Source organism: Aphelocoma coerulescens, chromosome 9, assembly GCF_041296385.1.
Source record: "Aphelocoma coerulescens isolate FSJ_1873_10779 chromosome 9, UR_Acoe_1.0, whole genome shotgun sequence".
Taxonomy (NCBI): domain Eukaryota; kingdom Metazoa; phylum Chordata; class Aves; order Passeriformes; family Corvidae; genus Aphelocoma; species Aphelocoma coerulescens.
The window spans coordinates 2,829,729-2,969,535 of record NC_091023.1 but is presented as its reverse complement, the minus strand read 5'-3'; the positions used below and the strand labels follow the sequence as shown (position 1 = coordinate 2,969,535).

The window sequence follows — 139,807 nt, the reverse complement described above, 5'->3', positions numbered from 1 at the left end:
GACAGGAGGGGGCAGCCGGGGGGGAGTCGGGCTCTGCTCCCAGGGAACAGGGACAGGAGGAGAGGGAACAGCCTCAGGCTGGGCCAGGGGAGGTTTAAGCTGGGTATTGGGGAGTATTTCTTGACAGAAAGGATGGTCAGACATGGGAACAGGCTGCCTGGGGCAGTGGTTGAGTCCTCATCCCTGGAGGGATTTAAATCTGTGTGGATGTGGCACTCGGGGACATGGGTCAGTGGTGGCCTTGGCAGTGCTGGGGGAATGCTTGGGCTCGATGGCCTTGGGGGGTTTTTCCAACACAAACAAATCCAGATACCCCTCTGTTTGATAACAAGTGCTTATGTGGGGATGGTATGAACAGGTTCTTGCAGTGCAGGAGACACTTAAGCCATGGCCAGCTGAAGTCTCTGGTCTGCACTCCAAGAGAGGCATGAGAAAGAGAAGGTCCTACCCCTGTGGGCTGGACACTTGATGAATTTGATACATATGAGACAGATGGAAAAGGCTTGGAAAGAGGAAAGAAAAACCAAGATCCTACATTAAAATGAAGTTACACAGCCCTGAATGCCTGAATCAGGCAGTTCTAAAAGCCAGCATTAAAAATGGAGGTGGCAAAGCAGATTCTGGTAAGTCAGAGGAGCAGGTTACCTGTACAGAGCTTCAGGTGTAAAAGCACTAATTACAGGGCCCAAAGACCTCAACCTCTTCACCCAGCACATGATGAAGGGAGGAAAGAGATTCCTGGGTGTGAGTTTAAGCTGATTAACTCCTCACACACCCAATGGCCCTTGCTGAACTAGTTTGCTTTTAATTATAAGAGTCACCAAGCAATGATCTGAAGCTTTCAATCAGAGATTGTTTAAGAGTGGATTTAAAATCTACAGAACGAGTCAGGCTGGTTTGGACAATGCACCCATTCATCTCCTCATGGTAGCTCTTCTGCTGATGCCTTTCCCTTTCCAGCACTCAGGGAAGTTTCCAGCAGGTCACTGTGACGTTCTGTTGTTTTCTCTCCACGTTACAGTGGTTGAGCACCCAAAAGGACGATTGACTCCCAGGCGAGTATATACGGAAACTGAAATCTTATCTTGTGAAACAGTCCCACCATCCACATTGTGTTTGCTTATCAATATTATTTCCTTGTTTTCTGCATGGAAAAAAACGTACCCAACACCAACAAATTCAACAGACTCAGAGCAAACAATAGCAGTTCAAGGCTAATCTTCCCCCAGTTGAGACCAGTGCCAATTTAGAATCACCACACAATTTGATTATTGTGGGTTTGTACTAGATACAATTCAAAACACAATATTAATCACCACTTCTTGGAGTGATTCTTGTCAAAAGAGGGAAAACAACACAAAAATACTGCTACTGCAACAGTCCCCACTGCAATCAGGCTTCCTTTAAAGGCCATTTTCATCAGTCACAAAGAACAAAGTTCAGTTAAACAAACTCTGCCACAATTAGTAGACTATAACCACTTTTGAGCAACCAACACACACATCCTCACAGACCAGGACAAAGGTGATTTTAGCAATTTGACATTTTTGTTGTGAGGGCCTGGTGAATCTGACCATCCTGTACTGAAAACCCTTAAAACCAATCCAGCAAACCCACCATTTCTAGCTTTGCTAAGAGAAGCAGAGTCCCAGAGCCTAGCCAGTGACCGCTGTGCCACAGCAATCCCAGCTCGGTGAGACGTTTTTCCAAGGACATACTGAGATGAATCCTACTGATTTCATCTTCCTGCCTGGAATCCCAAATTCCCCAAGCTGTGTCAATCCCTGAGTGTTACACATAAGCGCACACACTTTGTTTTCTTCTCAGAGCTGTTTGTGCAGCCACTCAAAAGAGACAGGGGAAGGATCCTGTCAAACCCATGGGATGCCCACGGGCTTTTCCGGCTCCTTTTGTCTGCCCCGGATCTGTGAAGTTGTGGGATATGAGCACAGCCACACACGCAGCTACAGAGGGGAGGAGGGGGGTAAGCCTCCCACAGAGCCAGAAACCTCTGAAATTACAGCAGCTGCTTGGAGACACAACTGAGGAGGTCACAGTCTCCCATTTATTAAATTTGGGCACCAGGAACAGCCCTGAATTTAAGTTGAGCGCTCCAGGGCGAGGCAACAAGGGCTTGTTGCAAGACTTCCTCAAAGCCCTGAAAAAAGCTAAATTGAGGTATTTACATTATTTGTGATTAAGAACATGTCAGTGCTCAGCCATGAATGGAGTTGCAGTTGGATGGTCGTGAGGAACAGCCAGGTTTCCATAAAGTGAGAAACCAAAGAGCAGCAACTTCAGGTGAGTTCAGAGGAAGATTTAACACCCAGTAATATTCCAGATGCTCAATTAGGACCAAAGAAGTCCAGCTTTCAGAAGGTGCTTAAAACCAAGACTGAGATAGATGTAAATGCATTCCAGAGGAAGGTGCTCTCCAAGCCCTGGTTTTACCCAAAAGCCTGGCTGTGAAAGCCTGCCCTGAGGCTCAGAGCAAGAATAAGGCAGGATTCCAAGCTCTGACAGAGCTGCAGGTTTATCTCCTGATATCACAGGATTTGCATGCAGCCAGGCACAATGGGGCTCCTGGCACTGTTGATTTTATAGAAGAGGCTGATCCCTCTGTGCTGGGATGTGCTGGGGCCCTGCCTGGTTCATGGGGAGAAAAAACACCTATTCCATTTTTACCAACTTCTCAAAATCCAGCTGCAAAAATGTATTTTAAAATCTTTGTTCATTATCACTCATCAACCACATGAAACATCAGGTGAGCAGATCTCAGGGAAGTTCTGTGATGACATTAAATTGAAGCAAATTGCCTGCTCTGAGACCAGGCACTCAGCTGCAGGGCACCAGGCTCTGCTTTGTTAGGAAAAGTCATTCCACACCCCAAAGGACGTAGCAGAGATGAAAAGCAGCAATTACCTGGATATTGCAGAGGGTAACTGAGTAGCTGGATGCTTTCACGAGTCACTTTGTAAGTCAGACCTCCCAGAACCTCAAAATAGCAAAGTACAGCTTAAGTAGGATCACAGAATCCTTTAGTAGGATCACAGAATCCTTTAGGCTGAAAAAGCCCTCCAAGATCGAGTCCAGTCATTCCCCCAGTGCTGTCAAAGCCACTCCTAACCCATGTCCCCACGTGCCACATCCACACATCTGTTAAATCCCTCCAGGGATGGGGACTCCACCACTGCCCTGGGCAGCTGTGCCAGGGCTGGACAGCCCTTTCTGGGAAGAAATTTTCCCTGATATCCAACCTAAACTTCCCCTGGGGTAATTTGAGGCAATTTCTTCTTGTCCTGTCCCTTGTTCCCTGGGAGAACAGACTGACACTCACCTCACTACAACCCCCTCTCAGGCAGCACTACAGTTTAAAAGACTTCTGATTGTAGAGTGGTCACTGAAATCTGTTTCTTCAGAAGACAAAGAAGAACCTGAAAATCCATGTAACCACAGGTTTCAAAATTGAACTAAGTCACATTTGAACCCTCTCACAGCCTGCTACAGGCAGTAACAGCAGATTCTCTCAGCACTCCTGTCAGAAGCACCTCTGCAAACGCTACAGCCAGGAGCTCCAAGGCTTCTGATGAATGTTTCCAACAGCAATATTTAAGAAGATGTTTTACCTGCAGCTTTTCTCATCTTTGGACCCTTTGTAATGGCTTGTTCCCCTGTGAACCTCTTCCTGCTTCATATTGCAAAGTAATACTCCCCCACATCACAACACTTACACAGCCCATTTTCTACACACCTGCCTGTTTTCACAAGCTTCTATTACCCTTATTATTTTTCAGCCTTGTGGGCTTTGCCAAATAACCCATGACAAAGTGCACAAGCTCCAGTTAGTGAAGGCTGACAGGCACACAGGCAGGCACACTGGTCACTGAGTGTGGCCACAGGAATTGAGAGTGCAGGACTAGAACAGCTCCAGGTAATAAATGCTCCCAGTATCAACACATCCTTGTTAATTACTGCTGCTTCTGCATTGTAATTAATTAGGCAGAACTGCTCCCAAGGCAGAATTTCACCCCAGTTCAAAGAGAATGCATGCCTGAGTATTGCTTTAACCCTTCTACACCAGTCTTTGGAAGAAACTCAACGCCCGTGCTCACATCCGTTGCACAGGACAGTTTTAATGCTCCTATCAGATAACTTTCACAACCTTCCTTCACCAGAAGGATGCTAAAGGAATGCAAGAACTCATGATCCAACCTACTTTTTCATAGGCAGGAAGGAAAGTACATAATATAAAAAATATTTCAGCTTCAAAATTTCCAGAGGCCCCGGGAGTCAGACAGGGTCAAGTGGAGCATCCGATGCTTCCTCCTGCCACGGACTGAGCACAGGACACCGTGCTCCTGCTTGCAGCTTGGAGCTGCAGGAGGTGTTCAGGTCCTCACTTCCACACATCAACATCCCCCTGCATTCCAAGGCAGCCCTGCATCCTACAGAATTCCAGTCTCCTGTAAAGAGACTGCACTCCAAAGCACAGCAGGAGGAGGTTACAGCACGGGAAACCACACTTAGTCCTGCTAAAAGCTCCAGAGAGCAGGATTTCTCTTCCAATCCTGGTATCCAGGCATCAAGTATCAACCACGTGGGTCTATCCTGCAAAGCAAGGCAGCTCAGACTGACAAATCCAAGCTGAATTTTAATAAATCCTGGGAGTGAGTCAACATGACACTACTAAAATAGGGAATGCTGTTCTGGTTTTCCTCCATTACAAAGGCACACGCAGTTTTAAACCACAGAGAAGGGCAGAGAAAAGCAGGATTTGGGGACAGTCTTAGTTCCCTGTGTAACAGTAACACCAGAATCCAAGAAGCAGCAGCAAAGAGGAGGAAGTAAAAGGATTGCTGCTCAACAATCCATTTAACTCAAAATGAACCTGAAAGTGTTAAATAAGTGCAGAGTGAAACTGGGAAAGAGAGACATGACTGATGTCATGACCCAAAGGTCACGGGGCAGCAGGTGATAAAACTGATATACAAAAGTAGGGATTTTAACTGTAAGTAAATTAAAGTGTCCTGCAGGTGAGTATTTTTTAGCACATGGAATAACAAATCTTTAAATGATGTAGTACAATCCTTTGGAAATCATCTCCTCAGTATTTTCTGAAGCATATTGTACTCCTTTAGGTGTCTCAGGGTATTTTCTTGAAGAACTAGGATTAAATGACAAATCGAGTGCATTTTTAGGCTGATATTCAGCAATTTCAGAAATCTGAAATTCAGAAATTTGCTAATTATCGCCCCAATTCTTTAAATTCAAGTATCTTCCTTTATAAAGACACTCAAGAACTTAGCTCAGATGAGCAGTAGCTCTTGATTTTTAAGTTTTTTTGGCATAAACTATATTCTTCTGAAACAGGATCCCGCACTCTGATTTTGGGAAGTTAAATACTTTGAACAATTAATTCAAATACTGTATGTTTAAGGTATGAACTTAAACTCAGAACTGTTTTCACAAGGCTGTGCTTTTAAGAATGAACTGCCCAGAATAGCAAATTCCATCAATTTAAACATGACCTATTCAGAACAACTGTGGATGCTCCAAGTTCTGGTATATGTTTAATGTGAACAAGAAACCTTCACTTTGATTAACACAGAGGTGCTTAAGTCCCCTAAATGCTCCTATTGCTTTCTCCTGCTTGGCACGGCCTGAATTCTCAGGATTTCTATTCCTACACTTCCCAAAGGCATGAAGTCCTAAAGGGTCACCAATCTTGCAATCATGGAATGGTTTGGGTTGGAAGGGACCTTAAAGCTCATCTTGCTCCACCCCTGTCGTGGGCAGGGACACCTTCCACTAGACCACGATGCTCCAAGCCCCGTCCAACCTGGCCTGAACACTTCCAGGGATGGGGCACCACCTCTTAACTAGATCAGCAATAAATTAAAAACATCTAAAGAGTAAAATGTCAGAGATAGCCAAGAATGCTGAAAGTCTTTTAGTGACCTAAGATGACAAAACTCGAAGCTTTGTTACAAGTTGGTAGAACAATGAAGTTTAAAGAGCTGACCTTGGTCACACACCAACTTTGTTTCCAGTGCTTTCCATGGGTTGTTTGTTTCCAAACACTCCTTCCTTGTACATCAGAAAAATGTTAAGTGGTTAGAACATGAAATGGGAGCAGCCGGGTTATCTTGAACAGCACACTGGGTTGTTTTTACCAAAAGTGTACCTTGGCCAGAACATCCTAAATGAGTCAGGGCTCTGCACAGCTCACCCTCACTTCATATGTTCCTGGAATAATACAATTCCATTTGTTTTGCTAAGAATTTTCTACTTCACAGGAAAAGCACCATTAAACAATGTGTTCTTTAAATCAAAGGTGAAACCTGTGCGTTTTTTCCCTCCTCTGACATCAGATGATGTAAATAATTCCCAAGAAAGGCAGAAGGGATCTGTTAGACACTGGCAAGAGATGCAATGCCAGCTTGGAGAAACATGCCATCAGAGACACTTCCAGCACTGAGAGGGATTGGAAACCTCAGATTGGAAAGTGAAGCATTCCACCCTCATAACACAATTTTTCTGTAAAACAAGAAAAAACAACGAAGAAAGCAAATGCCAGCTAAGTCTCTCATCTTTCCAAAAAAACTTATTAAGGTTGTGTTGATCCAAAGGTTCCAAAATCCCAAATATTCTAGATAACAAATCCTTGGTTCCTTCTAGCAATGACACACATCCTCAATCTTCATCAGTGTCTGAAGACAGAATGAAAGTGGATTTTCCATTGAAATGTCTAAGTGTGAAAGTAATTATGACTTTGAGCACCTTGCCTAGCAAATGAACACAGTGGAAGTGTAAAGTGCAAAGACAACACAACAACTGTATGGCCAACATGAAGGATGTAGGGACAGGCTGAACAAGTCACACCTTTTCCCCAGGGCTTGGGATCTTTGTAGTCCAAAGTTATTAGAGCTTCCAGAAAGCCGAGAGAGATCCATTTTCCTTTTAAGCTCTCCTCCTTGGCACAAGGCACTGCACATATCAGAAGGCTCAGGCACCCAGACACAGATGATACAGCATGAAAAAAACTTTATAAACTCATGTATTTCGTGAACCTGCACGTAGAAACTTTATCACTGCCACGGGCATGTTACAACTTTCTCCCTGGAGTGAACTGAAGTTCCATGAAAGAAAAAACTCTTTCAAGGATGTGGAGCGAAATCCAGGGATGAACCCTCCTTCAGCCTGCCTTTATAAGAGATGTGGTGTTGAGACTTCAAGAGAATCATCTCCAACTTTTACATCTCATCAATTTACAAGCTACAGAACAAGTAATCACCAAATCACTTCAAAAGTACTTCAATAACTTCATGAAGCGTTCAAACGAAAGACCCCAAATTCTGTGGCGGAGGAGAAACCAGTCAGATCATGCTGAACAAGCACACCCCAACCTATTCACCCCCCTGCACTGATACTGCTTAATCAGGCTCAAACTTGCCCTTTGAGAGTCTGACCTAATAGCTCTACCCCAGCTTGAGACAAGAGGGAATACAGCTTATTCCTGGGAACTCCCTGGATGGGCTCTTCCACCTCTCAGGCAGGTCCAGGCTCTCTCGGTTTTCACGTCTTACTGACTCCTTTAAGAGCAGATCACTTTGGAAGGGGAGCAAGCACAAAGCTCAGAGAAATCCAGGGATCCCGTTTTCACTGAGAACTCTCCTGGTTTAGAGCAATGCTCTGCATCTCACTGGAGCTCTGGAAAACACCAGGGAAGGAAAGTGGGAAGGGCTGCTGCAATTACTGCAGTCAACTACCTGTGCTTATGGTCCTTTGAGGGCAACAATCAACCATGGGGAAAGAACACAGGGAAAAGACAAACTGACAAGGCTGCAATCACTCTCCATCCAGAGCAGGAAACACCCACAGATGTGACTATTGCCTGATGAGCACAACAGCCACAACATTCACCTTCCCTGGCATAGGAAATGGGAAAACTGACAGCACGTTCCCTCTGTCCACATTATTGGAAATAACCCCTCTTGAAAGGGTATGGATGCTGTAATACACTGACAGCTGAAGGAGGGACACATGAAAAGAGATCCACTGTGACAGGCACTGAGGGCATGACTTTTCTTCATGGATTTTCATCCAGAAACCATTCCCTGAACAGTACAACCTTGACACCTGCCCTAGTGGAGCAGAGCTCTTCTCCTAACAGCCCACAAACCACAGCTCAAGGCCCATCTGTAACACTTGTTGGGCTGAGGGGGTTCAGCCTGAAGAAAATTTTCCAAGGACACCTTTCTGTGGCCTTTCAGCACTAAAAAGTGGCTTGTGAGAAAGACTGAGACAGACTTTTGATCATGGCTTGCAGGGACAGGACAAGGGGCAACATTTTTAAATGGGAAAAGGGTAGATTTATATTGGACATAAGGAGGACAATTTTATTTATTTATTTTTCCCTGTGAGGTCAGACACTGGCACAGGTTGCCCAGAGCAACTGTGGCTGCCCCATCCCTTGAAGTGTCCCAGACCAGGTTGGATGGGGCTTGGAGCAGCCTGTTCTGTTGGAAGGTGTCCCTGCCCTTGGCAAGGGGTGGGACTGGATGGGCTGTAAGGTCCCTTCCCACCCAAACCCTTCTGGGATTCTAGGATTCTCCTGAAATTCCAGGTTTAAAGCCATAACAACTCCCCTAATGTCAGAACAGCCAGTGCAGTGTCTTTAGTTTCTCAAGCTCTGACTCTGGTGAGAAGAGTGAAGTGCTTATTCTCTCAAGGAGGTTATTCTTCCTCACAGTACCTGCTAAAAAAACCTCAGTTCACATTTCCCAAAGACCTGAAATACTCCATCCCCCTCCCCATTGTTTCCTGACATTTGGGGCACCACTGGACTTCATTTTATCACTTTCAGAGTGCACGTCTGGGTAAAACAAGACAGCTCTGGAGCAGCTCATACTTTTGGGAAGGGATAATTTAATTCCACAGACAAAACCTTTATTCCTTGTCTATTTTCCATGACCCTCAGGCTTTATTGCCTTCAGCAAAGAGATACTTAAGTCAGTTTAATGTTCTCATATCCATCAAGCTTTTATGGTCCTGCCCTGCTCCTGCTCGTGCCAGAAGAGCAGTGTGTGTGTGGCCACTGAATGAGATCAAGGAAAAACTTTGGTTACAAGAGAATTTTTGCAGGTTTTTTCTTCCAAGGAGATCAAGTTCCCAACTTATTACATGTCCCAGCTGCACACACAGCAATCACAGCCAGGGTGTGAAAAAGAAGCTGTGTAACATCAGCACTGCAGTGAGCTGCTGTGAGGTGAGGGGATGTTACAGTTGTTTTCCTTGCAAACTTCTGCTGCCCAAGCCCGACAAGTATCAGCAAAACCTACTCTACACTTTTTCCATGTAGATCCTTTTTAACGCTGGGAAATTCTCTACAGTGATCCTACGAATGCCATCACTCTCTGAAAGACCTTGCTCCAGTTCACTGCAGCAAATCCTTCCCTGCAAAGGGAAGAGCTTTCTTCCTTTAGGACATGGCTGTGTCACTGACACAAGCCACTGTAAGGGAGAATTATGGATTTAGGAGTCCCATTTTGGGAAAGCAATTCAATAAGAGGTCATGGGAGGCAGCTAAATTAACATCACTTTTGACAGATGTTATTGGGTTGTTTAATCCAATGCTAGAAAAAGTAGCTCGTGTGCCAAGGGCTAAGTTTTTGGGAACTATATTAAATAAGAGTCAAGAAAAAAAAAGACAGAACTGTTTGGCAGGGAAAGGGAACAGAAGAAGGCAGAATCCAGAAAATGTACCTAAAATACTGGAAAGAAGGATATTTTTTTGTTTTTAAATAAGAGAAGCCAGGCTGGGAGAGCTGGGGGTGCTCACCTGGAGAAGAGAAGGCTCCAGGGAGAACTTAGAGCCCCTTCCAGCACCTGAAGGGGCTCCAGGAGATCTGGAGAGGGACTTGGGACAAGGGATGGAGGGACAGGACAAGCTTTAAGCTGCCAGAGGGCAGGGTTAGATGGGATCTTGGGAAGAAATTCTTCCCTGTGAGGGTGGGGAGGCCCTGGCACAGGTTGCCCAGAGAAGCTGTGGCTGCCCCTGGATCCCTGGAAGTGTCCAAGGCCAGGTGGGATGGGGCTTGGAGCAACCTGGGCTAGTGGAAGGTGTCCCTGCCCATGGCAGGGGTGGAGCTTTGAGGTCCCCCCTCAACCCAAACCATTCCATGGTTTGTTCTATGATTCTGTGACATGTGAGAGAAAAGAGAACCACAAGCATCTGATTGTGTCAGAAACAGACCAAGGCAGCTGCTTCCCCTAAGCAAAATATTTTTCTTAAAGGTGGCAGAGAATAAATGGGTAGCAGAAAGATTCAACAACAAAATTCAGCAGCTTCACCATTTCTCAATCAGTATCTTCAAAAATTAATAGCTAGGCAAAAAAAAATAAAGTAGAATGAATTGAAATTCTTACAGACACTTACTTTTTTTGCAAGAAATAATTAAAGAATTTGTCAAATGAAAAACCAAAGGCAATAAGACACCCAACTGAAATGACAAAAATAACTTGTAAAACAACCACTGTACTGGGAATTCAGCAAAACTCTTGTGAGCTACCAGAGATCTTGTGATGATTGCAGAGGAAGGGACAGATGTAGGATACATGTAATGTAGGGGATATATGTAGGATACATGTGACAGACACGTAGGACATTTGCAATATGGTTTTCATCTACACCTACCTTGTTCCTTAAGTCTACCTAGTCCCATTTCAATCACTCAATAAGATATTTCTTGAGCTCTGTTTGGATAAATTCAGTTCTAAATGCCAGTTCTCATGCTTCTGTTGCAAAGCTTAAGGAGGGCAGAAATTATGCCCTGTCTTTTGTACAGCCATGCATTTGTCAAAGATTTTTAAGAGGCATTTCAGGTGTTTTTCACCAATTTGCAGGGGACAGGGCTGTGACTGGGAAGACAATGACATACTAGGGGAAAAAAAACCAATATAATTTTTACATAGAAGAATAATAAACAAAAGTATTCAAGGGCAATGACTGAATGCACTGGTGGAGAACACATGCATTTTTCTTCCATATAAGATTGCTGTTCTCTGTGGCTGAAGGAAGCGTCCAAATTGCTTTTGCTTTTCATCATTTGCGTATTTTGGGGAGAAGGGGGTTGTTGTAAAGCCAGCTTTGGCACCCTCAGCCTGCAGCACAATTCAAACACCTGCACACAAACCCACCCCTTTATGCCAACATACCTTTAACAGTTTTGACAAAAACTTGTTTCTCTTTACTGGGGTCTTTTTCTTCTATTAGAATTCCGTGGAAAATGCGCCCAAACGTGCCTAGGAAGAGAACATCCAATTAGTCTTGTGTGGTTAAGAAACACTGATAACATTAGGAGTGTCTTAAGCAAACAGCACCTTTCACAGCAGAAAGTGAGGAATAACTGCAGTTAAAGTGTCCCTACACCCTAAAAAGTCACTAAGAGAGAACCCAACCACTCTCCAGCATGAGGGGGATTCACAATTACAGGCAGCAAATGCTGAAGTTTTACATAAATAAAACTTGGGGGCAAGCATGAGAGTGAACTAGTGATAGCAGCAGAGTCCAGTGAAATTAAATATCAATATGATGATGGTTTATTTGTGGCACTTCAGTCAACTCCCTGCACTAAGAACTCCAGGTCCTTTTTCTCACCCACCCAGTCTGGAATTCTAAGCCAAGGCACTTCTCACAAGGACCAAGTTTTTTTGGGGACATTCACAAGGCAACAGCAATTTTGGCCAGCCAGCTCATATGGAACAGTTTGAAATAACCAGCATCACATTATTCTAAAGTTTCACCTCAGCTGGAAGGCGCTGGGTTTGTTTGGAGGGGTCTTTCAGACTCTCCAACATTTTTCCATTCACATTACTGATGCTGCTGCAGGAAAAGGAGCTATTCTGAGGAGCTGGGCTGAGAACAACTGGCAACACAAAGAGAATTAATTGGTTTTTACTGCTCAGCTTGGCAACACTCTTCTGCACCAAGGTGTGCATCATCTCCACACAGTCTATTCCAGCATCACAGCCCCTTCCCAGGCATTCCTCCTGCCTGACTAGGTTGAAAGATCTTTGATAGTATGAAATACAGGTCTTAAACAGGGGCAGTGCAACATTTCTGTCACCTACCCTGGGGCTGCAAGGAAACCCTGCATGACAGGGGTCTTCACACTGCAATCTCACTAAGCAGCAGCTGAACTTGGGAGGCTCTCAGGCAACCACAACTACACACCATGAATTACTGAAGCAACTAAAACCCTCCTGTCTTGGTTCTTGAACACTTCGAGAAAAGTGCCTAAATACATATTTCCAAAATGTTAAAGCAGGTGAAGCTACAGAAACTGCTTGAAGTTTAAAATTAATCTGTGGCCCAGATCCATAAAATGTATCTGAGTTCCATGCACACATTTACTTTATCCCCTTCTTCCCCTCTGAAGCTCTTTTGTTCTTCAGTGGCAGAGACCCAACACTGCTTCGATCCTGACCTAAAATTGGTCAGGTCTTTTAAGTCCTCTGACATGTGGATGTGGCACCTGGGGACGTGGCTGAAACTGGCAGTGCTGGGGGAGTGTTTGGACTCGATGACCTTAAAGGGCTTTTCCAACCTTAATGACTCTGTGATTAACTTTCGAAGCTTCGGACTCAAATTAACAGCTGGAGGCTAAGAAAGGAGATCCCAGGATTAACTGGGTCCAAACTGCATTCAACAGCTCTTTGTGCCTCATCTGGCAGAACAGGGCAGCTTTGTCACCAAACACCTGAAGCGTTGCTGGGGCACTGAGTCACTTCTAGTCATGGATGACTCCCAACATCCCAGCTCCAGGCAGCCCACAGGAACACAAAGCGCATCCCACATGCCAAGGAAGGTTTTTGCAGAGCCCACACTGGAATTGAGCACAGAGCTGCCTCCTCAGATGTTCACTGAACGAGAATGGGAACATCCTCCATTGCTGCTCAGACTAACACAAAGCATTCTGCCTCCAAAGGATGATTATCTCCAATCTCCAGCTTTGGGAAGTTTGATTTCTTAGGGAACAGAGACTTGAAATTGCAGCAGTGAAGGTGAATGACAAAGAAAACCAAATATTTAAGCCTATTTTTCAAACTCAGTATCAACAAGAATCAATTCATGTTGTGCATGAACACTTTTGAAGTGCACATTAAACAAAGAGTGAATAACTCAGGAACTGGATGATCCTTGTGGGTCCTTTCAACTCAGGATATTCCATGAAAACAATCAGGTAATCTCTGAATCTTTTATATAAAGCCTGTAAATGTTGCATCTGCTGATGAGATTTCCAAATCAAAGTTATCAAACTGAGACACCAAATTTGGACAACTGAAGTTTTTCTCGGCTTTGGGGTGGTTTTGCTTTGATTTTTATGTTGTTAAGAGCTGCTCTCCTGTAGGAACTCCCAAAAGTGAATTACCTTGGCTGCTGACTGAGAGCCCTGATTGCTTACCTCACTCCTCAGCCACCCTTCACTTCAGGGAGCAGGTTATTAAGGCAGACAAGCTGAATGATTTACTGAGCACGCTTGGTTGTTCCCCCAGCCTAATGAATTCTGGAAGCTGCTTTCCCCACCCCCCACACCCCAAATGCAAACATAACTCATCATTCCTCCCCTCCACCAAAGCTATGAAGATCAGGAATGTCATCCGTGAATGATTTCAGAAAAATCTGTCAATAAATATGTATTTCTATTTATGTAACTACAAAATGTTGTAGAAATGAAGTGTCTGAGTGCTGTAAATACCTTCTTGGAGCACGTCTTTGAGGGTGATCCTCTCCCTGGAGATGGCTATGTCCTTCACTTTAGCTTTGGCCTCCATGAGAGTGACACTTTTCAGATCATTCTTCTCTATCCGTAATGTGGGATAACCTGAGGAGCCAGCAGAGCCAAACAATCCAACATAAATACCCTCGGAATGACAACAGGCACAGGGCTTCACCTCTGCACCACCTATGGCTCCACACACAGCGGAGCAGCACGATCTTAAATGTGTTATATATTAATTTTAGAAAGATGATAATATTAAGCAACAAAAACCACAAGAATAATCATCTGAAGGGAAAGAAATCACACAGGAATTCTCTGTAGTGTCATGCAAACAACTTTTGTTATTAACTCCAGGTGAAGGAAACTCCTGTACTGAAGGTGATCAACACTGCACTGCCCTCAGGAGGAGGAAATAGAGAGACTGTTGGAAAACTTGGAGCAGGGAAGATGCCTTACCCCAGCAGGGCATTAACAAACTACCAGTGCCCTCTTCAGGCACTTCCAGACATTTGGATACACCAGTAGAGTCAGAAAAGCTGGAATATTTTTGTACATGTGTACGAATCATTAGAGAAATCTTGAGAATTACTCTGATAATACTTTCTTGAAAATTTAAACGTTACTGAAAACAAAATTATGCAACTGTGGAATGACCAGGAATGTCAATCTTGATTCTTTCACACATCCAACCTTTTCTCTTTTTCTCCTATTTTCACCATTTCCAGTGCTACTGGGCATGTCCCAAAGTAGGTAAGAGACACTGAGAAGCAAGGGCTGCCCCCAGCAAACAGCTGCCACTTGGGCACATTGGCCACCACACTGGGCAGGGTGAGGAGGGTTGAGCCATCATCCTGGGCTTGGTCCCCTGCCCTTGGCCAGAGGATTCTGGGAGACAACATTCCAGCAACTGGAACTCAGCTGAATTAACCTGAGTCACTTAGAAAGCCAAACAAAAAACCTGAGGTTGACAGGACATCAACAGCTCAACCTGAGCTGGGATAAGACATGGAGGGGCTGGAGGGTGTCCAGAGAAGGGAACAGAGCTGGGGAAGGGGCTGGAGCCCCAGGAGTGGCTGAGGGAGCTCGGAAAGAGGCTCAGGCTGGAGCAAAGGAGGCTCAGGGGGAACCTTGTGGCTCTGCACAACTCCCTGACAGGAGGGGGCAGTTGGGGGGAGTCAGGCTCTGCTCCCAGGGAACAGGGACAGGACAACAGAAAAGGGCCAGGAGTTGTGCCAGGGGAGGTTTAGATTGGGCATGAGGGAAAATTCCATTCCCCAAAGCATTGTCCAGCCCTGGCACAGCTGCCCAGCTGGTGGAGTCCACACTCCCAGAGGGAGTTGAAAGCTGTGTGGCACCTGGGGACACGGGTGGCCTTGGCAGTGCTGGGGGAACAGCTGAACTCGGTGATCTGGGAGGGCTTTTCCAACCTAAATGATTCTGTGACTCTAAGAGATGGAAAACAAAAAGGCTGGGGAGGACTCAGGTGACAAGAGGGAAAACAGGTGTAGAGTAAGTTGCAGGATAAGGTCTCTTCCAAACTCTGTGAAAAAGAATTTTTTTAACATTTCATACATTAAATTTTTAAAAGACTGTTTTTAATTTAATGCTTTTAAGAAATAAATTTTAAAGGCAGCTCTTTGCAAGGGAAAGATGAACTCAGATGACAAATAAGATCCTTTTTTTTTTAGGGAGATACTGAACAATTTAGGAGTGAGCCAAATCTCTCCCAGAGCTGCAGTTCAGCCTCAGGTAAACACCTGCTTCTACACATGGGGAGGAAAAAAAGGAGAACACAGGAGGGCTGAGAGTAATGACAACCTTTCTGCTGCACTCCTTCATGATGGGACAGTCACTGTCACCAAGTGCCATCAGAGGACAATGGGAGAGACTTTGGGGTGCTTTAAAAAACCCCGTGTGTGTCCCTATGCTGGCCACCTTCCCTCCAGCTGGAACAGTCCCTTCCCTGGAGCAGTGCTGGATGGTATAGTCCTCCACCAGACAATAACTTGAGGAGTAAAAATTCCACAGATAATAAATATGTTCATTAACTACAGAATTAACTCAGAACACAGCCAAGAGCACTTGGTCTGTTCAACCTGGAGGAGAGTGAGAGACCTGATCTCCATCTGCAGCTCTTCCCAAGGGGCAGCTCTGAGCTCTTGTCTCTGTGCCCAGGGACAGGAGGACCCCAAGGAATGGCCAGAGCTGTGTCAGGGGGGTTTAGGTTGGAGATCAGGGAAAGGTTCTTCCTCCAGAGGGTGCTGGGCACTGCCCAGGCTCCCCAGGGAATGGGCACGGCCCTGAGGCTGGGGCAACATTCTCAGGGATTCACAGGGTGGGACTGCTGGGGTGTCTGTGCAGGGCCAGGGGCTGGCCTGGATGACCCCTGTGGGTCCCTTCCAGCTGGGATATTCTGTGATTCTGTGGTATCAGTTACCAGATCAGTACAGAAACTGCTGCCACCCTTCCTTTCCACTCACTGCTCTCTCTCTTCAGCTACTCTGTAACACTTCAAGCACAGCTGGAAGCAACAGGAGATGAAAAGAGTAACACAACAGGATTCATGCACAGGGGATCACCTGCTTTGGTAACTGATCCCAGGGCTGGGTGGATACATCCTGCTCTCTCTCTGCTTGGACTGCACGAGGCAGATTCTTCCCAGTGTTAAAGAACAGATGCTTCACAGCTACTGGTGAAGCCTAGCTGGCTGAGTGCTCTGGGTGCAGGGAAAATAACCCAAGGGACAAACACAGTCTCATGCTCATATGACCACTCACATGCCCCCGAACTCACCCCTGACTATGGCACGGCTGGATAAAACACACATTGTGCGAATTCAAGAGGCAAAGTGACAAAGCCAGAGGATTATTCATGCTCTCCTCTTGTACTTGACACCAAAGCAGTGTGGCAGGAGGGTCTGTGCTTAGATTAACACTTACTGGTTACCGGCGTGGCGTTGTTGGGCGTGTCAGCCCGCAGGTACTGCGTCGTCTGCGTGGAGGGCTGCGACAGCCCCTGCGAGCTGCTGCTGTCGCTGATGCTGTTGGGAAACAAAATTACACATCAACATCGCTGCTCGCCACTCCAACACATTCCAAATTAACTTCTCGAGGTGAAAATCAGGAGATTTTCCAGGCAAGACTTTAAACGAGCAGAGTTTTTGAAGTCTCGCACACATGAAAATGTATTTCAGGTAACTCATAAATCTTGGCACTACGGTTTGTTGAGCATGAACAGCTCCCTCCTACTTGTTTTCCAAAATTTGCTCTATTTTCTAGTACTTCTCACTTTTGAACAATCAAAGTCACAAAACATTCCTTGCCAGAACCACCCTGTCATACCAAGAACAGCTATTATATTCTAGAGAAGCTTTGCACACATTTCTCTCATGGCACTGATGTCCCACTCAGACGAGGGCTCTGTTTTACAGCCCAAACTGCTCTACTGACCCTACTTTGTCACTCCCCTCCCTAAGGGTACCTGCTGCCCCTTCCAGCACCACCTAAAATGTGCTTTTTGAGATGCTTTCTTGGGCAGAACGACCAGGGATCCACAGAGTATCCATGAGACAGGTAAACCACAGCCAAAACCACAGCAGGCTGATTTCTGCCTTATTTTCATAATCAAAACCCTACAAAAAGGGCTAACAGACCAAAAACCTGTCAGCAGGTCAGATGGCAGGGCCAGAACCTTTTCTGATGTTCCCCCCCTCCAAACACACAAACATCCCCCCCTTTTATCCAACTTCAAAGCTTCTCCACTGCTGACTGCATTGGGAGGACAAAGAGGAAACTGGTTTGGGATATAACCTCTGCTTTGCCAAATACTCAACATTTAATGTTTCTTGGGCTGCTGCTGAGCACTGACCAAGCAGTGCCAGCCACCCCCTGTAGGACTGTCAGACATGGCTGGTGATGCCCTCCAGGCCCACAGCTACCTCTGAAGCCAGGCTTCCTTCAAAAAACAGAAATCCAAGTCCACTCTTCCCCATTATACCATAACCATGGATGCACCCACTGAATTTTTTCTTTGGAACAGAATCTACTGAATCTCACAATACAAACGTACTCATTTATAGCTGACCTCCATCTCTCCCTGGAACCATTTTTTTACAGTTATTCCCACATTCCCTGTTTTCCAGGTGCAGGATTCCAACACAGCATTTAGCATGAGGCTAAAAGCCACAGATGCTGGTCTAGCTACTCCCCTTTAACTTCCTTCAGAGTTTTTGAATGAATATTCTCTGGTGCTGGCAATTTACTGCTGCTTATTTGAACTGTTCCCGCTATGGTATCCATGAGCTGCTTCAGGATGATGCACTCTGCAACGAGCTCCCCAGGAAGGAGTGTCTTGGCATGGTGTCTACATCACACACCAAGGCACAACTTGCATTTCCTTTTCTTGCTCTGCCTGGAAACTCCTTTTGTAACCTGATCACCCATCAGCCCTGCGGATTCCTTTGGCTGAAGGCAAGTGTGAGAAAGGAATTATTCTTTTAATGCCTGTTGCAAGTTTGAAAAACTCTCTTTTGGGTTGGCTTCTTTCTGGTTTTTAGGTTTAACTCGCTTCCTGAGCTTCCTCACTTGCATATTCTGTCAGCTATTTGAATGATGCCTTCTTGCTTTAATGACTCCCATTATCCTGCATTTAAAACATGCCAGTTTTCCTTGGCACTCTTCCAGTGCCTTTGCTCTGAGATTTGCAGCATTTGCTGTGGACTTTCCAATACAATGTTCCTAAATAATCCATGTGCAGCCTGTAAACTCGGCTGCCTGGCTTGAGCTTCCAGTTAACAACCCTCCTCGGTTTTATTTAATTCTGGGGGTTGAAATTAAGAGCACCAGTGGGTTTTCCAGGCTCTGTTGCTCCTGGGAGGTCGTTAACCCTTCTGACATTGTCATATTCCATTCACAAACCTTTTACAGAAACAGTTTGAGATTATTATTCACAACCAAATCAGAAGTTGTTGCTTTTCTCGGTGAGTTTGTTCAAAACAAACCCCACAGCTCCTGATTTTCAGGCACATTTTGCTTCTGTTATGCCTTTGCTCCGGCACTGCCTGAGCACAGCTTTTACACAGCAGCACACCCACAGTTCTGCCAGGCCAGGCACCTTCAGGCTCAAAAAAAGAAGTCATCATCTCATGGTGCTTGAAGAGCTAAACCCCAGGAGCTGCACAAACTTCATAAAATCCCTCAGTGATCTGGGCTGGAAGGGACCTTGAAGATCATCTTGTTCCAATCCCCTCCCACAGACAGGGAAAGCCCCCTGAATTTATCAGAATTTATTAGCAGGATATACAGTGATTCAGAGCAAATTATTAACACCTGCAATCCACAGAGGACTAACATTAGATAGATTTTTAGCTTTATCTCCACAGAAGGTCAGCTGGTTTTTTTAGGATTTTTACCTTGTATCTCCACAGAAATCCAGTGCAATGGAGTAGATGGAAGGACACCTGATCACACTGCTGGGCTGGCCACTCAAAACCTCACAGATGACACTATCCCACACTACAAATGTAATGTTTTTCCTTTTTGAATTAAAGCAAGCTGCACATCCTTTAATACCTTCAGCTGATTAAAACCCCTCAATCAGACAATCAGGCACAAAGGATTTGAGGAAGGCTGACAAATTCATTTGGTTACAATCAACTGAGAAACCACAACTGCTCGATGCAGTGGCACCACCAAAGCCACATGGGCTGGGGACACCAGGAGAAGGAGTGGCAGGGAGAAAACTGAAAGGAACAGATGAATGGATAAAGAGGAAGATGAAAAGATAAAGCTACTCCATGAGGCTGCAGGCAGCACAGAAGCAGTTCAAGACATCCTTTAGTTCAAGATATCCTTTCACAGGGGTGACCACCCACAGGCTGACTGTTTTCCAAAGGATCCAGTTTCACACTGCCTGCTCCTGAACAGTTGCATCTGATGCAGGCTGTTCACACAGCCTCAGTCCACCTGCTCTTCCAGCCTCCCTTCTCCTCGGTGTTTAATCCCCACTCCAATGCCCTTGGACTCATGTTACAAGTCCCTTTCCCATGCATGTGCTACGGTTTTTCCGGACTGGAAATATATCTGGGAGAGTCCAACATTGCCAGTTTTAAAACCAAGCAGTTGTAATGCTCCGACTGCACCCCAAGGCCAAAGTGAACACTGGAAAATCAATCAAAGTAGGGAAAACTGAAATTCAGTCTCCTGCAGATGTCAGTAAAACCCAAATGTTTTCACACAATTGTGGATCACAGAATGTTATGGGTGGGAAGGGATCTTAAAGCCCATGCTGTCCCACCCCCTGCCATGGGCAGGGACACCTTCCACCATCCCAGGTTGCTCCAAGCCCTGTTCAACCTGGCCTGGAACACTTCCAGGGATGGAGCAGCCCCAGCTTCTCTGGGCACCCTGTGCCAGGGCCTTACCACCCTCACAGGGAACAATTTCTTCCCAATATACCATCTAAGGTAAAATAAAGGTAAAAACTCCAGCAGTGGGAAGCCATTCCCCCTTGTCCTGGCACTCCAGGCCCTTGTTCAGGAGCCCCTTTAGGCACTGGAAGGGGCTCTAAGGTCTCCCTTGAGCCTTCTTTTCTCCAGTATGAACACCCCCAGCTCTCTCAGCCTGCCTTTCCAGTGTGCCCAAGTCAATTTTTCCTTCAATCCTGACAATCCCTGCAGATCTGATTCTGTCAGAATCTTCCCACTCCACACAAATATTCTGGCAAAACCTGAACAACCCTTCCACCTCATAAACAGCAGAGCACCTGCAACTGCTGCCTTTCTGCAGTACAGCTCTTACCACAACCCTACCCAGGCAGTATCTGCTTGCCATTGGGAGCAGACATTGCAAACTGCCCCAGAGTGCTCATTTTGAGACCAAACTCCCACAAATCTGAGTAAATATGTCCCAGAACCACAGTGGGAAAGCCTGAACACATACCTGTCATCCAACTCTATCCTTTTCATGCTGTGGAGGTGCAAGACAGCCAGGATTATTGCCACCAGGAATATCACAGCACAGCACACGCCCACACTGATATAGAACACCCGGGTCGAAGTGGTGGGAGCTGCGTTTACAGGATCGACTGGAACAGAGGTGGAAAGTTACTGAATCCTCCTCAAAGAGGAGAAAAACCAACAAAAAACCCCAAATAAAACCTCCAAGAAATGACATTTTGTTAGTTTGTTACAGCACCACAAGCAGAGGGGCTGGAGGCAGCGAGAGGCAGCAGCCTCAGCCACCCCAAATGTTCAATCAGGAATCCTGGAGAACAACTACCCTGGAAGAGACAGTGGGAGGTAAAGAGAGCACTGAGCACTCTTTCCCACTGCTTTCCAACAGCATTTTGGCAAAAATGCTCCCATTTTGGGTATTGTGGAGCCACAGTCAGACAATGACGTTTCCAGCTAGAAGGGGGGAGGAAAGGAAACTACCTCATTCTATTCCTTCAATAGTGATAAATTAAAACAGCAAACCAGACAGGTCCTAAGGTCAAGAAAATAGATCAGAGTCGTGTACGGAAACCAGAGCCCCTCAGATGTGATACAAAAGTTTTAACAAGACTTGGAAAAGGTTTTTTTCCTCTTCACCAGTTAAAACAATTAATTACCAAAAAACCACTGCAGTAAGGGGTATAGCAGAGACTACCTGGGAACTGTTTTCATAGGGGAAAGCTGTGGAATCAAAGCACATACCAAGTTTTTAGTTTTTACACCCCAAGTTGTACATTCAGGATTACTTACAGATAGCCTTGCTGCTGTTTTTATCAGCTGTTGGAGATTTGACTTCTGGTTCGAGCTCTAAAGAGATGAGAGAAAGGAATGAAGTTTGGAGTACATTTATTATTGCAGCCCTTCACATTGCCTCAGGTATGGAAAAATGGATGTGCTTTTCCAAAGAGGAGAGCTGACTCGAGGACTACACTTATACACACATTTCCATTTAAAATACCTAACCATGGGAGAATTAAAATCACACTGAAACACACAGGAGGTCAGGTATTTCACCACTGACACACATGTCCAGTGAGGCAAAGCTTGAACCCCCTGAATCCATCTAAAACCCTGCAGCTTGCCCAAGGTCCAAAGCAGCAGAAAGAAGAGGTGCAGAATACATGTTTGCTAAGGCACTAAACAAAGACCTCACAGAATCAGTTCTGGATGGGAGAGAAAATAATTCCTGGCATGTTCAGTCAAGACTGCCCTGATCTTTTGGAGGAAATCCTGGCTCCAGTCTAATGTTGCTCATCCTAGGAAGGGATCAGAGATGCAGCCACGGACACTGTGCCTCCTCAGCTGATGCCAGTCAGGAGTTAAAGAGTTAAAACAAGATGAAAAAGGAGATATCCATTTAAAGACTCATAAATATGCAACTGAAGGCAGGAGGCCAATGCTCAGCTCATGTCCTTTAGAAAGTGGGTAAATCTTCAAGAAGCTTCCTCTGAGTCTGGTTACCAAGAGGAGCAGTGCAAACCTGGGGGATGCAGGCTGTGGAGATGCCTCCAGATGAAGCCCCCTGAGGATCTGCAGGCAGCTGAGGGAATCCCATGGATTTCTGTGGCTGCAAAGGCACAATCCCACTTGCACATCCCCCTTCCTACTCCTGGCTGTGTCCAACACAGCACAGTCCCTTCCCACTCCTTGGTAAGCCAGTTCAGCTTAGGAAAAAGTAATCCAAGGGAGGGAAAAATCAAAGAGTTTTTATTTTTTTATCCCTTTTTTGAACTTGAGGAAGAACTATCAGGAATGCCCTGAGCAAAACCCCTAGCAAGTTCCTGCATATTCCTAACTTATGCACTAAATTCAATCAGAACCCCCTGTGTGCTCCACACCAATCAACTCACACCAAACAAAGCCTTTTTTTGATTTTTATGAACCTGCAGAAAGGAGATCTTTGTAAGGAGCACTTCTGATGGTTCAGGCAGTGGCTCTGTCTCACTGCCCAGAGAATTGTGTGGTGCCTACGGAAAGCTCCATCACACATCCACAGCTCAGCACACTGTGGGATGGATCAGCAGGGCTGACTGCCCTCACTTGGGAGTATTTGAAAAAATACTCAGGAAAACACAAAATAAAGGTAAAAACATCAACATTATCAGCCAGACCTCCATTTTTACTGGAAGGAGATACACACTTTGAATTAAGAATGGTCTTCCTGAAGCCTCAGTACAAGGAACACAAGTATCCCAACGTTATGTGCTACAAGGAATGGTTGCCTCTTCCATCCACACCTTCCACAAGTTTTTCCTTAGAATCTATACTCAAGAAAAGTGATAAACCTCCCTTTGGAATGACAGCTACTGTCCTCAAAGGCTCCAAGTAAGCTGAACAGAGGCAGGAGGGGCATGCAAAGAGAGAGGTGGCCATCCCCAAATACTGCCTAGGAGTGGGACACCACAGCCATTTTTAAGGAGGGCACAGCTCTTGGGATTCTCCAAAATAATTTTCTTCTGATGCCTATGAAAATACTATGAAAATTCTAGGTAGCAGCAACAGTAAACAGGAACAAGCCAAGAATAAATTACGCTTGCAGATTCCCAAGTGGTAACACAGAAGAGTCAATCTAGGATTTCCAAAATCTGGATCATCTCCCAAGATCATTTTGTACTTCACATCCAACAGACTTAACACCTCCTACACTCACTAAACAGCCAATTTTATCCCAATCTATAAGGTAAGTAGATTTTCTTGGTAATTCTTAGAACAATTTGAATCCTCAGAATGTTGCAGTTTTGAGGTAACTGCTTTTTTCTTTCCAAACACAGAGAAAATGCTTTTTGTTATATATCTATAAAAAGGTCAGTCAGTGCAGCAGAGCTCTTGGGGAAAGTTGTTCATTCACCAGCTTCTGCTTTAACCAGAAGTCCCCATTCCTCTCTGAAAGGCAGAATTGTACCTGGTTTCTTCTGATCCTCCCCAAAATTCACTCTCTTACTCCTGTCCTGGATCATACACCATCCCACTCCCTTGTCCTATCATACTTAAACAGCAATAACTTTTAAATATCTGAAACTTAATCTCTTACTTTTGTAGCACATTTTCCTTCGTTTGAAATTCAAAACTGTGATGTTTTTTGAGGAATTTATTGTTAAGTTGAGCTGCATCAGTATTGTGACGTCGGAGTCGAGTCTGCCAGTGCAGGAGAGTTCGACACGGAACACTGTGAACACAACACAGGGGTCACAGGGGAGTGGGAGCCATTCTCAGACACTGGCATGAGAGAACATTTAAATAAGGGCCTTTTGAGATGATGTTTATGAAGTACATCATGAACATCATAAATTAGCACATTATAAAGAACTCCATACCAAGAAATGCTATTTTAGTCTTCACGCCTCATCACTTCAGCTATTAGAGCACTAAAGGATGAAGATTTTAAATTAATTTATGTCAATTTTATTAAGCATTTTATTAAAACTGCATTTGTGGCTAAATAATCACTATTCATCCATGAGCTGGATGGGGGTGGGAAGTTTACCTGAGAGGGTGCGAGGAACTTCTCCTTGGAGAGAAATATTGGCCTGGGGCAGAGCCATAGCCATGGGATCATGGACCTGAAATCCCAGTTTATACTCAACCTGGAACAACAGTTGGGAGAGAGAAAACACATCAGAAATCTGCCCAGGAGTATAAAGAAATGCAACATCCCTTTTCATAATTCTTCTTGAAAATAAAACCCCATACATTATTTTCAAGGAGTGCTGGTAATTTTATGCATTCATATTGCAAGTTTCTTCTGTGACATTTAAATATCAAGACTTTTGTGACAGTTCAAATTAAGAAAGTCAAAAGAGAAACTGCTCTTGAAATCATTCCTTAAAATCTGGGGCAGAATTCAGAGTGCTGTATTAAAAAAAATTCCCCCCCAAACCTCACCTGATGATACTTTTTAACTCAATTGTTCAGAAGTCAGTTTGTTAAAGCCGTAAAAATTCAAAAAATTCCCCCTCACCCAGTCAGTTTTACAAACAAAACTGCTTAGAAATAGTTTACTCAACTATAGTCAAGATTTTGTTTCCACTTAAGAAGCTGACTCTGCAAACATTCATTCAAAAAAAAAGTACAGGATCTACTCTAAGTCGCAAGATCTTGGAAATTCATCCTACCCCTCCACTCTCAGCTGAATGAATTTGTTTGACTTTGCCCCAATAGTTAGTTTTTCCCCCTTTCTAAAACATAATAGGGTTCACTTCTGTTATGAATTTATTTTTCAGTCAAGATGCCAAGAGAAGAGACACAATGCTTCTGAGCTCCTCCAAGCTGCACTACACCAAGCTAGAACGGAAGATGCCGATGGGTGGAATCACAGGAATGGAAAGCAGGGCTCCACAAGCTCCAAAAATCCCTCCTCACAATTCACAGCCAGGCCCAAGGAAACACAGGGCAGGGCCAGTGATGCAGGGAGCCCACGGCTGAAGCTGTGACAAGGGAACTCCTACTCAAATGATGAGTGACTGAAGTGTCACTGTGCATGTGCAATATGGTATCGGGGCTGCCTGGCCCTTGACCCAATTCCACTGCAGGCCCAAAGTCACTTCTCTTAACAAGTTACACCTCAAAGGGAAGAACAGTGGCAGGAGGAATCTTCAGGACCTGCACTGGTGGAATTGTTTAATGCTACTGCTCCTCCTGCAGCCTTTCCTGCTTAAGGGCAGAAGAACAACCATCACTCAAGTTAAAAAAAACCAGAATGAACATCTGGCAGAGACTAAACAGATCATTTCATATATGAAAATAAATTGTTAAGTAACTGGAAATGCTTCAGAATGTAAGAGCATATGCAATCTCTCTGACAGCTGTTGCTGCATGCTCCAGGCATGGTGATTAAGTGACATAAAAACCCTTTCCATTTAATCAGGGCTCAGTAATAACATATTGGATGCTGCTTTTATAGGCTCTCCATGTCTCCAAGCATATGTTTCTAGAAATCTCTACAACAATTGCTCTATGTATGATTTCCAGAGGCTTCAGTTCATGGCTGCCCTTCTGTGTGTCCAATGCACCAAGGGAAGAGATTCCACAGCCAGTGGCTTGCATGCATACATGGACCTTGCCAGGAGCAAGAAGTACAAAATACATTGAAATAAGTGCTTGAAATTTCTAAAATAGGGAACAGCTTGGATGTATACCATCTTAACCTACTGCCTGCAGTCATATAAGTAGTATTTTGCACATTGCATATGCTAATTTTTGCAAAGAAAAAAGCCCTTAAAAGATAGCAGTGGGTATTCACCAAGCAGAACAGCTCATGTCTCAAGCACCCAGAGCAGAAGTCATGCCTGCTCACCTTGGATTTGGCATGCCAGGTGAAGTGGAGATTGTTGGTCTCGCTGGGTATTAGGAGATTGAAGGACAAGGCATAGTGATTAACCACATCATTCCTCACGTAAGACAACTCTGCATCCAGACCTGTAAGGAGAAAGAGAAGAGTAAGACAGGGAAGAACAGGACCAAACACATTGGAACAAACAGCTTTCAGGACCAGCAGCTCCACTTATATCTGCACCTTCAAGCAAACACTTCCCCCAGTCCATACATTCCAAGGCAGGTTTGGAGACCAAGGCCCACAGATGTCAGCTCTCAGAGTGCTCCAAAGCCTTACAGAGCAATCACTTCAGAGGTGCCACAGCCTAAGGAACAGGTAAAAGCTGGAATGTAGTGGAAGGAAACACAACTTTTCATACAAACATCCAAGAGAGTCATTGCAGGCTCTCCTGAACATCCCCTGTTCTGCTTCTGGGAATCATGGCTCGTTTTGTTTACAACTGTGTTCACTCAAACCAAAGTGCTCTGGATTATCAGCTGGTTAATCACAGGTAATTCCTTCTGGAATAGCCCATTCCTTGAGCCCAAGACACCTAAGCAGTATGGAATTAGCTTCAAGGTAATTAGATCACAGAATCCCAGAATGGTTTGGGTTGCAAGGGACCTTAAAGCCCATCCAGTTCCACCCCCTGCCACAGGCAGGGACACCTCCCACTAGCCCAGGCTGCTCCAAGCCCCATCCAACCTGGCCTTCAGGGATGGGGCAGCCCCAGCTTCTCTGGGCAACCTGTGCCAGGGCCTCACCACCCTCACAGGGAAGGATTTCTTCCCAATATCTAATCTAAATCTCTTTTTTATAGTGTAAAACCATTCCCCCTTGTCCTATCATTGTCTGCTTGTGTAAAAAGTCACTCTCCCTCGTACAGAGTGAGAGGTGACATTTGTACACTCAGCAATAGTAACATTTTGTGGCTACCCTTTGCTCTCTGAACATTTAAACACACCTAGAGACCTGAAAGCCCTACAATACTATTCATTACAGAGCACTAAGGTGCATTTCCCTAAATAAGACACAGACCCTGATATTATAAACACTGCAGCTGCTGTTATTTTTTGCAGCACACGATCCAAGGTCACGCTGAACACGGAGTAGGACCCTGCAGCTTGCCCTGGGTGTCAAGAGCAATTAGTGGTAGAGTAAGCACTGCTTCCCTGCAGGGGTAAAACTAATCCCAGCTCCATATCCTCCAGGACAAAACCACACTGGATTTGTAGTCAGTACCATTTGGCCTTGTCCCATACAGCTCTTCCTCCAGTGCTCCCAGTTAAATGCTATCAAGGCTCTTGGACATGCCAGGAGAACAACGGGGTAAATCAGACACTGAATATTCCACACTGAGGGAAGAGTTCAAATCAAACAGTCACAGTACAAATGGGAAGGTAGATAGGGGATTCTGGGATGCCTCCTCATGGCCTTCCAGTACCTAAAAAGGGCTCTTAAAAAACAGGGAGACATTTTTCAAAGTGAGACAGTGACAGGACACGAGGGAATGATTTTAAACTGAAAGAGGAGAGATTTAGATGGAATATTAGGAAGAAACTCTTTCCTGTGAGGATGGTGAGGCCCTGGCACAGGGTGCCCAGAGAAGCTGGGGCTGCTCCATCCCTGGAAGTGTCCAAGGCCAGGTTGGACGGGGCTTGGAGCAACGTGGGCTAGTGGGAGGTGTCCTTGCCCGTGGCAGCAGGTGGAACTGGATGAGCTTTTTCCAACCTAAACCATTCTGTGATTCCATGAATAATTTTTTTTATGGCTAGAAAGTCAATAATATTGGAGAGGCTGTGACTTCAAGACAACAGCACTTAAGGCATCCTGAAGCCATTTCAAGAATCCAGCAAATCATGAAAGGTTGGGTTTTCTTAAGAAATTAAGGAAAAATAAATCCAAGCTAATCACTGAACTGTGTAGGTAAGCTGTATTTGAAGAAAGGGAGCATCAGCTCAAACGAAATAATTCCTCCTGTTAAGTGCAAAAGCCAGGCATGAATCAGTACAAAGTGACATTTTCTCTTATTTCAGAACTTGACTTAATCCACCTTGTTTCCACAAGCTACAGAAATGCAGCCAAGATGTTCCTCTTCATTCTTGTTGCTGTTAAATACTTTTAATCCCTGCTGGCTCATAAGGGTCCCAAAACTTAACCAAACCCCCACAGTTTAATCACAGGTAGTAGGGGGTGGCGAAGGGGAGAACCCCAAAGATTGGATGCATGAAAGGAATCAAGATAATGGAGTAATTCCAGGAAGGAATTATCTTGCACAAGATGTTGAGCAGAAAAAGATGCAGGTGCTGCTCTAAGTGTTGAATGTAAACAGCCTGAGACAGTATCTAAAAGAGAAGCTCAATACTCCTTGTACACAAAGTCCCTATTTCCACTTAATAACAAATGGGAAATGCAAAAACATATCCACCAGCAAACCATCGAGGAGGGGGAAGCCAACACAGACCCAGAAAAAAAACCCCAACTTTGAAAACACATAAAAGCAACAGCAAACTTCAAAAATCCCTGCCCAGATCATTTTTACATGTCTACATGTTTATACATGAAACTCAGAGTTAGCAAATATAGAAGGAGTGTGGAGAAGAGCTCACAACTATCAGACACTTGGCATTAGATCCAATCAAGATGAGAAGGTTTAAAGGCATAACCTTCATTCAAATGAGCTCCATTAAGTATAAATTATTTTTAAAATTAGGAAAACAAAAGGATTAGCAAGGTGAAATAATGAAATTGGAACAAGGAAGCTGCCTCTGGAATAAAGAAAACCTTCTCCTGTTGCTAAATGCTCCCAGCAACCAGAGGTTCACAAAAACATTTCAGAATTTCAGGATGATAATCCTTGGTTTAATAAAAACTTTGTAGAGAAACAGGTCATTGTAATCAAATGGGTACATGGCAATAAAACTGCCTGTTGCAAAAACCCAGCTTCATAAAAGTAATACAAAATGAAATCCTAACTGAAGCTGTCAGAAGTATCTTGATGTGCAGTATCATCTAAAGGTGTACAAAACCAAATTACCCTACAGAAGATCACTCAAACCTCTAAGCTTTAGTGGTGGTACAACACTGAATAGTTTCATTCTATAGGACACTAATGTTTTGTGCCTGTACTGCCAGAAAAAGCTCCACACTAACAGGAGACACTAATTATATAAATTTCACAAGCAAAATGTAAGAGCTGCACGAGAATCAATGTTGTGTTATATTGCTTCAAAATACTATGCTTCAAGACTGGCACAGAAAAATAATTTCAGAGGTTTTGTCGTACAGCTCTGAATTCCTAATAAAAGGCAGAAGATTGTCTGGCTCAGAGTCCTGTTGCCATCAGGGAGCTAAAGAAAGTGTCTAGGGAAGGACTAACACCTGAGGATGCAGTGACCCTTTACTGGCAGATCCTCTGTGCTTCCAGTGTTTGTGGACCACAAACTTTAGGAAGTTCTGCAAGAAGGCTGGAGTGGGACTTTTGACAGGGAGCTGGAGTGCCAGGCCAAGGGGGAATGGCTTCCCACTGCCAGAGAACAGGGTTAGATGGGATACTGGGAAGAAATTCTCTGTGCCAGGGAGGTGAGGCCCTGGCACAGGGTGCCCAGAGAAGCTGTGGTTGCCCCATCCCTGGAAGTCCCAAGGCCAGGCTGGATGAGGCTTGGAGCAGCCTGGGCTAGTGGAAGGTGTCCCTGCCCATGGCAGGGCGTGGAACGGGATGGGCTTTAAGGTCCCTTCCAACCCAAACCTTTCCATGATTCTGTGATTAAACTCACAGGCAGTATCTTCCAATTGCTTCTCACTAGGTATTTCTTCTCCTAGCAATCTGGGTCAATGCTTTCTCCAAGCCTGGAAACCAATAGATACGCCCTTGGGAAATAGTCAGTGTTTCAATACTGTACAGTAATTTCCCCTTTTAAGCTTATCAACAATTAAAACATTTCCTCTAGCACATCCTTCCGCATCAGTGAACTACAGACAAAATCCTATTTCCCATGCACAGCTAAGAACCAGGGTCCTCCCCAGACAATCCCATCTCCAATCCACCACAGGACAGATCTGCTTCCTGACCACCCTTCCATTCCTAATTTTTCATCCCCTCACTGACTCCCCAACTCAATCCTGAATTCCCCAAGCACTCTCTCTGTATAATTTATCTCAATCAGGCCAGCAAAACACACAAAAGTTTGCAGCTGAACCTGCCAGTGAGAAAAAGCCCCGATCTGTGCTGCAGGCAGGCAGGTGTGTTCTGCTGCCACAGGGGAGCCCAGTGCCAATCCTGATCCTGGCGATGCCAGGAGCTGCACCACATTCCAGCTGCAAGGGAAGGCACTGGGAAGGTACAGACACGTCAGGAATCACACAGGGCACTGCAGAGAACAGCAACGAGAGCCAGAGCCGTGCTTCACTGATGGGGCATGGGATCAGAGTCTCACCATGACAGCTGGAGTTTAACTCAGAATTGCTTCAATTCTGCCTTTCCCCCTTTTCCTTCAGACTTGCATACTCACACATGCCTGGCAACGTTCCTTATTTAAGCCTTCAGCAAGCCAAGTGCAAGAAATCAAGCTGGCACTATGCAGGGAGAGGAAAAAAGTGGGGGAACACTCCTCAGTGAGTTTAACTCCCTGGATTAGTGAGGATGCCCAGGAGCATCCCACATGGAGGGTGAGACTGCAGCAGCACTTAGATGGACCTTATACCAAAACAGTCCTGTGACTTAATTTGGATACTGTAAGGTTTTTCCAAAGCATGCTTTGGGTGTGGGTAGCTTAGAAAAATGGCATCAAGTGAAGCAGGTCACTATCAATACACAGCCTAAAGCAGCGACCTCAAATTTTCACTTTTTTAGTGTAGATCTCTTTCAAAGTCAGCAGCAGCATAAGATGCAGCAGCTGAGGCAGCAGGTTGCAGAGGAAAAGAGAAATAAGTTCTAGTTTCTCAGTTGCTTCAGATTTCAAGACTGCTCAGTACCCTACTAAACCTAAACCTCCTGGTGGGTGAGGGGAGGGAAAATGTCATTCTGCAAGATGCTGGGTTCCTCTGAAGGTGCTCAATTCTTCCTTTGCACTAAGTAGGGCAAATCCAAGATGGATTTAATGTCTTGTGTCCTAAATGGAATAATAAAAGGAGAAAACAGGTGGCTCTAGGAGGAAAACACAGATGCAATACAAACAGCTACAGGAAACGGGCAGCTCCTCAATCATTTTCTACACAAAATGACAAAACATAAAGAAAGGGGTGGAGAACCTTACAAAGAAATATCACAAAATGCAGAGGAGAAAAAGCAGCTTTTCCAAAAGGCTTCTGCTGGTTTAAGCAGAATATTGGTGATCAATGCTGACCAGTTTGAAAAGCTGGGCTGCAGCTTTGCTTTGGCAAAGCTCCCTAAACAAGTCCATATGCAGACAACGCACAGCACGGAAGGATCTGGTTTCTCCTTACTTGGACTTGACTAACCTACACCAACACACATGAAATCAGTTCAGTGCAATGCTCTGCCTGGATTTCAAGGCAAAACCACCACCCTTTTACCCAGGCAACCTCTAAATCTCATTATTAACTTCCCCATCTTTGTACCTTGGGCACAGACTTGAAAGAATAAATTAAAGTTGAAGGCAAACAAAAAGGTAAATTTAAGCAGCAGCACAGAGAAAGTCTGTCATTCTTTGCACTGTTTAACATAACAAAACATCTGAAGAAGCTCAGAAAGGAAGGGGAGAGGCCAACTTTCATTCCCAGATGCCAAGGATGCTGGGCAGCCCTTGTGTTCATGACAAAATTGAATCATGTCAGCCTAGCAGCCTAACAAAACACTTCTTTTCAAACACCCTTGTGCAAATGCGGTCTAGCTTCAACTCTTTTTCTTTTTTTCATTTTAAGCACAATATACAAAAGAAACTTGCCTCTGCCACCATGGGAAAATGGGATTTTATTTTTATCTATCCTGCAACACGCACCAGTACTAACATGTTCTTCTTAAACATGACAGCAGTGTTTAGGAGTCTTTTACCTGGGGTTACACTTCATTACTAAATCACTTCAAATCTCTGTAACATAATTTGGGCAGATTTTGTCTTAAATGGGGAGATCAAAAATGAGTGTGCAATGCAAGAGTTTGCTACTAGAATAGGGCTAGAAAACTGCAAAAAGCAGCACTTCATTAAAAGCAGTCTGGTAACAATAGCTGACATAATTATCTGTCCAGTAGCTCTCCAGCAGAGAAATGAGTGAAACTGGGGGTTGTTTTCTTAATGCTCTGATCTGTAATTTAAAAGAGTTTCTTCATCAGCAGCTGAGAAATCTCTGCAGTGTGACATCGAACCACCACAGCCCTCCCAGAGCAGAGCCACTCCTGATCCTGGCTCACAGCCACTGAAACCAATTAATAGGGAAGATTTACCCGGTTCAGTGAATTATGATCCTTAAATAAATATTTTATTTGTTCCATTATGTACTCCAGAGAATGAGGCCTCTGCTCCTGAGCAGCTCATCAGGGTTAGTCCTCTGGCCAGACCAGAAGTTTCCACTCCAGGATGAACACTCACATGAGAGAGTACAAACCTCAAGTTTCAACACCCCTCCAACATCACCCCCCTCTCAAGCCTGCTCATCCCATTCCATAAACACACTGGATTCTCCTCCCACTGGACAATTTACCTTGTTGAAGAAAGACAGCTTCTTTTTACTTCCATTTTCCTTTCATTTAAAGTGCACCCTAAGTCTGAAATACTGACTTTTAATGCTAAACTTTGCTTTTTTTGCAGCAGGTTCTGCAAATGTCCACTGGAAAATATGTCCACTGGAAAATACAGCCCAAACACAAGGAAATGTGACTGAATGATTAAAAATCAGCTCTTGACTACTGAAACTTCTTCTCTTTACAGGGTAGAAAGAACACGCTCCCAGAGCAAGCCTTATTAGTTTCAATGCACTTAATTCAACAATCAGCTTGCCCAGGGCTGAAACTACAGCTGGGAGTTCAAAGATACAAGAAAAATGCAAACTGATCCACATGGATCAATTTAGTTCAGAAAATAGCAAACTATTTGGGATGCAATACTAAGCATCTGAAAATACAGGCACATAAAAAACTTCTAACATGCTATTTGTACATATCCAGTACATACAACAACAAAGTGAACTTTGCTTTAATAAAACAAGTAACTGACCACAGCCTTCCTCTTGCATTTTTACTTAAGCTTTCCACAAAGCTACAGTCTGCCAGTTGAGTTGTTGGTCAGGATTTTGGGCTGAAATACTTGTTTTTAAACACCTTAAAGGTTGGGAGTCTGTGGAAAAGACGACTGATGAAAAATGAAACAGGGCAAAACCAAGTTAAACCTTCAGCAACGTGGAGATGATGAAGAAGCAGCTTTTCAGTCTCCTAACACAGGCACCAGGGAGTGTCAAAGGATGGTGATCAGTGTCAAGCCGAAAGACAAAGCAGCAGCATCAAGCCAGCAATCCTCACAGCTCTGCAAGCTCACCCAGCTCCACGAGCAGCCCCAGAGGGAACGTGGGCTGTGGTTATTTTGTTACCTGTGCAGAGTTAACTTCTCATGAGCTGGAGGGGGAATACAACGTGCAAGGCATTCCATTTGAGGAAATACTCAACATATCTTTAAGGCAATTAATGCACCCTTGAAAACCAACCAAGACTCCCCGGCAGGAAATCTTAGCAGGAAGCCTCCCAACATCCAGCAAACAGGAGAAAAACTCTTAGCTGAGAGCTCTCATTAAGTCCTTGTGAATCTTCACAGGCAGTTCACCCCCAATTCACCTCACTGATGCTGTTAAATACCATTTGCAAGTTCAACACCCGAGGCAAATGGGATTTTTTTCCACTGAAAGGCCTTTTGGAAAGTCAGAGGGAGGACTTCTTCACTTCCACAGGAAGAAGCTCCCCTAGGAGATGCCAGCTGCTGAAAAACAATCAATATTTAACTCGATCCATACTAAATAGAAGATATTTATAGTTTCTAGGACCCACCTGCTTACCCTTTGTCTCTGAACAACAACAATTACATTTCAACCATGTTCTTCTCTCCTTTACCTACAGAAAAAAAATCACTTTTGTGCTAAGTAGGATATAAAGACCCCTGCAGAAATAGTTAAATGACACTTCTTACTGGGGGGGAAAAAAAACCCAAACCAAAACCTTATATCTCACCTCAGAGCAAAATGCAAGTGAACTCTGCTCCTGAGAACACCTTTCTAAATGAAATTTGGCCATTTCAAGGAAAAAAAGAGAAACTAGTAAACTCTCACCGAAACCAGCAGCCACGTTGCTTTAATGGGTAGGATGGTGCATATGAGTTACCTGAAGCACTGATTCCAAAGGAAAAATGCAGCAGACATGTACAAAATGGATACTTGAAGGCAGAGGAAAATTAGTGGCAACGACCTACACAGAGGGCAAGGGGAAATGGGACAAGTGGGAATAGGAATGGCAAAGGTACAGGGTTGGAAGCAACTGAAAGGAAACTCTATAATACAAAAGAATAAATCTAACTTTAGGGAAAAATATAGAATAACTTTATTTTTAAGTGTACTTATGAAATAAAAATTTAACTTAGCAGCTATGGCAAATCTCATCATTACTGTAATATGAAGTTTGATGCTCCTTTTGAATTAGAATGAAAGCTAACACTGAGAATAGAAAACCAAAAGGTTCACTCCTCATGAACTGCAGTTGCCAAGAGCACAGCCCTCAAAATAAAACAACCTCTGATCAAGTGCTCAGTAGTGCCCCAAAGCTTTGGAAGGGAGCTGCTGTCATCTTCCCAGCTAAAACACCAGCACCACCTCACAGAGGTATGCCAGATGTCATTTGGGCTCGTGAATAACGTGTGCTTGTGGTGTTTCAGTGTCACCTACCCACAGAAGTTGTGCCATTTTATTTTTATTTCATTTAGTTATAGTAATGCACCCACATGTTGATTTAGCCATCCCTGTAGGCAAGACCCTGTCACCTCCAGAACAGTGTGTCCCTTGCCAGTGCCATGGCTATTCCAGTAATGAGCACCCAACAGAGTACAAATAAATTTAACATTAATTAGGAAGAACTGACACACCCCCTCCCTCAGTGCTTCAGGCCTCTCAGCCTTGAAGCCCACACTCCTGGTTCTGTGTCCAACAGGACTGCTGAAGGGATAATGGACTGTCCACATCTTTTGAGATGCTTTGAACACTTTCATCAGAGTGACACAGATTGTTTAACACAAAAGCAAGCTCTAAACAAACTAAGCCAGGTCTGTTCACTCCTGTGGCCATCTCTAAACCCACAGAGCTTAGTATTTTTTTTTTTAATTAGGAATTACTCGGCAAGGCCATCAACTAATTTCATAAAGGCCAAAACAGACTGGAGAGGATAACCATCATTAGTTTATCAGCCTGCTCTAGCTTTCCAAGCCTCCCAAGCAGCAGCTCCCATGCCTGTGTTCCTGCTCTGCTCTTTCCCAAGCAGCGTGCTGAAATCAATATGCTGGTTAATTTAATTACAGCTATTCAACACCCAGTAAGTGGCAGGGAAATTCTAAAGCATCGCATTAGTTTCATGCTGTTGCTTCTGCTCCCAGCTCTCCGGAGCAGTCAGTGCAAATATGTGAGTTACCCGCTTGAAAGAAGGACAAAGGCAGCGATGGAAAAGGAATAATGCGTTTGAAGCCTCTGCCATCGAGCCCTTTGTGCCATCACAAGGCGTTTGCAGAGTGTGTTAGCATTCATCCCGACATGGGAGCTGCTGGTGCTGCTGCCATTCCGGGGGAAAAAGGGAAAAGAACTCAATTCATCAGGCACAACTCATTAAATGCACTTCAGCCTGTAAGCACCTCCTGCTCTCGCTGCTGAGAGCTCGAGTATGATTCAATCCTGCACACTAAAGTACAGAGGAGTAACTCTGACTAAACACTGCAGGGAAAGTAGGAGCCTCCATGATATTCCAGTCTGGACAGTTTCAGGTAGGAATTAGTCATCAAGCCATTTCACTAGAGCTCAGCACACACAACCGTGAATAAACACATTTGGAATTTGTCTCATTAATTCAGCTTTTCCAGTATCCAAACACAACTCTGAATAGCAGAAGGGGAGGAGAAAAACACGCGGCTTCATCCTTTAAAATACCCAGAGTGTACGGTACAGCTGCCTCCACAGCACCCACTCTCAGGAAAACACCACCCTGGGATTTTTCGTGCCTGTGAACACGATCCCTATCTCTTGTATTTCCCTCTGCGCAGGTGGTGTTTAGGGACAGTTTCGGTCCCTGCCTTCCTCCCAGTACCCTGAGCCCTTCTTGCTGGCTTTTTGCATGCACGCAGGGAGCTGTGCCTCCATTTCCTCTCTCTTGTTCCCATTCTGTCAGTGCATTGGAGGGAGAAAGAGAGCATGTAGTCCAAGAGGCCAAACAATCAACAGGGATAAATAGGACGCTGCCAAACAGAATGCAGGTGTAAAGCCACAGCAATGAGGAATGCAGCTTTGGGATTTTTTCCCCGCACCACCATCAGGACAACCTTCAGTCTCAGAGGTCAGGTTTCTTCCAAGTCCCTGACACACAAAATGTTACAAGAGCCACAAACATTTATCACTAGACAGACCTTGGCCTCTGGGGAGCTGAAATGGCTGTTTCCTCCCAGGCCAGAGCACAGACAGAGCTGCAGAAGGCAGCCCAGCCGCGCTCTGCCCGTACAGTCCTGCCTGAACAACTGTTTGCAGAAGGAAAGAGCCTTCTCCAGGCAGGATTCGGACAGAACCCCCAGCAGTTTAAATCCCAACACATCAGCTGATGTGGTAAAGCAGGATTCAGATATCAACCACCCACCTCAGCAATGCTGAGCAGATCAATACACACAAGGACCGAAGTTTATTTCACAGACTCCCCCTTAGTGGCATCACAGAATATGGTTTCAAAGCAATCCTAATCCAGGCCAGAGGCTGCCTTCTCTAGGAGGAAGGCCTTCTGCTGGCTATTTCAAGCTTCTAGAAGTTTATTCTTCTGCAGGTTTGCAAGCATTACCAATACTGCAGTGGATTATATGATTTTGCACATATCCAAAGAAATGGCGGTCCACTGTTATTTGAACTTTGCAAGCTAAAGGGGAAGTAACAGAATGGAAAGGGCCAGAGGAACCCCAACTGCAGCTTGTTCTCATAAGCCTCAATATGGATGTGAAGCATGGCACTTGGTCAATCACACAGACAGCCAGGTGCTGTCCAACACAGGCTGAGTGGGATTTTACCAAGGCCCTGAAGCCTTTCAAGAATCACAAAGAATACATGCTTTCAGCTCCCTTTCATAATAACCAGGCAACGAAGGAACAAGAGGATTTCCAGTCACTATAGACTCAGTGCAAGTACCATAAAGCACTTTTGATGTGAACTCTTGTGGCCAACTCCTAAAAACAGTGGCATCAACAAAGCTGTTTCACAGTATAAAATGAAGACAATTAAGATCATCTGCTGCAATAAGATGATGTTTAGACTCCATTTCTAACATACAAAATTGCATTTGGCCTGTAATTTCCCAGGGCTCTGCTCAGCCCTGGTGAAGCCACACCTGGAGCATTGGGCTCCCCATAAGAAGAGCCATGGAGCTACAGGAGAGGATTCAGTGAAGGACCACAAAGAGGATTAAAGGGACTTGCAACACCTCTACCATGAGAAGACACTGAGAAAGCTGGAGCTGTTCAGCCTGGAGAAGAGCTGGCTTAGGGGGATCTCATCAAAGACGTGTGCAGAGAGGATGGAAGCAGATTCTTCCCACCAGTGCTCAGTGACAAGATCCAAGGAAAGGGGCACAAACTGAAACACAGGAGGGTCTGCCCGAACATCAAGAAAAACTCACACAGTGAGGGTGACTGAGCACTGGCACAGGCTGCCCACAGAGGTGGTGAAGTCGCCATCCTCTGAGAGGTTTGAAAGCTCCTGAATGTGGTGCTGAAGAACCAGCTCTGGGTGGCCCAGCTTGAGCAGGAGGTGGGACCAGATGACCTCCGGAGGTCGCTGCCAACCTCTACCACTCTGTGAGTCAGCAGCACAATTTAAAAACCAAACAAACAATCCTCTGCTGTAATAGATTTTGCATCAATGTTGCATCTTCCAGCCAGACAACTCATTTTAGTAAACTGCACACTGGCTTTTAATGAAATCCTAGAACACATAAGTACAAGTCACATAAGTGAAATTAATTTAACTCTGTAATTAAGTGAGTGCTAATATAAAACTAACAACAGACAGCATTCAGTGATTACTCAGAAGAAACCAGGCCAGAGAACACTAAATTTGGAAACTCAATGTAAACACTGTAGGACTTCTGACTTTAAAATTCCCCTGCAATTCTAATTTAGCCCCCCATAGACATGCACTATGATAGCCCCTAGCTGTGGTGGTATTTCCCCCCCATGGGACTCAAGTCTCAGTTAACATTCAGACCAGACCTCTAAAAAGACCCAGAGCCATGTGATAGGAGGGCTATCCACAAGACCAATTTTACAGCTGAAAGGCATGTAGTCTCCAAAAAAAACCCTGCAGGGACAGAAAGGATTGTCCTCGCTGCTTAAGCACCTTGTTGCTGCCATGAATGCTGCAAAAGAACAGCCTGCAATGCCAGGAGAACTGCTTAAGCCAAGTTTTCACAGGCAGCTATTGAGTCTGGTCCTCAGAATCAGAGGGTAGATCCTGAAGTCTCCTTGTGAGGCTGAGCTCAGAACTGCTGGGAACTCAATCAAGGTCTAAGAGATACACCAGGAATGCACCAAGTGCCAAATAACACTGTGTATTGAAACAGACTAGATCCAATCCTTAATTATTAGTGACCTATCTAATAATAATGAATATTTTCTACCTTATTCTCTAAACCTTAAATTGCTACCGGCAAAACAGGGATATACCAGCCTTCACATCCCAGGATCCTGTAAAAAGCAGAACAATGGAGCATTTCAACATGAGGCGAACGGCACATTTTGATTTCACTGGAAAACTGGAATGAAAGTCACTAAATCAAGTAGAGACCTCCTGCTGAGTAACTCATCACTAACTTCACACCACCTGTGTGTTCAGCACCACTGGAAAAAGGGCTAGGATCAGGTGGTGTTATCACACCTGCACAGCCACTGCGTAAGACTAATAAAACTTTCTTCAGGCCTAAGCACAGGCCCAAAAAAGATTCTCCATATGAACCAGCTCCAAAAAGCTACGGATGATGGTGCCAAGAGAGTTCACAGACACCCCTAAAATGGTTGTGGTGCTCTGGATGTCTCTCCCCAAAAAGCAGCACTTCCCTTCCTCCTCCCCAGCTCTCCCTCACCCTCTACCTCATCACTGCTCTCACCCTGACACCTCTGGCTCCTGCTGCCATCGCTGGAGTCATCTCAGCCAAGTCCCCTGAACTAACTCCCTCCTACCTCCATCCCCTCTATCTCCGAATCCTGCCTGGTGCAAGCGGAATCTGACATATTCAATTATGTCAAAACCACAGATTATTTTTCCCAAAGGCTTGTAGTCTGGATGGCTGGGAATATTTTCCATGGGAATGGCAAGAGATATTTCTGACAGAGACACCATCTGCCTGCCATATAGCAAGTCCTGCTTTTAGACCCTGAGAACTCTGCAGCGTTTCGAAATAGAAATCCACCTCACACAACAAGATGAGCCAGTTTCCTCTAGTTTTCTTCTACATAAAGTCCTGAAGACTTCAAAACAATTCCTCCTAAGGCAGACACATGGTCAGAATCCCACAGCCCGACAGTGGAAATCTGCCGCGAGCATACAGGAAAAGCAGCGGGCAGCTTTCACTATAAATCACCGTATCTGTCCTTCCTCCATGCCACAAAGAACAGCAGCCACAAATGATCTGCAAGAAGTTTCTCTTACAAGAGCCACAACCTGATTAAAACACAGCCCATGGTTCTGCAAGACACCGAACGCCGGGTTTGGGGAAAGCAGCAGCATCAGACACTCCACTGAACCGTACCAGCCTGGCTGCTGGAGAGACAGCACGGGGTACGGCCCCACAGAGCTTCCACCAGACCCTGGGGATGCTCCAGCTCTGCATCGCTGTCTGTGACTGATTCAGCAGCCACATGCGTGCTTACATTTATTCCTAATCAAATTTGTTACCTAAAGATGTATAGGGGTGAGATTTAGAAGCATGAAAACAGCACAGGCTGTAGTAATTGTAGTAACTCCATGTAACATTGGGGTTTATGAGCAGTTCAGAAAGTCTGAGAGTTTCTGTTCAGCCACAGCAAGACAGTAGCAGAGACCAGAGTTTGTTTAGAGACAAAAGGGGAAAGAATCCAGTTTCTATCAGCAGCTTCACTGAACTTAACACTTCACGAGCAACCTCATTTTCCTATCCCCCGTGACTGACTATCCCAGCATCCACTGAACCACAGCTTTCCTCAGAGAAGTTCCAGAAGCTGAACCCCCCTCGCTGCTCTTTGCAAGTTCACACATCAGTACACGGCTTTAAACCATGAACTTGATTGTATGTAAACCCCAATCAGACACTACAAAATGGAACATATGAAACAGCTGGGCTTGTTTTCAGAATCACGGAGACCTGGAACAAAACTGTCTATCCCTCTGGATTTTCTTCTGCCAGGGGAATACATGAAGTTATTGGTAAATTGGACCGTGCCTAAATGCCTCCTCAGACTACACCTTACCTACAACAGAGAGCATGTGTAGAGGATACCTCTAAAATTAAATCTGCTCATGCCAACAACACAATTTAGATCCTGGAGGTTTAGTTTGCAACAGATTTCCAGTGACCTGAAGCCCACTAACTGAAGGAAGCCCCAGTTTACCTCCACATTAGATTCCAATTTATCCAAGTCTCTGGGGTCACAGAGGCAGAACAGATCATTCATGTCAGATATTTAAAGTGATATAAACCAGCTACAGACAGCTGAGTACTAAGTGCCTTCAGCCATGTAGTAATAGACACCCATAAGGGAGGCTACAGGAAGGAATTTCACTTAAAAAATAGTAACAGCACATCTTGCCTCCTCAGTTGCTACTTCATGATGAATAATTATGCCAGTGGGCCACAGAAGCCTGAACAAATCCAACTAGCAGAGATTTCAGGCACTAGACTGGGCAGAGTGCAAACCTTGCCACTCAGTACTCCCCAAGATTAACTACTTATTTAGAATCTCAGCTCACCAGCAAGCCGGACATTTTCACCCTCTATCTGTACCGGAAAATCTGGCAGCAAGCACGTGCCACGTACAAATGACAACAGCAGAACACTGATCACCAGGGTAAACCATGAGGGAAAAATGTTTACAGTGTCCTTCAGTTCCCAGATCCCCTGACTTGGGTCAGCTGTGTGCTCACAGAGTGCAAATTAACTGGAGATATTTTTATTTTGTCCATTTGACGCAAATAAAGTCTTGCACTGCCAGTTTTCCAGCTTGCAGAGATACAGGGCACTTGGGAAAAACAAATCACCGGGGACACCAACAGATTTGTTTTGAGACTCCAGCCACCAACTCTAAACAAGAGGCTATGCAAGCCAAAGCCTACAGAAAACAAATCTTTGTTTAAGTCAGACTCTCCAAGCACAGAGCTCCTATGAAAGCCTTCCACAGCAGGCCAGATGGGGGACTTCAGGAACTGCCTCCAAGTCCTTGCGCAGCAATTGTCAGCCTGCCTAGAAATTAAGATTCCTTTCACACACACACCCAATTATTGCCAGGTCTCCTCTCTGCCCTCTGCATGTTGCTCGCCTGGCTAATTAAATCATGGGCCTGAGCTCACCTCTTCCAGGGCTTACCCTGCTCCCACAGGACACCACCCCTGGTCCCTCCAACCTGGGGAGTCCCCCACCATAAGGGTGAAGCCCTGTGCCCTTTTCCTCCCCCAACCACACACACACAAGGCAGCACACAGACCCCTTTGACTCGTCCATTCTAACCGTGACTACAGTCCTACAAAACCCACAGATCCCTGATATCCCCCATCCCACCCCAGTACCATAGCTCTCCATCCCCTCCTGAGCTCCAGGAGGGGATTCATCCCCACTCACGACCCTTTCCATCTTCCTCTGCACCCCCAAATCTGCGTCCCTCGCAGGAGTCCCACAGACATCCCCAGTCCCCTGGACCCCACAGCAAACCCCTGGTCCTGCTGACATCCACCATCCCCACTCCAGTGCCTCAGCCCCCCACGCTCCTGAGCCCAGGTCCTTCATCCCAACTCACAGCCACTCCCACAGAACCCACACAGATCTCTGGATTCACCCATTACCATTCCAGTCCCACAGACCCCCACCCTCTCATGAGCTGGAGATCCTTCATCCCCACTCACAGCCCTCTCCATCCTCTCCTGCATCCCCAGATCTGCTTCCCTCCCAACATTCCTACAGACACCCCCAAGCACCTCCTGGACCCCACAGCCACCTCTAGTCCCGCTGACGCCCACCATTCCCAGCCCAGTCCCACAGCCCCCCGTCCTTTTCCAGCCCCCCAAACCTCCACCCCGGCCCGCAGAAGTCCCCTCAGCCCCTCCTGAGCGGCCGAACTCCCCCCACCCCAGCCCCACCACCTCAGCCCCGCACTGCCCGCGGGCCCCGTGTCGCCCCCGGCCGCACTCACCGATCAGCTGCCGCACCTCCTCCTCGCTCAGGTAGATGCTGAGGCTGGGCCCGGGGCCGCTGGGGGGCCAGTCCGGGGCGTGCGGCCCGAGGCCGGGCTGCCCCTGGGCGCCGGCGGGCAGCATTAGCAGCAGCAGCGGCAGCAGCAGCGGCGGCGGCAAGAGGCGGAGGAGATGGCGGCGCGGGCCCCGCACCCGCCGGCCCCGCCGCGGCCCCGCGCCCGCCTCCCCCGCCGCCTCACGGGGCCGGCCCCGCCGCCCCCCGCCGGGCTCCCGGCGCCGCGGCACCATCGCTCCGCGGGGACGGAGGGACGGACGCAGGGCCGGGGGGAAGCGGGCGGGACCCCCCGCCCCGCCGGACCCTCGCACGGCGCGGCCGCCGCCAGGCCCCGCCCCGCGCACGCGCCGCTCCCGCCGCCGCGGGCGCCCCCTCAGCGCGGACGGGGGGGGGCGGGATCCCCCTCACGGCTCTTCCCGCCTCTTCCCGCATCCCGCCCGGCGCCGGGAGGAAGAGGAGGAGGGCGAACATCGCCGGTCCCTGCGTGGTGCCGGTCACAGAATCACAAAATTGCTGAGGTCGGAGAAAACCTCGAAGGCCGTCAGGTCCAACCTGTAACCGATGCCCACCTTGTCACCCAGCCCAGAGCACTGAGTGCCACGTCCAGGCCTTCCTTGGACACCTACAGGGATGGGGACTCCAAACCTCTCTGGGCAGCCCCCTCCATGCCTGGCCACCCTTTCCATGATGTCCAATATGAACCTCCCCTGGCCCAGACTGAGGCCGTTCCCTCTCCTCCTGTCCCTGTTCCCTGGGAGCAGAGCCCGACCCCCCCCCCCGGCTGCCCCCTCCTGTCAGGGACTTGTGCAGAGCCACAAGGTCCCCCCTGAGCCTCCTTTGCTCCAGGCTGAGCCCCTTTCCCAGCTCCCTCAGCCACTCCTGGGGCTCCAGCCCCTTCCCCAGCTCTGTTCCCTTCTCTGGACACGCTCCAGGCTCTCAATGTCGTTCTTGTTGTGGGGGCCCAGAACTGGACACAGCACTCGAGGTGCTTCACAGTGCCCAGTCACTGCCCTGGTCCTGCTGGACCCATTGGACTCTTGCCCACAGGGGCACACCTGGGCTCATGTCCAGCCACTGTTGACCAGCATCTCCAGAGCCTTTTCCAGGTCCCTTATGGCCTCTGACCCCATCCTGGAGGTCACCCAGGTCATGCTCACCTTGAGACCCTGCACATCCCCCATGTTCCCCCTTAGCTGTCATTGCCTCCATCCCAAAACTCTCCCAGCCTGCCCCAGCCATCCATCCAGGATGGGCCAGGGGGTCACAGCCACGACTGGAAATGCTCTGCCAAAATATCCTGGAAAAAAGATAATCCCAGAGTGACAGACTGTGGGATGCCTGGTGCCCACCAGAGCTGCTCCATCACTACCCTGCTCAGCTGGACAGGGGAGAGAAAATACAATGCTCCTAAGTTGAGATAAAGACAGGGAGAGACCACTCAGCAATTTCTGTCATGGGCAAAATAATCTTGATTTGGGGAGATTTATGGAATTTATTTCCAATCAGATTGTAATAATGAGAAGTCTGTTTTGGAGCCAGCCAGCATCAGCTCTGTCTGACACAGGGGAAGCTTCTGGCATCTTCGCAAAGAAGCTACTCCTATAGCTCCCCCACTACCCAAACCCCAACACATTGCTCAGAAGCTTTCCCAACTGGAAATGCTGCTGGAATACCACTGTTTTAGTTTAAGAGAATTTCCTTTTTTGGTCATTTTTTTTTAAAACTAAAAAATAAGGTTTTTTTAAAATACACTGTTTATAAGTATATAAAACATACTGATGTTATATTTAATGTTTTAATCTGTTTTTTTATCTTACAGTCCTTTCAGAGCTAAGAAGCAGCAGCAGCATTTCATTTAGCTGTAATAAAGGGCCTTTGGCCCACAGAGGATGGTGATTTCAAGTCCAGCCAAGCCATTGCTGCCTGTAACAATCCTGAAGTAAAATCCAAACTGTAAACACATCTCCTGTTCTGCTACAGTATGGAATGCCAGCAGCAAGGCTGCTTGACAGCTGATATATTTTAAAAGAATGCAATAATAATCAAGTCCAACGATGCAAACAACATTAAATTCCAGTGTGAGGCTTTGAATCTCCTATACAAACATTCCTGACCTTTTCCCAAAATCATCTGCTGTACAGAATTTCAAAAGGATTTCTGTGGTAGTTTGGTGCAAAACCCTTTTTCAAGGTGTCCACCTTTCCCCTGGAACACAAAACCTCTGTTCCAATTGGCTTAGGAAGGGGGTTTTGTTTTTCTGAGCTGGCTGCTGACCTAAACACACCTCCTTCCTCACTCGTCTGGGCTGAAGAGCCACCTGCATTGTCACCTTCCTACCTGCTGTCACACCTGGCTGCTCTCCAGCTCCTCTGGAATCCCCAAAGCAGCGACAGCTTCGCTCTTAGCAAATCCATCACTGGGAGCTGCCTGCTTGCTTGAGATTTTCAGCAAAAGCATCACAATATTCCCTTATGACCATTAAATCCCCTAATGGCTTTGGATTCTACGCTCCCTCCTGACCTGCCAGGAGGAATTTTTTCCTGTGGGACATCATGACAGGAGGACACTGCAGGCTAACTGGCCATGGAGGGATTTAATCAGTGAGTCTTTCAGCTCACAATCGTAAGAGTGGAAGGTGTATAGGAAGTTCTGCTCTTCTAATCCCTGGGGTGAAAGAGAAATTGCTCTCACTCCTCCCCACAATGACCATCACTTACTTAAACTGTGAGGCATAAAAAAAATAAAATACCAAACTGGAATGGAGCTGGAAATTACATTCAGGTCTGTAGCTGGGGGATGTAGTCCAGGCTGCACAGTGCTGGTTGCTGAGAGAGCCCTCCACACCACAGCTTTTCCACAGGCCATTTCCTCAGCCTGGAAAGCCGGCGCCTGGGCATCTGTGTTTATTTGCCCTGCAGACGTAGCCTAAATCCCAGACTCCGCGTGGTTTCTGATGCACCTCACTTAGGGACTCGCGGACAGACAGACAGCGTGTGGTATCTGATGTGATCGGAACCAAGACTGAGGCTCACCAGCCAGAGACCAAGCAAAGTTTTGATGCCCTTTTCTGGTGACATCAGCAGGCAGCTTATGTGGGAAGACACTGCCAAAGCAGGCAAGTGTTGGCATGGATTTATCACTTGGAGAGATCCCTGCTTCACTCACAATGAGCGTGAAGGAACAGCAGAAATTGCTGCTGCTCTCTGGAGGCTGGATGAGCCCAGCAGGGTCAAAAACGTGCAGTAGGCACCAGGCAGGAGACAAACAGCTCTTTTTATCCATGAGTTTGTCAAAGAGTTGGAAGGAGAGACAGAAAGACATGGACACTCCTCAGCTGTAACACCCTGTAATGGTGGCAGGACCCACAGGAACCCAAACATCCATTTTCCACTGCGCCCCATTTTCCCCAAACTTATTTCTGGGCTGTTCTTCACAAGGATCAAGGGGACAATATCCGTGCAGCCACCATGGATAACATGACTTTAACCTTAACCTCAGCCACCCCTGCCTTGGGCACAAGGACACCATATTCAGCACAAATGTGACATTCAGCAGAAGGGCCCGTGCAGGATTATTTCCCTGCATTTCTTTTCAGTGAGTATGTAACTTTGCCTCCTGGAAGCCACTGGCTGATTTTAACAAAAGGTCACCAAAACCACATAAACCAAACACAAATAAACACATTCTTGAGCTGCAGCTGCCAGCCTGTGCACGGCCGCTCACGGGGCTACAAGCCTGGCTGGGCCCCTCTTGCCCATGAAGCCAATTGCTTGCCCGGCTCTGATGTTGTAATTAAAATGCAGGCTGCAAGGATAATTGGGGGTATTAGAAGCCAAATGAAGGTTTCATGGATGTCAAGAAACATCTCATTGGAAAAAGGTGAAAAATGCAACTCACGGGCCAGCTCAAACACTGAAGATCTTGTGTTGATTTTGTTTGGCTGCACAGACTATTTTTGGCAGGATCGAGTTCACAGTCTTTCAAAACCATTCTGGGGAAGATTATATTGCAAGAGGATACACAAAGTCTGTCCGTGGCAAGCTGCTAGCAATAGCTGTGAACTCGCAGCACTCACATGGAAAAGTTTTGCTTGGATAGACACTGGGATGCCTCACTGCGTGTGCTCCCAGCCTGATTGTATCAGCACTTACCACGGCCGGGTCCCAAGAGACACGGAAGAGCTGGGATTCATTTCTGGATGTAAAACAAATCTGTAAAAGCAAATAGTTGACAATTAATGGCACTGATGGGAATTTGATACATGAGGGCCCCATGGAAGACACACGATATAGGGATGTTTATGTGGGTGCTGGGAGATGGGAGACAGGGCTTTGGGAATGACTGCTCCGTGTCCAGACTCGCTCACACATGCTGCTGCGATAGGGGCTGGCTTTTCCCACCTCCTCTTTATGATTCTAAGTGACTGTGCAGCATTCCCTGGAGAGGAGAGCTGGCCCCTTCACACAGACACAGGAATGAAGTCCTTCTGCCTCTTCCAATCAGTCTTCCAACATTTTTCCCTTCAAGCAGCTTCTCTTCTTTATGAGTACCAGGTGACCTCAGTGCTTGGATGGCTTCCAACACAACTGCACCTTGGTTCTGTGGCCCAGGAATCTTCAGCTCATCGTTTGCACAAGGACCTCTGCCCACGAGGCTTCTCTGCAGAAATGCTCTGGAGCTTTGGTTTTGCTTGTGGATGGGCGTTAGAAATGGGCAAGAGGGGCTTCAGATTTAGGAGACCTAGGAAAAGATGGCACAGCTGAGCCTGTGCAAGCAGCAGGCTTCCTAAGCAATTTAGTATTGATTGACTCCTTTATTATTTAGTGTTCCCCTTCATTTAGTATTTATTTACCCCTTTCCATGGGCAAGGATGTGTCCATACACCTCTGAGTAGGGATAAACCCATTCATTTGCTCTGCTTCACTTCCTGCCATTTCCTGAGGGGTTTCCCACTTCTGTCTTTCACAGAGCAAGGTGCCCCAGGATTTCCAGTTCTCCTCTCATCAGGATGGAACAAACTGGGGGCTTGCTGCTCATTTTCTCCCACATCTCTGAATTTGCCATCCCTTTGCCTGAGGAGTACTGAGAAGGAGGGAACGGACAACATATTGAGTAATATAAATACACAGATGGCTTCACTCCAATCAGCACTGACCCGTGGAGTCTTCCAGGGGAGGGAAGAGCTGAAATTTCAAAGTTTAAAATGTACAGACCTTCCCACAAACTCTTTTTTTTTTCATCAACTATAAACAGGAGGCACTGGGAAGGCTGGTGTCCGCTGTTTCTGGAATAGCACTGAGGCAAAGATAAAAGCCTTCAGACTTCCAACCTGCTCCCCTTTGCACCAGACTTCTATTTTTCCTTTCTTTATTTCCTAATTGTGCACACAGGTCCATAAAGCTGCCCTGGAGAAGGAAGGCTGCTCTGCTGTGGCAGAGTCAGATTGCTCAGGCTGGGATATACAGAGAGGAAAAGTCACTCACACAGCAGCAGACGGAAATGTGTGTACAAGTTCCTGGAAATGTAGCATTTAATGGAAAAAACATCCTGGGAACATGAAGCTGGCTGGAGCTGCTGTGGCGTTAAGCAAGGGAGGCTGGGGGAGAGCAGAGCCTCGGAACATGGTTTCAGCATGTGGTTGGGAAGGCACATGCCATTCTTGTGTTTGCCTTATAAGGGGAGTGTGCATGCCATGATATTGCTAAATATGAAATGAATTGTTTGTGTTTGGGGGCTGGCTGTCTCACCTCTTCCCTCCCCAGGACACCCGGGGGTTGCTGGCTGGCATGTGTGTCATTGGGAGCATGTTCCTTGCCAGTGGATGCCAGGATTTGGGGCCATGGATGTTGCACAACAAGGCTTGTCATACTGTTACAATTTGTTCTGCACTCAGAACAGAGCTCACAACTCAATCAGAGCTTGATGCTCAGGTGAGTTTGGGAACAGGACAGAAAATTACAAATAAAACCATTTTCAATGGAAAAATCGAGGGAAAATTGGGTGAGTATCTGTTGGAGGGGGAAGAGAAAGAAAGGCACCTGAACCTGCTTGGTCTTTTGTTGGCTTTTCAGTGCAAATGATCCTTCAAAATTTGTCTCCAGGGGTTTTATTATGTCTCTGCTCAAACAACAGACCTTTCATTGTAGTTCAGCACGACTCCAAACGCAGCACCCATCCTCAGAGAGCTCAGTCCTTTCCATGACTTCCCCTTTTCCCTTGGGAAGCCACCAGAGCAGCAGTTATAAACTGATGTGGTTGTGTTTTACAGGTCACTTATGCAAGTGTTTCCCTCTGCTCTAGCAGTTGGAGCTGGTTTATGGTTTACCACGGTTTTTCAGAGCCCACACACAATACAGGAGATAATTAATTGTAGGAGTCACTGTATCCCATCCCTCTTTTACAAAAGCAGAATTGGAGCATTTGCCCAGGAAGTGGAAAATACTTATGTGACTTTCTTTCTGAGGAAGTATTAAAATCCCCATTTTCACTGGGATAAATGAGAAGCAGAAAGAAGTACTGAGCAAATCCCACACCCTCTACAGAAGAGGTTGTGGAGCCCCTGGATCCATCAAAACTAAAAGCAGGAAAGAGCAGGACTCTCCCACTCCTCTCAGGGTTTAGATTGCTCTGGGCTGCAGCAAGCATGAATTTCTTCAGGTTGCAGAGATCTAACTCGTCTCCCATTTTCTGTCCAAGTGGCATTACAATTCTTGGAATGTCACCAGCACCAGCCAGCAAAGGGGCTGGGAAGCAGCAAACCCAGGTGCCTTTCTCTCTTCCCAGCACTGGGCAGTGCTGTTACCTGCTGAGCTCACCTAGGCACTTTTATTGAAGACAAATACATTTTACTTCTTTAAAAAAACAGATTCCTTTGGCTGATATATTCTCATATGGATAAAAATAGATGGATTTTAATCATGCTTACGTTGCAGATCCCACAAGCCAACTATTTTAATAGATTCGGAGTCCTTTTCTTTGGGCTTGGAACGGGCTCAACACCAGTAAACCAAAAGACTTAGCAGGATGTTTTTGCCTCATTAAAATGCTTTGTGCCTTTGGCTCTGTTCTTTCAGTGCTGCTGTGTTTTCATAGATCCTCATCTTGAAATTGTGGGAAGAGTCAGGAAAAAGGCTTTGGAAAGGCAACCTGTCCTCCTCCCATCCAACCATTCGTGGGTGATTTCAGCATCAGAAATTTCCTGGCCAGACCATTTGCTCTCCAGCAGCTCCCACCACATGAAGCCCTGTATACCAAAATTCAATGAAAACTTCTTTCAAAAAAATAAAAAAAAATCCCAAACATTTTTAAATGCTTCTCTTAAAACATCCAGTATTCCCACATTGATTTCTGTGCTAGGAAATCTTTTAAAGCCCCAGAGAGAGTGAGAAGGGATCCTGGAAACAGGAACTTTCATGGGCCGGGTCTTGCCCTAGTTTGGATGATGGCTGCAGGATCCTCACACATTTTCACAAGCTGATTAAAATTTTGTCTCCATTGTGGCAAAATTCCTTGGGAATTTTCTTGCTTTGCGATCACTGTGCTCAGCTGTTTCTCTTGCATGAGAAAAATAAGCTGCATTTCCTTGGGTTTTCCCTGTAAAGCAGAAGCCTGACCTTGAACCACTTCCATAGGTCTTATTTCAGCATTTTCTTGAGCTGCGGGTGACAGGGCTGGACACTAATGGGTCACAGCAATTAATCCCGTCCCCTGTTTCCTACTGGAGGCATCTCCTCGTGGGGCAGGGTGAGGTTAGGTCAGCTGGAAAGGAACTTTCTGCTGCTTCACATCTCTTGAACACCACAAAAAAGCAAAGAGCAGGTCTTGGAAAACCATCCACAGGCATTTTTATGGGGTGAAAGCTGTATGGACAGTTTACAGCCATGCATTTCACTTTCAAAACTGCTTTTAGTTTGGTGATATTTGCATCTCACTGCCCATGCTGATAATCCCTCCTGGAGAAGGCAACAGATTCCCTATCCCTCATTTATAAGCTTTGTCCTGAACATGCAACAGCGTTGTCATGAAAGACTCATTATTGTGAGCAGAATGAAACCAGACAGGGAGAAATGTTCCTTAATGAATCATGGGGAAAAGCCCTTGGCTGGAAAACACCACTGCCACGCTCCGCCATGGGGAGTGGGTGACTAAACGCAATATAAAGATGGAATCATAGAACCATTTCGGTTAGAAAAGCCCTCTAAGACCATAGAGTCCAACTCTTCCCCCAGCCGAGGCCAAGGCCGCTGCTGACCCATGTCCCCAAGTGCCACGTCCCCATGGGGTTTAAATCCCTCCAGGAGTGGGGACTCCACCAGCTGGGCAGCTGTGCGAGGGCTGGACAGCCCTTTCCATGAAGAAATTTTCCTTCATATCCAATCTAAAACCTCCCCTGGCACAACTCGAGGCTGTTTCCTCCTGTCCTGTCCCTGTTCCCTGGGAGCAGAGCCCGACCCCCCCCCCCGGCTGCCCCCTCCTGTCAGGGACTTGTGCAGAGCCACAAGGTCCCCCCTGAGCCTCCTTTGCTCCAGGCTGAGCCCCTTTCCCAGCTCCCTCAGCCACTCCTGGGGCTCCAGCCCCTTCCCAGCTCCGTTCCCTGCCCGGGACACGCTCCGGCCCCCGGGATTCGCGGGGCCCCGGCGCGAGCCGCCAGGTGTCGCTGTCGGCGCGGGAGAGGGACCCTCACGCTGAGGGCTCCTGGGAAGGGATGGGAAGGAGCCGGGATTGCCTCGCTGCACCTTCCTGGGCTAAAGGGGCTCCAGGAGAGCTGCAGAGGGACCTGGGACAGGGGCATGGAGGGACGGGACAAGGGGGAACGGCTTCCCACTGCCAGAGGGCAGCGTTAGATGGGATACTGGGAAGAAATTCTTCCCTGTGAGGGAGGTGAGGCCCTGGCACAGGGTGCCCTGAGAAGCTGGGGCTGCCCCATCCCTGGCAGTGTCCAAGGCCAGGTTGGACGGGGCTTGGAGCAGCCTGGGCTAGTGGAAGGTGTCCCTGCCCATGGCAGGGGGTGGCTCAGGATGGGCTTTAAGGTCCCTTCCCACCTAAACCTGATTCTCTGATTTCATCCCTTTGGAAATTCCTGTTTGCATTCAGCTCCAGACCAGCTCTTGCATGTGGTCAGACAGCCCTGGCACTCCTGGCATGGAGCAGTGACCATGGCACCATCGGTCCATATCACATAATTAACAGTGGGAATCCCACGAGAGAATAAACATTGCTGCAGATCCAGATTCCTCCAGGAGATACGGGAGCCAAAGGTGCCGATCATTGCAGGGTTTTAAATCCAGCTGGATTCTGGCATGCCTGTGGCTCCCCTGCAAACTCCAGTTGGTACCACAGGGATACATGAGCCAGACTTGCATCACCCTGGCCAGAGTGGGAACTCCAGGCTCCCGATGCTGTGCATTGCCTCTGCACAAGAAAGGGATGCTTTTCCAGAGTGTCACGGACACGAAACACAGATATCAATCCATGTGCCAAAACCTGCTCATAAATAACTGCCCACAGAGTGATTTTATATACCCAGTGCACTGAGAGCAACAAATCCTTCCAGGATCAGAGGAGCCAGGATACCTTCCTGCCTGCAGGTGCGCATCTCACCCTCTCTCAGGCTGGGCTCGCTGCTTCCCTCAGCTCCATTCTCACGCTGGAGCCAGCCCTTGCCTGTCCTTGCTCAGCCTCTCCAAGGATTTGATCCTATAACTTAGGAGTTTACATCCCACGCTGCTGTTTGCCAGCTCCGCGCTGGGTGCTGCTCTCAGGATACAGCCCCGCTGCCGTCCTGCCAGCAGCTCATCTGGAGCAGGCTGCCTTCCGCAGCCAACAGGGATGTTTTGCTTCCAGCCCCTCTCAAGCGCTCCTGGAGCCCCGGACCAGCTTTTAACAATGTTCCCGAGCAGCGCGCGGTGCTGCGGAGCCCCAGCTGGTGCCAGGAGTCATGGTTTAAATAACACACAGTAAATATTGGAACAGCCTGAGCTACGGAGAACTCCTCAGACACCAGTTTCTAAGGATGATCTAATCCATTTCTTGGACTCGCTCGTCCTTCTCATTACTCTTCTGCATTTTTTCCCCCTCCTATTTTTCTTCCCTCCCATTGAAATGTTTTGGTTTCCTTCTTTTATTTTTTTCACTGCTTGAGTCTCTGAAATATGCAGCCATGGCAACAGGCTGGAGGAGCGAATTCCCCTGGTCCGCCTGCATGTCCTTGGGGTCTGGTGGGGAGCGAGGGGGTGAATTCCAGCCATTCCCTCTCGCCGGGAGCAGTGTTTAGTAAACACACGGCAGCACACATGTGCTAACCCCTGCCCGTCTTTGCCAGCTCGGGAAAGGCTTTTCTGCGGGTTTAGCAAGTCTCCCCTCATCCCCCCGGAGCGAGCGGCACCCTCTCCCCAGCACCCTCTGGGCTGGCATTCTTTGGGAGCAGCATCGGGGAGGAATGCAGGCTCCTGGCGTCAGGACAGGAGCTGACATTCCCGGCCCTGGGCTGAAGAATGTGGACATAGTGTCCGCTCCAAACTCCAGCACTGGAGTTCGTTCACCCTGGAGGAGGGGGACGCTGGGATCTGAGCAGGACTTGGCCCTTGGTGACCAGGCTGCCATAACCTGGGGGTGATGGGCTCCCCTGTCACTTCCAAGGATCTCCCCACGTCATGCCATGGCATCTGGGGACTCATTTGTCCTTGTTTTGGTGGCTCCATGGCCTCTGCTCCTCAATCTGCAGCTGTGTCAGCTTTTTCTTGGAAAAGCTGGGAGAACACAAGGATGCTGGTGGCTGAGGAGTTGGGTTCAAGGCATCAGGCAGCTCTAAATCTGGAGGAGCCAAACCCATCCTCGGTGAGCCGGTGGCAGGGAAGGGGACCAGCAGTTAGGGACCAGCACCTCAGTTTGATGGGTGTTACTTAAAGACCCAGAAAAGGCAGTGCAGGCTGAAGGTATTAAGCAAAACCAACCTGTTTTAGTGTCTGTAACGTGGCAGGAACCAGGACTGAGTGTGAATTCAGGCCCACCGCTGGCTTTCAGCTCATCTTTCCAAGGCAAACACAGCTCCTCTAATTCCCCCTGCCCCTCCGACACACCCGGCAAGGGCTATTTATACACTTTATAATGTTACACACCGCTTGGATTACTGCATGGCATCCTGTCTGCCTGGAGCAGGGTCCTATGAACCAGAATAGTTTTGCATTAATACAGTTCTCACCAGTTCCTGGGTTTGAAATTGGATACGGTGAAGTTACTCGCCATTTACTCCGGCTGGATTGTGCGGGGCTTTGTGGATTAAAATAGCAAAACTTCAGCACTAACAGTGATACAACATGGTTCGGGCAGAAAGATCCCCACTGATTCACCACTCTGTTACATCAGCATTTCAACACCAGGAAATGCTGCTCGTTCCACATGTTTTGGAGGACAGTGAAGCCCCGAGATTGCAGGGAAGCTGAAAAAGTCCGGGAGTTTTGAAAGAATTTGTGGAATTTTTGCACAAAACCTGAATACAGGAGGAGAGTTTTCCCCAGCCCCTGGGTAACTGTTCAAGAACAGGATAAAATAAAATAAGGTATGATAAAATCTGCCTTGGTTCTGCTCCTGGGGAAGGGGGTGAGTGCAGCAGCATTCCCAACCCACTGTGCCAGGAACAGGGCTCAGCAGCAACCTCACGCTGCGGGACCGCAGGCTGACCCGGCAGCATTCCCGGAGCAGGATCCCATACCTCCCTACCTGCCGAGCCTCTGGAAAGGCTCCAGGTGTTGCACAAGGCAAAGCACCAGCAGTTTGTTGCAGAACCTGCAGGAAGAGGCAGCGCTTGCCTCGGCACGTTGGAGCCAGCCAGCGCTTTCTAGTCATGCTCTGAAAGTCAAGCTTGGGGAGCACACGGGGTTACCCAGCAAATTCTTGTCTCCAGGAGGGAGTCACTGAATCCCAGAATCGTTTGGGTTAGAAGGAATCTTAAAGCGCATCTGGTTCCACCCCCTGCCATGGGCAGGGACACCTTCCACTATCCCAGGTTGCTCCAAGCCCTGTCTAACCTGGCCTGGAACACTTCCAGGGATGGGGCAGCCCCAGCTTCTCTGGGCACCCTGTGCCAGGGCCTCACCTCCCTCACAGGGAAGAATTTCTTCCCAATATCCCACTTAACGCTGCCCACTGTCAGCAGGAAGCCATTCCCCCTTGTCCTGTCCCTCCATGCCCTTGTTCAGCTCTCTTTCAGCTCTCCTGGAGCCCCTTAAGAGACAGGAAGGCTGCAGTTGGGTAACCCCAAAGCTCTCCCTTCTCCAGACTGTTTTATGGTGGTAGAGCTCACCCTGGAATTCTCCTGCTTTGTCATGCCAGGATTTTGTTCCCTGGCCTGTGAGTGAGATGTGACAGCCGGGGACGTGCACAGCCGTGCCTCGGTTGTGCAGCACACGACTCTGTGTGTGTGGGGGGGGTGGGGCAGCCAGAGGGATGCACAGCACAACAGGACCCTGTATGCTCAGGATTCCATCCCTACGTGTTTGTGCCATGGTCACCCCACAGATCCCTCGTTCTAGCCCCAGGGATCCCCAGTGCTGAAGCGAGGAGAGGTTGTGGAGCTGGAAATGTTCCAGTTTCAGGGTTGTTTTCAGTGCTCTCCCACATAGCAGGGCACCAGCCTCCAAGGAGCACTGGGAGTGGAGATGGACCATGGACTGGAGATGGTCTTTGGACCATGGGAGTGGGGATGGTGTTTGGTGGAGCATGAAGAGCATATGGTTTGTAAGGGTTGGGACTGGTTCTCCTGCCTGGAAGCAAACGGAGGCCAAGGGGGGGGGTGATGTGATGGGCTGACTGTCTTGCTTCACCACAGAATGACACTTTCTCCAAACTCTCTCCAAGCCTCCCAAGCCAGCCAATGGTGCAGCAGTCCCGAGGGAGATATCCATTCCCATTCACTCCTGTTCCCCTGACCACAAAGCCACCTCCCTGAGCGCTGCTGCAGCCGTGGCACACATCCCTCTTTCCCATGGGTTTTCTCCTCCCTTACAGCTGTTTTGGACCTTGCAAAGCCAGAGTGGATTTTCCTGCATTGTCTGCCCAGCTTCCCTCACACTCTCCTGGATGCAGCTCTGTGGCAGGGCAGGGAATCGCTGCCAGCAAATGCCTGGCATAGAAGAGGAGGACAGCAGGGATTACACCCTGCAAGCGGCCGTAAACAAGAGAGCAGAGTACAAAAAAATTCCTGGGATTTGCAATCCAGTCTTCCTGATTTGCTGGTGAGCCCTGTGCTGGGGTGCTGGTGATGCTGAGCATTCCTCCCCACTGATCCATGGGCATTCCCAAACCATGATGGCTCCACTCACTGCTCAGCCTTGGAGCCAGCTGAACGTGGGGATGGAAAGCAAAGCTGCTGATTAAACAGCCACAAAGCCAAGGGAGTGGGGGAGGAAAATGGATGGAAGAGGAAGGAGCAAGGACCAAAATATTGGGGCTTTTGGGCAGGACAAGCTGTGTTTGGGCTGCAGGGATGGAGCCTCCCGGGTGCTGGAGACACATTTAACTCTGCAGGCACACAACCCAAAATAGCTGCCATGGGGGTAACATCTCCATGGGGGGCTCTATTCCGGGATGGAGCCGCTCCTGGTCTGGGCATGGGGCAGCAGCTCAGGAATAGCCTCGACTGGCCAGGGCAGCCCTGGTGTGCTTGGAAACAACCACGAGCATCTCCCCTGCTTGTATGCATCCAACATTCCTCAGGGAGGGCCAGGGAAAGGGACCAGCCTGCCAGTTTTCCGTCTGATTTCATTTTCTTAGAATTTCCTCTGATGGTTCCATTTTTTTTTTTTTTTTTTCTCTAATTCCACCTTTTTTTTTTTTTTTTTTTTGGGCAGCTGGAAAAAATAATGTTTTGGTTGCCTCGGAAACACGCTCCTAAACTTTTGGTAGATCCAAGACATGCCTGGAGTTCCAGGATGGCCTGTCAGGGTGGTGGGGGCTTGCCCTCCCTTCCCAAAAGTGGCAGGAGCTGCTCTCCAGTGGCTTTGGACACACGTGGCCCTGACCTACCCTCTGTCCCAACCCCTGTTTACTCGGCAAATACAACGTTGCTTACAAATTCCTGCGACATGCCATGGGATCTCTAGGCTGGGTAGTGTTACTTCATGCTGGACCCTATGCAAGAGGGAAAAAAATAACAGGATTGCACTTTAAGGCTGTAAAAATGCGGGTGGGAATATTTTCCAGCCTGTGTCATTTTCCATTGAGGCCAAAATTCACATTCTGCCTTTCTCTGTTTGTGTTTTTCTCCCTGAAACTTGGATTATTTTTTTATTCTCCAGCTTTCTCGAATGAAAAATTAGGAAATTCAAGGAAAGTGATTCTCCCCCCCACCACGTTTCAAGGAAACTTTGTACATATACAATTTTAGGTGTCGGGAGTTAAAACTTTCCTTTGGCCTGAAGCCAAATGTTTTCCCGAAAATTCAGTATTTCTGTGATTTTCTGGGAAAGTGGGATATGGGCCCCTTCTCTTTCATTAACCAACATGCACTCTTAAACACTTGTTTATTCAGAAGAGTTTCAGGTCCAAAGGGGGGAGGAGAGGAAAGGAAAATCACAATGACATGTTTCCCCTGCAGTGGGCAGAGAGGCCAAACATCCAATTTTTCCTGGAAGGAAGAAGACAAGTTTTTTAAATTAAAAAAAAAAAAAAAAAAAAAAAAAAAAAAAGGAAAAAGAAACCAAGGCACTTCTGTATGGGAAAACACTTGAAACTGAAGTTTCACTTGAAATGGCCTGAGCAGCATTAGTGTGCAGTGACTCTGTGCTGGGAGACAGAGACCTGGGAAATGAAGCTGGGAGGGTTTTAAAGGCTTTCCCTGCCTGGAGCGGTGGCTCTGGCCATCTCCATCTCCTGCGGCTGGATGTCATTTCCCCATCCAGCTGAGGAAGTGCTGAGAGCCTTGTGCCCTTTCCAAGCCCCTTTGTTTCCAAATGAACTTCTAATGACCACAATTTTTCTCCATCCAGTTAATTAATCCCTGGTTCCCTCCAGATATTCGGCCAGAGCATGTTGCAGCACCCCGTGGTGGGACGTGGCCCATCGCCCCAGGGACTTGCCTTTCGCTCCATGCTGGATCCAGCCCTGTGTGCCAGGACCTGCCACAAACCTCTCAAATTTTCCTGCTGCAGCTAAACTCAGCAAGCAACCAAAAAAAACCCTCCATCAGATCTATCAGGATCTGATAGGCCCCTTCCCTTCCCTTCCCTTCCCTTCCCTTCCCTTCCCTTCCCTTCCCTTCCCTTCCCTTCCCTTCCCTTCCCTTCCCTTCCCTTCCCTTCCCTTCCCTTCCCTTCCCTTCCCTTCCCTTCCCTTCCCTTCCCTTCCCTTCCCTTCCCTTCCCTTCCCTTCCCTTCCCTTCCCTTCCCTTCCCTTCCCTTCCCTTCCCTTCCCTTCCCTTCCCTTCCCTTCCCTTCCCTTCCCTTCCCTTCCCTTCCCTTCCCTTCCCTTCCCTTCCCTTCCCTTCCCTTCCCTTCCCTTCCCTTCCCTTCCCATTCCTGCCATTCCACACCATCCCAAGCTCTGTCTGGCCCCTGCCACCCTGTGCCAAGAGCCCTGGTCCAGGGAAAGCGTTCAGAGGGAGGATGAGGAGGCAGGAAATAGAAGGAAGGAGTCTCAGACCTGTCAGGGGACCTGTGGAGTAAAGCAGGGAATACCTGCTGCCTGCAAGGGCTGGATGCTCAGGCTGTTCCCATGTCCCTCTCAACCCCCAGCTGCCCACATCCTTCCAGCTCCTGGGGATGCAAAGCAAAGAGCACAGGCAGCATCCCATGCTCCTGCCCCAGGTGTCTGTGTGAGCTGCACCCATCGGAGCACCCCCAGCGCCTTCACCATCCCTGGCCACCTCCAGCACCCCCCACACCTCAGTGATTCCCAGAACCGCAAGGATCCCCAGCATCCTTGGGCATCCCAAACCTCCTCGAGCATCCTCAGCACCTCCAGCATCCCCAGTGCCTTCAGCATTCCCAGCACCCGTGAACATCCCCAGCATGTCCAGAATTCCCAGTGCTTTCAGCATCCCCATCCTCCTCCAACATCCCCAGCACCTCCAGCATCCCCAGCACCTCCAGAATTCCCAGTGGCTTCAGCATCCCCATTCTCCTCCAACATCCCCAGCATATCCAGGATCCCCAGCACCTCCAGCATCCCCAGCACCTCCAGCAATCCCAGCATCTGTGAGCATCCCCAGCACATCCAGAATCCCCAGTGCTTTCAGCATCCCCATCCTCCTCCAACATCCCCAGCACCTCCAGCATCCCCAGCACCTCCAGCATTCCCAGCACCTTCAGCATTCCCAGCACATCCAGAATCCCCAGTGCTTTCAGCATCCCCATCCTCCTCCAACATCCCCACCACCTCTGGCATCCCCAGCACGTTCAGAATCCCCAGTGCCTTCAGCATCCCCGTCCTCCTCCAGCATCCCCAGCACCTCCAGCATCCCCAGCTCCTCAAGCATCCCCAGCCTCCTCTGGCATCCCTAACACCTCCTTGAGCATCCCTAGCTCCTCATCCAGGGAAGGAGATGAGCAAGATGCCCAGCAGGCCAGATCCTGCCCACCACTGCCATGCCAGTGTTGCTCCACCACCAGGCTCAGCCCTGAATTCCCTTGTTGCCGGCCACGGGGAGCAGCAGGAGCAGCAGCCAGAGCACAGCTGGGGAGCGGGTGCAAGCAGAGACAGCCAGGGAGCTCATCCGCCTGGTTTTTCAAGGTCACAGAGGTGGTGGGAAGGAAAGAAAAGAGAGCGAGGAAAAAAAGTTGACTCAGAAACCGCAGGGAATTTTTTGCCTTTTTAGAATACTGGGAAGAGAAAAAATAGCCACAGTTATTCAAAGCATCCAGGATAATAACAGCCTGTTTACTGTTTGCATGCAAAGATGGCAGGCAGGCAGCACAGCGCAGGCAAGAGGAATGAGGAATTTGCCGCGCTCGCACCGCGGGCCCGACCACTTCTGCTGAGCCCAGCAAAGCCCTGGTGCTGATCCTGGCTGTGAGAGCAGGAGCACGGCCCCACCATGACACCTGGACAGTCCCCACTCCACCAAGAGTCCTGGAGGAAGGGTTTCAGGAGGACCTGGGGCTGGGGACGGTGGGGAGGGAGCTCCCAAGCATGCTCCAAGGCTGAGTGGATGGAGCATCCCGGAGGGCGTCATGGCCAACCCCGAAATAACAACCCCCATCTTGCCATCCCATCCCTGCCACAGAGACATCTCCAGTGCTCAGCAGGCATGTCCAGCCACCCCCTCGTAGGGGCATGGGAAGCCAGGGGGACAGGGGTGCAAAGACTGAGGGAACAGGGGTGCAGAGATTGAAGATAGAGGGGTGCAGGGTCATGGGAATGCAAAAATCAAGACATGCTGATGTTCTGCAGGGAGGGGACACCTTGGGGTGGCTCATTCTGCAATGGAATGCGAAGCCCAATGAAAGGAATTCGGGAAGGGAGCATTGACCCTCTGGCAGAAGAAAGCCCAGGGAGCAGCCCCCAACCAGCTCTGGACACAGAGAGGAGCCTGGAGGCCTGGGGGACCTCCGGGAAAGGGGTGGGATGAGAGAGGGAGGGAGGGGGAAGGGAAGGGTTCAGCAGGACCAGCGGGGAGAGCTTCATTCCTGCCAGTCCAACGAGCAAGCTGGGACTTGAGGCGAGAGAAAGCACCCGGTTTGCCTGACTGGTTTGCTGGGAAGCGGCTGCAGGGCTGGCCCACAGCCTTGCCAGACTTCCCCCGTGAGGATCAGGATTATTTGGAAGGGGGGTGAAATTCCCTTTCTCCCAAATTCCGGTGAGGATTTTTTGTTTTTTAAACCACTTCCCATAGGAAGGAGGGTGTGATGAGCTTCTCTTTCCCCATTCAGCTCTAGCATTCAGCAATTGGAAAAGGAGGGGGGGTTGCACAAGGAGAGGATGAGGAAGAACTCGGGCCCACAAAGGACCTTCCAAAATTCCAGGATGCTCCAAGGACCAAGTTCCAATGTTCTCCAAAGAGAAATGAGGAAAAGCAGGAACCAAAGCTGCAGAGAGGCTGCTGTGGTGTGACACCAAGGGCATGAGGTGTTCCTGGCTGGGAATGGGGCTTGGTGGATGGCCAGGGAACCCCAAGGAGATCCTTGGCCTTGTCCCAGCCCACTGTGACCACAGAGGGACCAGAACTCCCCAGACAGCCCTGGAGCAGTGGAGCCATCTCCCTGTCACCCACAAGAGCTGCTGCCCTGGGATAGGGCATCCCACCCAAAGCCACCAAGGTGACACTGGTGGCACTTGGAGCAGAGCCTGCTGGCCCTTTCCCGTCTCTCCAGGGATGCAGATGTGCAGCCCACAGGAAGAGTTGCATCCAGGAGCCAGCCCAGCCAGCAGCTCTGCAGGCATCTCCAGCACCCCTTTCCAGGGCATGGGAGCCCTGTCTCCTAGACAGGGATGCAAGGATTGAGGGTACAGGGATGCAGGGCTCTAGGACACATGGGAATGCTGAGAACAAGAACACAGGGATACTGGGTAACAGGGATGCAGAGATTGAGGACGCAGGGATGCAGGGATACAGGTATGGAGAGATCAAGGACACAGAAACAGAAAGATACAGGGATGCAGGGACACAAGGATGCAGAGATTGAGGACACAGGGATGCAGGGACACAAGGGTGCAAGCATCAAGGACATAGAGATCACAGGCACCAGGATGGGAGCAGGAGGTTTGGCTTCCACGTGGTATTTCAGCCATGCCATGGTGACAAGGACACGGGGTAAAGGACAGTGGGTCCAGGCAATGCCGATGGTGAAATCCAGGGAGACGGTGTGGGAAGGGCAGACGGAAATGCCTGTGAGGACAGAGCGACGGAGCAGGTGAAAACACACCCCCACAGCAGCTTCCATGGCCAAGGTGTGGAGCTCCTTTTGGGTGTTGCTCTGGCTGAACAGCATCCCTACCAAAGCACAAGGCTCCTCGGAAAGTGTGGCAGGAGGAGCCGGGACCTCCTGCTCTACCTGCTGGATTTAGGAATCCTCTCCCTATGGCCCGATTCCTGGATCCACAGATGGGCTTTGTACTTCTTTCTGACGGCCAGAGACTGAGAGCCCTGGGGGTGAGGATCAATGGGCAAAGCTCTCAACAGGAACCCATTTCCTGAATCCCTGGTCCCAGAAAGCTCCCTGCAAACAACCAGACCTGCAGCCAGGCCAATCTGCATCCGGATTCGGGTAAATAAAGCGTGGGGTGTGAGAGCTGCGGAATGCCAGGAATGCTGCCGGCCTTCCCGGGCTCTGGAGCGGCAGGAGCTGGGGGAGGCAGGGCAGGTACAGCCCTGGCTGGAGGCCGCCAGGATCCTCCAGACATATTCCCAACCTCAGCAATTCCCTGTGAGCTTCCCACCCTCTTCTTCCCATCCCTGGCCCCGTTTCAGGGTCCTCTTCAGCCTTCTGCATGGGCGGAGCTTATTTTCCTGCTTGCAACACTCAGGAGAAGCCATGGGTGCAAGGAGGATCCCGGCTCCAAGTCTCCCTAACCTGCCCCAGATTTTCATCTTTTAGCCCCACTCCTTCCAGATTCCTGAGTGGGAAGGGTGGGGCTGAGCTGAGATTCAGCATCGCTGTCCCGCCAAGACCAGTGATCCTCGATGAAGTCCTAAGGCATCCTGCCCAGGGAAGGGATGGAATCACCATCCTCAGAAGCATTCAAAAACATGTAGATGTGGTACCTGGGGACGTGGTTTAGTGGTGGCTTTGGCAGTGCTGGCTTAACAGTCAGACTTGATGATCTTAAAAGTGCTTTTCCAGCCTAAACGATTCCATGATTCCGTGATTCTGTGTTCCATGGAGGAGCTGGCAGCAAAACTGGTTTCTGATGCTGCTGTTCCACATAATCCAAGCTAAACCCCACTGCAGAGCACAAAGTCTCCAGGGACAGTGGGATAACAAAGATGAGCTGCCAGTTAATGCCAAGGGATGCACAAAGGGAAAGCCTCGGCCTGGCTGGACAGGGCAGAGTCCCCAAGGATGTTCCCTGGGAAGCATTAACACCACAGGTGTTAGAAAATAGAAGTCCAACACCTGGAAAACTTCTGGTCTTCTGGAAGATCAAGGAGCCAGGCAGAGGGGGAAGGGCTTGGAGATGGCTGACAAAGCCAAGGAGAGCTTGAGGACCAGGTCCATCCATGTTGGAAGACATCAGGGAGTCCCTGTGGCAGGGGCTTAGGAGGGCAGGAAGGGGTGTTGTGAGGAAGAAGAGAAGGATCCCACTAGGATGCAGTTATGGGATGCACAGATCAAGGACACCAGGGTGCAGGGATTGAGGACACAGGGATGCAGGGTCATGAAGATGCAGAAACCAAGGACACAGGGATGCCAGAGCAGGAAGGAAACTTCATCAACACTTTCAGGCAACTCCATCCTTTTCCCCCATGAAGCTCGGGGGAATGGGATCCCAATGGGATTTTGGGGAATGCAGAAATGTTCTTGAGCATTTTTCTCCTCTCCCATGTAGCTGCACCCCAAATCTCTGCCCTGGGGAGCTGGGAAGGACATGTGAACCAGGGGGTCAGCACCCCCAAACCCTCTTCCCATGGCAGCACCTCCATCTCTCCCCATGGCATGGAAGAAAAGAAAATCCATGGATCAATATTTGGGTTTTTTTATTAAAATATTGTTATACCAAGTGGAATGCTACAGCAATCTCGGTATAGGGCGGCGTAACGAAACAGCCAGGTTTATGTTTAAATACTTAAAGATAACTTAAAACGCACAAACGAGAACTTGTCATCTTTGGCAGGAAAAAAAGTTCACAGCACGAAAAAAATACTTAAAAAGAAATACCAATATTAATATAAAATATATTAAGTCATGGGGTTTGGGGGTTTTTTTCCTCTTTCATAACTTTTTGTTTCTTTTCCATTTTGTAAACAATGCACGAGAACCGAACGCATTTTTTACGTGTCTGGGGAGAGAGAAATAAAAAATGCAGTTGGCCAGCAAATGCACACGTTGAAAGGGGAAAGAAATAAAGAAAAATATATATATTTACATGAAGGGCAAGGATGGGAAGCTCCGAGGAGCAGGATGTCGGCGCTGGCTACGGGCAGAAGCCAGCTGCCAGTAGCTGGGGGATGCAGCCAGGAGAGGGGCAGCACATCCCGCTGCCTCCATCGGCACCCTCGGAGCCTTTCACCTCTGCTTTTCCTCCACCTTTCATTCCCTCCGTTGTCATTTTTGTTTCACTGTCACCCCATCACAAAGCCCTCGCCCACCCGTGATGAAAACCCAGGAGCAGGATGCAGGTGATGGAAGTTTGGTGCTCGGCTTGGCCACGTGGATCCAGGTGGTTGATGGGACCCAGGGAAGATCCCTCCCGGCTCCGCCCTCGTGCGCAGACTTCAGCTTGTGGGTACAGTTCGGGCGATCAGAGAGGGATTTTCCAGTTGGAAGCCAAGCACCTGGGTGGGTGTGGATGGCCAAGACCCAGAGGTCTGGGATGGGGATGGAGCCGGGATGGAGCCGGGATGGGGATGGAGCCACCACGGGGTCCCCGGGCTCCAGCGCGCCCCGCGCAGCCGGGGACCCGTGTGGGCACTGAGGGGGGCAGTGACCCTCCCACACACCGGAGTCACTGCCGAGACCGGCCGAGGGGACACCGCTGAGCTCCCGGCTCGGTCCCTCCTTCCCAGAGGCTTCTCCATCCCGACATGCTGGCAGGAAGGGTGGAGAGGCCACCGTGCAGCCCGGGGTGGCCCTAAATCAGGATCTCCACCATGTCAGACAGGTCTGGGGCTCTGGCAGCAGCTGAGCTCTCTGCAGAGAAAGAAGGGATTCACAGGGTTTCGCAGGGATTCGCAGGGATTCGAACCCACCCCACTTAACTGGGGCTTTAAAAATGCCTTAAAAAGCACTGGTGCTTGTGCAAAGCCCATCCCAGGCATGCTGAGCCCACGTGCTGGGGCCCCCCAACTCCCTGCCCCGTGCCATCCGGGGGGACTCACCCAGCACACCGGTGCCCTCGCCCTGCCCGCTGCTCCCGGCCGCTCCGTCTGTCTGCGTGCTGCCGTCCTTGCTGCCGTGCTTGGAGTGGGATGGCAAGGGAAGGGCAGTGGACACTGCTGTCCCTTCAGCGGTGGCTTTGCCTGCTGAAGGAGAGTCTGTTATGGATTCAAGGCAAGGGATTCAAGTTTTCAAGGCCAGGTTGGATGGGGCTTGAAGCAACCTGGGTTAGTGGAAGGCGTCCCTGCCTATGGCAGGGGGTGGAATGAGATAGGCTTTAAGGACCCTTCCAACCCAAACCATTCTGGGATTCTGTGATTGCTGGCTGGTCCTGGAGGAAATCCCCCTCCCCAAGCTCTAACTCCAAAACCACAGGGGAAAATTGCAAGCATGTCCCCACTGCCAAGTGAAGGTAGCGAGCGGGCAGGTGTCCGTGTGTACCTGTGCTGCCACGGGAGCTGCCCTCAGATGACCGGTCACTCTGGCCAGCCCCCGGCCAGCTCGGGGCGGCGGAGGCGGCAAAGATGGAGGGCACGGATTTGGCCGGCCGCAGGGAGCCCTGAAGGGCTTTGCTGGGATCCCTCCGTGAGCGCTGCTGCAGGACCTTGATGACAGCATCCTTCTCCAGGATTTGGGCATGAAGGGCTTTTAACCTGGAGAGGAGGAAAGGCAGAAGCTGGGAGAAGAGCTGGATAGGGAGAGAAGGATCCAGGCACTGCCCAACCAGACCACAGAGAAAGCTTGATGGGGGCAAAATGCCTCTGGCAAGGTGGGACAAACCTATTCTCCATCTCCTGGTGCTTGTGGCTGGCCAGGAGAAGGTCCTCGTTGAAGCTGCTGTTGGGGGAGTGCCGCGGGGAGTGGCTGATGAGGGTGGTGTCGCGCTGGGCGGCCGCCGTGGCTGCGGCGTCCATGGCGAACTGGCGCATGGTGCACTCCTCCAGGTACTTCTGCTCCCACTTGGTCATGTCGGCCTCCAGCGCCAGGATCTTCTCCTCCTTCTCCCTCAGCTGCTCCGACAGCGTGTGGGCGCTCAACTCTGGCGTCCCCCCGCCTGCAGCGCCCGCCTGCCTCTGCAGCAGCCAAAACAAAGCCCCGGTGAGGATGAGGAGGTGCTGGGAGGACGCAGCACCCGCCGTGCCTTGCCGGACCCACTGTGGCTCGCCAGCACCCACCTGCTGAGCCCGCAGCATCTTCAGCTCCTGCTCCAGGCGGGTGCGGAGCCGCAGCTCCAGCTGCTCCCGCTTCTCGCAGGCGGCCTGGAGCTGGCCCAGGGCTGCCTGCAGCCGCTCCACCTTCTCCACGTAGGCTCGTTTCTTCCGGAGCTCGGCCTCTGCCTTGGCCGCCCGCGCCTGGGCGCTGCCCAGCGCCTGCTCCAGCAGCTCTGCCCGCCGACGCTGGTCCTCGTTGGCGCTGCGCAGCAGGGACACCTCCCGCTCCAGCTTCTCCTTCTCCTGCTGGTGCTCATAGCCTGCAAAAAAACCCCCCACAAGTCTCAGACATTTGGCTTCCCTAAGGCTGATCCATGAAGCCCTGCAGAGATTCTTTGCTCCCCGACATCTGGCCGTGCCACCCCTTCCTCCAGATCGTCTATCAAATGGGGGTCAGGGGCATTCCAAGCCACTTGGGCAGATGGCCAAAAGAGTCCACGTGCCACATTCCAGCCTAAATTTTAGCTCGGGAAGGGTGAAACCTGCCTAGCGTGAATCCAGCCACCTTAGGGAAGGGGAGGCAATTCCTCCTGCTAACAGCAACACCACGTCTCTCTGCTGAAATGTAGGTACACTTTCCCCCAGAAAAGCCCAGGCTGGCACGGCTGCGAAGTGCAGGAGGGAGGAAGCAGAGAACGGCCGGGCCGGCGTGGGGCGGGAGTGCGGGCTCGGTGCTGGAAGAGCCGGCGCTGCGGCAGGAATGTGCGGAATGCGGGTCACGCCGCCGGCCGGCCGCCGGGATTAATGGCTCGAGTCCAGCGCCAAGAGCTGCTCCATCCCCCCTGGGGAAGGGCGAGAGCTGCCGCCCCGACACCCGCCTCCTCCTCCAGCCGAGCCCCGCTCGCAGATGCCACGGGGAGCCGGGCAAGGATGGGTGTCCCCCGGGACTTACTCTGTGCCAGGAGTTTGGCCACGCTGCCCTGGTTGCTCTCCTGGCTTTCCTGGGTCTTGCTGGCCAGCTGCTTGTTCGCCGATTCCAACCGTTCTGGTCCAAAACAATCAAACCCAATTAAGATTTAAATACAAGATTTTGGCTGGAGGAAGTGGGGAAAGCCTGGTTTCCCATGGAAACAGCCAGGGGACACAGAGCACCCACAGCAATGGGGACACAGAGGGTCCTTCACCTTTCAGGTCCCGGTTGAAATCCTGGAGCCGTCGCATCTCACAATCTCTCTTGTTTCTCATGGCTTTCTCCAAGGCTTCCCGCTTGGAAGATGCCTTGACGAGGTTTTCATAATCCTCGGAGATGCGCTGGATCTCGCTCTCCAGCTGGGGTGGAGGAAGGGACAGGCCAGGGTTAGATATTCATGGAATGAGGAAAGGAAAGGGACATGCCAGCCAAAGCTCCGCCGGGGTGCTCAGCCCAACCAGAGCTGCCAGAGGAGCTCAGTGTACCCCAAATTGATCCCCAGCACATATTTTGGGGGGGGAGGGGAAATGATTTTTCCTGTCTTTTTTCTTACGGAAGAGTCTCTCCACAGACATTGGTTCTGCTGTAGCCCGGCCACGGGGAACAGCCACCCCTTGTACATGGCCACACAAAGGGCTTTCTGTGGCGGCTGGGATGGGGGGACAGGCGGAGGGAGAGGGTCACTGGAGAATGGGCTCCTTCTCCCCAGTCCCGGCTGCCGCGCTGCAGCTGCTCCGAGGGGAACAAGCCGCCGGAGGGAGGAGGAGAAGGGATTAAATCACTAAAGGGGCTGAATTTTCACAGCAGCTGGTCAAGCATCCCCCGGGCAGGGGCTGCCACCATTCCCTCACCTTCTGGATGCGGCTCGCCTTCTCGGCACAGCTCTCCAGCTCCCGCCGCAGCTTCTCGCTCTCCCGCTGGAGCCTCTCATTCTCTCGCAGGACGGCGTCTGCCCGGGCCAGGCGGCTGCCGGCTGACACCGCCTGGGCGCTGACCAGGGCCTCCACGCCGGCTGGACCCAGTGCGCTCGGACACAGCGGCAGGAATGCGGCTGGCACCGGAGTGGGCAGCACCCTGCAGCGGGGGAGGAGAGGGTGTCAAGGTTTGGCAGGGTGGGAGAGCTGGCTGCAACTCCAGCATCTCACCAAGCACATGCTGGTGCCTCCAAGTCACCTCAAAGGAGGAGGGAGGCTCTGGGAAGTGCCTATCCTGCTTTTTAGAGCTGGGAAGTGCTTGCTCTGTAACCACAAATCCCGTCTTGCAGGGATGCCTTGACCTGACCCCTCCAGGACCGGGCCAGTGGGTCTGGATGGGCTCCCAACCCCCCAGGCTCCTCTCTTCCTGGGAATGCTGCAGGCAGCCTGGTATAGGATGCACCTTGGAAGTCGGCAGCGCTCCCCATTTTCCTTATTTTCTGGACGAAGCAAGGGCTGCTGGCATAGGTCCTCACTGCCCAGCTATGGATACGTCCTTTCTATATTTGGAGGGGCCAGGACAGCCTGGCTGCCCCTTGTGCCACTGCTCCAGCATCCCACCTCAACATGCCACCTGGAATACCCTGAGCAGGGTGGCTGTGCACAGCCCGGCCCCGCTACGCTCCCCCGTGGGCTGCCTGCCAAGGGCCTGCATTCCTGCGGGATGATATCGGAGCAAGGAAGAATAAATACATCTTCCTCGCAGCTCCCCTTCCCCTCTTTGTTCCCTGGAAGGAGAAGGTTTTCCTGCTGGAGATGCTATCGCTCTCTGCCTGGATACATCAGCAGGGCTGGGAGCAGCGTGTCCTCTCATTGAGCCACAAATTCCCTTCTTCCCATCATTTTCCACACTGGAAGAGGTTGTTTCCAGACCTCCTCAAATTCCAGGCAATGCCCGAACCCCCAGATGTCCACCTCACAGTCAGCCTGGGGCTTTGCCAGAGGCACTGAGCTGCCAGAGGGAACACGGACCACCTGGCACCAGCCCAGGCTCTGCTCAGCAGCAATTCTGAATTACATGGACATTCCCAGCTCAGGACCATGGGATGGGTTTCTGTGGAGCAGGGAGCATATTTGTCTTCTGCCCTGCCCCATACCTATTCCACATTTAGCTGCTTCCTGGGCTGTTTCCAGTTCCTAGATTAACCTCTAAGTTACCCCCAGATTCCTCCCGATGCATGGGGACGGGGCAGGGTCTGCTGAGGGAATGGGATTTTCATCACTGGTTGGAAAAGCCTAGCCGTGCTGGGGGAACTGGGGACAGGAGCAGAGTGGGGGGCTCCCAGCAGACCCCCATGGCCTGAGCCAGTGAGGACAAGAGCAGCTGCTCTGGGCCCCCACTGCCCTTCACATCCTGCAAGTTCCAAGCATCCATCCCGGACACTCCTGGGAGGCATCCAAAAGCAGAGCCCAGGGGCCACAATTTACCTGATTTCGGGATGCTGAAATCCAGGCCCTTCCCGGGAGCAGGGTCGGGGCTCAGCCAGGTAAGCGTCCTGGGAAGGGATGACGTAGGGATACTCCGGGGGCGGTCCCCGCGGCTCCGTGCCCTCGGGGTGCTGCCCGCGCAGGGGGACGAGCTGCCGGGAGAGCTGCGGGAAGCTGTGGGAAGCGCTGATGGGGCTCTGCGCCTTGGCCCCGTTGCGCTCCAGCGACATCCGCATGAGCCGCTCGCTCAGCGACCGCACGTGGCCGTGCTTCAGGTCCTTCAGCCCCTCGTCCGGGCGCCGGGCCCCGCTCTCGGCCCCGCGCGGGGCGTTCTCAGCCCGGACCCCCGTGCCGGCCGCTCCCCGCTGCGAGGCGAAGAACTGGGAATGCGCCTTGGCCTCCTCGTAGGTGGGCAGCTCCTCGCCCTTGGGCGGGCAGAGCCGATAGACGCTGTTCTCCAAGTAGACGTGGTCGGAGTGATGCTCCTGGCCCTGCGGCTCCTGCCGCGTGGATTGCTGCACCATCTGGCTCTCCTCCGGGCTGAGGCTCTCCAGGGAGGAGCGGGGGCTCCCGGCCCCGCCGGCCCCGCCGCCGCGCAGGGCCTGCTGCTGGATGGCCAGCAGAGTGCGGTTCTCCGTGAGATTCCCATAGCGCAGCTGCTCCTGGATCAGGCGGTGCAGGACCGTCCCGTTCGAGTCCTCCGCCGTCCTCATGTCCGTCCGTGCCGGCGGCAGAGCCACGTTTCCACCCGAGAAGGGCGTCCCGGGGGACCTCAACAGCAACTGGCCACGCCGAGACACCTGCAAGAGGGAAAAACGGGATTGTCGGGAAGCAGTCGGGGCAGGACACGGCGCGGATCCTGATGGACTCGGGGTTGTTTGCCGGGACGTGCCGGAGGAGTGGAATCCCGTGGCGGCACTGGGAGAGCGGAGCAGCCTCCCGCGGTGGGGTGGCCGAGCACCGGCACTCTCGGTGCACCCGGGGCCGGGGCTGGCAGCTGGGGCTGGCTCCGGAGCTGGCGCCCCATGGACCTGAGACTGGCACTGGCCCGGGAATGGGGGATGAAGCGACTCCCGGCACAGAGCCACCGGGAGATGGGGAGGACCCCGCATCCCCGGCCACGGACATGGAGGTCCTGGACTCTCCTGGACCATGGGGAGGGTCCTGGGATTTTTCCGGGGGGGCTCTAGGTGTTGTGGGGATGTTCCGGTCCCGGTTGGGAGAGTGCCGGGAGGGTTCCCAGTCCCTGGGGGTAGATCCGGCATGGGAGAGGGTCTTTTCCCCGGGAGGGTCCAAGTGCCGGGGAGGGGGGTACGTCCCGGTCCCAGGGAGAAGGATCCCGGTTCCGAGGGGCGTCCTTTTCCCGTGGAGGGATCCCAGTACCGGCTGGGGGCTTCCCTGGGCCGGGAGGGTTCGATCCCGGTCGAAGAGTCCCAGTCCCGGAGGTGGGGGGGAGGGGGGGTGTCCCAGTCCTGTGCTGGGAGCACCTCGGTTCAGGGGGGGTCCCGGTCCCGGGGTTGCTGATCCGGGTGGGTCCCGGTGCTGAGGGAGGTCCCGATCCCTGCTGGGGGGTTCCCGGTGGCGGGTGGGCGTCCTTTCTCCGAGGGGCATCCCCGTGCCGGGGGGGGGGGGGGTCTCGGATCCCGGTCGGGGGAGAGTCCCAGTACCGGGGGATTCCCGGTGCCTGAGGGTCCCGATGCCGGTCGGGGGGGTCCCGGTGCCGGTCAGGGGGGTCCCAGTGCCGGGGCATTCCCGGTGCCGGGGGGTCCCGGTGCCGGTCGGGGGTCCCGGCGGCAGAACTCACCGGGGCATGGCGGAGCGGAGCGGTGCTGCGGCGGCTCTGGGCGTCCCGGGGCCGCGGGGGCCGGGCCGGGCGCTGCTATGCCCGGAATGTGGGGCCGGTCCCGCCCCGCTCCGCCCCGGGGCCGCCGCCGCGCAGGAGCGCGGCCGGGAGCGGGAGCGGCAGCTGCGGGCGGGGGGGCGGCTCTGCCCGCCAGCTGTCCCGGGCCGTAAATCTGCCCCAGCCTTTGTCTGCGGGGCCGGGGCAACCCCGAGCCTGCCGGCCCCATCTGCTCTGCCCCCGCGGGCCCCCCTTCTCGCATCCCCCTCCTTACATTCCCCTTCTTCGCATCCCCCCTCCTCGTGTCCCTCTCCTTACATCCTCCTTCTCACATCCCCCTATTCACATCCCCCTCCTCACACCCCTATCCTCTCATTCCCCATCTCACATTCCTCCCCGTGTTTCCCATCCTCACATCCCCCTCCTCACATCCCCCTCCTTATGTCCCCCTCTTCGTATTTCCCATCCTCACATCCCCCTCCTTGCATCCCCCCTCCTCACCTTCCCCCTCCTTGCATCCCCTCTTCACATCCCTCTCCTCGAATTCCTCCCTCTTGCATCACCTCCTTGTGTCCTCCACCCTCGCATCCCCCTGGCTGGGGATGCCAGCTCCCTGTGGATGCAGTAATTCCTGCCAGCTCGCGTCTGGCTTGGCACCTCTGGGTGTTCCCCGCTGCTCTCCCAGCCTCTGTTTCCCCTCTTGGGCTCTGCCACCCACCTCCCTGGGGGGGTTGACGGGGATGGAGGAAGCCATCAGGGACCAAACTCCCCCCTCAAAGCACCCCGGCTCATCTCTGGGGGGACTTTGAGCACCCCCAGCCCCAAAGCAGTGAAACACCAGCCCCGTCTCGGCCCCGGGCGCCCCAGGCTGTCGGTGCAGAGTCCAGAGGCCCCGAGACGGCAGATGGCCGGAGGGGAGGCGGCGGGGAGAGGCAGGTGCAGGGGAAAATTGCTTATTAGCTCCGGGACATTAAGCTCCCATTCTTTTGAGGGAACTCGGCATCTTCTGACTGGCACAGAGCCGGGAGGCTGATCTGGGGAGGGGGACACGGGGGTCTCCAGCCTCATCTCCTTGTTTTGCTGCTCCATCACGCTCTGGTGCACCCGGGGTGCAATAGCAGGCACGGGGCTGCAAGCACAGCTCGCTCCCTCTGGGTTATCTCCAAAAAAATGGGGGAAAAGTAAATCTCCAATGTGCAGCAGGTACCAGACTAAAGGGCAGGGGAGCATGGAAAGAAAATGCAGAGAGATGGAGTCAGTGCTTGGAGGAAGAGGAGTGCCTGGAAGCTCAAGAAACAGGTTTTCCAGCCCAGTTTTCCCAGTGACAACTCAAATCCTCATGGATGGAGGTTGAAATGTGGGAATTGGCACCGGTCCTGAAGCCCCAGTGAGGGTCTAGTTTTGTGTAGGGAGGAGATGAGAGCACAGCACTGGTCCCTGTGTCCCCAGGCACATGCAGAGTCTGGAAACACTGGCCCAGGCCCAGCACCACAGGGATGGATGGATGGATGGATGGATGGATGGATGGATGGATGGATGGATGGATGGATGGATAGATGATGCACCACTCCAGCATACCAAGCCCAGCAGCAGCACCTCCAAAAGGACCCAGCTGTGGCTCTGCCCTGCTCTTTCCCAGGTGGATGGGGCTCCCAGCTGAGCTCCAGGGGAGCCAGCCCAGCTCCCCCAGCAGCGAGGGTTCCTCTCCTGGCTCATGCCCCCGGCCTTATCTATGCCTGTGTCATCCTGCTTCCCTTCCTATCTTAACACTACTCTATTTCTGGCAGCAGGAAACCCCTCCTGGGCTGATAACACCCCTTTGGAAAGTGATCTGAAGAGTTTCCTCTCCTTCTTTCTAATGCTGGAGGCAAGAAAAGCCTCAACCTTTTCATTTTCCCCAGGAGAAGGTGAAATAGGAGCCGGACCCATGGGGAGTGGTGGCAGCACCTTTGGCTGCCTGCACGGACCCTCTGCCCAAGTGGAGCATCCTGGAGGATGGGGCAGGGACCCAGGGATGTGGCTGGAGCCAGGGAAGTGCAGGTGCCGTGTCCCAGGCTCCGTGGGGTGACACACGGCTCCGCAATGCCAAACCCTCCCACTGACCTCAGCCCAGCCTTATCGCCGAGGCGTTGGAGCGAGGAGAGTGAGCCAAGAAAATACTCGTGGGATGAGATCACCTCGGCTGTCTTCAGGCTCCCAAAATGCCTCAGCCCTCAGCCGTGCTGAGCCTGGAAAACTGGGGCATTGTGGGCAGAGGAAGGTGCCTGGGATGGGGAGGAGGTTTGCAGCCTCAGCACATCTCCCGGGGTGATGGTGACAGTGGTGACAGCGTCCCGTGACCAGTGAGCCCCAGTGACAGTGTCCCATGACCATAATGAACCCCTCGAACCTCTCCATGGCAATGTTAAAGCTCCCTCCACGTACCTGCTTCTGTCCCAAACTCTGGATTCAAAGAGCAACCAGGTGGGAAGGAGAGTTGGAGTGCCAGGAATCACACAAGTGCCATTTCCCAGTGCCAGGATTCCACAGGCTGCTCCCAAAGGGAACTGCATCCCCATGGGCAGGGAGCCAAGGCAGCATCCCAGCCAGAGGGATCCCATCCTCCTGGAGACACCTCCATGAGCTGCCAGGCCTGAGGCCAGCTCATCTTCCCTGTCCTCTCTCTGAAATCTGCATCATTTTGGGGTGTCCCAGGTCTGATCCCGCCCTGGGAATGTGTTCCCACAGAGCCTGGGGTGCTGCTGTGCAACAGGGTGAATTCCAGTCCCAAAATTCCAACAGGGAACACTCCTCAGGGTGAGTGGGGAGGGCATGGGTGGGATTGGGATGCTCCTGGTGATGCTCACATCCCCACTCCCAGGAACTTCTGCCACAGTTCTTCTTCGATCAAACACTCAGGGAGGTGATGCCACAGGCACCTTCACAAAGCCCCTTCTTAGGAATTTTGTGAGGGGAAAAATGTGACTGAAAACACGGCCAGGACCCTCCTCTTTCTCATCCTCCCTGCATTTTAATCCCCCTGAGTCATTCCCATTCCTGGATGTTAAACTGTCCTTTTCTGCTTTCATTTATTTCCCTGTTCCTGACCTGCCAGCACCAGTGGGACCCTGTTCAGGGAGCTGCCAAGGAGATGCCAGCAGACACAAAGGTGGAGCCCAGCGAGATCCCAGGAGCCACCAGCCCCAGGGGACACGGCTCCGCATTTCCATAGCAAAGCCCCTCTCTGCTGTTTTGCCACCTTTGAGGAATTTTCTCTTTTTCCTGAGAAATTCAAAGTGCTGGGTGTGATTTCCTGCCCACCTAGCAGGGAACCTCCAGTGGCTCCAGGATGGGGGAGGCTCCATCCCCTGCCCCAGAGCTTGGTGGGAGTGTGGGGTGACACAGAGACACTGGACTAGTGTCACAGGCAGGTGGCCACCAGCAGCACCTCCTCGCTGGCCACATTTGCCCACTTGACTTTGGAGCACATCCAGGTGGATGGATGGGTCCGTGCCCCCTCCCCAGGCCCATGTGTGGGATCTGCACCCTAATTTGGAGCCACCACTTGCAGAAGGAGGGGGCAGAACCCAGAGGGGCAGAGGGACGCCAGACACTCCGGTCCCCATTGCTCTGCAGGGATGAAAATCAGCACACACCTCTGGATCCCTAAGGAATTTCACATCCTCCTGGCTATGAGGAAAACCTACCAGGGATGCAGCCAGGGCAGAATCAGCTCGGCCTTGTGTTCCCTAACACAGAATAAGTGAACTGGAAGAGCAGGAGAGGTTGAGGAGAGAGAAAAGAGCTGTTCACTCCAGTGCCCAGTGATGACACTTTAAAGGCAGGTTGTCCCCAGTGCAGGGATGGGCTGAGTGAAATAAGAAAGGGGAAGGACAGCACTGGGCAGGGGTTGTTCTTCATCCCAGGATCCCAAAGACAGCAGGAATTGTCACTATCTTGCTGCTTCACCCCCTTGCTGCCTGCTCACTTTGGCTGATACCAGTGCTGGGGACGTGCAGCCACTCCGTGGTGATGAATTAGAGGTGAGCAGGAGGCCACGCAGAGTGGGACAGAGTGGGACAGAGCAGCCCTGTGTCACCTCTGGGATCATTGCCAGCTGCATCCGAACACCAGAGCCATGCTGGGATCTGTGGTGGGAAGAACATGAGGGGACAACGTGCCAGACAGGGAGGTGACCTTGATGGCACTGAACATCCCCTGGCACCGTGGCAGTGAGGGTGTCACCGGGATGGTCACAGCTAACAGGGCTGGATGGCCCCAGGGATCATTGCTTGGGGACACAAAATGCCTGGAAAACACCCATGGACCCTCTTGCCATGAGTTTTTGAGCTTCTGCTGTTGATGATGGTTGGGAGAGAGGCTGGAGTGGCCTGGGGACAGGTGTGGAGAGGGGACAGCGAAGAGCATCCTCCAGCAGGTGCATGGAGGGAGCACAGATGGGTGTACAGGTGGAGGGTGGAGCAGCACCTCCAAACCCAACACTGCCTGGGAAAGATGGAGCAGGGATGAACCCGCAGGTGTGGAGAAACGGGCTCCAGGGGGACCCATCATCAGCACCTCTGATATCCAACGGGACAAATGGGCAGGGCCTTGGGAGGAGTTTGTCCAAGAGCAGGGAGAGGCTGCAGGGCTCTGACCACACTGTCACCGCTGTGCGTGGCTGAAATGCTCTTTCCCAGAATCCCAGAATGGGTTGGGAGGCTTGGAAGGGACCTTAAAGATCATCTTTTTGTGGTCCTTCCTACCTGTCCTGCCTCCCATGGCTCAGCTGCCTGCTCACAGTGCTCTGTTCCTGGAGCTCCTCATCCTAGCCCTGGCCCTGGCCCTGCCTGGCACACAGCACAGGTCCTGCCTCTAATAGTGGGCAAAAGCCAAGAGAAAAAGTGGGAAGACCAGAACTTGCAAATCACAGGGTGGTTTGGGTTGGAAGGGACCTCTAAAGGTCACCCAGTCCAATTCTCTGCTACGGGCAGGGACACCTTCCACTAGCCCAGGTTGTTCCAAGCCCTGTCCAGCCTGGCCTGGAGCACTTCCAGGGATGGGGCAGCCACAGACTCTCTGGGCACCCTGTGCCAGTGTTTTAACACCTTCATTGTAAAAAAGTTCCTGCTAAATCTCACAATTTCCTCTAAAATGCCAAGTGCTGAACTCTCCCATGGCAAGTTTCCACCAGGCTCCCACGGGACAAATCTCCTCCTTTCAGGCCCAGACAAGATGGGAAGGTTTGGTTAGAATAAAGTTCCTCCTTCCCAGCCCAGCGAAGGTGGGAAGGTTTGGTTGGGACAATTCTCCTCCTTCCCAGCCCAGCCAAGGTGGGAAGGTTTGATTGTAATAAAGTTCCTCCTTCCCAGCCCAGCCAAGGTGGGAAGGTCTGGTTGGGACAGTTCTCCTCCTTCCTGGCCCAGCCAAGGTGGGGAGGTTTGGTTGGGACAGTTCTCCTCCTTCCTGGCCCAGCCAAGATGGGAAGGTTTGGTTGGGACAAATCTCCTCCTTCCTGGCCCAGCCAAGGTGGGAAGGTTTGGTTGGAATAAAGTTCCTCCTTCCCAGCCCAGCCAAGGTGGGAAGGTTTGGTTGGGACAATTCTCCTCCTTCCCAGCCCAGCCAAGGTGGGAAGGTCTGGTTGGAATAAAGTTCCTCCTTCCCACCCCAGCCAAGGTGGGAAGGTTTGGTTGGGACAATTCTCCTCTTTCCCAGCCCAGCCAAGGTAGGAAGGTTTGGTTAGGACAATTCTCCTCCTTCCCAGCCCAGCCAAGGTGGGAAGGTTTGGTTGGGACAAATCTCCTCCTTCCTGGCCCAGCCAAGGTGGGAAGGTTTGGTTGGAATAAAGTTCCTCCTTCCCAGCCCAGCCAAGGTGGGAAGGTTTGGTTGGGACAATTCTCCTCCTTCCCAGCCCAGCCAAGGTGGGAAGGTCTGGTTGGAATAAAGTTCCTCCTTCCCACCCCAGCCAAGGTGGGAAGGTTTGGTTGGGACAATTCTCCTCTTTCCCAGCCCAGCCAAGGTAGGAAGGTTTGGTTAGGACAATTCTCCTCCTTCCCAGCCCAGCCAAGGTGGGAAGGTTTGGTTGGGACAATTCTCCTCCTTCCTGACCCAGCCAAGGTGGGAAGGTTTGGTTGGGACAATTCTCCTCCTTCCCAGCCCAGCCAAGGTGGGAAGGTTTGGTTGGGACAATTCTCCTCCTTCCCAGCCCAGCCAAGGTGGGAAGGTTTGGTTGGGACAATTCTCCTCCTTCCCACCCCAGCCAAGGTGGGAAGGTCTGGCTGGCCACCGAGCAGATCCCCCCAGCAGAGCCGCATGTTTCAGCCTGATGATACAATAGAAAATGCCTCCGAAGTCCCAGCCCTCTGGAGCATTTCCTTAGCCCTCTGGAATTTCCGTTTAGTCCTTCCTCTCCCAGGCTCTTACCGAAAACCAATGTCACCACGTGGCTCTGGAGAGCAGCCAGCTCCCGGGGTCCCCTCCCAGGTCTCCCACTGCCGTGCCGGGGATTTGCAAGGAGTGAGCTCCTGGAGGGTGTCAGCTCAGTCGTGCCCCTTGATTAATCACCAAAGGCCACTCTGCCAATCAAGGAAAGATTTACAAGGCAGGCAGGAAGCTCTTGTTTTTACAGGAGTGCCTCAAACACACGCACACAGTAGGAAAAGCAAACATTCCAGGCATACCAAGGGATCCACGGGATAAAAATTCCCCAAACAGCCCAGATTAAGATACTTGGCTGCACATGGAAACACTAAAACCTGGGCTCAAGGATTTAATTGTCTTATTTAGCAGAGAGCCCTGTGGAACAACCTGAACGGCCTGGGAACAGCCACCCTGGGGGGCAGGGAGAGGGTCAGCGGCGCTGCCCTCCCTACAATAAAGGTCAGGGCTGGCCCCCGCCCCTCTCCCAGCTCCATATGGTCGCCAGAGCCTTGTGGCAGAGTTTAATGCTAGTTTTCCTTTGGAAAGACTCAGGCTTGCTCCTGGCTGAGTCAGGCAGGGTCGCTCTGAATCAACCGAGTGCTGGATCCGAGCCCATGGGAGCAGAGAGAGCCTCTGCTCCAGCTCCAGCCCCGAGACCCCCGGGCTCAGAGCGGTGCTCAGCACGCTGTGTCGATACCTGTTAGCTCCCATCCTGCCCTGAGAGAGCAGGAACACTCCCATCCTCTCCAGTCCCATGTCCCAACCCAGAAGAAGCCCCAGCTTTGCTGTCTGACAGTGACATTGTGGTTTACAGATTTTGTAGGGGCCATGAGAAAGGCAGCAGGGAACTGCTATCCCTGGAAGTGTCCAAGGCCAGGCTGGAAGGGGCTCTGGGCAGCCTCTTCTGGGGGATGTTGTCCTGTCCCTGCAGGGTGAGAAATGAGAGGGCTCAGAAATTGTCGTGAGCTGGAAATACCCTCCCTCTGAAAGGGTCGGGGGCTGTAGAAAGGCTCCTGTCTCATCTTCCTGCAAACCACACCACAGAAAGAGGAACTGGACCTCACCTGGTACATGTGGTTTGTCCACTTCTGCTCCAAATCCAGCTGCCAGTGGCTTGTCCCAGCAGGATGCTCTGGCTTGCATTCATGGATGGTTTCTGGAAGAGCAGTGGAGGGACTGATAAGGAAATAAATCACCTGGTGAAGGTGAGAGTTAAAGGAAAGACTGTGCTTGAGATGACAGAATCATGGAATGGTTTGGGTGGGAAGGGACCTTAAAGCTCATCCAGTCCCGCCCACCTTCCACTAGCCCAGGTTGCTCCAAGCCCCGTCCAACCTGACCTTGGACACTTCCAGGGATGGGGCAGCCACAAGCTCCCCAGGCAACCTGTTCCTTATCCCAAAGTGCAGCCCATACTCAGGCACGAGTGGAGCTGCCTGCCCCAAAATCTCACCCCAGCTCCCCTCCTGCAGCCCAAGCTTTCCCAGAGCTCCCCAGAGCTGTGGGGATGCTCTGTGGGATACAGATGCGGGATCATGGCTTGTGGGATCGAGGGTTTGCATCTCAGTACATCACATCATTCCTGCAAGCAGTTCCTTGTGCTCCTCCTCTCTTTCCCCTACTCATCACCAGCCAGAGCAGCAGCAGTCCAGGACCTTCCAGCAGCCAGCTCATGGCTGGGACATGGATGCAGCCTTCAGGAGTTGGTTTTGTCCCAGTAAACACTGGCTTTAATGTGGATGGCTTCAGCATTCTTCGAACACTGCCAGGGTTGTTTTGAGTGTGCAGCCCTTTCCCAGAAGCCAGCACCTTCCCTTTCCAGGGCTTTTCCAAGTGCTCTGAGGCTTCTGGCTTGGTAACTCTCATCTGAAGTCACTGGAGAAGCCATCCCGAGGGAGATGATCACCGCACACTGCCGAGGGACCTGAGGGTCCAGGGATCCAGCAGCTGCTGGTGAAACAGGATAAGGAGTGGTGGATCTGGAAGGAAGTGGTCAAGGATAATTCCTTATTCACACTGAAGAGGGTCAGGGATAAACCCCTGGAGCAGGGGGTTCAGGAGACCTGGTGTCAGGAGGGCCATTGCTGTCACCCAGCCCAAACACTGGGCAGGCTGGAGGCCTCTGTCTTCACACCAGCAGAATTCCCAAGGGCTCCCAAGTTCAGAGTGGAGATGCCTTCAGGCTCTTCCAGGAGACCTCTGGCATCAGGGGCATCCTGGGCATCTTCTCCCCACCATGGGCTCATCTCCTGGCTGGGAGGGCCTGGAGTGGGAGGTGGGGAAATATTAGGGCAGGTGGAACTTCCCATCCTGTCCTCAGAATGGGGTTGGGAGACCTACCCAGGCTGCTTCAGGTGCCCTCTGTCCTGCCTTGCCTTCCTTTACTTTGCCTTCCTATTCCTCCCCACCCCCTGCCTTTCTTTGCCTTGTTTTCCCTTTCCATGCCTTCACTTCCCATCCCTTGCTTTGCCTCCCCATCACTTCCTTTTCCTCCTTTTCTTCTCTTTTACCTTCCCATCCCATGCATTCCCATCCCTTCCTTTGCTTTTCTTCCCCTTCCCTTCTTTTCCTCACCCTCCCCTTCCCTCCATCCAGGTTAACCACCTGCCCTGCAGGCAGAGCTCTTCCACCTGGCATCCTGCATTCAGGTAAAATAAAGGGATTTAAATGACAGATTAAGCCTATTTGCTGTTATATCTCTAAAATCACCCATCATTTCCCAAATTAACACCTCACTGGAATTACCTTGTTATCCCAATATTTTGAAACACCAGGTACTGGAACCCCACTGCTGTCACATGGAAGCTACACTAAAGGCAGAGACACTTTGAGCAATGCAGAAATAATGAGCCATAATTAATGATTATTGATGGAAAATCTCTCCCTGGGGTCGGAGATGGGACAGATGTGATCCAGGTCTGTTTAGCCAGGAACAGCCAGGAGCTGGAGTCTGGATTTTGGGTGCATCAAATGTCCTCACTTTGAGTCACAACACGTCAGTGCTCTGAGCAAGATGCTCAGGGGCAGAGCAAGGGTGAAGTCATGGAGGGAACCAGCAGCTGTAGAAATACAGGGATTGGGAAACGCAGCCGACGTCAAACTGCTCTGGGAAGACATGGCAGGAGTTACAACACACAGACACTCGTTGTTGTGCTTTTCGGGAAAAAAAGGGAAACTTTTGCTGCATGGAAAGCAGCACAAGAAGAAAGTTTGCTCAGTCTGGTGGCATTATTTTAATTAAACTGTAATTTATTCGTGTATTTGGGTATTGCTGTTTGAGAGATCGTGGTAGTCTGTGTATCAACCCCACGGAAAACAGAACCAGCTCATGTAATTCCGTGTTAGTTATCCTGTGTTTGGGATAAACTCTTCCAGCTGCACAGGTTACAGGGATTTGGATGTGCAGTGATGACTCCCACCCCGCGGACACGTCCCCAGCTCACGAAAATCCAATCACAGGCGTTAAAAATCATTTAACAGCCCTAAAATCCTTCTCCTTCCCCTGTCCCAGGAGGATGAGGGAAGGACTGACAGGAGGCTCTGCAGGTCCTGCGTGGGGCTGCCGTGCCCTCTGCTGGGCTCTGCATCCATGCTCAGGCTCCTTCCTTGAGGCCTGAAGCCTGGGAATTAAACTCCCAAAATATACAGGAAGGTCGTTTTTATTAATCCGGACCTCACCACCCCTTAGATTCCCTGCGGGACCTCCTGTTGGGAAAGCTGCCCCAATGCACTTTAATCTGCCTATTTTCCTCCCTGCTTTCCTCTCTTTAAAAATCCTGTTCTCTCCTGTGGAAAATGCTGGAGCCAGCCTGGAGAGAGCAGCTGAGAAACAACAGGAAAAGCATTAAAAACCCCTTTTGTCACCGAAATTCGGGAATAAAACTCCTGAACACCAATGCAGTATTAAGGAGCAGGCATCACTTTATTCCAGCACGGGATGCTCGAGGGATAACTCCACCTTTACGTGCACTCCGGGCTCAAGTTGCTACATGCATTTATTAGCCAGGAGATGCCAATTTATCAGGAAAAAGCTACATATTCCCGGGAAATTTGTTACTTTAGGCGGCCACAGGACCCCTGAACTGGCTTGGGCCCCTTGAGTTGCTCCCGCGCACCCAAAAAATCCCTTCTGCGTGACTTCTGAGGGATGTGCAACACATTTACCAGCGGGGCCGGAGCGGGCAGCGCCCAGCGGGGCGCGCGGCCGCTCCCGGGGCTCCAGGGAGCGAGGACGGGCCGAGCCCCGCGGCACCGCGCGCACCTCGCGCTGGAAGCCTCGGCTCGCGGCCGCGCTCGGTCGCGGTTCGGCCGCGGTTCGGTTGCGGCTCAGTCGCGGTTCGGTTGAGGCTCAGTCGCGGTTTGGTCGCGGTTCGGTTGCGGCTCAGTCGCGGTTTGGTCGCGGCTCGGTTGCGGCTCAGTCGCGGTTCCGGCGCGGTTCCGTAGCGACAGCAGCAGGCGAGCGCGATGTTCAGAAGCGGAAAGCGCCGCCGTGAGCCGAGCGTGGCTCGGTGAGAGCCGGGGGGGGGATTCCGCATCGGGGGGCAGGGAGAGGGAGGCGGGGGAGACACAGGGGGCAGTCCCTGCTTTTCCTGGGATGCGGGGGGGTTCTGCCCCCCCGAGCCCCGGGAAAGCACCTGAGCCTCGGGGAATGCCCAGCAAATCCCATCACCTCGCAGGGACCCCCGGCGAGTTCCCCACGCCAGGTCCTGAGCCTCGGGGAATGTCCAGCAAATCCCAGCACCTCGCAGGGACCCCCGGCGAGTTCCCCACGCCAGGTCCTGAGCCTCGGGGAATGTCCAGCAAATCCCAGCACCTCGCAGGGACCCTCGGCGAGTTCCCCACGCCAGGTCCTGAGTCTCGTCCTGAGTCTCGGGGAATTCCCAGCAAATCCCAGCACCTCGCAGGGACCCCCGGCGAGTTCCCCACGCCAGGTCCTGGGCCTCGGGGAATGCCCAGCAAATCCCAGCACCTCGCAGGGACCCCCGGCGAGTTCCCCACGCCAGGTCCTGGGCCTCGGGGAATGCCCAGCAAATCCCAGCACCTCGCAGGGACCCCCGGCGAGTTCCCCACGCCAGGTCTCCACCAGAGCCCGGCGACTAATTCCTGGAGTAGGGAAAGCCCCTAACTCTCGGAGAGGGCAAAACCCCTGACCCAGCCGTGGTAGCGCTCGCAGTGCCGGCTTGGGGTGGGGCGGGAAAAGAAACGGGGCGGGATAGGGGCAGAACGGGCAGAAATAGCCCAAATTTTGGCCTCGGAGTGTTGGCAAACGCACGCGCGCATCGCTCCAGCCAACGGGCGCGGGGGGGCGGGGCCTGTGGCACAGGGGGCGTGGCCTGTGAGCCGGGGCGGGGTCTGCGGGGCGGGGCGGGGTCTGCGGGGCGGGGCGGGGTCTGCGGGGGCGTGGCCGCCGCTGGCGGCGCGGGGCGGGGCCTGGCGCCGGAAGTGCGCGCGGTCCATGTACCAATGGCTGCTCGCCGTCCTCCGCGCCCTCCGCGACGCCGCCCGCCAGGCCCCGGCCCCGGCCCCGGCCCTCGCCCCGGCCCCACGCCCGGACCCCTCGCTCCGCAAGAAGCCGCCCCCCAGGTCAGCCCTTCCCGCCGCGCTTCCGGCCTGCGCCCCGCCTCTGCTGCCCCTGCGCTCGGCCCGGCCGGCGTCCGCACGCCCCCGCGGCTCCCCCGTGTGGGTCCCAGAGATTCCTGATAAATCCCAGGTGTTCACGTGGGTGTGGGTCCCAGATGTTCCGCGTAAGTCTGTCCGCAGATGCAGAGGTGATTTTGAGTCCTAGATACTCTTGCTAAATCCCCGATGTTGAGGTGACTGTGGGTCCCAGATACTCCTGATAAATTCCCGATGCTGAGGTGGTTGTGGGTCCCAGATACTCCTGATAAATTCCCGATGTTGAGGTGGTTGTGGGTCCCAGATACTCCCAGTAAATCGCATGTGCTCACGTGTATGTGAGTCTCAGATAGTCCCAGTAAGTCTGTGGACAGACCCTGGTGCAGAGGTGATTGTGGGTCCCAGATACTTGTGATAAATTCCCCATGCTGAGGTGGTTGTGGGTCCCAGATACTCCTGATAAATTCCCCATGCTGAGGTGGTTGTGGGTCCCAGATACTCCTGATAAATTCCCCATGCTGAGGTGGTTGTGGGTCCCAGATATTCCTGATAAATTCCCGATGTTGAGGTGGTTGTGGGTCCCAGATACTCCCAGTAAATCGCATGTGCTCACGTGTATGTGAGTCTCAGATAGTCCCAGTAAGTCTGTGGACAGACCCTGGTGCAGAGGTGATTGTGGGTCCCAGATACTCCTGATAAATCCCCGACGTTGAGGTGGTTGTGAGTCCCAGATACTCCTGATAAATTCCCGATGCTGAGGTGGTTGTGGGTCCCAGGTGTTCCCAATAAATCCATTGGCTCCTCCTTCCCTTCCCACCTGCATGGTGGGGGCTTGAAAAGGAGAAAAGGGGTGGGGATTTGGAGCGAGTGTGTTGGAGGAGCAGGGAAGGGTATATACACCCATAGGGATGTGTTGGATGGAGGGAAGCCATGGGATGTGAAGTAGATGGAAGAAGGATGCCTTCCTAGGCATTAACCTCTTTGCCCCCGGTGACAATGACCGAACCATCTCCCTGCCTGCTTCTTGGAATGTATGGATTGCATCCTGTGGGCTGGGGAGTGTGGCTGCTCCCTCCGGGAGGAACTTGCTCCAGGAGGCTTTGCTCAGTGTCCCATTCCAGAGTGAAGGAGACAAGGGAAGGTCTCTGGAAAGAGCCACGTGTTGCACAAGCAGTTTTCACTGAGGAGCAGCTCAGAAGGAGTTAACTCTTGGGGGGGAAAAAAAAAAAAAGAATAGGAATGTTCTTTGTGCTCTGTTCCTGAAGGAGAAGTTTTTACCGGACTTAATGATGGTATCAACTGATAAAATACTTGTGTTTAGGCTTCTGAGAAAGGATTAGGCTGGTATTTGTTTCAAGGAGTTGTTCCTGAGCGCTGACTCAGCAGGAAGCTATGGAGTGGGTGGAAACAGAACTGGCTTTCCCACCTTTCGTTTCCTGCTCCGCTTAAACTTTCCTCTGCAACTCAGTGTAGTGGCATGAACTTGGGTGGCTTGGTGACCTCTGGAGTGCTTCTTTCCTGGAGGAAAGTATTGCATATTAAAGAATTTTTTGGTGATAGGAACAAGCATCAAACATGAGGAAGCATTAACAGAAGGAGATAAAGAGGCCTGGTCTGCTTTAGTGGGATGATTAACTCTCTGGGAGATGATCCCAGGGAAATAGGGAAGCCACTTTTGGAAGTCTGGGTCGTGTGGAGGGGAGTCAGCCCCTGGGAGCTGAACTGTGGTTGCAAAATGTTGTTCTGTCTGTTCTTCCCTCAGCGTTCTGTCATGTGTGGAAGATCCTGAGATTCCTGCAAAGAAGCAGAAAACAGGTATGGCCCCTCGCAGAGAGGGTTAATGTGCCTGCTTTTCCTTGGGTTTGGGGTGCCTTGGGTAACTCTGGAGTTTGTACTTCTGAATTGCTGCTGGAACTGAGGATTTTTGAGCCGTTCTTGTGGCTGGAGGGGGTCTCCTGGAGCCTGGGCCTGTTGATGATGTGTGCCAGTGTTCATGGATGTGGCACTTGGGGTCAATGGTGGCCTTGGCAGTGCTGTGGGAACAGTTGGACTCGATGGCCTTATGGGGTTTTTCCAGCCTTAATGATTCTGTGAGTCTAAAACCCAAGTGTCAGATGAAGAGAGGAAGGGAAGCAGCGAACAACTTTTCCTGTCCTAGGAGGGCCGTGTATTTACACCAAGGATAACTCCTGGCTGGGGCAGGGCACAGGATATCCCAGGTCTCTCTGGCACTGAGCAGCACAAAGAGCAGTTTAAATCAAGGCTGTTGCTGTTCCATGGGGAATGTGGAGCTTCCTAATCCCTACTTGGGAACAGCCTCCCCAGTGATGGGGTGGGGGGTGCTGCTGGGCTGTTGCTGTGTTGTTGGAATGAGTTACCTGCTCCACATGGGATGGAGGAGCTGGGCTTTGGTGCGAGCAGAAATCCCAGTTCCTGTTTCCAGTCCCGTTCTTTATGGCCTGGTGGTGTGGTTTTTCCAGAATGTGTCTCTGGGGCTAACGAGGAGCCCAAAGAGGTTTCTGTGGCTGCCAAGTTGCCACCTGAGGCAACGAGAAAAAGCCAGGAGACCAAAGAGAGCGATGACTTCTCCTTCTCCGAGTCTGAAGATGAGGTGAGCAAGGATTTTGTGGGGAGCTCGGGGATCAGCTGCCACAGTCCCTGCATGTGTGAGAGCCTGTATTACAGAAGTGGTGCCATCAGTCCCCCTACCTTCTGCTGCAACCCCAGCAAAACCATGTCAAGACAGAGCTGACTGACTTTCAGGAAGGTGAGGTGTTTGCTTGGATTCACGTTCAGGTTGTGCTCATTCTGGTGCTTGTTTTTATTTCAGGTTGTGCACATTTCTTCTGACTCTTTGTTTGTAGCATCTTCAGAGGATGAGGCTATAACACAACCTGGTAAGGCTGACAGCAAGTCCTTCACTCATTCCTTTCTCCTGCTGCTGTGTCTGGGCAGCTCTGCCCAGGCTGGGGGCTGGTTGCTGGAGGCAAAATATCTGGGTAGCATCCAGGAGTAGTGGAGGGTGAGCTCTGTTTCTTCCCTGCATCCTGGTATTGCCCGGAGCCAGGGCTGGGAACAGGCTCCCCTGGGAATGGGCACGGCCCCAAGGCTGCCAGAGCTCCAGGAGCATTTGGGCACTGCTCTCAGGGATGCAGAGGCTGCGATTGCTGGCGTGTCTGTGGAGGGCCAGGAGTTGGACTGGATGATCCCTGCGGGTCCCTTCCAACTCAGCATGTCCTGGGATTTATCCCAGGATGCTCACATGGTTGTGGATCCCAGATATTAACTGCCTTGGGTGCAGTTCTAGTGTGTCCCACTTCCAGCTTGCCAGAAGGAAATTGTTATAAGTGCTGATTTTAGGTAGTAGAGCCTCAGAACCCTTTTTTATTAGGCTTGGGCAGGTGACATTCTGTAGTTGCCAATATGAAAATATCCTGAAGCAACATAACACAAATAATATTAGGACGTGAGGGATAAAATTAAAGTAATTTATCTTTGGTGAAGCTCTTTAAACTCGTAGAACTCCTTTTTTTTTCTTGACCAGTTGCTGACTGCTTGTGCTCTTTTCCCCTAGACAAAATGCCTTGTGACACCACGCTGTGCTTGACTGAGGAAACACCATCCTCTCTTTGCAAGAGAGTTCCATACCTGAGGTAAAAATCCTTCTGTTGCCTTTCACTCCTCCTTTGAAGGGTTTCTTGCCTTTCACTTTCATCCTTGAACTGCCTGCGTTGCCCAGCATTTGTTTTTGTGTCCACAGAGCAGCATTTTTCCTGGGTGTTCTGGGACTCCTCCAGGCAGCCATACTGAGGGAGCTCTCCAGCTGTGGAGAGGCAGCTGTGTTCTTGCCTGTAACCAATTTTAAACATTCTCTTTAAATCCAGATAGTTCATAGACTCAGGAGATCAGAGGAAGATTAACAAGGTCAATACTCTCCCCTCTTGTGGTAGGAGGAAGTGTTGAACTTGGGAAGAGGCTGAGACCAGAAAAACCCACAACCACAAAAAATCCCAGAGAATTCCTATTTCCCCAGAGAATTCCACTGGGAAACACATTTTTTTTTTTTTCCTCTGAGGGTGCTCAGCTACTGCCCCAGGTCACCTAGAGAGGTTGTGGAGTCTGTCCATGGAGATGTTGGAAAACCCTCCCAGACACGGTCCTGGGCAGCCTTCTGTGTCTCCTTCAATCAGGAAGTGCTAATTCAAACCTAATTAATGAATCAGGAGCTCTGAATGTTCTCTGAATACCATTTCTTCTGCCTTTTGATGTTTTCAGCCCAAGCAGGAATAACTACATCCGAGCTGCTCCAGAGAGTCCTGTCACTCCCAGGCCCCCCATTAAGGAGCCAGCTCCCAACTTCCCCAGAGGCAGCAGCACCAGGAGGCCCTTGTGTGCTGCTGAAGAGGTGAAGTGGGGAGAAGGGAAGAAGGGAGGGGAGAAGGGAATTGTTTTGGGATGAAACAGCTGCAGAGTTCCTGCACAGTTAGGCTGAGACAAAAGGAAGGGGTGGGAATGCCTGCTAAAGTATTTTTTTTTTTTCCCTTCCTTTCTGCAAGGATGTTCAGCAAGCAGAAAACAAGAAATACAAAGAGCTCTTGAGTCTGTTCAAGGAAAGATATTCTGGAAGACTTACTTCTCCACGCCTAGCAAGACTCAACAAGTAATTATGAGCAAAATAACCCTTAACTTTTCTGGTGGTGGGTTTGTTGTATGTGGAAGGGCAGGAGAGTTGATGTGTCCTATTCTCAGAGTTCTGGACAGAGTCAAATGTGATGACTGAGTCTCTTTGGGAATAGTGGAGACAGCAAATCTAACTCTTGTATGTTCACTGTGCCTGGGTTGAAGGTGGCCAAACTTCTGGATGTAAACTCTTCAAAATGCCCTTTGCATCTGGTCATGGAAGCAGTGACAGCACGGTTCTGTTAAGGATTAAACAGCCTAATTTTACTTTATATATTCTACTGCTTTCATTCAGCCAGTTGTGTACAAATAGCCCTGTCCTCTGTGGTGAATTGATGGGCACTGGTAACAAATCCCCTGTACAAACTCTGTCCTTTTCTTCTGCTACACCAAAGAGTTCAAACCAAGGAACCAGGGATGACTGGGAGTCCCCTGAAAGAACGAAAATCCAGCGGTGCCTCTCTACCTGTGCCAGAAAAGACCAGTGAGTATCCCCCTGCTCCACTCTGTAGGTGGAAGTCCAGCCCAAACAGGGCATTTCCTCCAAGTAGTTATTGGCTAAACTGGGTTTGTGAGGGTTTTATTGAAGGGGAAAAATTGGTTTAAAATGGGATTTGAGAGCTGGGACTGTAGCAGTGCAGTTTGTAGCTGGCTGTGACCCCACTGCACAGGAGAAGGTTGTTTTACCTGGGTTTTTTTTGTACCAGAGGAGGGGGATAGTTGACTCTGCACCCTCAGAGCTGCACTTTAATCCCTTTTTAATGCTAGACAGGACTATTTCCATGACAGCAGAGCTGCCAAACCAAGTAAACTAATTACATATATGTTTAATATTGTCCCAGGGTGGGTTTTTTTCCCTGTCCATTACTTAAATGTGCCCAATCCCCTCGTCTGGTTCTTTTATATCCTGGCCTTTATGACATGATCATATGGGGATTGAAATGATTTCTGAGCAGGTGCCAGAGTTTGAGCTTCTAAGTTGAAAATGCTGATGAAATGTCTGTGATGTCACCCAGAAACCGAGAGCTCTGTGCAGCTGCTGCAACGGGAAGTCACCTCCTTGTTCTCACATTGCTGCTTTTCCCTGCAGGTGTCAAACATGGGGATGTTTTCAGCCCCCAGCTGCCTCAGAGAGGTGTCATGATCAGGTGAGAGTCTCTTGTAACCATGGCTCTTGTTTCTTTTGGCTCTGTCAGCCTCCAGAAGACCAATCCTGTTCAGTGTCTCAGTGCTGGGCGAGAGGAGCAGCTGCTTTGAGGAATTGCTCAAGGCCTGTTGTCCCTCAAATCAGCTCCCCTGTCACAGCTGGGCTGCTGTGGGATGTGCTGGGTGTTTTTTGGGAGAAGGAAGTAAGGGTGACAGTGGTGACCACACCAACTTGTCCTTGGGTTTGCAGAATCCATTTTTGCTCCCAAGTGTCTTTGTGCCACGCCATTAACGAGCTCACTTTGCATTTCCTCTGGATCCTCAACAAAAGGAGGAGGGAGCTTGTAAAGCCTGGGGGCACTGAGGCAGTTTCTGAGGTTTGCAGGATGCCTTGGGTTGGAGTAGGAGACCAAAAAAGGAGCATTGCTCCTTCATCAGGGGCCCATGGACTCTGTGGTGGCACAGTGGGAGTGCAGGAGGCTCCTTGTGCATGGAAAGGGGCTTTTGGCTGTGGCTCCAGGGAGGGATTTTGGTGTGGCAGCTTGGTGCCCTCCTCTTCCTCCCCTCAGATGAGAGAGGAGAGAGTGCAGATGGGGCAGAGAGAGGTTTGGTTGTGGCAGGTCTGGTTTTGGGTGATTTTGTCCCTGTTCTCTTTCCCCCTTAGACACGAGCACTGTATTGAGCTGTGTGTTTGTCCTGAGTTAAATTGTCCCTGTTCCTGAAGCTCAAGGGAAGAGAGGAAATAACTGGTGTGGAGTGGGATTTGTCACCAGGAGATCACAAAGTACCTGATAGAGGAAGTGCTGGTTGCTTCCCTGTTTTCCAAAGATTAAAACTGAGAAACAAAAGGAGTTTGGCACCTGATGGTGGAAGAAAGTTTGCAAAGCTTCCAGCTCTTCATCTATCCCAATCTGGGAATGGGCAAGGAAACTGAGGTGTTGTCACGTGTCAGAATCAGCCTTGGACAAGCATTTCTTAGGCTGAAGGTGAATTTTGGGGAATTTCATGGGGCAGTGTGGATGTCCAGCTCACCTCTCTTTCTCTCCTGACAGCTACTACACACCACCAGAAGACTCTCGTGGACAGGGGAAACGAGAGAAACGAGCTGCTTCAGTGGTAAGCTTGAGTTAGTCTTTATTCACTTTGTTTTCAAGAAGACAGAACTCCTCTCTGCTCAGGATTGAGATCCAGAATAAAACTGGAAGTGTGGAAATCAGAAATACTTACCTTGATCTCAGCTTGCTACCTGTGTGGGGAGGCTTTGCTGGGGTTCTGGATGTTAGTCCAAGCCCAAGGAAAGTCCTGCCTCTCAGGCACAGTTGGAATGCAGTCACCAATCAGACTTTGGGGTTTGCTGCTGGTGTGTGTGTACCCAAACCCTCCCAGTTCTATGCAGGATTCTCTGCCCTGTCCCCCAGCAAACCTCCTCGTGCTTCTCTCTGACTCCCTGTCCCTGTGTCTGGCAGGGCCAGCGTGAAGCTGAAGTCCCCCAAGGAAAGTTATTCCAGTTCCATGTGACACCTGTCCTGTCCAAAGACCTCTTTTTTGTGGACAGCGAGCCTCTGCCATGCCCAGAAAGGCCAGCAGACGACCTGGCTCCACTGACAGAGGTACCTGGGCTCAGCAGCAAGCCAGTGCTGTGGCTGGTTCAGCAAAAAGGCCTGCAACGCCCCTTGCTCTGGCAGTGGAGCTGCACTTGGAGGCCTTCTGAGGGGCTGGTGTGCTCCATGTGCTGTTCCATGAGCCCTTCCCCATGAAATCCTTTGTTCCAGGCCATGGAGAGCGAGATCTCTGCTGCCTTTGATGGTGGTGAGCCCGAGGATGTCCTGAGCAGGGCCTTCAAGCTCGCTGTCACCCGTGAGGACATCTGCACCCTGCAGCCCCTGGGCTGGCTCAACGACAGCGTACGTGCTCCTGCACTTCCTGGGAAATCCCCCTTCCCTGGGCACAGGAGTCTTCCAGGAGCTGCACTGCAGAGCCCAGAAATAGCTGTACACTCCTTATTTTGGGTGCTGTGTGGGCTGGTGTTTCTGGAAGCTTTCACTTGGCTGCTGCAGCTCCCAGGAGTCAGTCTGGGTTACTGGAGTGGGTGTGGGGGCTTTACCCAACAGCACAGGGCACCCAGTGTAAAATTCTGGGAGCAAAAGCTGCCAGCTGGAGTCCTCTCAGCTCCAGGGTGGCCAGCAAAGACATGTTGCTGTCTTTTTGGTTCAGTATCTTATTTCACATCTCAATTTGCCTCTCTCTGCTCCAGATCATGAATTTCTACATGAATCTTCTGGTGGAAAGAAGCAAGAAGGAAGGATATCCAGCAGTCTACGCTTTTAGTACCTTCTTTTATTCCAAGCTAAGCTCTACAAGCCACAAGGGAGTAAAGAAATGGACCAAAGGTGTGGATATCTTCAAGCACGATGTCATCTTGGTGCCTGTTCACGTCAGAATTCACTGGACACTGCTGGTGAGTCACACTGGCTTTTTATTTAGGGGGAGAACAAAACTAGCAAGCAAAGTCCTTTAATGTTTTGGCTGTGCTTTGCCTAAATCACCTTTTAACCCCAGGTCGTTGATCTCCGAGAGAAAGCCATCAAATACTTCGACTCCTTGGGACAGAAAGGAGACCACATTTGTAAAACTGTCTTGTGAGTAGCTGCTTTTTTTAATCCCTTTTGGTTGTTTTTGAGGCCTTTTCCCCTCCCCACGTGAAAAGTGTTTCTGCCCTGTCACGTGGTGCCCCTCACTTTGTACCTCTTCGGTTCTGCTCAGTGTTTTGAATCCCCCGGAGTGTCAGAGGTGCAGGTTTTCACATGTGCTGCACATCCTCACGTGCCTTTGTCAGTAAAATCCCTTCACCCAGCAGCTTTGTAGGGTGAGAGCAGCCCCACAGGGACAAATCCCAGAATCACTGAGGTTGGAAAAGCCCTGCAGGGTCACTGAGTCCAACCCGTGACTGATCCTCACCTTGTCACCAGCCCAGAGCACTGAGCAGATCCCTCTGCAGAGCCTTCCTGCCCTCCACACTCCCACCCAGCTTGGTGTCACCTACGAACGTGCTGAGGGTGCCCAATCCCCTCATCTGGATCATGGATAAAGATATTAAACAGTGCTGGGCCGTGGGGAGCCCCACTCAGCCTCTCACTGTGTCTCTAAGGTTGGGATTTTTCCTCCACATTCCTTAAATCGTGAGGATCTTCTGGCATTTCACTGCCATTTATCTTCCTGTCACCCCTCACCAGCTTTTTTGGTTCATTTGTTTTTTTTCCTAAATCTGGGAGGTGAAAAGTGATTGTGTGTTGTTTTCAACAGAAAATACCTGGAAGAGGAAAGCAAGGAAAAAAGAAACATTGAACTGACTGCTTCCGAGTGGACCCTTCGCAGCCTGGGTGCAGAGGTATGGGAGCAGTGCCTGGATTTGGGATGGGAGCTGGAACTCCTCGTCACAGAGGGTTAACACTTTCCAGGGAAGCAGAGGAGGGAGATGATGTGCAGTTAACTGGGACTATTCCTTGGGTTTGGGAGCAGTAAATGGACTATGGAAGTAGGTTTTCAGGAGTAGGTGTGGGTAATGTGTGCTACAACCACGTTGCTGCTCTTTTAAGACACATAAAAGGTCTCCATCCTTTTTGTATTCCTCAGGAAATCCCTCAACAAAGTAATGGAAGTGACTGTGGAGTTTTTGTTTGCAAATTTGCTGATTTCATCTCCAGAGACAAACCCATCATCTTCACCCCGGTGAGAGGAGGTGTCAACAACTCCAGCCTTTCCCACACGCATGCAGGAGCCAGGGAAGCTGCACAGCAGCTGGGGCAGGGGCTGAGGGTTTGTTCCTCATGTCTGCTGCCTGCTTCTTGGGCAAGATGCTCAATCATGGCAATCCCAGGGTGGTCTGGGTTGGAATGGACCTTAAAGACATCTCATTCCAACACCAGGATGCTGCAGCCAGTGGTTTGGGATATCTGGCTTTTGTGTCTCTTGGAGAAATAGGCTTCCCCCTTGGATCAGCTCAGACCACTCAGCCACTGGTTATTTTCCAGTGTGGTGATCTTTAATAAAAGTCCCTGTAAAGAAATGGGGTTCTGCTGGGTGGTTGTGTCACCCTCGTGTGAAACCCACCTCGTACCCAAATGGCAGGTGCTCAAAAGCAGCTTCCCCTTCAAGAATTCCCTGGGTGTTAATGGAGATTTCCTGCCTCTTTCTCCTCTGGCTTCCTATGTGATGGATTTTTCCCGTTTCTTTTCAGGAGCACATGCCTTATTTCCGCAGGAAGATGGTGTGGGAAATAATCCATCAGCAGCTGCTGGGAGACATGCACTGTTAGAAAAACACTGTTCTTTAAAAGAGTAGTATTTATTTCTTATTGGTTAGGTTAAGATAAGATAAATATTAACTTATGTAAGAGCCTTATTGTAAGGGAGCGTTACTTGTTAATAGAGTAATTTATTTTTTAATTGAAAACCGATTTGCTGTCTCTGTGTGGTTTTTAACTTGCTCCCCATCTGAAGAAGAACAGAGGCTCTCTCCTCTCCTGGTGGCTCTGGAGACATCCCTCAGCTGCTCCTGGCCCAAAGATCCACAAGATCCTGGCAGAGCTGCAGTGGGGCTTTATCTGTCTCTGCTTTCACTGCTTGGTTCAATCTGCCACAACCTCAGGGCAGGTTCTCCAAAGGACAAACAAAGCCAAAGCCACTCGTGTTTTATTCTTACCAACAATTAACCAGGGATCATTAATTTTCCCTGAGGCTGCGGAAGATCCGAGCATGAGGAAGCAGCAGCTGGGAATGTTTAAGGTGTCCTTTCCCCTTCCTTTTGCTTCTCCCTGTTTGGGGCTGCAGTTTTGAGTGTCCCAGGTGCCACCAGAGCCACTTTCCCATGGCAGCATTCCCAGTGCTGGAGGGGTGGGAGGGAAGAGCCCAGCTCTGGGCCTCATGGAGTGGGGTTCCCTCATTGTGACACCCAGCAGCACCCCAGGCCCTGCCCCCAAAGGCCATCCCAGCCCCATCTGGCACCTTTCCCCACTGGATGTTCCATCGTTTTGGCTTTGCCAGGGACGTGCAGGGAGGGAAGCAGAAGTGGCTTCATGACAGCAACACTTCCCAGGTCCCTGGGTTTGAAGCTACATCTGGCACTGCCACTGACCCTCCCCCACCCCAAATTCCCCCACATCCAGCCCTTCCCTCCCCGGCAGCAGGGAGGAACTCCCAGCCATGACCAGCGCAAGGGACCCCAAAGAAGGCAACGGAGAGCAGGCTCAGGCTCTGGTTAGCTGGATATATTTCTCTTTGTTGTCGGTGTCTCGGGTTGGTTTTCACAGAACACTTTGCAGTAGAGGAAAACACGGATTGGCAGCCCACGGCAGCGGCGCTGGCACCGGCACCTCAGCTCCCATCCCTGCTCTTGCCCGCCAGCTTTCACCGCTTCCATCCGGCACTTTGATTTCCTTAAACCCTTTTTTTTGTGTGTGTGTGTTTGGCTTTTTTTATTTTTTCCCTTTTTTTTTTTTTTTTTTTTTTTTTTTGCTTTTTAACCATTTCTCAAGCTTTCTCCAAAGGAACAGCCACTGGCTCTCGGCTTGCAGGAGACTACGGAAGAGCTCTGGGACACGGGGCATGGTTTCCTTCTTCCACCTCGCAGCTGACTTGGTCGAGATCATTTTTCCAACTCGTTTTTTTTTTTATTACAAAAATAAAAAAATGCTCCAACTATCAGTTTAACAAGGCGTACAAAAATCTCTAAAAGGGCAACACAAGCACAAGGTGCTGAGGTACGAAAACCTGAGGTAGTTTTTTGTGTGTGTGTGTGTGTGTGTTCGTGTGTGTGTGTCAGGGGCGGTTATTTGGGTTATTTTTCATTTGAAGCCAATTTTGCTGGTTGGGTTTTCCAGCCCTGGGCTGACAACCTCTTGGAAATCCATTTTTTTCACCCATTTCCCCCTCCTCTCCCTTCAACAGGGATCTTTCCCCAAAGATCCCAGCCCAAAGCGGGCAGGGCTGGTGCTGCCCATCATTTTCCAGTGCTGGGCAGTGATGGAGAGAGGACAGACAGACAGAAAGGCGGGACAGAACAGATGCAAACCCCACTTTTGGAGTTCAAAGCAAAGAGGAAAGGGGGTGTGAAAGAGAGGAACAATTCCTACAAGAGGAATCTTCTTGGCTCCTACAGGCCCTGCTCTTCTCAAAGCCCTTCAGAAATCGCTTTTTAACAGTTATTTAGTATTTTTTTTTCCCTGCTGGCGATCCGACAGCTCTGCTCTACGGTGCATTAGAGAACCAATGGACCAGCTCCTGCCATTCAACCTCTAGAAAAGCCTGCTTTTGCTAAAAACAAACAGCCCCCTCCCCCAAAAAAATTTTAAAAAGTGAGTTAAAAAATAAAATCTTACAAAACTTAAAAATCGGCGTTAGTTTCGTTATCGATATATTAATTCTAAATTAACGAGCGCCTTGCGCCGCGGGCCCCCCAGGCCGGGCGAGCTCCTCCTGGGTGGAAGGGGCAGGGTTGGGGGAGAATTCTGAAATAAAAACCACCTCTCTCTGCCTGTGTTAGTCCAACTGACGGGGGAGCAGCGGGGCGGCGATGGAGTAAGGCGGAAGCTGCGGGATGGAGAGAGCCCCCCGTGCCCCGGTTCTGCACAGCCTGGCTGCAGGAGGGCTCGGGGGTCTTTGGTTTGTCCCCTGACCTGCTGGGGTCCGGCGCTGGCGGGGGGTTACATTCGTCGGGCAGTGCTGGCGGGAGCCTCACTTGCTGTGCTGCGAGGCCGCGGCTCCCTGAGCGTGTTTGTGCTCCTGCTGCTTCACCTGCTGCACGATTTCCCTGATCTTGCGCTGGGCAGTCTGAGCAGAGCAAGAAACAGGGCTTGGGGAGGCCACCAGAGGCTGGGCTCCCTCCCCCCACCACCAGCCACACCAGAGCTGAGCCCACCCCAAGCAGTGTCAGCCCCCCGCAACAGCATCACGACCCTCCAGCTTTTAACCCCAGGGCAAGCACCGAAGTGGTTCTGCGAGAAATGAGGATGTGCTAAAGCAAAGGCTTGACTTGTTCTTCCATCACTCAAGAGCCTCGATTTTGGGGTGTCACCACCCTCCTGCAAGCAGGAACCCAGCCTGGTACGTGCACCCAGCTGGGATACAGGAGCCAATTCCCACCCTGTGTCCCAGGAACAGATTTTGGCTAAATCGAGCCAATCTTTAATTTGAATGCAGGCAAAATCCCCTTCAGTGCATCCTGGGTGCACAGAAACCACTCAGGGAATGCCGTGCTTGGCAGCTCTCCTTAAACTGGGAATGTTGGGAGAGCCATGGCCAAACCTTACCTGACTGGCAAAGAAATGCCCAATGATTTTGACAACGACCTCCTCGTTCTCATCCGGGGTTTGGTCTCGCGGCACAATGACTTCTGCGCTCGTTAAGTTCTGCAGTTCATTCACCTGGAGCAAACGACAGAGATCCAGGTTTTGCTGCAGAAGAGCCAAAATCCTCCCCTGCTGGTGCCACGCCAGCTCTGAGCCAGCGCGTGGCACCAGGCTGCTGTGGCTCACACCCTCTCCCCCTTGGGATGGTTGCCATCCAAAGCCATCCCCCAGGACGTGGGGCTGGGACTGAGACATCACTGATATCACAGAGCACTGGGACAGAGGTGATGGGAGATAGAGGATGTCCAGCTCTGCATTCCCAGGGCAGGTGGGAGCCCCCACACCCCCACCTACCGTCTTGCCACCTTTGCCGATGACGCGGCCGGCGGCGAAGGAAGGCACCTTGATGTGGGCTTCGAGCTTCACTTCTTCTTTCGGGTTAAAGAAGTTTTCCTCTTTCAGCTTCCCAAATATTCGTCCCTGGGCCTGGAGAGGGGACAAAAGGGACATAAAGGTGGTGGGCAGCCTCCTGGAGGTGGCCTGCTGGGCCCTTCACTCCCACAGGCAATGATATGCCAATGCCTGGCAGCACCAGAACCGTGGTCCTCAAGCCGAGAAGCTCCCCCTGGCACAGTGGGGACCAAAGGGATGCTCTCACCTTGCCCCTGCCCATGTCCCCAAGCCAGCCCCCACCCTGTGGCCACCGCACCTTGAACTGAGCCTCAGGTGGCCCCGTGATGATCACCATGCGCTCGCTGGCGTCTGGACCTTCTGCCGGCGCGATCTGCAGAGGGATGAGGAAGGAGTGTGAGTGTGACCCTTCCTTGGGCAAGACCTCCCCTGTGTGGGATGTGCCCCCATGCAGGGACACCCCCCATTGCAGAGACACGCCCCTGCCCAAGCAGTGGTGACAATCAGGATGCTGCAGGACTGGGTTTCTACTACTTTGGGGAGCAAAACCATTCACCAAGGGCTCCCTTCTCTGCCCTCAGTAGTGGGAAGGCGAAACTGAGGCACAAAGCCCTGGCCCAGCCCTGCAGTCCTGCTCACCTTGATGGAGGCACCAGCAAACCGTGCCAGCTGCTTGATGTGCTGCCCCTTCTTCCCGATGATGGCCCCCACCGCCTGTGTTGGGATGAACAAGTTCACGACCTCCTGCTCTGGCAGCTGGAAAGGGCACGGAAGAGCCAGAGGGTCAGGGGAACAGCTGGATCAGGGGGTCGCTTCCCTTTGCCAGCATTCCAGGTTTGAAGAGGTGGTGGGCGCGGTTGGGTTGGGTTTGGTTCGGTTGGGTTAAGTTGGGTTGGGTTGGGTTAAATTGGGTTGGGTTAAGTTGGGTTGGGCTAAATTGGGTTGGGTTGGGTTAAATTGGGTTGGGTTAAGTTGGGTTGGGCTAAATTGGGTTGGGTTGGGTTAAGCTGGGTTGGGTTAAATTGGGTTGGGTTGGGTTAAGTTGGGTTGGGTTAAATTGGGTTGGATTTGGTTGGGTTAAGTTGGGTTTGGTTGGGTTGGGTTTGGTTGGGTTGAGTTGGGTTAAGTTTGGTTGGGTTGGGTTGAGTTTGGTAAATTGGGTTGGGTTGGGTTAAGTTGGGTTGGGTTAAATTGGGTTGAGTTGGGTCGGGTTTGGTTAAGTTGGGCCGGGCTGTGGTCCTGGCACGCACTCTCAGCTTTTTGCCTGCCCTCCCACAACGTGCCCAAAGGAAGACCTCATGGCAGGAGGTGCCAGGGCACTGTTGGGGAAGGGAAACTTACGGGGTGCTGATGGGGGAAGGCGCCGGCTGGGGGGGCTCCGTACAGACCTGACAGATAGGCTGAGGAGCCCTGTGGTGGGAGAGAAAATGAGGGTCAGTGACATCAATGATGTCCTCAAGGTGCCAGCCCCTTCCCAGCCACCCCCACCCCGACATGGGGAGTGTGTCACCACCATGAGCGACACGAGGACGCAGTGAGCACCCCTCATCCCCTGAATACCCCCAGGAGACTCCAGGCACATCCAAGGATGAGCTGCAGCCCGGATCCTGCGCCTGTGGCACAGCACGAGGCTGGGATGGGGGTGGGAGCTCCCAGTTAAGCCCAGTCCCTCCCCACTGCTGTTTTTTTGGCTGTGTACTGCTAATGGTCGTATCAGAAAAAAGGTCCCCTTCTCACCTCACCAGGGGCGCTTGAAAAAGGCCACACAAAGCTTTGGGGTGAAGGATCCCACATCAAAAAAGGCCCTTCAGGAGACCTGTCCTGCTCCTCTCCATCACACCCATAAATAATTCTTACAGCTGTCTCCCAAAGGCTGTGGATACAGGCACAGCATCCTCCCCTCCACAGGCTGAGAGTGACCAACCAACCCTCCTGGAGCCCTCCAGAGCCAGCACATCCCCCCCCACATCCTTCCTGGCACTCACCGTCCTCCTCCGCCCGCTCTGCTGCTGGCATTCCAGGGAAAGAAAACAGCACAGGTAAATTAACCCACAGCTCGGAATAAATTATTTAGGGACTAACGGAGACAGCCCACAGCACCTGGGATGGACCTTCTCCATCAGCACCTTGGCCATCCTGTTCTCCTGGCACGGCACCATCCCTGCCCACTGTCACCTCAGGGGTTGTGAACATCCTTGCCCAGGTTTCAGCACCCCAAGAAGGAGGAGAACCCTCCCCTGTGAGGTGGGGTGGAGGTTGGCTCCCCACGAGCACAGACCCCTGGATGCAAGGGCAGGGATCCACTGATGGCAGTGGATGCACAGGGTGGCTGCTTGTCCCCTGCACGCCCTGTGGCCACACGAGGGGGCTCTGGTGGCCACCAAGACTAGACCCACAGGGCACAACCCACTCCATACCATCACAACCCAGTGGTGGGCTTGGGGTCAGGACTGAAGACCACCTATATGGCTTTTCCATGCTCTCTTCAGAGAGCAGCACCCTTGGGACACAGCCGGTCCTTAAACACTGGTGAAACCCAGCTCAGCACAACACAGGGATGCAGCTGATCTTCCCGGGGGCTGCATCCAAGCAGGGACAAGCCACCTCCATTCCCTGTCCTCTCCACTTAGCTGCTGTGATGAGGATCCTTCCCAAATGGCTGAGAGTCAGAGCTCCTCATGAGGTGGCTCCTACCCAAACCCAACAGCTCTGGCAGGACACTCCAGACACCAGGAACATCTCACACTTACTGCAAAGGGGTGGTATGGGGTGGCAGCTGCAGCCCCTCGGGCCCCTGGGGTGGACGGGAGCATGGACAGCCCTGTGGAGAAGATGCCCAAAGCACTGAGGTTCAGTCCTGGGATCAGGTTGGCCTGTTGCTGGGAAAGGAAAGACACGGAGAAAGGTGTGAAAGGTGGAGTCCTGGGCTTCTCAACACAGTGTGGATGTGATGGGCGAGGCCCCAACCCTTGTTGTAACACATTGACCTCCACTCTGAGTTCTCATCTGGCCACCTGCAGCGAGAGCAGCCCTGGTGGGAGGGCTGAGCTTACATTGACGGCCACCACGTCGTTCTCGTAGGCCTCGCGCAGCTTCTTCATGATCTCCACCTCGGCGTTGGAGCAGGCCTCCGTGCTGCCCTTCACCGTGATGGTGCGCTCAGGGTTATAGATGGTCAAATCCTGCAAACTGCCCCATGGGAAAAATCCAGAGACACGGTTACACTCCTTCTTCAAGTCAAGAAAAACCCCAGAAAAACTCAAATCACAGCTGAGGGTTCCCCCCGAGACCATGGGAGAGCCACATGCCCTCTGCCTGCCACCACCATCCACCTGGGATGAGGAACATCCACCCGGGATGGGGAATGCACATGGGAGGACACAGCTGCTCTGGTTTTTGGCTCCAGCACTGCTTGTACCATGTTGGATGGAATGGGGTGGCCTGGTGTTCGCCAGGATTTCACTGGAATCATTTCATCATGGCATCATGGAATGGTTTGGGTTGGAAAGGACGTGAAAGCGCATCCAGCTCCACCCCCTGCCATGGGCAGGGACACCTCCCACTAGCCCAGGAGGCTCCAAGCCCCGTCCAACCTGGCCTTGAACACTGCCAGGGATCCAGGGGCAGCCACAGCTTCTCTGGGCACCCTGTGCCAGGGCTTCACTACTCTCAAAAGGAAGAACTTCTTCCCAATATCCCATCTAACGCTGCCCTCTGGCAGTGGGAAACCACTCCCCCATGCCCTGTCACAAGAACTTACGGGGAGATGGTGATCTTTGTGCCCGTGTCCTGCTCAATCTTCTTGAGGTTGCGGCCCTCCTTGCCAATCAACCTCCCCACCAGGCTGTTGTGTGCCAGGATTTTCAAGGGAATCTCTTCTGCTCTAAAATGGATTTAAAAAAAAAAAAAAAATCTAAAGGTTCAGCCAGTCAGGAAACACAGAAACTTCCAGCCACAGGTACTAAGGTTGTGGTGGAAAGAAGGACCACCACCACCATTTCCCACCACGCTTTTGGCTGAGCCAGGAGCACTCACGATTTAGTTTCGTCAGCCTCCTTCTGCATGATATCCAGGATCATGCGGCACGCTTCCGAGCACCCCTCCGGCGTGGCGTGGATGGTGATGGGCTTCTCGGCAGCGCCGGCATTTTCCTTCCGATGGATGTCAACCCTGCGGTGAAACAACCAGCAGAGAGGAGCCCCTGAGATGGGTCTGGTGTCACACAGAGGGTTTTGAGAGCTCAGGAGCTGAGAAAAACTCATTTCAACACTTGCTCAAGCTTTGGGGTGAACCTGGGTCTCAGGTGCATCTACCATCACCCGGCTCACACAAGCCCAGGCAGTGTTTGGTTTCGGGTGGTTTGGATCAGATTTGGGCCGCGTTCGCCTGTAGGACCCAAGGTCCTGGAAGCTGAGGGGTGTCACAACATCAACCAATGCATCAAGGGGGCAGAACAAATCCTCAACTGGACAAAGCCCTGAGCAACCTGGTCTATCATCTCTGATGCCAGTCCCTCTTGGAGCAGGAGACCGGATTAAAGGCCTCCAGAGGTCCCTTCCGACCTCTGCCTCTCTCTGCACAACACCCGAGGCTGTCCAGCGACCACGTCCTTCGGGACAGAGAGCACTTACCCATGGGCAGCGTCTGTCACGACACGGAGGCACCCGGCAACAACAGCGCTGGTACTCACGCCCTTCCAGGGGAGACCAGAAGGCTCCCGTGCGCACCGGCAGGGACCGTGCTCTACTCCTCTGGTCCTCCCTCAGCTCATGGCGGGAGGAGGCACGGCCTCCAGCTCGCTCCTCACGCTCAACCGTACCTGGCAAAGCCCTGAGAGAGAGGGAGAGAGGAAAGCAGGGTAGGAGACTCCCGCACCTCAACCACGCGCCTTGGACAACAGGGGGAAGAACCTTTCCGTCTTCTCCGCACGAGTCCGCGCGCTCTTCCCACCGGAGGGTGATGCTGTGCGGCCATCCTGCCATCGGCCACCACCTTGGTGTCCCTGTCACTGCTGCAGCCAGGGCCAGATCTTCTGAGCAGGTGTGGTAGTGGCAGCTCAGCCACTCCAGAATGCTGCCGGCGCTCAGCTCCGACACGGTGGGTGCCCTCCGGCCATGTCTCCGAGGTCCCATCCCGACCGGGATCATCCAGGGTGCTGCTGCATGTGCCAGGCCAAGGGCTGCAGGGCAGAGTCACCACACAGTGCCACACTGGGACGCTGCGGGGTCCCGGTGGGTTTGCACAGGTCAACTCTTCCAGGAGCTCAAGAACCAGCACGTTGGAACACGGAGGACGGTGGAAGGGGAGCAGCTGGGTGAGCCTTCCCTGAGAAAAGGGCAGAGCCAACCCCACCCGCTCCAAAGGGACCCCAGAGAGGTTCCATCCAAGCACTGAGCAGGGAGCGAAGACAGAGCGTGATTCCCTTCGTAGGCTCCATCTCTCCAGATCTCCCGTGGCTTCAGTTGGAGCTGTTCAGGCAGGAGACTGGTGCTGAGTGGACCACGCAAAGCGATGATGGAAACACTGGCACCCTGTGGCCACGTCGACAGCCCGTGGTGACCCAGCCGTGTGCTGAGTGAGACCCTCTGAGGTGCTCCCAGCCGTGGAGCTCCCTCAGGTTGGCCTGGAGGATCCATTCCCAGCAGGTACAGGGACACTCGCTGCCACCCCTTCGCCGGGGGCAGGGCGAACACGTCATGACGGCCACGTGAGGAGATGACAGACCAGGCTGATGCTCCCAAGGTAGGGGGAATCAATGAGGAATCCCAACAAACCCCATAGCTGGGAGCCACGCAGCTCCTTGGATGCATGAGCAGCTGAGGCTGGTGGAGATGAGGACACAGTGGAGCCATCATGCCAGAGAGGGACCAAGCGCCACGAAAGGGCTGGATGGAGGCACTGAGGTGATGAGGACCTTGGGCAAGCCTTAGAGAGGGGCACAAGACAGGTTCCTGGCTGACCAACCCATCCCACGTCTGGATGTGTGGGCACGAGCTCACTCGCCAGAGAGAAGAAGGAAGGAGGCACATACCCCCCCGGAGAGCTGGAGAAGAGAGAGCTCTGGACCTCCCAGCACATCCCAGTGCCACTGCTGAACTGCTCCATTCCAACAGGAGGATGGAGAAGGGGACCTTCAGCACCCTCCCCCCATCACCAGGTGCTGCCAGGAGGGATGACCAGGGATGGGGGGACAGGGTTTGCCTATGGTGCAGCAGGAAAAGCCTCCAAGAGACCTCACGGGGGGCTGGGAATGCTTCAGGGAATGGCTGCCACGAGGCACAGCCCTCTCCAGGTGGACAATAGTGTGCCTGTAGGGTTATCCCAGTCCCATGGCTGCTGGGTAGCCATGATCCTCTCCTTATGGAGTTCCAAGGGCTGTGGAAGGTCACCTGGTGGGCTGGGGTCTTGGTCTGGGCTTCTTCAAGAAGAAGATGGCTCAGCCTGGGGACGGTTTTGCTCCGTGGGACTCAGAAGCATCTCTGGGATCTCTGTGTGTGGAACCAGGGATGAAATCCAACGTGACCAGAGGAATCCAGAACCCAGTGTTGCTCTGGGGAGGAGCAGGGGCCGGGCAACAGGATGTCACCCTCGGATCATGACACCGGTGGATGAGGGTGGCCCGGGCAGGGATGGAGTGTGAGACGGCACCCAAGCTGAAGGACAGGGGCTCCTGTGGCTGCCTGGGACGGATTCTTGAGGTCCCCTTCGCCCAAACCTGAGCAGAGGTAGTGCCCCATTATGGGTAAGGCAGGAGAGGGGAGAGCACTGAGCATGGCCTTCCTCCATGGCACCAGGTCTTCGGGGCAGGCACGGGGAACCACTCCACAAGGAGGGACAATTCAGTGGCAGAAACTGCTCCAAGCAACAGCGTTTGGCTTTGTGGTTGGGAGAAATCGGTACCTTCCCACCTTCCTTGTCAGGCTCAGGGCTTGGAAAGGGCAAATTCCAGTCTTGGGTGGTGAGGACGCAGCTACACCTGCTGCTCATCTCCCACCAGGACTCACCTGGAGAAGAAGAGCTTGCGGCCAACCAGGCTCATGGCTACCAGGTGGCCACCTGGGGCAAGCTGGGCTCCAAGAGCTCCTCTCCCTACTCCTCTGCCCCCTTTCTGTACAAACCTCTTCCTGCCAACCCAGCACCAGGGTTTGGCCCATCTTTCTACCTCCAGCCACACTACTACCAAAGATTTGCCTCTAAAATCTCCTCTGAGAACTAGGATGCTCTGGGACAGGAGTCCTACATCCCATGGGATCACCAGGTTCAGGATGATGAGCACAGGAGAAGACAGCTTTGGGTTAAACACAAACACACCTGGGCAGGAACAAACCATGCAGGAAAACCATGCAGAGAATGAGCAGTGAGATCAGGAGAACAGCAACAAGAGAAACATGGAAAACTTTGGCACGACAATCCCACTTTTTGGTTTTTTTCCTTTTTTTAGTTCAAAAATAAACATGTTAATAGCTGAAAAAGGCTTCTAACAGTTACAAAAGCCATCCTTCTCGTGGCAGGGCTCCCACAGCATCCCTCTCCCCTCAACAGCTCCAGCCCATATGGGATGCTGCAGGATGAGCAAATCCCAAGGACAAAGACCACTGCACCGAGGATTCCCCTTTAGGATTTTATCCCCAAACTTGCCATTTCTCCCTAAAGCCTCACCCCCAGCTGTTCTCATGCGGCTTTAGGAACTCATTCCAGGCCTTTTCCAGTGTGCATCCCCCTCTTGCCGCACCCAGGCCACCCTGGCCAGCAGGAATGGTTTAGGACCTGAGCTCTGCCACCACCCCCTGAAGGCTGCACCCCGAGAAATCAGCAGTGGCTGGCACTCCAAAGCCCCCCAGTGCAGGGAGAACCCGAGCTGGGACCTACAGCACCCTACAGAAGGAAACAAAACCATTGGAAGTACTTACTTGGACTGGGTTTGCTTAGTAAGGTTCTTTATGGTCAAGCCCTCCTTTCCTATGATCGCACCAACAAACTGCGTGGGCACCAGCATCCGCAGTGGGAAATCGAGCTGTTTGGGCTGCGAGGAGCCCCCCGGGGAGGAGCCCCGCTCCCTGGAAGAGTGGCCCCCGCGGCGGGATCGCTGAGGGGGCGGAGGGGAGCTCACCTCTTCATCCGGGATGTAGGAAATCTTGAAGGAATAGTTCTCAAACTGGTGGTCGCTCAGCTTCTCTATTGCTCTGCAAGGCAGGGAGATGCAGGGGGTGGTGAGGGGCTCCCCGGGGATGGGGTCCTCTCCAGTACCCCCACCACATGTAGAACATGGGCCCTTCCCAACCTGTGTCTTCCTCCCTCCCCAGTCTGGAGAAGGTGGCCATGAGAAGCCAGAGCCCCACACGTTTTCCATGAGGAGCAAGACTCATAACCTGGCAGGACATCGTCCCCTTCCACATGGGTCACGCCAAAGCTGGCACATGACTTCTCCTGCCAGCAGAGGTGGGACAGCAGCTCAGGGACCTGCCCCTGCACCAGGGCAAAGTCCTTGCCAGAAGCTACCACACAGCATGGGAATGGTCTCACAGGTTTTTTGGACATGGAAAAGGTGACAAGAGCAGCTCCGAGCCACCACCGCTGCTCCAGGGAGAAGGATGCAGCACGTGGTGCCCCCTCTGTTGGGAACCCCAACTCCCTTCCTGGCTGGATGAGGCTGGGAGGGAGCACTGGGACTCTTCACTCCCCAAGCCCCTGCTCAGCAGCAATGTCCGGCCATGCCGGTGCCAGCTTCAGCTTTCCCACATCCCACTTCGGCTACTGACAGATCACAAGCAGCTCCTTGCCAAGCCTGAACCCCACGTCCTCTGAGGACTTCTGCAGCTTCACCATCCCTTTCCTGAGTTCAAAAAGGCCTTTTATCCCAAAGTATTGAGCACTGCTGTGTTGGGGAAACTCTTAGTGTTCCTTTATTGCCACACATGCCAAGACCACGGTGGGATTTTTGGGGCTGTCCTGTGCAGGACCAGGATTTGGACTCAGTGATCATTGTGGGTCCCTTCCAGCTCAGGGGACTCCATGATTCTAAGACACTCATGTCCTGTTTATCTGTGGTCCACAGCACATCCAGCCGAGGCTGGATGCACAAGAAGGATTCTCCTCTGCCCTCCTGGACCAGCAGATCACTGTCCCCATCTCTGTCCTCACTTATCCAGTGCCATGATGGGTCAACTCAGGTGGGAAGCTGGTGGAATGTCCATCAACTAATGGACTCACAAAGCTCTCTGGGGCCTGGGATCTACTCTTGATCATATCAAAAACACCCTGGCCTCTAATAATAATAATAATCTCAGTATTTGCTCCGAGGGCTGGTCTCCAGCACAGGGCTGACATCTCTACAAGCCTGGAATAAAACTTTTGCTTGGAACAACCCTTCCCCTGATTTGTATTACCCCATCTCCCATGCCAGGGAAGAAGGCAGAAGACAGCCCAGTGGTGGGACAGCTTAGAGAAGCCTGGAAGACAGCTGGGATTCCTTGGGAAAGCTGGCATGGTGTGAAATTACGGGCAAAGCCAAACAAACCCCACTCACACTTTTGCCTCTTCCTTGGTGGCGTAGGTCACGTTGACAACGGCAGTTTCTGTGTCTGTGTTCACTGCGGGGAGCAAGAGAAGGAAGAGTTGGAGCAGGGACAGGAGAGGTGTCACGGCTGCTCCCGGCACGCTCCGGAGGGGGATACAGCTGGGATGGGGGGAGGGAGATGCCTGTCCCATGGCACGCCTGGGCACTGCTGTGTTTTCCCCCAGCTGGATCCCAGGCTGGATCCAAGCAGGATGCAAGGCTGGACATCCCTGACCCACCAGTGGATCCCAAGCTACACTCAGCTCATTTTTGCTTGCAAGGATAATAGTTTTTTCCATTTTTCAGGGACCAGGAGCATTCCCAGGGATGAAGGATGGGTGGCCCACGTCATCATCGCACCACTGGAAAGGTAGCCCCACCTCCACCAGCAGGGTTTGTGTTCAAAGGGAAACCCATTTCAGACCAGTGCTACTGGGATAATCAGGTTTCATCCCAGTGAGCTTCCTGTAGCCTGGGCAGAGCTGGGGAGCAGCGCTGGGAATTTTGCAGGGATGAGGACCACGCTGGACCATCTTACCTTGCTCTACGTTCTCCACCGTGCCGTACTGAGCTAAGAGGCCATCCAGCACCTGGGGACAGAGCAGCAAACAGGGCAGGTGAGGCCCCAAGCAGGCAGGGCAAGAGCCCACTCCACCCACAAACACCATCCAGCACCACCCAACCGCTCCAGTGCCTCCACCCACCTGCATCCCATCATCCCAAAGCTGGCCCACCGCTCAAAGCTGGCCCACAGCTCTGCTACCCACAAGCAGGCAGGAGCTGGAGCCCAGTTCATGCTCCCTCCTGAGGTTACTGGGAAGTTACAGGGTGGCCCATGTGCAGACCACGTGCTCCAGCAGCACAGCTCACGCTGCCTGAGGCGGAGATGAACGGGACGTTTCTGGGATCAGCCACTTCTTACCTCCCACTGTAGGTGGGGGGGGATGTTTCGGATCTGGATCTTCCTGCTCCTGCAAAGACAAAGCCCTGGGTTAGGGTCTGCAGGCACCTCAGGGCGGAGGGAAAAGCCTCTCTGGGAATCAGACAGCAGCTGCTGACAGCTTTCCAAAGCATCCCACTTTCCCACGCCGAGCCGGGGCAGCTCATCCCCAGGGAAAGTCATTTCTCCCAGCTTTGCCCTGGTCACCACAGGCGCTGAAGCCCTCTCTGGAACGCTCCCTCCTCATGCTGGCTGTCAGGTTTCCAAGGAAACCTCCTGAAAGGAGCCTCTGCAGAGTCATGACCGCACCGGGATGCGTGGACAGCCCTGCCCACGCTGCTCGGGGCTGGGAACGGGACCCCCAGCCCCGCCATGGCCTGCCCTGCTCTACCCCTGGAGAGGGGAGCTCTCCAAAAGTACATCCAGCTGAGGCCCACCACTTCCCAGCAACATGGGGCTGCTTTCCTTGGGGAAACCCAAATAAATATCCTTGGAGGCCCCAGCTTGGAGATGGCCAACACACCCAACCTCGTCCAGTGGCACTTCCAAACTCACATGACAGCCTGGCCATGGCTCACTCCCAGCCTGGTTGTGGTGCCATTCCCAACCTGGACACGGTTTCATTCCCAGCATCGCCATGCTTGCATTCCCAAACTGTGGTTGCATTCCCAACCTGGCCATGGCTTCATTCCCCACCTGGCTGTGGCTGCACAGGAAGCACTGCCAAGGGTAGCAGCCTCCAAACATCCCCCCGACCTGGCTGTGAGATGTGCTTGGGCAGTGAGAGCCCTGTCCATGCAGGATCTAGCCAAGCTATGAGCTCATCCACGAGCCACCCAGATCAGCATTCCCAATCCTGCCTGGAGCCAGTCAGCTCCAACCACAGCACTGTCCTATGTTCTCACCTAGCCCAGCTCCAATGCCCTGAGCAGAGCACAGCTGGACCACCCCTCCCAGCACCAGGGATGGCTTTTCCTGACCAAGCCGCCCCATGCCCACACACAGAGCCAGGTTTCAGGAGCTGATCAGCAGCTGGAAGCTGGTTTTGTGAAGCTTTCCTTTTCCCTGGGATGAGTTCAAGGAGGATGCTTGGAAGGACAGGTCCCACCAGCCTGGGAGTTCCACGGGAACGCAGAAGCAGCCCCAGCTGATGGCCACCAACACCCAGGGGCCTTGGGCCAAATCCCGCAGGACAAGGAGGCAGGAGGAGGTGGAAGAAGACATTAACAACCTGATCCCACCAACAATCTTCAGCTGCTGGGAAACAAGACCTTCCAGCTCTGGTCCTTGCTCTCACAACTCATTGCACAGACAAACCCTGAGCCCCTGCCAACAATTTTGGCAGATAAAGAGTTCCTCAGGTAGCTTGGGGCCAGACACTGGGGCCAGCGAGGAAAAGGCAGGGAAAAGGATGGTTTTGGAAATGTGGTTTGTGAGGACAAGACAAACCCCACAGCTCATCCCATGAGAAGGACCATGGACAAGCAGGTGAAACCATCAGGGAGCCTGGTATCTCCTGGGGCTGCTCAGCCAGGGATGGTCAGTGGGACAACAAACCCTGCGCTGGCATCCAGCTGAGCAGGTGTGCTCAGGAAAAGGCTCCTGTCCCCAGCTGCCACCAGGGATTTCCCAGCTGGGAATCCCAGAATCCGTGTGAGAGAAGGAGAAGGGTTTGTCCTACCCCACCCCCAGCCATGACCACCCACGGCAGGAAGGAGGAGCTGGCCCAAGGGAGACCCTGGCAGTGGTGACCCTGCTCTGTCCACCAACAGCCTGAGCCCTTCTCCTGCCCTTGTCACCCGTCCGTGGCCGACGCTGTTCCCAGTACAAACATTCCACAGGGACCACTCCAGAAAATGGGATATGTTTCATTTTTAAAACCCACCAGCATTTCCCAGAGGGGCTATTTTAAGATGCCCAGGTCCTGCCCAGATACTCAGCTCCCAGGAGACTGCTCTTGCCAGCTCCAAGAGACACATCCCACTCCTGGGACGATGGGTGCCACGCAGCGAGCCCAGAGTGCCTGAACAAATCCCTGTGAGTCTCAAACCACCAGAGAGAGCCAGACACGCTGCCCAGTCGCTCCCACCACCTCCCAGACCCAAACCAACCTTCATCCCAAGGTGCCACTGCTCAGCTCCAAGCCAAAGCATCACCGCAGCCATCCTCCTCTCCCAGTGTGGGAACCATCGGGATGCCCCAGGCTGGACCACAGAGGAGCCGCTCTCCTTTTGGGGTTCATTTGGCTCAGCCCACCTGTCACCAAAGCCCAGGAGCCCAGGGGACACACGGCATTTGGAAGGGGCACATCCAAAAGGAACCAGCACAACGGCTGGACACGGTCCCTTTGCCACGCCTGGAAAAGCCCTGCCTTGAATTGGATTGCTCCAGGGCCATAATTTCCCTACTCCTCTGCCAAGGCAGATGCCAGGGGAGATACCACAGCAGCCCTGGTCTCCCAAGGTGCTGCCTCACCCCTCCTGGCCCACCTCCCAGAACACCCAAACAGAAGGATCACAAGCAAGGTGCCACATAACCCCACTTCCCAATGGGACACTGTGGCATATTCCCACTTCCAGCTTCCGTCCAAACCGGTGCAGGGCATCTAAAGACACCCGAAGGGCACTCAAGCTTCAGCTCCCATGGGCAGCATTCCCAGCAGCTCAGCATCACCACTCAGCATTTAAAATAAGGTTATTATTCCTACTGGGTGTGTTTATGGCTCTTGGAATCGCACACCTGGTGGAAGCAGTGCTGGACCACACACAGCCATCACTGACAGAGTCAGGCATGTACATCCAGAGCCAGGACGGATGGATGTGTTATTCCCAGGGCTGGGGAATGGGCCATTCTTCTCCAACACCACTCCCAGGGGCAACTTTGAGGCAGAGAACCCCTTTATTTTGATTTTTATTCTGATTCTGACTTTAGTTTCATTTTCCCTGCTCTCCCAAACCCCAGGGATTGACTCCAGGGCACACACAAAACGCCGGCACAGGAGCTCATGAGGGCACAGCAGCCACGTTTCACCCACCCTGTTTTGCAGCAGACTGGTGGGGATTTAAAAAATAAAAGAAATCCTAATAACCAGCTGGGGGAAAAACACTCAAGTGTGTGATGCAACTGGCTCTGCTGTAGCGAGTGCCCTCGGATAACCCAGGGAGTTGCATCCCTCTGGCTCCTCCCCACCTCCACACACCCACCTCGCTGCTTCACCAGCTTCAAGGGCTACAGAAACCAGGTTCACCTGCTTTTTTTCCCCTTCTAAATTGATCCCAAAGTGGTCCTGCTCACCAGCAGCTCGAGGAGGAAGCATCTCTTCCACCCCAGAGCTGGGGTTTGGGTACTGGGAGCTGCTGGCAGCACAGGGAGGATCAAGCAGTGAGTGAGGAGCTAAAGTGGGCTCATGAAATAATCCAGGACGGAGCTGTGTGTCATTTCATGCATCCATTAGAGCAGAATCACAGGGCTGACATCACAATCCTGCAGGGAAAGGGGATGGAAAAGCCCCCAGCCATCCACGCCCTGCCAGCATCCCTGCTACCACGTGCCTGCTACCTGCACTTGTTGAAACCAGGCAGTAAAACAGAAAAGCCTTAAAACTTGGGGTTTATTCCCCAGAATCAGGAGGATTGAGGGGGTTTTGGCACATCCCCCTACTTTTTCCAGCATGGCTTCCTGCCCTCCTGTAGCTTCCAGGGAAACAGTGGGTAACAACCCTCTTGAAATCCAGGGACACAGAAGGACGAGAATGAAAACAACATGAAGGTGTGAAATGCCACCAGCTCCCTGCCCAACATCCACAATGGATCCCTGGATCTTCCCTGCTGGCCCCACAGATCACCCAACCACCCCTTAGTCAAGGGGAAGCTCCAGAGGGGCTTTGTCTCCCACAAGAATTTGGGAACCAGAAGCAAGCTGGCTTAAATATCAGCCCTAGAATATAATAATAAAACCTCAATAAAATAATATAGCAATATAATACTATACAGTAATACCAAACAATAATAAAGAAAAATAATATATAATGGTATATAATTAATATAATGGAATACAAGGGATGGCTTCACCACTCTCTGCCCTAAAAAACATGGATTTTTTTCCTACTCAAGCTTTGTAATATCTTACTATAATAAAGCTTAAGGGATTTTATCACCTTCCACCTCGGATCAGCGCTGAGGGCAGAGAAAACACGCTCCTGTTTTCCATAAAAATCAGTTTTCAAGAGAACTGGGGAAAAAAAGCAAAGGGAAAACATGCTGAAAACCCAGTGGGGGCTCTGCCTGCTTTATGAAATCTTTGTCCCAGGCAAGGAAACATCTACAAAAAAAATGATTCCCATCATCAGGCAGGGACCAAACTCTGTCCCAGCTGAATTTTCCAGACCCAGCAGCTCGGAGCCTGAGCCATCCACAGCCCTGACCGGGCAGGGAAGGAAGTGGCTGTTGGATTTGTGATTGCTCATTATTATATCTATTTTCTGGGTCTCCTGGCGTTGTCCTGGAGGAGTTTTGCTGTCACCCAAGCCCACCCAGCAGAAGATCCTGCAGAGCAGCAGCTCTGTGAGCGCTGGATGAGCATTAAAGAGCTGCCCCAGTTTCCACCAGTTGCCAGGAGCGTGGAGGCTGCTGCTGCTCCAGTTCCCCTCCCAGCCTGGGGGCTTTGCCCTGACGCTCTTAAGGAATTAAAATCCCTCGTTGGTAAAGCCCCGGCCTCGTCCTACCGAGGGCCGGGCAGCACGGGAGCGCTCCAGCCCCCGGAGCTGCGATGGATCAACAATAGGGACGGGAATCGGGAATCGCGGCCCATCTGTCACAGCCCCGGCAGATTAAGGGGGGAAAACAAAAGAGGGAAGAGCAGTGGGGAAAGAAGAAGGTGAAAAAAAAGGAGGGGAAAAAAAAGGAGAGGGGAAAAAAAGGAGGGGGAAACATAAATGGGAGGGGTGGGGGGAAAGAAAGGATGGGGGAAAGAAAGAAGGGAAAGAAAGAAGGGGGAAAAGAAGGAAAGGGGAAAAAAGAAGGGGGAAAAGAAGAGGGGAAAGGTGAGGGGAAAGGGGGAAGGGAGGGAAAAAGAAGGGGGAAGAGAAGAGGGGAAAGGTGGGGGTAAAGGGGGAAGGGAGGGAAAAAGAAGGGGGAAGAGAAGAGGGGAAATGTGGGAGTAAAGGGGGAATGGAGGGAAAAAGAAGGGGGAAAAGAAGAGAGGGGGAATAAAGGAGGGAAAAGGGAAAAGAAAAAAGGGGAAAAGAAGGAAAGGGGAAAAAAGAAAGGGGAAAAGGGAAAAAAGAAGAGGGGAAAGGTGGGGGGGAAAGGGGGAAGGGAGGGAAAAAGAAGGGGGAAAAGAAGAGAGGGGGAATAAAGGAGGGAAAAGGGAAAAGAAAAAAGGGGGAAAAAAGAAGGGAAAAAAGAAGAGGGGAAAGGTGAGGGGAAAGGGGGAAGGGAAGGAAAAAGAAAGGGGAAAAGAAGAGAGGGGGAATAAAGGAAGGAAAAGGGAAAAGAAAAAAGGGGAAAAGAAGGAAAGGGGAAAAAAGAAGGGGGAAAAGGGAAAAAAGAAGATGGGAAAGGTGGGGGAAAGGGGGAAGGGAGGGAAAAAGAAGGGGGAAAAGAAGGGGGGAAATGGAAAAGAAAAAAGGGAAAAAGAAGAAGGAAAGGGAAAAAAGAAGACAGGAAAGGTGGGGGGAAAGGGGAAGGGAAGGAAAAAGAAGGGGGAAAAGAAAGGGGGGAAAAAGGGGGAAAAGGGAAAAGAAAAAAGGGGAAAAAAGAAGGAAAGGGGAAAAAAGGGAAAAAAGAAGGGAAAAAAGAAGAGGGGAAAGGTGAGGGGAAAGGGGGAAGGGAGGGAAAAAGAAGGGGGAAAAGAAGAGAGGGGGAAAAAGGGGGAAAAGGGAAAAGAAAAAGGGGGAAAAAAAGAAGGAAAGGGGAAAAAATATAAGGGGAAAAAAGAAGAAGGAAAGGAAGGTGGGGGAAAGGGGGAAAGGAGGGAAAACGAAGAGGGAAAAGAAGAGGGGAAAAGAAGAGGGGAAAAAGGGGGAAAAGAAAGGGGAGAAAGAAGAAGGGGGAAAAAAGGAAAGAAAAGGGGAGGAAAAAGGGGAAGAAAAGAATGGGGAAAAAGAAGAAAAAAGGTGGAAAAGAAGGGGGAAAGAATGGGAGGAAAAAGAAGAGGGTAAAAGAAAGCAGGGAAAGGAAATGGAGGAAAAGAAATGGGGGGAAAGAAGGGACAAAAAATTCATGGAAGCAAAGATCCAAGTGGAAAGGAAACGAAAGAAAACCAAAACTCAAACACCACCAACTCCCAGTTCACCCACACCTGCAAACAGATAAAATAAAATAAAATAAAAATAAAAATAAAAAAAAAAAAAAATAAAATAAAATAAAATAAAATAAAATAAAATAAAATAAAATAAAATAAAATAAAATAAAATAAAATAAAATATAAATGGGCACCAGCATCACCCCTGGCCAGAGCCAGCGCTGGAGTCTGGGAAAGGATCAACTCCAAGGGGATTCTCTTGGCCAGCTCCATTGGGAACATCCCAGACCTATGGGAAACTGGGCACACATCCAGTGGGCAGCAGGAGGGGGGTTTCCCATCCTGGATGTGACCAGCATTGCCCTGGCAACTTCATATGTATGTCTATACATAAATATATATATTAAAAAAGTCTCTTTTTGTATAGAAATATGTCTTATAAAATGTTATATAGGAATATTTTGTGCATTTTATGTAATCGAATATATTTTTATAAATGTTTCATATCCACTTACATAAATATAGAATCATAGAATAGTTTGGGTTGGAAGGGACCTTTAGAGCTCATCTGGTCCATATAACACATATAAAAATATGTATTAGGAGTATATTTTTATGCATATAAATATATATATAAAGTAGCTTTTATATAATGTCTTTATACAGGCAATATCTTTTATTTGTATCTACATAAAAGATACCAAATACTTGAAACACAGCACCACACATTATAAATTTGTATCAATTTGTAAGACACTAAAAGTTTTAAAATATATCTCTTTAAGGATACAGGACTAGGGCTGAGAGCAGCCCCACTTTTAGCACCCCAAATTCAATATTCTGCTCCCCGTGTGCATTTCCAGACACACCTGGGGAGGTTCCAGGGGCTCTTCCTGCCAAAGCAACTGGTGTGCACGGGAACTCCTCTCTCCTAATTAAGCATCTCATTAACAACAGGCAATTATTGATAAGGAAAGCAAAGATGGGGTGCCCAGAGGAAGAACAAAGGGCCTGGATGTTTATCCCTAGCCTTAACATCACCAGCATTTATGGGTTGAAAAATACAGGGAAATAAGTAAATAATCAATAAAGCAAACCCACGAAGAAATGAGAATTGAGTTGATGCTCAAAAGAGAATTATTTAAGGGTAATTCTTTTTGAAACAGGAGGAAATGCCATAAAATGAGCCCCAGCAAAGCCCCTCAGGCAGGCACTGGCACCACTCCCCCTCCTGCCACCTTCCTCTGGGGCAAAACCACCCGAGTTTGACACACAATGAGATATTTCTACATAATCATTCCACATCACAGTGATTTCCAGGCTCCTCTCCCTGCTCTTCCCATCTCCCACGTGCTTTCCTTTCTCATTTCTGACAATTACAGCAGAAACAGAAATGAAAAGGCACCTTCCCAACCAGAACCCCCAAAACGGGACTGGTTTGAGGACAATAACTGGAGATCTGCTACTTTTTAAACTCCTCATTTTTATCCAATTCTTGTATAACAGTCAGCACTGGGGGAGCCGAGTATTACTTCTCATTTTTCACAACCAATCCTAATTTTTTTTTTTTAAATGCTCTTTCTTTTTATCCATCTTTGTATGTTCTTTCTTTTCTTTCTTTTCCATTAACACGATTTTTAATGATTGTAGGGATATACAACCCATCTTTAAGGGGGAAGATGCTGCTGCTTCCCCCACGGCCACGCTCCAAGACCAAAATATTCTTGAAGTGGGACTGCTTCAAGCAAATTAAAGTATTCCCTGCTCCTGCTGAGTTTAAAATCAATTTTAAAATAACTTAAAAATAGAAAATGTTGATTAAAAAATAAAGTGATTTTTTTTTTCTTTAATTCCCCGAGGCACAATCCAACAGATACAAGGGGAAAAAAACAACCATGAGGCTGTTGGATCCCTCCTGCAGGAGCCCAGATCATCGGGATGGCAGCAGAAGAGCTGGTTTTAAACTCGTGGGAGGTGAATGGATGGACTGGGCAGGATTCAGGCTCCTTCCCACCACTGTCACATCTAATTCCTGCCTTCGGAGAAACAGAAACATCCCCTCTGCCAGCACCTCCCCTCGAGGAATTCCCTTCCCTCCTTCCCGTGGCCAGATGTCCCAGGGGTTTTCCAGCCCGTTCCTTAGCCAAATGTATTTATAGGTATATAAATATATTGATCACACAGATCTGTGCTAGATTTTGATATAAAAATTAAGCATTCCAGGTGAAGTCGGGCACGGAAGGAAGCGCTGGGCATCGGCACCTCCTCACATCCCCGTGACGCAGGAACGCCCAGGGGTGAGAGCCAACGCAGCTCGGGTTCCCCAACCCCAATAACCCCCAAATTCATTCCAGTCATGGGGGGATTTTTACCATTTCACTCCCTGAAATCCCAGTGTGTCTCCAGGACTCAACCACGACCATAAAAATTGGATTTTCTACAGATTTAAAGGAGGGGGGGGGATATAAACACGGCCACGTGAGTCTCTGTTCCCTGCCAAAAATCACATTACAAAAATAAAATCTATAATCTACTGAGTCAGGGCACAGCCCCCCAGACTGGGGATATTAATATAAAGCAGGGTAGATTTCTTGAGCTGGGCATAAAAAGGTATCAGCTTAAATTAGATCTCGATAATCGGAAGAAACTTGGGAATAGAAAACTTGGAGCCAGCTGAACACAGAGCGATGTAAAATAAATCAGTATTTATTTCTGGGCTGGTTAAATGGCTTTTTTTCTCATTATAAAACTTGGGAGGAAAAGCAGGCGCACCCCAGCCCCGACGGGAGAATTTAAAGATGAATTCCTTGTTTACATCCCCTGCTACATGGTAAAGGTCGAGCCCTGGCTCCGTACTACGGCCCCAAACTCCCAATTTCTGGCTCCATCCCTCTTCCAAAGTCACCGGCAGCCCAACCCGAGGCTGCTGAAGAGGTTTAGCTTAGAAATGTCACACCTGGCTATTTCTGGGGAGCTCGTTTCGATGGATTTTTGAAGGTAAGGGAGTGTGCGATCCCTGCCGAAGACGAAATCCCACTCCGGCACACGTGATGCCGGGCACGAGCCATTCCCCCCCCGTAAGCCTCAATTACACAACAGCATTTCCAACCCCCCCGTCATTTCCAAATTAATACCCCAGCAGCAATCCCGGGCCAAATCCGTACCCCACCTCCCAGCCCAGGCCAAGCCTCCGCGCCAAGCGGCCCCACATTACCCGCCCGGAGCAGACGATGGGGTTATTTATTTTTTTTTTTCCCCTCTTTTATCCCGACACATGACGGGGGGGGAATAAACCTCGGGATGAGGCTACGCCACACGGTCGCGGGGTTTGTTTTCCCTGTGGAACGCGTGTGCCCATCAGGCCGGCCTCGGGCACCTGATGGAAATGAGAGGGCGCGCTCGCCGCGATGCATTAAATGCAAAATGCTTCGGGGTTGGGGGTTCTCCGGCTGGATAAAAGGGGGGATGAGGTGTTTGGAGAGGGGAAATTGATGAATTACCGACTAAAAATAACATCCCTAAGGGTGCGGGTGGCTGCGCTGCTGGGAAAAACCTCCGTCCACGCCGCGGAAAGTGAGAGGAAAGGGGTTTTTTCGTGTTTTCCTGCTAAACAAGCGGCTGTTTAAGCCGGGAGCGCTGGGCAGCGTGGGGTGGGGGGGCATCACGGGGGTGCCCGCCCGTGGGAACGCGGCCGTGGGCCGGCAGCTCCTTCCCCCCCTCCTCCCCGCGCTGCGCTCCGGAGCGAAAGTAAAACCGACGGGGCTCCCCCGCCCCCCCCATCCCCCGCATCCCCGCTCCCGGAGCGCCCGGCGCGCCCCCCGTCCCGCTGGGATGGACACAGGGATCGGGGGGGAGTCTGGGGGTGGCGGCGCGGGGTTACCTGAGCTTTTTGGGCACGGAATAATCCACTTCCATCACTTTGCCGTGCAGCTCCACTTTCCCTGCGGAGACAGCGGGGCGCTCAGCATCCCCCCGGGATGGGGCAGGGCAGCATCCCCCCGACAAATCCCGGCCCACCTCATCCCACCCCATGGGATCCCATCGTATCTCACCCCCCCGGCGTCCCCGGGCTGTCCCCGCGCCCTCCGCCCCCCCCCGGGCCCCCGGGCCCCCCCGCTCGGCGCCCCCGGGGAGTTGGGGTTGGGCACCTCGTAATCGGGTCCCCGGGGGGCGGCGGGGGGCGGCGGGGCGGCGGGCCGGGGGGCGCCGCGCCCCGGGGGCTCCCAATAAAATCGGAGAAAAAAATCAGCGAAAAATAGAGGCGAGGTTGGGAAGAGCCGGGGCGGGAGGAGGGAGGGAAGGAGGGAGAGGAGGGAGGGAAGGGGGGACTGGGGGATGCCCGGGGAGGGGGCGTCGGGGGGGAGGGGATGAGGGGGTCGCGGTGGGGATGCGGGGGGCGCGGGGGGGGTCGCTCACCCGAGAGGGTCTCGATGGCCCGGATGGCCCAGTTTTGGTCCGGGTAGTCCACGAAGGCGTAGCCGGACTTGAGGAGGACCTGGCCGGGCAGGGGCAGCTGCCGCTCCCCGAAGAGCTGCCGGAGGTCCTGGGCGGTGGCGGCGGGGCTGAGGTTGCCGATGTACAGCTGGTTCATCCTCCGGCGCCTCATCGGGAGCCCCCCGGGCTCCTCCCCGGGAGCCCCCCCGGCTCCTCCCCTCCCGGGAGCGGGACGAACGCGGGCTCGGGAGGGTCCCGCTCTGCGCCACCGGCCCCGGCCCGGCGGAGCCTCCGACAGCAGCGGGCGGAGCCCGGCCCGGCCCGGCCCCGGGGCCGCCCCGCGGGGGGGCAGGTGGAGCCGCCAGACCCCCGTGGGGACTGGATGGGCCGGGGGCACCGGCCCTGTGCCCCCCGCCCTTCTGTACGGGAACCCCCCGCACCCAGCACCCCGATGATCCCTCTGTCCTGGAACCCCCCGCACCCAGCACCCCGATGCCTTCCCCGCCTCGGCACCCACCGCACCCAGCACTTCCAACCGCTCTGCCCTGGAACCCACTGAGCCCCGTTACCCCCATGCCCCGCACCCTGTCATCACCCCCGAGCCCTCTGGCCTGCAGCCCACCGTACCCCATCACCCCCAACCCCTCCCTCTGTCCTGAACCCACCACCTCCCATCATTCCAACCCCTTTGCCCTGGAAACCACCACAGCCCAGCACCCCCAAACCCTACTCTGCCGCGGAACCCACTGCACCCATCACCCCGGACTCCATCGCCCCTGATCCCATTACCATGACCCCAGCCATCCCCAAACTCTGCCCCAGAATCCACCACAGGAATTCAGGAATTCCTTCAGGGAGAGGAAAACTGTTCTGCTCAGGAACCAAAGTAAAGAAATAAATAATTGTTTCTATCTCTATATTTATTTACGTAATTATTTAATTAATACCATTAAAACGAACAAATAAATAAACATGATAAATAACATAAATAATACATGGTTTACAATGCTTTTTTTGGAAAACAGGAGTGTGCAAACCCTTCCCAACCCAGCTCCAACCAGCCATCACTGCGTGTGATCCCATTGTCAGAAGGGCTCCAGGAGATGCCGAGCCAGTGCTGGACACTCCAGCCACGAGCTGTGCACGTTCTCAGCCCGCTGGCAGAAGGCTCCTGCAGCCTCTGGGGCTCTGCTGAAGGGTGTCCTCAGGTCACCAGGAGCTGGTGTCACCACCTGCCTGCAGGTTAAGTGACATTTTTCTCTCTCCTTTAGAGAATAAAAGCCTAATCCTCACAGAAGCGCATCCAGGATACGACTGGAGACTGAAATAAGCTGCAGAATAATCCTGGCTGGTTGGGTGACAAGTGGCCTTGTGCTCTTGGAACAGAGCGTTGTGTCCAGGGCCAGGTGTCCCTTCCTGTGCTTGGGGGGGGGGGGGGTGAAGGGCACTAATCTGAATTCCCCAGATTTTAAGGCAATTAAGGACACTTCAACCACCGCTCCCCCTGCTGCTCCATCCCACTGCCAGTCTTCCCTGGCATACGGAGATGGATGGAGTAGGAATAGCGGTGACGGGTGCTCGATGCCATGCCTACAGCAAAAATAGATGTGGTTGGGTTGCGATGATGCAAAGCCAGAAGAATCCTTCTCCTCCGATTTCTCCGGCTTTGCTTTCAGCGTGGCTCCTGCCCGGCTGTCATTTGTCACCAGTGCTCACAACTCCTCCATCCCCAGCACATTTTTTGGGGTGATTTTAGGCTGAAACGGGTTGATAAAGTCCTTTTTAAAGATCTTCCCCTTGTTCAGGTCATTCCTGCCTCCTCAGGGATGAGCTACCGACAGGAATGGGGCAGGGAGCTGCTGGCTCATTGTGTGAGGTCGCTGCAACTGGGAAGCAGCGGGAGAAACACGAGGTTTTGGGATTAATTAGTGCCCATGGGATGCAATACTCATTTACTGCTCCTCAATCCAGTCTTCTGACAGAGCTGGATGTAACAGAAGAGTCTCCTGCAGTTACCTGCATGAGCTCATCCCTCCTGCCCCTGATTTTTGGCTTTGCAGAAAGTGCTCAACAAACTTCTGCAGATGCTTTCCCAACCCTACAGAGCTGATACTGTTTCCCAGTTTTGGTGGATCTGTCTTGGTCCAGATGTGATGCTCAAGGGAAGTCTGTGCTTCGGGGAGGAAGATTTCAGAGCATTGGTACGAAACAGCTGGAGAGGCAGCAACCACACGGAAAAAATGGTCCTAAAACTGGTGCACAATCCAGCAGGAAAGGGAAAACATCTTCCAAGGGCAGCCTTGTAGACAAGATCATTCCTCCCTGGAAAGAGATGCTGGCATGGAATGAGTCTGGAATGCGGCAGCAGGGGTGATAAAATGAGCAAAAGGCCATGAGAGGTTGAAGGAGAGTTTGTTTAGTCTGGAAAAGGACAGGATAACCTGCTGTGTGCAGAGGGCTGCCTTGAAAAAACAGGACAAACTAGGAAAAAAACGGAATGTTTGGTTGATTGGACAGAGAAGGAGATGCTGCTCCTCAGCTTGAGGTTTTGGGAGGAGGTCAGGCAAACATCTGGGACTACCAAATCCACATTGGTGCCGGCCCGCGGGGGTTCCTGAGTCTCCTCCAAGCTCAGGACAAACAGTCTGGCCCACAACTCTGTTTTGTCCCAAGCCTTTGGTAAACCTGTCTTGGAGCAGGCAGGTTGGGATCCACGAGGTTTCATCACCTTGTTCTGGCGGACTGGTGTTACTGGGACTTGCACTCAGGGCACTGGTTGGGCTCCTGCTGATGAGGCTGGAGCACCTGTGTTGGAATCTCTCTTTGGATCCCACATCCCCAGAGGGTGCCAGGAACAGGAAGAGAAGGGACAGCGGGGGGAGGGAGGATCCTGCCTTGAGCCAGCATGGGTGTGGAGGCTCGAGAAGTTACCCCAGGAGGCTGCAATAACCCAGTGGGAAAAGGAGGAACCCACCTCACCTCTCTGCCCTGCAAGTTTCCCCTGAATCCTTAAGGATATTTTTCACTATTCACCATGCAGAGAATCTCAGCAGACTTCATCCCACCCCTGCACTGTCGGGATTGGGAACAAGGTGGGAACGCAGCTGCTCCTTGCTCCGTGGGGACCCACCTCGGGCTGCAGAGACTGCACAGGGGAGGCAGTACCAAAACAAAGCCCCGAGTAAAGCCTGTCCTAAAAATGAACCCATTTCCTTCACGAAAGGGCTCTGTTTGTTCTCCTTTGTTCTCCCGAGCGTGTGGCAGAGGTGACTCCATGCCCCGATGCAGCAGAGTGGGATTGGGACATGCTGCTGGAGCAGATCCCACCTGCCCCTCACCACTATGAGCAAGGCATGAGGCAGCTCCAGGATGGGCAGATCCCAAATTTCCCTCCTGTGTGGGTTTTGGCTTTTAGAAACCGCCCAGAGAGAGAATGGTGCAGCTAGTAAGGAGGTGAGGGAAGAGCATCAAGGACTGGCATGGAAGCAATCCACCTTGGGAGGTGGGATTATCCCTCAGGAAGAGCAGAGCTGAGAAAATTCACCATTTGGTTGGAAAATGAATCCATGGTTTTCAATTGTTTTGCTCACCCTTTGCTGGGACGAGTGAAAATTTCGGAAGCTTCCAAGCCTGTAACAGTTGGGAATGCCGAGGTGGAGGCACTGGCATGGCTGGATAATTAAATTAGTGTCTGTGTTAATTACACCTGCACTGGGGCCGAGCACGAGCGAGACATTAATGATGGGAATGGTGGACAGGCACCAGTAGCTCCTTCCCAACAGGCTCCAAGTTTTGCTGACTCTCCCAAGGTGACGTCAATGCTATGGATCTCTGGGAACAAAGTGTGGAGCAAAGGACAGCTGCCAGAGATGGGCACTAAGGAGGGTCCAAGCAGGACATTGAAAGGATCAGCTTCTCCCTGCTCCAAAGCAGCTCATGGAATTCCATGAAGGGCAGAGAGCTACCGCACTACCTGTGCAAGGGGTGCCTGGATGGACTGAACTGATGCTGCCCCAATACTGCACAGCTCCCTCGAGCTCCACAATCCCTCTGGGGCCCCTCTAGAAAACCCAGGAGATGCTGCAGGGACAGGAGCATCTCCTATACAGAGACTCAAACTGCCCCAGAGGAAATTGCACCTGCACATGTGGGGAGAGACCAGCAGCACAAACAGCTCCCGGTTTCCTTTTTCCCCTCCATGTGCTTCCAAAGTTTTTATCTGTCCTCTGCTGACGGGAAAGCGGGTCAGGAAAGGGCACAGCCTGTCACATCCAGCCAGCAGATGCTGCTCTGGTAGAGAATTCCTCACTGCCCTGGTGGGATCCATGCCGGGGGTCAGGGTATGCTCCCTGCTCCCATGGGTAATTCCTGCCTCACTGCTGCCCCAGCACCAGGCCAGGCAGCTGTGGGTTCCAGCACACCACAGCAGCCGGTCAGCCGTGCCACAGGGCAACACTACACCCTGGGAGCATCAGAGCCCGGGCTGTTCCTGGACTGAGAGCCCTTGCAATGATTCAGCAGCAGGAAATGCTGGACAACAGGCTCTCCCCACAGCAGAGCTCCAGCAGCTGCTTCCACAAACCCCAGGAGCAGCTTTAATGGGGATTGGGGGGTGCACCTCAGCAAGCTGCCTCTCACGGACAACACCCATTGCCTCTGGCAGCCTTGGTGGAATTTTCACCTGCATCTGAGCCCTACCAGCACCCCTGGTCCTCACAATGACATTGAGGGGCTGGAGCACATCCAGGGAAGGGAACGGAGCTTGGGAAGGGGCTGGAGCACCAGGAGCAGCTGAGGGAGCTGGGAAAGGGGCTCAGCCTGGAACAAAGGAGGCTCAGGGGGGACCTTGTGGCTCTGCACAAGTCCCTGACAGGAGGGGGCAGCCGGGGGGGGGGTCGGGCTCTGCTGCCAGGGAACAGGGACAGGAGGAGAGGGAATGGCCTCAGGCTGGGCCAGGGGAGGCTCAGGTGGGACATCAGGAAGGATTTCTTCATGGACAGGGGGGTCAGGCACTGGAAGGAGCTGCTGAGGGAGGTGGTGGAGTCCCCATCCCTGCAGGGATTTAAAAGCCCTGTGGATGTGGCTCTTGGGGACACAGGTCAGTGGTGGCCGTGGCAGTGCTGGGGAATGCTTGGACTCCATCTTAGAGGGCTTTCCCAAACAAAATGATTCCGTGATGCACCATGGCCTGCAATGCTCACACTGAGCATGGACCTGGCACAGGGATTTGGGACACTCTCAGCACAGGAGCCACGTGACACATTCCAAAAAATGTGTCACCACGAGCAACCAACTCAGCCCTGAATGGGCTGTTACTGCTCAGACAATTAAAAATAATTACTGCCATGGTCCTGTTGTCCACTCTGGACAGTAGAAACAGGGAAGTTTTAACAAACACCTGGATAATTTGTATAAATCCCTGAGACACCTGGTGTGCTGCTGTTGGCCACCTCCTCTCCAGAAAGCTGAAGCCCTGTTCCCTCAGTCCCTTCTCCTTTGCATGACAACACCACTCCTCAAACTTTGTTCCCTACATCCACAGAAATCATCAGTTTTGAGTCTAGAAATTTCCATTATTTCCACAAAACCCCACATTCTCACCACAAACCAATGTGGAAAGCTCCTCCAACACAAGATTAAAAAATAACTGGCTCACGGATCCAAGAGCACAAATTCACTACGTGGTATGACAGATACACCATGAAGCGTTGGCCCAAAAATCTTTCAAATACAAGAGGCAACAGCTGAACACCCAAATGAGGGATTCAGTACTGATTTCACAAGTGAGAAATGGACTTAAGAAGCACCTCAAGTGCAATTTACTTGTGGGACACCCAAAGACTGGTTCTTCTTGGAAGGAATGGACAGCACTTGCCCTGGGATTACCTCAGTGATTTTGTTTTCTTGGCAAAAATAAGTAGGAAAAGAAAAAAAAACAAACTTCTTTTTATTTTATTTTCTCACTTTCGGAAAGCATTTTACACAGGTTTGGATCTTGGGAATAACTTGGAATCAGTAGAAAAAACTAACTCAACAGTTTTTGTCTTTACAATAGAAACCTTTCAGGAGTCAAAATGAAGACTAAAAAAATACATGCAAAACATACTCCTTTCAAAACACAACTGGAAACAAAGCACCAAACTACACAAATATGCAGAATGAAACAGCATTGAACACCACAGAAGTTGTCTTCATAAAAGGTGTAAAAGTCACCTAGTTCACTAGGCACTGTCACTTGGTTAAACAGAAGAGACAATAAAAAAATATTGTCCACAAACTTGCAATTTCAACTCAAAGGCTGTAGCTAGAAATTCCTCTATGTGTCATGCTTTAATAGCGACCTGAAAGACAAAAGCCCAACAGTCAGACTTCGAGGATTGAGAGATTCCTGACTAAACCCACTGCCTATCCTCAGACCTGCACCAAATCTGAGCCTGATGTCCTAGAGGTAACCAAACTCCCAAACTCCTTTTTTAACAGAGTTCTGGAGGAAGAGACAGGATCTCAGACTCAAAACAAGGGCTGTTATCTCACTTGTTTTTTCCAAACTAAGTATTTGCTCTGTCCTCAAGGCTGCCAGTTGTTCAATGAAGCATTGAAGGAGCTGTGGCTCAATAAAATAGCCACACTAAAGTCAATCTTAGTGGACAAAGAAGCTCAAAAGAAGTTCAGGGGATGGGAAACTTACTTTGGAGAGGTGCACTCTGTGATTGGGCCAGGCCCAGTTAAGGCCAGGTTGGATGGGGCTTGGAGCAAGCTGGTCTATGGAAGGTGTCCTTGCCCATGGCACAGGGTGGAATGGGATGAGCTTTAAGGTCCCTCCCAACCCAAACCATTCCCTAAGTCCTTGACTACTTACGAGGTGAGTAGGATCGGGATCTGGACCGGGATCTGTAGCCCCCTCGGCTGTAGTATGGCGATGGTGACCTCCTCCTGTGACAGGGGTGACACAAACAATCCCTTTGTTAAAACCTGCACAGGTGAGTGGCAGCAGCTTTATGGGGCTCCCTCTAACCCCATCCTGCTCTCAGGAATGCACTTGGGAAAGCAAACAAGCATGGAAGACCTGATGAGCATTTCTACCAGGTAACAAAGCAAAGATCTGAATTCTCTTTTTTGTTACCAGGTTTTGTTACCAGTATTATTTTTGACTAATACAAGCTCTTGCACTCACAATCTGCTCTCATGTGAATTTAGTCTGAAGCCAGGAGCATCCCACACAAGCAGGGTAAACCAAATCCACCTTCACTTTTAATCTGAATTATTTGTCCAAGGTGAAGATTTCCTGGACTTGCAGTCAGTGCTACAGCCAGGTACCCCCAAAGCCCTCCAATCCAGGCACTCCCAAGTTTTGTGTTTCCTTGCCTTGTTCCACTGAGTACACACCTGTAAAACTGATCCCTGTCCTGAACAGCTCTCCAGCCTCCTCCGCCACCACCACCTCCTCCTCTGTGAAAACAAAACAAAAGCAGAACGACTTTTAGGCATTTAAAAAATAAACAAAAAGTTCACTGTACAAAAAAACCCCATCATCAGAGTAAGAAAACGATGGGAAGGTAAGACAACATTAGTTCCTACACTGGATGATGCTGAATTACTTCATTTAATATTGATTTTTAAACACTTATCTACTCAAGGAGAATCTTCTGACTTACTTTTTTCAAGTAGCAAAATCAACTTGCTGTCATGAGGAAAAATATTGATTCCAAGGTGGAAGCAGGGAAAACCCTCCCACCCTGACATTTTAACACTTTAGAGTCACATTTAAACAAGAACTGTGATGTAACTTCTTACAGAGAACAGAAACAACATCTTACATTAATATTGACTGGTTGGACTGAATCCTCAGATTCAGATCAGCAAAGCTTTACCAGGAGACTCAATCAAGTTTAAAGTCTTCTGCAGTTGTTTTTGGGGGACTGCTTTTTTAGAGGTTATTCCTTTATTTACAGACACTTTTTCAGGCAAAATTAAGCCTCCCACAGCAACAAGGAGAAACCAAAGTTTTACCAGGACAATTCCCATCTGACACTGCATTTCCCTTAAGGCTTTATTTTCACAGAGGGCTGGGAATGCAAAGGAATTGTTACCAATGGAATTTTTAGGGTGGAGTATGCAATGCTCCACTGCATCTTGAACAATTCCAACTTTTCCTTCCTTAGGGAAGCACTCACAACATACCAACACTTCCCTCTCCCTCAACCAACCAGTGTCTGCAGGAGGGGAAAGTAGCAGACCATGACATTTTTCAAGTAGCCACACATAAGTCATTTGGGGCTCCATGATTATTCACAGAATCCCAGAACGGTTTGGGTTGGAAGGGACCTTAAACACCATCCAGGGGCACCCCTGCCACAGGCAGGGACACCTCCCACTAGAGCAGGTCACTCTCACAGGCTCTCTCCTGACCCAATCACAGCTTCTGGTAACATCCACAAACCCCTTTCAGAATGAAAAGGCACCACTTAAGCACTGAAGACTTGGGCCCATACTGTAACTTTAACACAGAATTCTGCAATTGCAGGAACGTTTGGTAGTGAAGACAGAAAAAAAATCAACTCTTATCTTTGTGTTCAATTTAAGTGTCCCAGAAATTGTGAGGATTTTGCAGGGGACAAGGATTTGCTGGAAAATGCAGGAAACATATTTCGCTATCACCAAAACTAACTGCACCCCCAACCGTGTTTACACACACAACCAACCTGACAAGGGGTGTTAAAAAAGCCTTTTAAAGCAGACGTCCAATACAGAACAGGTCATGCTCCAATCCCCAATTCCTTATTTTTGGCAACATTTGAGGTGCCATAATTATCAGCAGGAAATACTGGGGACTACTGAAATGTCCCACTTTTTGTCTACTACACTGTGCACAAAACATACCAACTCAAATATTCATCTGCACCATTTCAGTACTAAAGGATGAACCAGCCAAAGATTCTAAAATGAGAATACAAAGAACACTTTGTTTTTCAAAACTCAGTGCAGATTCAGAAAACATTTTGGACTAAGACAGGTCACAGGTTAAACCAATCCAACCAATTTGATTTGTACCGAGCAGTCATTTTGGCGAACATTTCACAGGAAGATTCCAGAATGACAGCGAGTGCAAAAATATTCTGGAATAGTTATGTAAGATGAACTTGCACAGGTAGGTGAGAGAGCAGAGTTTAAAAAGCAATCAAATATCCCAAAGATGCTCACCTGTATGACCTGCTGTAATAGTCACGGTCATCGTAGCCTCTGTCATACCCTCTGTCATAGTAATCTCGTCGCCGTGAGCTGCCACTGCAAGGAGTGAAGAGAAATGCATTTGCTAAGATACAAAACATTAACTTTGTCTGCAGTCTGTTAAATTCACACTATTTAAGCTGGGTTATACTATTACTTCCCATCCTCACAGTTGGACGACTGAGCACTCCTGTTTTCCCACCAGTTCAGGTGGGAACAGAAATACTTAAATAATTGCTTTTTAAATGCTTGAACTCTCAGTTATTTTCCTCAACCTCTATAAACCTCAACCTTTTGGTATTACAGGCACATGAGGAATTCCCTTCTGAGACAAGTCTTCATTCACTTTTAACTCTGAAAATGCTTCCCCCTTCAATCAACTTTCTGATTAAGAAAATCAGAAACCTGTTGTCTCAACACAACTTCACCATAACCACCAGTAAGCTTAAAGTCTTGGGAAATGAACTGGGGAATGACTTGGGAAAACAATTTACACACTGGTAACTGGGAGTCAGAAGTGTAGTGCGTGCACACAGTAAACTGCTAATCCCAAATATTAACTGAGCCACACACCAGTGCTTGTTCAGTCATTCTTGAAAACCTGAGCTTGCAAAGGACATGAATATTAGAAGGTACATAGGAAAATTACTTAAAATAATTTATAAATTGTCAAAGTATCTTCTTGGTAACATATGCATTACTATGGGTGCTCATGTGTAGTGTTCTCAGTGTCCAGCACAGCAGCCATAAAGAAGGAAACACAACTTGGGCATTAATGCAAAAGCCCAAGAAACCAGGAAAACCACCCAGAATCAGGTCTCTCAGAGGGGACACAGGAGTTTTTACAGAACAGTAAATCCTATTCTGTACTGGTTTGGGGAGGGGAAAACACAACCAAAACCGCAGATAAAACTTACTAAGTGGGTCTCCCCATATAGATTCCAGGGGTAGGTGTGTGAGGTCTTTTTGTTATGGAAAAGTCTACCCGGATCCTTCTTCCATCCAACTCCATTCCATTGGCACGTTCCTTTGCCTAAGGAGTGATAGAAGAGTATTAGCTGTAGCTATGAACTTAAGCAACAACACGAACTTCTAACCACTGCTTTAAGTGTTAAAATGTCCTAAAATGGCTCAGTTTGGAGACAGGTCTGAGCATCACATCTTACAGCAAATGTAATTTGTAAGATACTATATGCCAGCTGGACTTAAGTGCCAGTAACCACAGAAAAATGTGACTTCTGTGGCACTAAAATCCTGGAAGGAACATCACTGAGCAATTTTCCCAGCACCTCTGACATGATTAAGAGCAACCTTTGAATATGCTGATGCAGGGAGATGTAACTACTCCACCATAGAACATAAAGCATTTACAAGTTATAAGAACACCACTAAGGTATTCAAATACATCCTTCAAACTACCATAACCTTGAATATAATATCAGAGTCATAAATAAAAAGTAAAAAACCCAGAACAGTTGTGTTTTGGGGTTTTGTCTGCCAAGTAGCAGGACCTACACCCCAAGCTCCAACCCAATGGGGAAGCCTTCATGCCAGATGTGAAAAAGACTGGAGACTTTCAGGAGTGAAGTTTATGCAGAATCTAAGCCTTGTTCCAGCCCATAAAGGGCAGCTCTACAAGGACTGGCGTGAGTGTAGGATTCTCTGCTGGGTGACTACACAATTCCCCATTCATTCTGCAGCACTTGTAAGCCCAAATTCCATGATTATGAGATTCCAAGTATTTTTCAGGCTGTGAGTTTCCCCTGGCCATACCCTGTGACAAAACACACACCCCAGGATCTCAGAGCCCAGCAAACATGGCACACACTGTGCACCCCAACCTACTTCCTTGGCATCCTCGACGTTCTCGAAGTAGACGAAGGCGAACCCTCGGGAACGCCGCGACTGCTGATCGTACACGATGGAAACGTCGGCAATGGGCCCATACTTGGAGAAAACCTCTCGCAGGTCTCGTTCTGTAGTGTACAGGCTCAGCCCAAACACTCCTAGACAACAGTTTGGGTCAGGATTTGCCTAAAGGAAGGGACACAGACAGACGTTAGAATGAAATTGGGTTTATTTGCAGTGCAAGGTATTTCTCAAGTTGTGACTGTCAGCGCTTCGAGATGAACAACAACAAAGGTGGGGCTGAGATTTGGGTCACGCACTAATAAATAGTAAGAAATTCAACCTACAGAACATAAGCCTTTCACAAAACCCCTTTGTGTTTCTCACAAAACAGAGACTGATTCCAGGGTGCATCCAGGACCATGACTCATCCCTCACACACGTACCCTGTTTCCAATGTGACGTCTCCGAGTAGACATGGGGGAATGGCTGTGACTGTGCCGCCGCCTGTAGTCCCGACTGTACGACCTACTTCTGGATCTCCTGTGGGAGCGGGAACGGGAGCGGGACCTGGTGTAGTGTCTGCGGGAACTCCTCCTCGATCTAGACCTGAGCAAAAGAGGAGAAAGTACAGCGCTGGGCTTGTTTGGCTGTTTAACATTTCAAAAATCCATCAGATAAGTCACAAAAAGCTCAAGTAATTGTTTTCCAAAATCCTGCAGTACCACATACCTCAGCTACAATCCATTTACTCACTACTCTCAAGGACTGCGTGCTGAATCTTTACTATCAGATTACTGCAGATGCTCTCAGGGCATTCCTGCTGCAGCCCAGGAACTTCCACTTGATCACAGTGAGCTCTTCCTTCAACAAAGCTACCTTGGTGTCACACACTAGTGCTTAGAATATTCACAGTGTTTAGGTAAAACCAAGTGGGGGGGCTTTCTTTTCACTTGTATCAGACAAGGGGAACAGTAAATATGCCTTAACACAAAGCATGCACCACTGAGGGGGGCACTCTCTTAGCGCTGCTTTGGGTGACACTGAAAAGCAAATGCACTCTTTAAAGTCTGGCAAACGCCCCCAAAACAGAGCTGAACACAATCTGAAGAAATCAAGCCTGAGCTGGCTCATTTACCTGCTGGTATTTCAGCAGTTATTTACCACTGCTTGTTCATGAATATTTACATGTTCACACTCTTAAGTGCATTTGTGCAAAGGTGCAACTGCTCACTAATCCTTTTTCCCCCCAAATTTTTTCTTACATCATGAGCTCTGTGGACATGAGGGTCTGAAACTCTTCAATTCCTTCTCCCAAAGCCTCAGGCTTCCCATGACAGCCAATCCTAGAGGAGAAGCTGGGCACTGGCATGGGGCTACACTTGACCTTGGTCTGCACTGAATAACCTGCATTTCACACCACTCCAAAGAAAAACCCCTGCAAGGCTAAGAAGAGCAATAAACAGGGTAACAGTCAATGGATCTGAGTCAGAAATTGCTGATTTTCAGGCTCTGGTGTCTTAAATGTCCCTTTCCTCTAATTCCACAGCAGCACCACCACACTGGCATGAAGGAAGCTGTGAACCTTAACTGCTTTTACTCCTGAGCATTTAACAGCTTCTTCCAGGATTTCTCACCAAGTGTTACCAGACAGCCAAACTGTACAGCCTACCTCCTCAAAAAACACCTTCAACCTCATCAGGAGTGAGCCAGAGCAGCTCAACTTAAAATGCATATTCATGTCCAGGAGAAATTAATTCAGCATGTCCCATTACAGCACTTCTTACTATGTATTTATAAAGAAAACACTATTTTTGGCAACAACAACAAAAAAAAGATAACTTCCCTGAAGCTGGGAAAGCAGTAAAAAAGGACAGAAATTATAATATCAATAAAAAAAGAAGCTCTACACATGCACACAGCCACATTTCAGCCACTGATACAGGAAAAAAAATAATTACAGCAAACAGAACTGATATTTCAGGTACCAGAATCGTATCAGCCAAAGACAGGAGCTACAGACTTCAGTAAAAGTAGATTTTAAAATCAAGTATATCCACACCCCAACTGATAAAAACACCAGGACACAGGTTGGTTCCCAAATCAAAGTTTAATTTATAAAGCTGGTAACTCAAAAATACATTTGCAACAGAAACTACCAAGAAATATAGAAGTTATCACAGGGTTATTTCTCTGGGGAAAGCCAGAGTTAAATGATCTGCCCATGACCACATCCCGATGTGTGACAGCACTGAACAGAGATTAAAGTGTTTCTAAATATGTGCCTTGACACAATTCTGTCCAAATCTAATAATCAACACTAACTCTGGGATGTAATTCCATTATTTCCAGCCATAGGCATCTTCAAGACAGCTGTTAAATGCTCAGGAAGTCGTGGTAGTTATGAACTTCTACTTTTTAGTCATCTAAAAGTAGAAAGTCAGTTGCCAGGGTACTATTTAAAGATTGTTTATTGCAAAAATAAGATTTGCCAGGTCTCTCATAAATTCCACATACTGTATTTGCTTCTTCAGAATTGTACACAATCTGTGACTGCATTTTTACTCAGTATAGTGGTTATTCTGTGAATGGGAAACATGGTGCTTTAAAGAGTATGGAATCCCTGGAGTCATATGGATTAAGGGGCAGAAGGATATGCTGGGAGGGTGTCCTGACTGTTGTTTCAATATTAAAAGGTTCCCCAGAGGTGGTTTGCAGCCTCCTTCCCCCAAGGTTTTCAAACCCCAACTGGATAAAGCCCTGACAGCAAGGTCTGAGCCCAGAGCTGAGTGCCCTGAGCAGGATCTGGGACTGGACCTTTCCTGAGCTGCTCCACCATCTCTGGCTGCTGGCACTTGCACAGGTCACTCCATTTCCACACTGATGGTGCTACTCTAACAAGTATTTACTCATTTGACACGTTTCTTCTTACACCACAGGGACTGCCAGGTGCACGATACGACACTTGTGACTGTGCCTGAATTAAACAAAAACCCCCATTCTCCTGCTGTCAAAGCTTCCCAACTACCTTCCCTTCCACAAAAGCCTTTCACTTGGATTTTGCAAGATTTAACACACTATTTGAAAAGTGTTTTTGATTGCTAACAGCACAGTATCTTCCTCCAGCCTGCCTCCCAGGCTTTGGCAATTCATTGCTTGTTCACATCAAAAGTGTGTTGTGAACAGCTCACCTGGAAACCCCACTGCTGAAATTTTACTTTTTTCAGCCTGAATGCCTACAAATGAGTAAAGAAATGATCAAAACATTAATTTCTGTGGTCAGGAGTCAACTATCTACTCTTTTTAGAGGAGTTCTGACCCTGCACACAGCTTGATTGGCAAGTGAGTATCAGGAGAGGTAATACAGTGCAAAAGGCATGTGGAGGTTTGTGCTGCCACATAAATACAATAAGCAAGTTCTCCACAACTTTTCTGGAGAGCTTGCAGAGCAGTCTAATATTCAAAGCTTCCCACCCTGTTAATTTTCAATTTAAATCAACATATTTAAAATGTCAGACTGAAATTCACATTAATCTCTACTGCTTCTTTCCACTACTCCAGGAACATCACTGCTTCCAGTGAGGAAACATAATACACAAATGTGACTTAAAATGGGAAATGTGCTGATGCACCAAACTCTGTTAATGCACAGCAAAACGAAGCCCTAGAGTTCCTAGTACTCCATGCTCAGAGACAAGTCAACATTCCAAGAGATAAAAAGGCAGGCACTTCCTAAGTGTATCAGCAAGGATACAAGCCTACATAGCTGACTTAACTGTTGGAAGAAGCAGCAAAATTACTTAAATTTATATAATTTGGCTTTCCCAATCCTGAAACCACACACGCCCCTTTGTATTCCACGTCCACAGAAGATCCACTAACTGTGGAAACAGAACTGGCTAAGCTGGGCTACCTCTGACAATCATCTGACTTGTGAGGAGGAGGAAGAGGTAAAAGAAGCAAACTCACCTGGATTCAGACCTGGATCTAGATTTTGACCTGGAGCGCCTGGAATCCTCCTTAGAGCGAGATCTTGCAGGGGTGTGCCTCCCCGACTTGCCAGACCCATGAGCACTTCCGCTTCTGGAAGCAGAACGGGATTCCTGCACGCAGATATTGAAAGCCTAATTTGTACACAATTCCTTGTTCACCTAGGGGCTGTAAACAAGCTCCAGTGAAATAAATGGTAAATATTCATAGCTATGTGTCCGGGCAGTCGGCATTAGCACTGCCTAGATTTTTAAGGAGTTTTTTTTTTTTTTTTTCCCTGGTAGACACTTCTTTACCCTGCATGTACTTTTGCTATTAAACAGATAATGCATGCATGTTTAGCAAAATATACAGGGACACATAAACAGACTAGTAATTACTTAGCGTAGTGCTTTCAGATTCCAGATTACTTCTTATCTTAACTTCATTTTTATTCCTTTTCTTCATTCTTCCGTTTCAAATTCTGACTTCTTTCATCTTCCCCACTTCACACAAATTGCTCAATATTCTACAAGTGGGACTTCTGGTCTGATAATTAGCATGCATTCACTTTCTTTTTTTTCAAATTTCAGCTTCACTTATTCCTGAGCTTCAAATAATTCTCATTTATAAAACTTGTCAAATGGCGACTTCCGCATTTTCCTTCTTCAACATTAACCTTAATAGAAAAAGAACAGGATGAAGAATATTTAAGAACTCCAGGATAAAATCTAGTGCCAAAACTGAAACTAGAAAAAAAAAAGTGTTGTGGACTTTTACTATAAATGCAGTTCAAGAATTGAATCTACCAAAGCCCTACAATTTTATCAACAGGTTCAGTCAACTCAGTTTAACTTAGCCCTAAGTAGCTGAATTTGCTATTTATGCCTGTATTTAATAGCAAGTGCAACTGGATCAACTGAGTACCTACTAAGGAATTGCAGCATCAGGAAACTCAAAATAATTTGCACTATCAGCCACACACTGAGACAAAATCAACAAGGAGTGACTCCAGTGAGGTCCTGCTGCGGTCACTGATGGATGTGCTTTGGAATGCAGAAAGCACAGCGTGGTTGGTCCTTCCACGAACTACAATTATCTGAATTTTGGGCCCCTCCTGCAGTTTGGCAGCCCTGGTGTGAAGGTTTAGCACACACCCCCAGCTGCCTGCACAAGCGGGATTACATGTGCAGGCTTCGTGCTTCTACAGAAATCTGAATTTCCCACCGACCAGAACTGCACTTGTGGGCCCCACACTCCAAACTACTCCCCACCTGCTCTGTTAATTACTGGCAATCTTCTCTGGCAGTGACATGACCTAATTAGCAGTTTCAACTTATGTATTTTTATTTTTAAGTCAGTAATAATGCTTGGCTTTAGTCATATACCTTAAAACACCTGAACACATTAGAAAGTATTCTTCACTTCAAGATATTAAGAGAAAATTTTAAATTCAGCAGAATTATCCTTCTTTCTAAAAACAATCCTAAATTTAATGTAAATTCTGATGAAGAAAGCTCACTAATGACACTGGGTACCAGATTTCTCTCAAAAATCCCTTGTTTTATCTTTGTAACATCTCTGAACACCAACTTAATGGGAATCCACTAAGCATTCAGAAATTAATTTGCTAACCCGAAATTTAATCATGCTTCAACCACATCCATTCAACTTCAACTGAATTTTACCTGTTTACAATTCCCTACCATACAGGGGAAGGGAACATGACTTACAGGATAAAGCAGGTTTGCAATTCATTCCAAGAGCAACAGAAATAGCACAAAGTTGATCAAGGCCATACTCTTCACACAAATGTTTAAGGTCTTGTTCTAAATTACAGCTCCCCCATGTACTAACACTGCAAAGGGCAGGGGGAATATTAAGGAGCAATTTAAGTTATAATTAACTAATTTAACCTAAACCCATTACTACCTTCCAAAGGAAACACTCCACAGACATGAGTTCTGAGTTAATATATTAATTTTGCCATAAGAAGTCTTAGCTCTTTAACAAAGTTAGGCAAAGCAAGATTGAAGAAGGACTAAAACCCAAACTAAGGCTGTTCTTCACTTGAGGAAATATACTTCAATTCACAAAAGATAATCTGGGCTAAACAGAAGGAGCTGTGTCCAAATACAGGTGGTCTGAGACCAGAAAGAAAAGCAGAAATGCAGGATTGGAGGGAAGCAGCTGGGAGGATTTTGCCCACAAATAGACCCCAAACCCTTTTCAGAGCTTTTAGAAGTCAAAAAGCTTTGAAGAAATGAGGAGAGAACAGGTAAGTCTTCATATATTTGGTACACTTTTCAGGCAATCTTTGCTGTATTATGTTAAGGTTGATGTGGAATCTGGACACTTGAGGAACTGAGCAGAAATTTGGGAAGAGAAAGTCCTTAAGACAATTATCTACCTAAATCAAAACAATTAAACAGCTGGCCTATTTTCATTCAACTCCTCTGCACTTCACATTTCCCAGTCTTTAAACATCCACATTCTTTTCCAGATCATCCTTCAATCCACCAAACTTTACAGGATTATGGCACTTCTTTATTCCAACCTTAGAGCAATTCAGTGCACCTCACCTGCTCTGGGTATCACCAGGACTGGTAATAACCCCCCAAAATTAACAAGCTGCCCCTTTTCCATCTCAAGCCCCAGGAAATCCTCCCTATCCAAAGTTCCAAGAACCAGGGGCCTGTAGCACTGCAAATTTAATTTGCACCCTTGAGGGTTCACACCAGTCACTCCCACAGCTCATTTCTCCCATCTGTTTCGTTGTTCTTTACATTTTCTTTTCCTACTCTTTGCCCTTTCACTCTGTAAATTTTAAGTTATTTAAAAATGCCAAAGTGTGCTCCTGGCATGACATGGGGAAGGGGTAAGAAACAACCTTCTTTACCCTGCCTATGTTCCAGCACTGCTGGTCAGCAGATCCAGACAGGTATTCACTAAACAATAACCATTTTTCCCCCCTAACATTAAGTTTGTCTAATGTGAATTTAACCCCCATCCCCAGATCCCTTGGTCTTTAACAACAGTTCTTCCCCTTCATTGGGTGCTTCTGGAATTCACGTGGAAGCCCTGAAGTCCAGGCTTGTGGATTCCAAATGGTTCTTTCCAGACCTTGAGCACGTTCAGACAAAGTGTAATACTGCAGGGATGTTTTTAACAGCTCTAAGCACATTCACAAAGAGTGCTACAGCCATGTACTCTGAGCAGGGAATGTCCCAAAGCAGGATTATTTGGGGGGCAGTAGGTAGGAAGGGTTTCCATGGACAGAAGCAGCTGAAAAGCAGGTGATGGCCACAGTTCTTTGCACTTCTGAGATCCAAACGTTTTTCCTCACAGGAATGGAAGTTACAAATTTCAGCCAGTAATGTAAGATACAGAGAAATAAAAGCATTAAGGTTTTATAATCATAAATTCCTATAAAGTTCTGTACTTCCACTTGTTTTCCTAAGGAAAGGTGCAGCCTCACATGACATTATCAGATCTGCAGCCCCTTTATTCAAGGTGTCACTGTGCTGACTCCACATTCCCCAACCTCTCCATTCGGGAACAGGTGCCTCTCATTCCCTGAGGGACACGAGATCACTGCTGGGGGAGCTGGGGATTCACTCTGAGGGAGAGCAGAACCATCCCTTTCTACAGGTTCCCAAACTCCACACAGAAAGAACACAGTGTGTTCTGAAAAATCAGGCCACAGCTTCCTCCCACCACCTCTGCCACTGACCCTGTGGGCTCCTCCAGTGCCCCAAGATGGCAGGAAATTAATCCATCAGCAAAATCCAAATTATTTTCTGACAGGTTTGGGCACAGCTCCCCAAGAAGCCCCATCAAGTGCCAGCTGGTGAGGGAGGAACACAGGGAATGGTCCATCCCTTTGGTGGCACTGAGTGATCAGCTCATCTCTAATCTCAAACTGCTTCCTCAGACCTCCTTCTCCCACAATTTAGTAACAAAAATCACTGCTTTTTGAAAATACAGGTATAAAATACCTTGTAAGCAATCTGTAAATTGAGCATATATACATTAAAAAAAATAAAACAAACAAAACCCCCCACCCTGACTCAGGTACTGAACAGCTTCTGACCACATACCAAGCCACTGCTGTCATAATTAACTAATTCACAGGGTAGGATTCATTAATTTGGCCTTTAACTAGTCTTTTTCCAACCCCTCCATGCCTGAATCCCATGTGCTTCAGTGAGAACAATTTCAATGAAAACAAAATTAAGTTGGAAAACCATGGCATTGCAGTGTAACAATAGTGTCTTAACTATATTCCAGTGTTTAATTATTAGAAGCATTTCATAATTTATAGTTTCTTCAGTCAAAAAGTTTCTAGAGTTCATTCCATTACGGAGCATAAAGTTGGAAAAGAGAATTCAAGTGGGGAATTTTTTTATCTTCTTATGCCCCCCTCCCATTTTAAAAATGCCATAAGCCAGTGTAAATTTGTGCTGCTGCTTAAACACGTCCCATTCCTGGTGAAAGCACCTGGAATTTCTTCTTCATCCCACAAACTGCCATGAGGACTCAGTCAAGTCAAGCCTGCAAACCAATGCAGCTGGAAATGGGAGTACAACAAGATCCAGCTGATTGAATTCCCAGATCTGACCGACAGAACAAACACTACTAAGGGAGAGAACAGGAACACGTTTTCAGGAGCACTATTCCTGTTGGCAGCCTGCACTTGGGACAGTTTAACACAGTTGTAGTCATACTCCAGATTATTTATCCAAACACTCTACTCTGCAGAGATTCCATCTTGGAAAAGCAGAAAAGCCATTGACTCTGTAAAACATAAGCCTTAAGTAAGCAAAAAACCCCTCATAAATAACACTGGCAAGAGCAGAAAGAAAACCAATCCCTGCTCCAGTCTGGAATAGCAGGTGTGTAGCTCTATCATTTCAGCTTTACAATCAAGTCTATTTCAAACTTACCTATTTAAAAGTCACAAAAGTTCAGACATAACTCATTTTAGGCACTGGCAAAGACTGCCTATAAATGCTTTAACACATTTTTTAAATTAAAAAAATAAAAAAGGAGCAGACAACAATTTCTGCCCCAATACCCTGCACAATTATGTTCCACGCAAAAAGACTTTGCTACAAAAGCTTTATTATTTCCACTCTTTCTGACTGAAAACACAACGCAGGTAATTCTGGCAAACTTTATTAAGACTAAATTGGCTTCCAGTCCGACTTGCACAACAATTAAAGCAACTTAAAAAAAAACTAACACACAAAAAAAATCCACCTTGAGCAAAAAATAGCCCCTCACTAAAAACACGCCAGAGTGAATGAAGGTATCAATGAAAAGGTAACACTGGCGCTGGCACGAGTCTATTCCTTAATCCCTGTCTTTCACCATTCATTCCCATTTTTAGCCCCCTGGAGACCAAATTTTTCTAAACTCACCTACCTCGAAGTAGAAACACCAATTACTACGGCCTTTTATAGTGGATTAATAAGATAAAAGCGTATTCTAAGAAAGACCCTGCTCAGAATCACTACGTTCTCTTATTTCTTGCCCCCTCCAGTTTAAAACTTAGGAATTTATCACCTCCACAGCTCCCTCCGATGCTGCTGCAAGATATTTGAATTATGCTGAAAAAACCCCCCAAAACACAGTACTGACCCTAATTAAAGGCATCAAAGGCAAACAAGGTTGATCCACTAAATAAAAAAGCAACTACACATGTGCATCACAAACGTGAAGCTTAGCAAGTCATCTATTCCGGCATTAACAAAATGCCCATCCGGACAGTGAGATCTTGCCGAAACTACGGGTCTTGAGAGGTATCTGCTGCAGGTTTCACAAAGCGAAGGGCTTGCCTCCAACTATCAAGTTTAAATTAGAGGAGAGCCCGAGCCACCCGGACGCCAGGCCCGAGGAGCAGCTATTGTTACAGGCGAGAGGCAGTGAACACCAGTCTAAATTAGAGAACAACTCAAGAGTGGATTGCAAGGCGGCTCTGGAGAGAGGATAATAACAGGATTCCCCTTCCGCAGGGGTGGGATGAAGGACGAGGGGCCCCTGAGGGCTCGGGGCCGCCATTTTGTCCCTCCCGGGCGCGCGCGGTCCCGGCCCAAGATGGCGCCGGGCACCTCACGCGGGGAGCGGCCCCTCCGCCATTGCCCCCGCCGCGCCGCCTCACCCTCCTCTCCGCTCCCGCGGAGGCTCCGCCACCCGCGAAAGGGGACATAAGGGTACACAGGGGGAACACGGGGGGGGACACGGGGGAACGCGGGGGCGCCGGCGCCACCCGAAGGAGATGGGGGTGTGTGAAGAGGGGAGGGAAAGGGGCCCGGCCGCGCAGCGCGCTGGGGCTCCGTGTATTACCCGCTCGCCGTAGTTTTGCTCCCCGCTGTCGCTCATCGTCCCGTCCCACCGTTCCCGCCGCCGCCGCCCGAACCGGACACGACCGTCCCCGGCGACAGCGCCGTCCGCGCGGGAAGTGACGAGACCGCGGGGCCGCGCGCGCGCGCTCGGCAGGACACGCCCCCAGCGGGACGCCCTGAGGCGAAGGCCACGCCCACGCCCACCGCCGCGCCCACAGGACCCCGCCCCTGGAAAAAGGGCCACGCCCCCCGCCCCGAGCTGCGGCTGCCTGTGAGGAGAGACCACGCCCCCGGTGAGGCCGCGCCCCCGGTGAGGCCGCGCCCCCTCAGCCACTACCGCCCTGGGCACGGCGGCCGCGCCCCCAGCGGAGGCCACGCCCCCGAGCGGCACCCGCGAGGCGGAGCCCACGAGGCCCCGCCCCCACGAGGCCCCGCCCCCGTTAAGCCCCGCCCCTCCGCCCCTCAGGTGAGGCCCCGCCCCCTCCGCCCCTCAGGTGAGGTTGTCGCCCTCGGCCTCCGCAGGCTGCGGAAATCCTTTAAAAATGTGATTGCGAGGGGCTTTTTTGGAGTG

The 139,807-nt window shown here is 50.5% G+C and overlaps 5 protein-coding genes across 16 annotated transcripts in view; 1 reads left to right on the top strand and 4 right to left on the bottom strand.

Moving 5' to 3' along the window:
- The window catches only part of RYK (receptor like tyrosine kinase), a 54,527-nt gene extending 11,456 nt beyond the window's left edge, over positions 1-43,071 (bottom strand). The window contains exons 1-9 of one of the 2 annotated variants that reach the window (XM_069024575.1): positions 42,688-43,071; positions 26,069-26,190; positions 24,260-24,359; positions 23,807-23,941; positions 21,526-21,582; positions 20,723-20,867; positions 16,724-16,824; positions 13,761-13,895; positions 11,218-11,304 (exon numbers count right to left, since the gene is read on the bottom strand). In XM_069024575.1, the coding sequence (XP_068880676.1) occupies positions 11,218-11,304; positions 13,761-13,895; positions 16,724-16,824; positions 20,723-20,867; positions 21,526-21,582; positions 23,807-23,941; positions 24,260-24,359; positions 26,069-26,190; positions 42,688-42,976 (1,171 nt within the window). In that variant the 5' untranslated portion in view covers positions 42,977-43,071. The remainder of the gene's footprint in view (positions 1-11,217; positions 11,305-13,760; positions 13,896-16,723; positions 16,825-20,722; positions 20,868-21,525; positions 21,583-23,806; positions 23,942-24,259; positions 24,360-26,068; positions 26,191-42,687) is intronic. The other variant, XM_069024576.1, reaches the window with a different exon arrangement.
- Positions 43,072-63,355: 20,284 nt separating this feature from the next.
- On the bottom strand, positions 63,356-71,095 carry AMOTL2 (angiomotin like 2). Of its 2 annotated transcripts, none has more exons than XM_069024427.1 (10): positions 71,039-71,095; positions 69,235-70,034; positions 67,684-67,906; positions 67,047-67,191; positions 66,815-66,907; positions 65,887-66,182; positions 65,492-65,784; positions 65,153-65,364; positions 64,714-64,857; positions 63,356-64,525 (listed from the first exon to the last, which is right to left on the bottom strand). In XM_069024427.1, exons 2-10 carry the CDS (start codon positions 69,945-69,947, stop codon positions 64,467-64,469), a joined length of 2,178 nt encoding a protein of 725 aa, XP_068880528.1. In that variant the 5' UTR covers positions 69,948-70,034; positions 71,039-71,095; the 3' UTR covers positions 63,356-64,466. The 2 variants fall into 2 exon arrangements, with proteins under 2 accessions (XP_068880528.1, XP_068880529.1); XM_069024428.1 differs by having other exon boundaries at positions 64,714-64,854.
- An 11,819-nt stretch (positions 71,096-82,914) lies between these two features.
- Positions 82,915-93,371, top strand: SENP2 (SUMO specific peptidase 2). Of its 5 annotated transcripts, none has more exons than XM_069025100.1 (17): positions 82,915-83,056; positions 84,852-84,904; positions 85,570-85,700; positions 85,920-85,986; positions 86,664-86,742; positions 87,365-87,494; positions 87,655-87,749; positions 88,165-88,253; positions 88,860-88,917; positions 89,968-90,031; positions 90,382-90,525; positions 90,688-90,819; positions 91,170-91,373; positions 91,475-91,554; positions 92,219-92,303; positions 92,549-92,644; positions 93,153-93,371. In XM_069025100.1, the coding sequence occupies exons 1-17, from the start codon at positions 82,929-82,931 to the stop codon at positions 93,228-93,230; spliced, it is 1,713 nt and encodes a 570-aa protein (XP_068881201.1). In that variant the 5' UTR covers positions 82,915-82,928; the 3' UTR covers positions 93,231-93,371. The 5 variants fall into 5 exon arrangements, with proteins under 5 accessions (XP_068881201.1, XP_068881200.1, XP_068881204.1 ...); XM_069025099.1 differs by having other exon boundaries at positions 87,646-87,749; XM_069025102.1 differs by lacking the exon at positions 82,915-83,056 and adding an exon at positions 83,085-83,241 and having other exon boundaries at positions 87,646-87,749.
- A 795-nt stretch (positions 93,372-94,166) lies between these two features.
- IGF2BP2 (insulin like growth factor 2 mRNA binding protein 2) lies at positions 94,167-118,134 on the bottom strand. Of its 5 annotated transcripts, XM_069025095.1 has the most exons (18): positions 117,827-118,134; positions 117,291-117,351; positions 107,150-107,198; positions 106,766-106,817; positions 106,198-106,261; positions 104,782-104,854; positions 104,582-104,649; positions 100,707-100,841; positions 100,432-100,554; positions 99,725-99,860; positions 99,422-99,550; positions 98,657-98,680; positions 98,013-98,081; positions 97,311-97,427; positions 96,970-97,044; positions 96,615-96,746; positions 96,222-96,335; positions 94,167-95,742 (listed from the first exon to the last, which is right to left on the bottom strand). In XM_069025095.1, the coding sequence occupies exons 1-18, from the start codon at positions 118,014-118,016 to the stop codon at positions 95,647-95,649; spliced, it is 1,707 nt and encodes a 568-aa protein (XP_068881196.1). In that variant the 5' UTR covers positions 118,017-118,134; the 3' UTR covers positions 94,167-95,646. The 5 variants fall into 5 exon arrangements, with proteins under 5 accessions (XP_068881196.1, XP_068881194.1, XP_068881195.1 ...); XM_069025093.1 differs by having other exon boundaries at positions 104,582-104,854; XM_069025094.1 differs by having other exon boundaries at positions 98,657-98,677; positions 104,582-104,854.
- A 5,646-nt stretch (positions 118,135-123,780) lies between these two features.
- On the bottom strand, positions 123,781-139,372 carry TRA2B (transformer 2 beta homolog). Of its 2 annotated transcripts, XM_069025092.1 has the most exons (9): positions 139,238-139,371; positions 132,890-133,023; positions 129,367-129,529; positions 128,918-129,106; positions 127,990-128,105; positions 127,046-127,129; positions 125,231-125,293; positions 124,704-124,777; positions 123,781-124,185 (listed from the first exon to the last, which is right to left on the bottom strand). In XM_069025092.1, exons 1-9 carry the CDS (start codon positions 139,271-139,273, stop codon positions 124,175-124,177), a joined length of 870 nt encoding a protein of 289 aa, XP_068881193.1. In that variant the 5' UTR covers positions 139,274-139,371; the 3' UTR covers positions 123,781-124,174. The 2 variants fall into 2 exon arrangements, with proteins under 2 accessions (XP_068881193.1, XP_068881192.1); XM_069025091.1 differs by lacking the exon at positions 123,781-124,185 and having other exon boundaries at positions 124,696-124,777; positions 139,238-139,372.
- Between the last annotated feature and the right edge of the window lie 435 nt (positions 139,373-139,807).

Excerpts from the sequence above, each read along its gene's own strand:
- SENP2 (XM_069025099.1), top strand. The coding sequence starts at position 82,929 with ATGTACCAATGGCTGCTCGCCGTCCTCCGCGCCCTCCGCGACGCCGCC. Across the intron at positions 83,057-84,851 it reads CGCAAGAAGCCGCCCCCCAG|CGTTCTGTCATGTGTGGAAG; the intron begins GTCAGCCCTTCC and ends TTCTTCCCTCAG. Across the intron at positions 92,645-93,152 it reads AACCCATCATCTTCACCCCG|GAGCACATGCCTTATTTCCG; the intron begins GTGAGAGGAGGT and ends GTTTCTTTTCAG.
- TRA2B (XM_069025092.1), bottom strand. The coding sequence starts at position 139,273 with ATGAGCGACAGCGGGGAGCAAAACTACGGCGAGCGG. Across the intron at positions 129,530-132,889 it reads AGATCCAGGTCTGAATCCAG|GTCTAGATCGAGGAGGAGTT; the intron begins GTGAGTTTGCTT and ends TCTTTTGCTCAG. Across the intron at positions 128,106-128,917 it reads ACGTCGAGGATGCCAAGGAA|GCAAAGGAACGTGCCAATGG; the intron begins GTAGGTTGGGGT and ends ATCACTCCTTAG.
- AMOTL2 (XM_069024427.1), bottom strand. The coding sequence starts at position 69,947 with ATGAGGACGGCGGAGGACTCGAACGGGACGGTCCTGCACCGCCTGATC. Across the intron at positions 65,785-65,886 it reads AGATGCTGCGGGCTCAGCAG|AGGCAGGCGGGCGCTGCAGG; the intron begins GTGGGTGCTGGC and ends TGGCTGCTGCAG. Across the intron at positions 64,526-64,713 it reads CGAGGGCACCGGTGTGCTGG|AGAGCTCAGCTGCTGCCAGA; the intron begins GTGAGTCCCCCC and ends CTTTCTCTGCAG.
- IGF2BP2 (XM_069025093.1), bottom strand. The coding sequence starts at position 118,016 with ATGAGGCGCCGGAGGATGAACCAGCTGTACATCGGCAACCTCAGCCCC. Across the intron at positions 99,861-100,431 it reads ACAAAGATCACCATCTCCCC|TTTGCAGGATTTGACCATCT; the intron begins GTAAGTTCTTGT and ends CCCATGGGGCAG. Across the intron at positions 96,747-96,969 it reads CACCTGAGGCTCAGTTCAAG|GCCCAGGGACGAATATTTGG; the intron begins GTGCGGTGGCCA and ends TCCCCTCTCCAG.